Source organism: Mauremys mutica, chromosome 7 (genome assembly GCF_020497125.1).
Source record: "Mauremys mutica isolate MM-2020 ecotype Southern chromosome 7, ASM2049712v1, whole genome shotgun sequence".
In the NCBI taxonomy this organism is placed as follows: domain Eukaryota; kingdom Metazoa; phylum Chordata; order Testudines; family Geoemydidae; genus Mauremys; species Mauremys mutica.
Window position 1 is genome coordinate 32,859,144 of NC_059078.1, and position 121,896 is coordinate 32,981,039.

Consider the following 121,896-nt stretch of genomic DNA (forward strand, 5'->3'; position numbering starts at 1 on the left):
GGTCTAACTGATTGCCAGATTTGGGTCAGGAAGGAATTTTCCCTGGGTCAGATAGAGTCCCTGGGTTTGTTGTTTTTTTTTATTGCCTTCCTCTGCAGCATGGGTCACTTGCTGGTTTGAACTAGAGTAAATGGTGGATCCTCTGTAACTTGAAGTCAGTAACTTAGCCAGAGGTTAGGGGCAAATGATGGGGGTGGGGGAGATTCTGTGCGCTGCAATGTGCAGATCAGACTAGGTAATCATGCTGGTCCCTTCTGGCCTTAGCCTATGAGCCATGGCCTCTGCTCTGCCTCAGGTGAGCATCAGCCCTTCATCCAGCTCCATGCTATCTGGGCCTGTTCATTGCCCTCAGGAGGTTGGGGGGGTGGGAGGGGATTTAATGTCAACTCATCATCCCATTTGTCAGAGGCCAGAGTCCCTCCCGCCCCCTCAAGCCCCATTTCCCTCCCAGAGCTGGGATAGAGCCCAGGAGTCCTGGTTCCCAGCCCCTCTCTCCTTGCTCTATTAGATGCCACTGGGTTTCTTTTTCTTCTCTGTTTTTAATGGTGAAGCAGACTTGACTGAATAGTCCATCACCACCAGCAATTATGATGCCTTAATACTCAGCAGTTTATATTCTCTTGCTTTGCCCTGTGCCCTTCAGGTAATGTAAGGATGCCTTGCTGCCACTACCCCGTTCCCCCACTATTTTTACTAAATAACAATGTAACTTTTGTTACCTTAAGACATTAGAATGCCTTTATCAAAGCCCTTACATACCCATCACAGGTGGTGTTTAGTTTCTTCTGCCCTATAGCGCGTGCATAGTCTCTCCTTGTGTCTATTTATTCAAAAAAGATTTTTGTTTAAGCCACAGTGGCCAGTTAACATGCTAAACAAAGTCACTTAATTGTCCTAGGTCAGGCCCTGAAGAACGTCCTTATCCTCAACTGTAGGGCACAAATCAAAAAATCTTCTTCCTCTTCTTTCATTATTCCTAATTTTTTTGCCATTCCTCTTTTACATTCTTCTGTACTAGACTTTTGAATTCCTGTTCACTCAAGGGCATTTCTATGGCAAGCCTTCCATTTCGTACCACGTTTTTAGCTGCTTTCTCATGATCAGAACTTCTATTTTGTCAGTCCCAAGGAGATCTGGGACATGGCTACTTTTAGGCAGGTCTACACTGAAAATGCTGCAGTGCTTCAGTGAAGACACTACTAAACTGACAGGAGAACTTCTCCCATCAGTGAAGTTAATCCACCTCCCCGAGAGACAGTAGCTAGGTGGATGGGAGAAGATCTTCTGCTGACATTGCGCTGTCTACACTGGGAGTTAGGGCAGTATAAGTGTGTCACTCCAGGGTGTGGGTTTCTCACACTCCTGAGCAATGTTGTTGTAGCAAAGTTTATAGTGTAGACTGACCAGGGCTTAGCCTGAATTCCAGTCATTCTTCTGAATTGCTTGAATGTTTCTGATGTCTTGGTATGTTTATCTGCCCACAGCACGGACTCCAACTTTTTCTTTGTTCTTTAGTTGTTTGTTTTTAATAATGCTTTGTGGTATTTCCTTATTACTTTTATACTTTGGTAGATCTCTACTATGGATTGTCTTTTTTGCTTTTTTATAAGCTTTGTTCCATTCTTTAACTATCATTTTGTACACCTCATTCTACCTTGGAAGGGAGGGGGAGGGTTTAGTTCTGGGATACTTACTTCAATATCTTATTTAATAGCAACAGCTACAGTAGCCATAATTCCTTGATTACATTGTCATTGAAATTCTCTGTCATCACTCACACAATGAACATTCACAAAATCAGTAACTTACTAGTAAATAGTTCCCAGGTAGCTTTCTGAAAATACCAGTTGGGTCATTTTTCATTACCTTCAACTCACCTTGTCCTTGAAAAATAATAAGTGTAGGCAAAGGATCACTCCCATTCCTTCTTCCTTACACATTTTCCAGTTGCAACTACCTGCAATATCTGCTGTTTTAATTCCCAGGGCTGAGCAAGAAAAAATGTCATCTGCTGCCTTAAATCTAGCTGGTCAAAACCACTAGATCATTTTCAACAATAAACTTTTCCAAGCATGCGCCCCTGGTATCAGCTGTCTTACTTCCCCACAAGTTATGACTATTTAGGTCATCGCATATAATACATGGTCTTTTAATATTCTTCACTATTCCTTGTCATTCCAAGGGTTAAAGATATTATAAATCTTTAAAGAAAGATTTATCTTCTGCACTGGGATCTCAACATCATTGTATTTGAGACTTATGTCTTTCTCTGTTGCTATGTAGTGAAATCTTTCCCTTATGAAAGTACAAACACCTCTTCCTCTCCCTAGTTTTTGGTCTTGTCTAAAGGCAATATACCTTGGGATTTTAAAAGCAAGCTATTTAACCAACCACCTGGATACACTGGACATCTAGGTTAGTTTCATTTTCTGGCTATTTTCTTTTAGTTCTTGACCCCGTGCTATCAAACTGTGCACACTCCAACCGAAGATTGTGATCCCCAGATGAGTCATATTTCACCATGAAACTCATTCAAAATTGCATGAATACGGTCCATTGACAAATTGCTAACACACCAGTAGTTTTCCATGGCCCTTGCTGTAATTTGATTTTTTTCTGACTCCCCCCCCTCCCATTTATGATGTGCAGTTTCTCACTTTTATCATAAATGCAGCAACCCTTTATTTTTTCACTACTAGTAGATCATCACCTGTTCCGTGTGCAGTGTTTGTTCTGTTTTTATAGAGGGAGGCTATGTCGCAGTACCCCTTGTCCTGTGCTGATTCTCTCTCCCTGCTCCACCTGATATTTTCAGAGCCTCCTTACAACTTCCACATGTTGTTAACAACTTTGGCTTTTGTGTCTCCTTAGCTTGTTTTGCTGCAATACACCTTCTAGCTGCCAGACTGGGATTACCACGGCAGTACATGTAGCCGCTGCCATTTCTGTGCAACTGTCACAGCCATGCTGGCCCCTACGCTGACCATCCCTCGTTTTCCCTTGCCAAACATTTGCTACATGCTCACCCCATTGGTATATATAACATCATAGGGAAGGGGAGAATATATGGCTTGGTTCTAGCGATCTGAAACCCTAGTGTTATTTTCTCAGGTAGATGCCTGCCCTTAAATGTAATCAGCACTGCTGTTGATGCCTTGCTGTCTTCTCTGCTAATTTACTTGTATCGCCTCATTGGTCAGTTCTAATGGCACATCATATATTACCCCCTTTGTCTCAGGGCTTGTCTACACTGCCAATTAACAGCGCTGCAACTTTCTCGCTCAGGGGTGTAAAAAACACCCCCCCCCGAGCGCAGCAAGTTGCAGTGCTGTAAAGCACCCGTGTAAACTGTGCCCCAGTGCTGGGAGCTACGTCCCACACATTGAGATGGGTTTTTTAGAGCGCTGGGAGAGCGTGACCACACAAGGCACATTAAAGCATTGCCAATGTAGACTAGCCCTCAGTCAAATACCCTGGTACCTGGCAACTTACTGTAACTTTCCCAATTTTTTACCAGCCTGCTCTTTGGTTTTACATTCAGCTAAAAGATCCCCCATCTTGTAACCTGGCTCCTACTATATCTCCTGTGTTTTCTTCAGCTACTTTTACTGGGTTAATGTCACCTAATCATATTGCTTGGGCCAGGCTAGGGATCTTGTCATAACAACATTTTTGGTTTATTTCCTTCCTCAGCTTTGTTTTTTGCTGATATCATCAGCTGACTTTGCTTCTACTCCTAGTTTCCCTACTTTGCATGCCTTCTCCCCCTGTAAAAGGCATTCTTCAGCTTATGGGGTAGGGTCAGAAAATCTTCCATCTCAGCCCTTCCCTTAGCCCAGCCTTTCTAGCCCCACCCTTGCTGAGTTCTGACACAAAGGGAGAAATGCCTGGGCTGCTGCAATTCGCTTGGGTCCCTGCCCTTCAGGAGTGTTTGAGGCGGGCTTAGCTGTGCCTCTGAGCATGATGGAAAGGATCCCTGTCTAAAAGCCTTTGTGACAGCAATAGGTAGCTATCTGCCAGTGATGCTCTCTGGGGCTGATGTAGTAAGGCTGTTGTGGGCTGGTGGGTCTTTGAGATTGTTTTTGCTAAATAAGGTTTTTGCTGGATTTAGTATTTTTTATTGTAGAGGCTGCAGGTGTCTTCTGGGGACAGTGAGGGTGTATTTCTTCCCATCCCAATCCATGGTGGGGGTAGGGAGCTTTTCACCTGTCTCTCAATATGAAGAGAGGACTGGGAGTCAGGACTCATGGGTCCTGTCCCTCATCCCTGTGTGCCTTTGAATAAACCACCTCTGTGCCTCAGTTTCCCTATCTGTAAAATGGGGACAATATGTTTGATTCATTACTGCATAAGGGGGAGGGGAAGGTGTACTGCTCTAAGAATGCTGGTAAATTCAATATGATATTCCAGCGTAAGTGTGTAAAATTGTTTAGGCTAAAGGCTCCTGCTCGTCTATTTCTAAGGTCAGACGGCGGAGCTGTTTGTCTCTAATGCAAGAAGGGACTGCAGGGCTGGGGATGCCCATTCTGAGCCCCAGCCGCACCCAGTGCGGGGCAAAGGCGGGAGGATCCCTGCAGCCATTCTGCGCCCCCAGGGTGTTTCCCTCCCCTGCATGAGATTCCTGAGCCCATGTGCGTCGGAAATCTCTTCCCCAGGGTGAATCCTCGAGGCTGGGATCTGCCCTGCGGGCTGACTCGCTGGCTCCAGTAACCTTGCGCCCGGGGGGGGTCGTCCCAGGGGCAGGCCCCACAGCTCCCCTGGGAACAATGGGGGGGACGAAGCCAGGCAGTTCTGAGCCCTGGGCCGAAGGGGGAAGAGGCTGGACCAAAAGGGGGGGGGGTCCTGGCCGCGCTAGTGCCCCCCCCTCTCCTGGGGGAGTGGATCATGCCAGCCCTGCTGCCGCCACGCGCTTACTCGGCACCAGGCTTCCCCCGGGGATTCAGTCCCCCTGTGGCGGACGCAAACGGGCGAAGCGGCGCATGCGCCCTGAAAAACCGAGGCCCAGCGCGTGCGCTCTTAGAAACAGACCCCCGCCCCTCCGTAGCGCCAGCCGGGGGACTCAGCTCGTATTGGTCGGGGCGGCGGCCAAAGGGGCGGGGTATAAGCCCGGAAGCGGCCTATGCGCGAGCGAGCAGAGGTTGCTGCTGCATCTGGAGCCAAAGGCGAGGCGTGAGTAGCGCGCGCCACCAGCGCCCCGCGCGGGGAGCGGAGCAGCGCCGGGGAGCGGGGGCGGCGGTGCAGCGCGGACCGGATTCTGGGACCGGCCGCTGGAGCAGCAGCGGGGCAGCCCCCGCCCACGTCCAGCACATTTTACCCTCGTGGGGGCGGGGGTTACTGTGGCCTTTCCTGTGTGAGACTCACTGAAAAGGTTTCTGCGGCTCAGTGAGTCCCCCAAGGGGGAGGTGGTGGTTAGCCGGGGCGTTTCTGCACCCACAGCGGCGGTATCGGGCATCAAGCAGTGGGCACACACAGGTCACCAGTGGTCAAGTGCTGCTCCTGGGGAGAAAAGGTGTCAAGAACACAGTCTCTTTAGATGACTTAGTGCAATGGTGCTCAACTAGGGGTGCAGGGCCTGCAAGCAGGGCCAGCATTAGACTTGCTGGGGCCCAGGGTAGAAAGCCAAAGCCCCACTGCATAGGGCTGAAGCAGAAGCTACATTATTCAGGCTTTGGCTTCAGCAGAGCCGGGGGGGAGGAGACAGGCACAATTGCCCTTATAGCATGTTCTCGCTGCCTGGAAAAGAAAAAGTTTGAGAAGGGGGGGCACCCCCCCCCCCGACTATAAATTTGTTCCTGGGTTCACCTGTATGTTAACATCACTTTTCATAGTTATAAAACTACATAAATAAATTACAATGATTTGTGCATGGGCATATTTACTTGTTATTCCTTAAGTTAAATTGTCAGAGCCACCAATGCCTCTTTAAAGCCACCAAAAATTTGTATACACACACCCATCCCTTGGCCTGGTCTTAATCTCCCCACCCAAAAAAAAATCCATGGAGGCATCATAGCAAAGTTGACTTGGTGGCCAATAGAATGTAGTAAGAAGTGTGACTATACCAGGAGTTCTCAGAGTGGCGGTCTGGACCCCTCAGGGGGTTGTGAGGTTATTTCATGGGGGGGGTCGTGAGCTGTCAACCTCCACCCCAAACCCCGCTTTGCCCCCAGCATTTATAATGGTGTTAAATATATCAAAAGTGTTTTTAATTCATAAGGGGGGTTGCACTCAGGCTTACTGTGTGGAAGGGATCACCAGTAAAAGAGTTTGAGAGCCACTGGACTATACTGTGTATAGATCACAGGATTTGCTACATCGATATCTATGTAGCAGCTCTCTGGAAATTTTGACTCCTTTTGAGTGCAGTTGTTATACACAACTCAGTTGCACCAGTGTATGAGTTGGCTTTCTTTCACATCTCTTTATTTCATATTTCAAACAGTTACAAATTAGTGCAAATACCCAGGGAACAAGGAATTGAAACTTGCCATTACAATACATGGCTGGATGGCACTGTCAAGGCACTTCTGTTTTCTGCCCTCCCTAAACCCACATCAACTTTTTGTACCATGATAAAACCCCGACAACTTGGCTGTGAAATGGCAGCTGACAGGGTGGGGAAGGGACACCCAGCTGAACAAAGTCTCTCACACACACAAAAATAAATAGTCCCACCCTGCCCCCAGTAGACTGTTTCCCTCTGCCATAGGGGACAGCCCGGCTCCCTGTGCTCCCCTTGGCATTCATTGGAGAAGGCTGGGAAACTGCATCTGTCCTAGAGGGGGGCCAGACTGGAAGGGAAACCAGCAAAATGTACAACGGGCAACACAGTGAGGCACTGAGGTAACAGCAGCAGCAGGCAAACCTTTGAGCCCTTTAAGAGGCAGGCAGGCATCCTGGGTAGTATCCCAGCCGCAGGACACTGACAAGGACTGTGGAGCGGCCATTTGCCTCTTAGCTGATGCGGCACTTATCTTTGCGGCTGTATTTGCGCCGTCGCAGTTCCAGGCCCCGCTGCAGCCTGGCATCTTCCTCCAAGGCTCTGTGAGGAGAAGGGTGGAAGGGGGAATGCAAGTTAAAACTTAGGGTACCACGCCTGACCTCAAAACCCCGGCCTGAAAGTCATGCCCAGACTCACATTCTCTCCTTGATGTCCAGGTCTCGCACCAGCTCATCCCGCTGGTTCACCAGCGATACCAGTTCCTCCAATAGGAGCTGCTCCCGTCTCTGCTGGGCTTCTGTCTTGAGACAGTCTGCAGGGGTTGGAGAGACATCTCAGGTGAGAGCCCAGAGCAAGAGCCCCCCGCCCCTTCCACAGACTCCCAGTCCCCTTTGCTCTCAGGGGCCCAGCCCTCACCTTCAGTAGCTAACATGGCTCTCAACTCCCGGCTCAGTAGCTCAAATCGTCTTTCCAGGTCCTGCTCTTCCATCCTGGGGGGAGGAGGAGGAGAAAATGTGTGTAGGGGGTGTCAGTCCCAAGGTTACACATTCTCTCCTCTTCCCCGCATGGTTTGGATGATCACCAAAAGCCCAGCCACCACCCTCCCGCCAGGGTCACTCACAGCAGCTGCAGCTGGTCCTGGCGCCGGATCAGTGCATTCTTCTTATTGACCAGTGTGAACCACTCCTGGATCAGCTCCTCCTCCTGGGCCTTGTTTGTGCCTGCAATGGCGGGTGGGGGGAGGAGTGGGGTGTGAGTATACGACAGGAACCAGCAAGTGCCATTTGCACCTGTGTGGCAGTGCAGCAGTGAGTGTGATGGTGGGAGGGTGAGCATGGCCCAATGATGGGATGGGGTCATCCTCTGGTGCGTTCCCCAACTTCTCTCTACCCCTGTTAATTGCCTGCTCCCTTCAAGCCCAGCTGGGGGTGGCAGGGCAGCGACACAGATGATAGGACATCCATACAGAGCACATTCCCCCCTCCCACCCAATGAGGGGCTCATCACCAAGGGGTCCTGAGCAGTTCCAGAAGCTGCCAGCAGGTGGTACTAATAGGCCACAATGCTGGAGGGGGGTGAGGGCACAGCACAGCGCCTGATGATCACTAATCCCAGCGCCCGCAGGGCTGTTGTGTGTGTCCTGGGGCAGCACCTGACTCCATGAGGAAGCGCAGGTCCTTCTCCACCACGGCTGCCCGGGCATCAATCTGCTTCTGCTCATTCTCCAGCGCCTGCAGCTCAGCCACCACATACTGGCTGGTGTCTTGGAACCGCTGCAAGGGAGGCAGGAGGTCAGACCCAGCGCCCCCTCGAGGGGAAAGGCCCTGTGTCCCAGTCCCTGCCACCACCTCCCCCAATTACCCATCCTTACCGGAACCTCCTCCTCTGCGGTGCTGGTTTCCTTGCTGGGATCCCGGGACGGCTCCTGTGGGGTAGCACTGGAGGAGGGGGCTGTCTCTGTGGGGGAGAAGACAGATAGAGGCAATTAGATTGGGGTCACGAGAGGCAGTCAAACCCCATTCCCCAGCCCCCCCAAGTGGTGGAGGCCCTGTTGTAATTATTGGGGTGTGAACAATAGCTGCTGAAGGGCAAAGGTGCGGCAGGGAGACAGACACAACTACTCCAAGCAGAGGGCAGCTACTGTATGGTAATTGTGTCTGGCAAATGAGGAGTGTGAGCCCGGAAAGCAATGGGCCAACATTGGGGTGTTGAAAATCAGGCCTAAGTGGTGGCCAAAACACAGAGGAGATTGGAGGCCAGCTGGTTGGGTGACAGTGGCCAGGAAGGAGAAGCAAGTTTCCCCACCATGACTGCCACCCCTGGGGACTCCTGGGACTGGAGGAGGCAGCACAACACCATGGTGCCTCCTTCATCCTAATCCTGAGGGATGCCCGGGGCCAGAGAGAGGGACCCAGCTGATGTCACCATCTCTGCCGGCTCCAGCTGAATCCCAGCCTCTACCAGCAGAGGTTTAGGGTTGCCCCGAACAGGGGGTTGAGCCCCGACCATCCTGGCTAGTAGCCCTTGATGGACTCGTCCTCCATGAACTACCTTGTTCGTTTTTTAATATGGATCTATTTTTGACCATCACAACATCCCACGGCAATGAGTTCCACAGGTTAATTGTGCGTTGTGTAAGAAAGTATTTCCTCTTGGCTGGATTAAACCTGTTGCCTATCAATTTCATCAGGTGACCCCATTTCTGTATTTAAGGAAGGGTAAATAAAACTTCTCAAGTCACTTTTCCCTCACCATGCATGATTGTCTAGACCTCTACCCTATCCTCCCTTAGTTGTCTCTTCTCCAAGCTGAACTGCCCTTATCTTTGTAGCCTCTCCTCATATGGAAGCTGTTCTATCCCTTTGATCATCTTTCCAGCCCTCCAGTGGCACTCGACCGTTTTTGACACCAGAACCCGACACACTATTCAAGGTGTGGACGTACCATGGATTTGTATAGTGGCATTATGATATTTTCTATCCCTTTCCTAATGATTCCAAACACCCCGTTAGCCTTTTTGGCCGTTGCTGTGTGCTGAGCTGAAGTTTTCAGGGAACTCTTCACAGTGACTCCAAGATCTCTTTCTTGTGGGTAACAGCTAAGTTAGATTCGCACCGTTAGACATGTGTACTTGGGGTTATTTTTGCGTGTGCATCACCTTGCACTTATCAATGCTGAATTTCATCTGCCATTTTGTCGCCCACTCACCCCATTTTGTGGGACCCCGCCCCAGTAACTCTCCCATCCCTTCTTTTTCTGTCTTTTTAATACAAGGTTAAAGGGATTTTTAGTGGAGTATTTGTCCTGGGAATAAGCAGGCTGAGATCTCCAAATTCCACACCCTGAGCCTGGGTTAGCACTTTAGTGTTGTGCAGTGACAGGGATCTGCTAACACCTTGGACACTCTGGGCCTGCAGTGTGCCAAAATTAACGCAACCACCCTACTCCCCCTTAAGGATCCATCTTGCCCCTTTGCCCCAAAACCTGTTGCTGCTAAATAAGGCAGACCCTACAGAAAACCCAGGCTCACCTGGGGGCTGCTGAGTCCTGGCGGAAGCAGGGGGTCCCGCCTTGGGGGTCATCATGCCTTCACGGTCATCCTGGTGGAGAAAAAGGATAGGGGACATTACAATAATAAACCAGCTCCCATGAGACCCTACCATAACAAACCAGTCTATGCAGCCGCAAGAGCTTCTACAATAACAAATTCAGCACAACCCCAGTGCCCCCAAGAGACCCTACAATAACAAACCAGCATGCACAGCCCTAGTATTTACAAGACACCCTACAAAAACAAACCGATGCTCCCAGGAGAACCTACAATAACAAACTTGTGCATGCAGCCCCAAGAGACCCTATAATAATAAATTGCTAGGGTTGCACATGCTAATTTGTTACTGTAAGGACTCATGGGGCTGCATGTGCCAGGTTGCTATTAGAGTATCCCAGGAGGGAGGGTCTTTCATAAATACTAGGACTATGTATGCCAGGGGTCAGCAACCTTTCAGAAGTGGTGTGCTGAGTCTTCATTTATTCACTCAGATTTAAGGTTTCGCGTGCCAGTAATACATTTTAACATTTTTAGAAGGTCTCTTTCTATAAGTCTATAATATATAACTAAACTATTGTTGTGTGTAAAGTAAATAAGGTTTTTAAAATGTTTAAGAAGCTTCATTTAAAATTAAATTAAAATGCAGAGCTCCCCGGACCGGTGGCCAGGACCCGGGCAGTGTGAGTGCCACTGAAAATCAGCTCGTGTGCCGCCTTTGGCACGCGTGCCATAGGTTGCCTACCCCTGATATATGCTGTTTATGAGCTACCCTATAATAACAAACCAGTGCTCCTGGGAGACTCTACCATAACAAACGAGTGCATGCAGACCCTACAACAAAGCAGTGCCCTGGAGAAACTTGCAATAATTGAGCCCCTTCCCGTTCCCCACTCACCGTTCCTAGCCAATCAGACCTCCTCCGTGGTGTCTCCCCTGGGGGGCCGCCCGCCTCCCCCTCATCCATCGACAGTGACTCGCTCTTGAGCCGTGAGCGCCGCTTCTTGAGCAGGTCTGCATCACGCACGTGGGAGAAGCCTGACTTGCTGCCATGAGAGCGTGGTGGGGCCACAGGGCCCTGGCTGCCCGTGGACAGCGAGCGCTGCAGGGATCGCTCGGCCTGGTCTGGCGCCTCCCCGTTCCGTACAGACTGACGCTTCAGCCGTGGAGGGGGCACCAGCTTCTCGTCACCATTGGCCGGCACCTTCCCAGCATCCTCTGGGGCAAGAGGCTCTGCCTCTGGTTTCTTGGCCGATTGAGACATTGCACCATTGACCAATGCTTTCCCAGCATCCTTTGCAGCTTTGCTCCCTCCATCCTTTGGGGTGGGTGGCTCTGCCTCTGGACTTATAGCTGGCTTGGTTGTCACACCATTGATTGGCACCTTCCCAGCATCCTTTGTGACAGAGGGCTCCACCTCTGATTGCACAGCTGTTTGGGATATGGTGCCATTTACAGTCACTTTCCCAGCATCCTTTGCATCACCTGTCTTGGCATCAGTCCCAGCATCCTTTGGGGCAGTGAGTTCTGCCTCCAGTTTCTTGGCCAATTCAGCTCCTCCTGTCACAGTTTTATTGGCTGCTGCCTTCCCATCATCCCTTGCAGCAGGGGCAGTGCTCCCAGGCTCCTCGGGCCCCCTGGCGGCACTTTGGAAGCGCTCGGCATAGAAGCGGGCGGGGTCAATGGAGAAGGCGGGGTCCGAGTCGAACTTGCCCACCTTGTAGGTGCTCTGGCTGCTGTGGTTGGCGATCTGCACCACGTTCAGCTCCTGGCCCGTGAAGAAGGCCCGGATCTGGCACAGATAGGTCATGACGATGAGTTTGTCGGGCACCGTCAGGAACACCATGTCGGCCGGCTCCAGCACCCGTGAGATGCCCAGGGAGGCAAAGCCATCATAGGCCTGGGGAGAGGGGACAAACCGGGGTGTGTGACTAACCCCAATATCCAGCCCCCTCCCTGAGTTAGGGCTAGGACCCAGGAGTCCTGACGCCCCATGGTCATCCCCCCAGCCCCTATGTGCTCTGATCACCAGGCCACATACACCACAGCCTATACACCCATCATGTCCCCCCCCAATTGCCTCTTTTCTAAACTAAACATATACAACTCCTTCAGCCTTCACTCCTATGGCTTGCATTCCATGCCAGGGTGGGGAGTTCCTAACCTGGGGGGAGGGAGTCTCCCCAACCCAGAACAGCTCCTCCGTCCTCTTCAGGGGAGCGAACTCCTGTTCATAGGAAGAGCCAGGTAATAGTAACTGGGGATTTGATTATTAGAAATATAGATGGCTGGCTCTGTGATGACCAGGAGAACCACATTTGGCTGAATTCAAATCAGCAGGGCCGGATGCTATTCGCCCCAGGGTACGGAAGGAATTAGCTGAAGAAATCTCGGCACCACTGGCAATAATATTTGCAAACTCATGGATGACAGGAGAGATCCAGGAAGACAAGAGAAGGGCTAACGTAGAAAAGGGAAAATGGAGGAGCTGGGGAACTACAGACCAGTCATTGATACCTGAGCGCTACTAGAGCAATGTATAAAACATTCAGTTTGCGAGTACCTGGACGATGAAGGGGTGATCACTAGCAACCAGCAAGGATTTACCAAGAACAAATCATGCCAAACCAGCTTCATTTCCTTCTTTGACAGGGTAACTGATTTGGTGGACGTGGGGGATGCAGTAGACATAATATACCTGGACTTCAACAAGGCTTTTGACACAGTCCCACAGGACATTCTGATAGATAAGCTGGAGAAATGTGGTCTCGGCGGAACTACCATTAAGTGGATACATAATTGGGTAAACAACCGCAAACAAAGAGTAACTATGAATGGAATGATATCGGACTGGAGGGCGGTCTCAAGTGGGGTTCCACAGGTTGCTGTTCTGGGCCCGGTATAGTTTAACATCTTTATTAATGACCAGGGATGTAGGAATCGAGAGCATACTGATCAGACTTGCAGATGACAAAAAAGGGCGGGGGGGATTGCCAATACTTTGGAGGATAGGGCTAAGATTCAGAGGGATCTCGATAAATTGGACAACTGGGATATAGAGAACAAAATGAAATTCAACAAAGACAAATGAAAGGTGCTTCATGTAGGGAAGAAAAAACAAATGCACCAATACAGAATGGGGGATAACTGGCTTGGCAGAAGCACTGCTGAGAAGGATCTGGGAGTTGTGGTGGATCACAACCTCGACGCGAGTCAGCAATGCGATGCTGTTGCAAAAAAAGCAAATGCAATTTTAGGTTGCATTAACAGAGGCATAGCATGCAAGTCACAAGAGGTGATAGTACCTCTCTATTCAGCAGTGGTTAGGCCTCAGCTGGAGTACTGTGTCCAGTTTTGGTCACCAATGTATAGAAAGGACATGGAGAAAGGATCCAGAGGTGAGCAACAAAGATAATCAAAGGGATGGAATGCAAGCCATGCAAGTGAAGGCTGAAGGAACTGGGTATGTTTAGTTTAGAAAAGAGGAGATTGAGGTAGGACATGATGGCTGTCTTCAAATACTTGAAAGGCTGCCATAAAAAGATGGAGACAAGTTGTTCTCTCTTCCTATAGAGGGCAGGACAAGAGGCAAAGGGTTCAAACTACAGCATAGCAGATTTCAATTAAACCTCAAGAAAAACTTCCTAACTGTCAGAACAGTTGGACAATGGAACAGATGCCTCCGTAGGGTGTGGAAACTCCTTCGCTGGAGGTTTTCAAAAGGAGGCTGGATAGCCATCTGTTGTGGATGGTTTAGACACAACAAGTCCTGCATCTTGGCAGGGGGTTAGACTAGATGATCCTGGCGGTCCCCTAATATTCTGTGGTGAATTGGCTGCTAGGTGTGAAGGCTGCGGACCTCCTGAGACATCCAGACAGACTCATGTGTAGTGCTGGGGAGGAGCCGGTGGTCGTGGTACATGTAGGTACCAATGACATAGGGAAGGATAGGAGAGAAGTCTGGGAGGCCTAATTTAGGCGGCTAGATAAGAGATTAAAGTCCAGGACCTCCAAGGTAGCATTCTCTGAAATGCTTCCAGTACCACGCGCAGGGCCAGTTAGGCAGAACTGCAGGGTCTCAATGCGTGGATGAGACAATGGTGTAGGGAGGAGGGGTTTAGGTTTATATGGAACTGGGGAACCTTTTGGGAAAGGAGGAGCCTCTACAGGAAGGATGGGCTCCACCTACACCAAAATGGAACCAGACTGCAGGCATGTAAAATTAAAAAGGTGGAAGAGGAGTTTTTAAACTAAGGGCTGGGGGAAAGCCGACCAGTGTGGAGGAGCACAGGGTTCGGACAGACACATCCCTTAGGGGAGGATCTATTAATGGAGATTCTCTATGTCCTAGTAAGGAGGAGAGAATAGAAGTTGATAAAGTACAGGCAGGAACTGAAGAGAGTCACTCAAAGGAAAGAGAGTTCCATTCAGTTACATCACATGAAGGCAGACAACTCAATATTGACAAATTGTGTAAGTGCTTGTACACAAATGCTAGAAGGCTAAACTAACAATAACTTTTTTTTAAGTACATCAGAAGCAGGAAGCCTGGCAAACAATCAGTGGGGCCATTGGACAATCGAGGTGCTAAAGAGGCATTTGAGGCAGACAAGGCCAATGCAGAGAAGCTAAATGAATGCTTTCCATCAGACTTCACAGCAGAGGATGTGAGGAACATGGGCTAGCCCCCACCCCCCAGTATTCTAGGCGGGTGGTGCGCAGTCCCCCCCAGCCCCTCTGGGCGTGCAGCGGGTGGCACCCCCCACCCCCGAATGCTGGGAAGTGCGCAACCCCTCCCAGCCCTCAAGCTCTAGGTGGGCAGGCCAGTGGAACATGGCCCCCCCAGCCATGGGCAGCACACGGCCCTCCCCAGCCCCCAAACGCCAGGCGGGTGATGCATGGTCCCCCAGCCCCCGAGCACTGAGTTGGGGGGCGCACAGGCCCCAGCCCCAGCACCTGCAGCCACCCTGAGCACAAGGCGCGCAGCCCCAGTGCTGACACGCACCCCCTCTCCCCCAGTGCAGCCCCAGTCACCCCAAGTCCCGGCCACAGGCCGGCTGCAGCCACCCTAGTCCCAAACCCAGCATGCTTCCCTGAAGATGAGCAGCCTGCCTGGGCTGGGGTCAAGGGAGATGGGCAAACAGGAGTGTGGAGCATGGGCAGAGCCACGCCGGGCTGTTTAGGGAGGAACATACGTGCCGCCCATGGTGAGGAAGATCATCACAGCTGAGCCATTCTTTTTAGGTGACAAATCTGAGGAACTGTCCCAGATTGAGGTGCCAATAGAGGAGGTTTATGGAACAAACTGATAAATTAAACAGTAATAAATCGCCAGGACCAGCTGGTATTCACCCAAGAGTTCTGAAGGAATTCTAATATGAAATTGCAGAACTACTAACTGTGGTATGTAACCCATCACTTCAATCAACTTCTGTACCAGATGACTGGAGGATAGCTAATGTAATATTGATTTTTTAAAAAGTTTCAGAGGTAATCCCAGCAATTACAGGCCAGTAAGCCTAACACCAGTACCAGGCAAATTGGTTGAAACTATAGTAAAGAACAGAATTATCAGACACATAGATGAACATATGATGCGGAAGAGTCAACACGACTTTTGTAAAGGGAAATCATGCCTCACCAATCTACCAGAATTCTTTGAGGCGGGTCAACAAATGTGATCAAGGGTGATCCAGTGGATATAGTGTACTTGGACTTTCAAAAAGCTTTTGGCAAGGTCCCTCACAAAAGGCTCTTAAGCAAAATAAGCTGCCATGGGATAAGAGGGAAGGTCCTCTCATGGCTTGGTAACTGGTTAAAAAACAAAGGGTATGAATAGATGGTCAATTTTCACAGTGGAGAGAGGCAAACAGTGGGTGTGACATTTTATACCTTGGGGGAGCATCCTGAAACCCCCATATTTCTCATTTTTACATAATCACGATCTTACATATAAAGCATGCCTTGTAAGGCATCAGGGGAAAGGTTATGATCTGCTGAAAGTCATTTCTCTATCCATACATGTGTATCATTAATGTATATGAAGTCATGAGAATTGTGTTGTATGGTTGTCACTAAAACATGCTGTCAGTTGGGGACTCAGTCAGATATTAGCTCCCCAGAGGCAACAGCAAGGAAAGTAACCAACACCCGGGTGGGGTGACAAACAACCCATCAACAACTATTGTCCAGCAAGGGAGCTACAATTCAATGACTCTCCTGCATGAGGCCACACCAGGAGAATTGCTCTGCCTTGCCTGGAGACTCAGCAATGATCCCAGACATGCCTGGACTTGTGTTTTCCAAGCACATGGACTGACGGTATAAAACCGAACATAGGGGGCCCATGCTGGGCCTTTCTCATTCACAGAGCCGGCTCCAGAGCCCAGCGGGGCAAGCACCTGCCTGGGGCGGCCCTTTCCCGGGGGGGCGGCAGGCTGGGCCGGCGGACCTGCCGCAGTCATGCCTGCGGGAGGTCCACCGGAGCCCCGGGAGCAGCGGACCTGCCGCAGGCATGACTGCGGAGGGGACGCTCGGCCGGCGGCTCCAGTGGACCTCCCGCAGGCATGACTGCGGACGGTTCGCTGGTCCCGCGGCTCGGCTGGACCTCCCGCAGGCATGACTGCGGCAGCTCAACCGGAGCCGCCGGACCTGCGAACCGCCCGCAGCTGCGGGAGGTCCAGCCGAGCCGCGGGACCAGCGAACCCTCTGCAGTCATGCCCGCGGGAGGTCCGCTGCTCCCGCGGCTCGGGGGCGCCTCCCGGGCATGACTGCTTGGGGCGGCCAAAAACCTAGAGCCGCCCCTGCTCATTCACCCACCTATGCTGCAAGCAACAAGGACACTGAAGACTCCAACTGAGGGGACTGGCCCAGATTTCAAGTGTGAAATCTGTGTACTATGAACTGCAATATCCAATAAAGTGGGGGTGAAAAAACTGCTTAATCTAGATCAGGGGTCGGCAACCTTTCAGAATCGGTGTGCCAAGTCTTCATTTATTCACTCTAATTTAAGGTTTTGCGTGCTAGTAATACATTTTAATGTTTTTAGAAGGTCTCTTTCTATAAGTCTATAATACATAACTAAACTATTGTATGTAAAGAAAACATGTTTTTTAAAAGGTTTAAGAAGCTTCATTTAAATTAAATTAAAATGCAGAGCCCCCCGGACTGGTGGTCAGGACCCGGGCAGTGTGAGTGCCACTGAAAATCAGCTCGCGTGCTGCCTTCAGCACGCATGCCGCAGGTTGCCTACCCCTGATCTAGAAGTTGCCCAGTCTAATAGGGTTGAGAGTTTAGACTGCGTGCTTATATTTTATTTCTTTTGGTAACTAACTCTGACTTTTTGCCTATTACTTAATATCACTTAAAATCTATATTTTGTAGTCAATAAATTTGTTTTACTGTTTCTCTTTAGCAGTGAGTTTGTATGAAATGTTTGGTAAATCTCCTCAGGTTTGCAAGGCTGGTGTGTATCCACTTTCCATTGATGAAGTGCTGAACCAGTTAATAAATCTGCATTGCTCATCTTGAGCAGTGCAAGACGATATATTCCTGGGGTACAATGCTGGGAGCTGGGGTAGAGTGACCAGACAGCAAGTGTGAAAAATCAGGACAGGGGGTGGGGGGTAATAGGAGCCTATATAAGAAAAAGCCCCAAATATCGGGACTATCCCTATTAAATCGGGACATCTGGTCACCCTAAGCTGGGGGGATTTGGCTGGTGCCTTTCTCTGTGTGATTCATGAGTGGCTCTGGGAGCTTTCATGCAATATAGCTGGGTGTGGGGCTCCACATGCGATTGTGCTGAGTGATAACAGCGCCTGGAGGGGTTTTCTGCTGGTCACTAGCAAAGCATTGTGAGAGACAGCCCAGGCTGGAGAGAGTTCAGGGGGCACAGCTGTCCCACAGTCCCAGGCTGCACCCCGGGGAATCCCGTCACAGTGGGTTCCCCCAAGGATCTGTTCAACATAGTCATAAATAATCTGGAAAAGGGGGTAAGCAGTGAGAGTGGCAAAGTTTGTAGACAATACAAAATTACTCAAGACAGTTAAGCCTAAAGCAGACTGCGAAGAGCTACTAAGGGATCTCACAAAACTGGGTGTCTGGGCAACAACATGGCAGATGAAATTCAATGTTGATAAATGCAAAATAACACACATTGGACAACATGATCCCCACTATGCACACAAAATGATGGGGTCTAAATTAGCTGTTACCATTTAAGAGAGAGATCTTGGAATCATTGTGGGGAGTTCTCTGAAAACATCCGCCAACGTGCAGCAGCAGTCACAAAAGCGAACAGAATGTTGGGAATCATTAAGAAAGGGATAAATAATGAGACAGAAAATAGCACGATGCCTCTGTATAATTCCATAGTATGCCCACACCTTGAATACTGCCTGCAGCTCTCTTCACCCCATCGCAAAAAAAAACCAATTAGAATTGGAAAAGGTAAAAAGAAAGGCAACAAAAATGATGAGGGGGGTGGAACAGCTTCCAGATGAGAAGAGATTAAAAAGATTGGGACTGTTCAGCTTTGAACAGAGATGGCTATGCGGGATATGATAGAGGACTATAAAATCATGACTGGAGTGGACAAAGTGAAAAAGGAAGTGTTATTTACCCCTTCACATAACGGTTGGGAGGGGGTTGGGTCGCCCAATTAAATCAATAGACTGCACGTTTAAAAGAAACACAAGAAAGACCTTCCTCACGCAACACACAGTCATCCTGTGAAACACATTGCCAGGAGGTGCTGTGAAAGCCAAAGGTATAACTGGACTCAAAAAGAATTTGATAAGCTGATGGAGGATAGGTCCCTCAATAGCTATTAGCCAAGATGGTCAGGGAGGCTACCCCATGCTCCGGATGTTCCTAAGCCTCTGACAGGCAGAAGCTGGGACTGAACACAGGAGGGACAACTTGGTAAATTTCCCTGTTCTGTTCATTCCCTCTGAAGCATCTGGCACCAGTCACTGTCGGAAGACAGGAGAGTGGGCTAGATGGACCATTGGGCTGAGTCAGTATCATGTTCTTACAGTCTCCTTCCCCACCACCTGCCGGGGTCCCCAACTTACCAGCTTGTTATTCTCTTTGATAGCGAGAGGGTCCAGGGTCTCATAATTGCTGGAGGGGGGGCAGACAGACATGACAAAGATAGATCCTGTTTAGTGAATGGGGTCTCTTGAGTCCCCACCCCACCCCAATTGCCTCTCATAGACACGCCCCCCCCCTCCATACGAAGACATGGCCTTCCCCGCAACACACACGTCGCCTGGTGACCCTCAATCCTGACCTGCAGCCCCCTGCTAACCCAGCCCCGGCTCCCTACACTGCCCCTCAGCCCTAGGACTCACATTTTCTCTGGGTGGAAGTGGTGCAGGATGGCGCAAAACGCCAGCCCATTGCGCCAGGAGGTGGTGAAGTTAGTGACCCGGACACCCCGGTAGCCGGCCGTGACGTTCTGGCACCATTCCAGCAGTGACTGGCTGCAGCTGACCAGGCCTGGGCTGGTTGCTGGAGGCTCCTCCTAGGAGATAAACAGGGGATGGGGTGGGATATGGGTCAGGGACGCGCTGGATCACCCCACGCCAGGCAAAGCACCCCCACACCAGCACTGGCCAGCCATACTGCCCTCCTGGCTCCCCCATTCTCCTGCCTGCATAAGCCCAACACCACCACCTGTCACCAGGACCTCCCCCATGATTAGGGATCCCCCACACCCACAGGCACCAAGCCATCCTCTTGCCTCATGGCAGCCAGGAGTGAAGGGCTGGGGCTATATGGGACAAAGACCCAGCCAAGTCTCTGCTGTTGCACCCTCCCCTGCTAGGCAAGGGTGTTCTCCTGGCGGGTCTTGGCCCAGGGCTCACTGGCAGCTGGGATCTAGCCACCCCCATGCAGCACAGTGAGCAAGCCGGATGCAGGCAGGGGTCTGTGGCTCACAGAGTGAGGTGGAGGGGGTTAGTCAGGGGTCTGCGGGCCCTGAGGATCCATCTTCAGGTGTTATCCTCAGCCCCAATTAAAGGGGAGGAGGCAGTTAGCCCACAATGAGTTTTATCCCCTCCACACATCCCAATTAAAGGCTTTATCCTTGTAGCAATGCTGTGGGTCTGTCTGTCCTTCCACAGCTCCCCTTTCCCCCCCCATACACACAGCCCCTAGGATTAGTTGGAAGCAAGGGCGGGCAGGCAGCCATGGCAGCTGGCAGGTCTGGGGGGCACAAGCATTCGCTGTCCCTACCTGGGCTGCCTCCTGCCCTACGCTATCCCGGGCAGCGCCGCAGGGCGGGGGAGATGGCTCCCGCCCGGACGCCTGGGTCCCCTCGTTGGATGATGGGCTGGCACTCCTCTCCCGGGCGGGGTGGGTGGGCGGGAGGCTCAGAGTGAAGCGGCACTGTGAGATGTAAGGCTCAGCGAAGGGGGACGGGGGGCCCAGGATGGGCACATCCTGGGAAGGCATCAGTGCGAGGGCTGCAGCCTGTCTGCTGCTCCTTCCTGAGCCGGTGCAGGTGGCCAGCTGGTCTGTGCAGAGCCCTGACTGCGTCTCCAGAGGGGGCCCTGCCTCACTGGCATCCTCCTTGCTGGGCAGGCAGCCCACAGCCCCACCACACTCTCTGGAACCTGCTGCCTCCTCCGGCCCAGCCCTCTCCAGCAGGGGCTCAGGTGTGCTGGGGGTGGCACCCGCGGGCAATGTACCGTCGGCTCCTGGGCTCTCCATGGTGCCCTCCAGCTGGGCAGAAGCCTCCAGAGATGGGGCGTCCGCTACTACTGACTGCACCTCACCTCTGCATGGCCTGCCGGCTGCCTCTCCTCCTGCCTCCTCCAGCCTGCCCCTCTCCAGCCGGGCTGGGGCCTCCACAGGCAGGGTGTCTGCTGTTACTGAGTGCACCGCACCACCACTCGGCTTGCCAGCCGCCTCTCCCCCTGCCCCTTCCAGCCTGCCCCACTCTGGCCAGGCTAGGATTACCCCCCCCAGTCCGTCTCCTACTCCTGCCTTCATCACACTGCTGGGCACCTCCCCAGCACCCTGTCCCACCACGTCCTCTGACCGACACCGCCATGGCTTGGGGGGGGCCATCAGAGAGGGTGCATTGCCTGCACCCTCCTGCACAGCAGCCCCCACAGCGTCCTTCCAAGCTGCCCTTTCTGCTCCTGGCCTCTCTGGCTGGGATGCTGCTCTAGGTCTCTCTCCTGCTGCCCTGCGCTGCTCCAGCTTGAGGGGCGTCGCTGTGGGAGCCAGGTCTGGTGCTGGGCTTGGCCAGAATCCTCGCCCAGAATCCTCCTGTGCCACCAGCTCTGTTCTGTGCCCCTCCAGCAAGGGCACAACTTCTGCTACGCTCTGAGCAGTGCCCCCACACGCCTTCCTGTCTGCCCTGCAGTTCTCCTGTTCCGCTGGCTCCTCCGGCCTGCCCTTCTCCAACTGGCCTGGGATCGCCTCCATCACTGCTCTGGATGCCCCCCTGGCACCCTCTCCAACCACATCTTCTGACCGATACCTCCATGGCTTGGGGGGGCCCACCAGAGAGGCTGCATCTCCTCCCCCAACACACACAGCAGCTCCCCCAGCATCCTTCCCGGCTGCCCCATCTGCTGTCAGCCTCTCCAGATGGGACGCCCCCCTGAGACCCTCTCCTGTCGCCCTGCCCCGTTCCTCTTTGAGGGGCACCACCACAGGAGCAACAGCACCCCCGATGCTTGGCCAACCAGTAGCATCTGCTGCTGCCGCTGCCTTCTCTCCCTGCCTGCCCCACGGCACCGGGGGCAGCCCCACCACAGTCGACACGGCCAGCAGCGCAGCAGCCGAGGGCACACCCGCCCCCAAGCCGCTCCTGGCCAGGCCGATGCCCTCCCCAGCAACAACAGCAGGTCCTGGTGCATCCTCATGGAGGTACATCACTACAGAGACGCCCGGAGACGCCGAACGGGCTCGCCTGTCCCTCCGGGGCCGGGGCAGCGGCTTCGGCCGGGCTGGCAGTTCTGCTGACCTAGGCCGGGCTAGCCGGGCCCTGGCAGGCACCACTGGCACAGGCAGAGAGGCTGCAGGTCGAGGGCCCTGCTCTGACTTCGCTGCTCCCAATTTGAGCTGAGAGGGAGGCGGTTTGGCACCTTCCCATCGGCGTCTCTGGATAGAGGGTACCTCGGGGGGTGGAGCCGTGGGTGCAGTGGGTTCTGGCAGGAGGGGTTTCTTACGCCGTGGGGCAGGGACAGGGCTCTCCGCCCGGGGCATCCAGATGTCACTGGGCCTGGAGGGAGGGACAAAGAGAACAGAAGGGGAGTCGGTCTCATTGTGAGGGCAGAGCTGCCTCCTGGGGGGATTTCTCATCCTCCAAACTTGACAATGAGCCCAGTCTTCTCAGCATGGGGACTGAAAGGCCCAGGAACAGACACCAGGCACCCTGGCTCCCTGAACTCCTCTGCTCTAACCACCCCACCCCCCAGATCCAGGGATGGAACCCAGGAGTCCTGGTGTCCAGCCCCCCCACCCCCAACTCACTAGACCCCACTCTCTCTACACTCCACTTGGAATATTGAAAATGTCCGCTAAACACAGGAGTTCCTCAGCACAGATGAGCAGCTTTGGGATATTCCAAGCCAGCCCACCCCACCATGGGGTCAGATCACAGCCAGCGCCCCCTAGAGGGGACATGCCCTATTTCACACCCCTTTGAGCCTGCCAGTCCCCCATCCTGGTGCTGGATCACAGCCAGCGCCCCCTAGAGGGACAGGCCCCATGTCCCATTCCCTGCCCCACCCCCCAAACTTCCTCCTTTGTTAATCTGCCCGGCTCAGTAGGGACAGCAGTTTCCTGCAGCGCCAGCTGCGTCCCTTCCCCCACCCCTCTAGAAGGGGCAGAGCTGGCAGCCCAGCCTGCAGCTCCCTTCCTGGGCAGGGGAAATGCGGCTTCCTCCTTGGGTGGGAACATGCTCTCTTCCCTGAGCGGGGGAGGGGAGGGGACTGGCAAACCTCCTGAAGGCAGAAGCGAAACCAACACTGGGTGGCTGGGTTTATCCATGAGCAGCTGGGCACTAACCTTTTCCCACCACAACGCCATCACCCACGCCCCCCCTGCCTGCTACTTCCAATCACTGGACCCCGCCCCTCCCAGAGCCAGGACAGAACGCAGGAGTCCTGGCTCCCAGCCCCCTGCTCTAACCACTAGACCTCCACACCCCTCCCACAGCCAGGATAAAAGCCAGAGCTCCAGACTCACCTGCCCTCGGTGTCACTCCCTGATGCCGGCTGCTTCATCAAGGCTGCTGCTTTCTCCTCCTCTTCAGCCCTGGGGTTGCCACCATGTCGTCCCGTCTCCTGCGAGGGGCCTGTGCCTGGCTTGTGGGCCTGATCCGGGACTTGGGCCTCCATCTCCCCCTTAGCGCCTGGTTCCACAGCCCCTGCAGCTCCCATTGGGTTCCCACCGGCTGCCATGTTCTGCCCAGCCCTCCCGGCCTGGCCTGCACCACTTACTGGGGGGGGCCCCATCAACTCTGGGGGAGGGGAGGGTGCTGCTCCCTGTAGGACCAGCTCCAGGGCTGGGTGGGGGGTGTCCCTCAGGGGGGCATCTGGGGTGTCGGCCACTCGGACGGTTTCCTCCTTGGCAGAGCCTGCAGGAGAGGAGAGAGGATCCCAGGAGTCAGAGAGAGGGGGCAATGGAAGTGGGTGACAACTAGACAGAACTTCCCCATATCCCTGCCCTGAGGGAGTTGGTGGGAAGCTCTTAGACTCCCCCTCTCCTCAGGTCACTAGACCCCACTCCCTTCCCAGGGGTGGGCTAGAACCGAGGCGTCCTGACTCCCAACCCGCCCCTGTTCTAACCACTAGACCCTGTGCCCCTCCCAGACAGAACCCAGGAGTCCTGCTGCCCAGCCCAGGGCCCTTGCACCCACTGTTGACTTACCTGCCTCCCGGGGTGTCCCACGGGGGGTTGCTCTCCCAGCTGCTGCCCTGCTGGTCCCGGGAGCCGAGGGATTCTCCTCTTCCTCAGCAAGAGTGTTGAGCTCTCGCGACGTGTCTGGGGGGTGGGGGGAGGGAGGGAATGTGGAAAGCAGCAGGGAGAGAAAGAGAGAGAGATGTAGCAGTTTGCTGCCTGCTCTGCACCCCACCTGCCCCAAACCCCACTTGGCGGGATGGTCCTACCTGTGAAATAGCCCAGCAATATGGTCTGAATGAAACCTACAGTGTGGGACACAGACAGACAGCCAAAAGTGGTGGAGACAGACAGACAGGAGAGAGAGAGAGAGAGAGAATGACCAACCCCAAGACAGCACAGCTGCTCCGGGGAGTGGGGACAGAGGCGCCAGTCCCAGGGGACAGACGGGACCTCAGTCACTGCCCCCCAGCAAAGAGAAGCCTAGAGAGTGCCCCCTGCTGGAAGGCAAAGAGACACTAGAAGCTAGTATCAGGAGCAATAGTGGAGCCGAGGGAACCCCACCAAACAGCAACCAGGGCAAACTGCAATTACGAATGGACCAGGGTGGGAAAGCAGGGAGCTGTGGGACAGGTGGGGGGATCCCAGGGCTGGGACGGCAGGCGGCTGTGCGTCGGAAGTGAGGGGCACCAGCAGAGCTGTATCTGAGGGAGCCCAGGGCTGGCATAGCAGGTGGCTGGGGTTGGGAGCGAGGGGCACCAGCAGGGCTGATGTGGTGGGGGCTCAGGACTGGCTGGCTGGCCCCACCTGTTGGTGCTGTGCCCTGGCTGCTCCTGTCCTCATGCTGCACCCTCCTGGCTGCCTCGTCGTCCTCGTCGCTGTCGGCGAAGTCATCCAGGTTGCCGATGTCGCTGGGTTTGACGCTCATGAGGCTGGCCAGGCTCTGCATGTCCTCATCCCTGAGGGGCAAGGCATGGCGTAAGGGGGGAACCCTCTGTGGGGCCACAGGGCAGGGGGGTCACGGTAAGGTGGGATGGTGCAGCCCCATTTCCCTTCCCCCCTCCAGCCTGCCGTGACCCTTGAACTATTTACACCGTCCCTCTGGAAACATGGGGCTCTCCTAAGCCACAGGCGAGGGCAGCCCCACCCCCACCTCTGTGGCCCTTACTGACAGGGGAGGGGACTGTTTAAACGTTGCACCAACTGTGGCCAGGTGGCCGGACGTCCTGCTATTATAAACTGCCAAGGTGGCCTCTCTAAACCAGCCTCTTCCTCAACGTGGTGCCAACGTGGCTGCCCAGAGAGACCCTCTAACCAAGATGGCTGCCTGTGCCACCCTCTTCCCCTGCAGCCACACCAAGACAGTCGCCCTCAGGCAGCCATCTACCTGCCCCAGGATGGCCTCCAAGGGCACTCATCCTCAGCCAAGTCTTTTGCTCTTTGCCCAGCCCTTCTTTGGGCCAAGCCCCCGCGTTGCCCCCCCTGTCGGAGCAGCATGGAGAGAGAAGTGCAAGCCTGAGTCTCTCCATGCCCCACCCCATCCCGCCAAGGGACACTGCTGTTCCCAGACAGGCCTGTTTCCGTAGGCCCCACGTTATTGACAGAACTCACGTGGCTTTGCCCTCACGCAGGAAGACGCAGGACAGCGTGAGCTGCAGCGTGGCAGCCACCACCTTGACCGAGCGCGGCTTCAACTTCAGCTTCAGCTCGGCCTGGGCAGGCGTGGGGCGGGCAAAGCGCTGCAGGTTAACATCGGCCGAGGCCAGCACCTTCCGCTGCCCCTTGGACTCCTGGGAAGAGGGAATGAGCACTGTGAGCAGGGGGAGAGGCCTGACTCCCAGCCTCCCTTACCCTAAAACCACTAGACACCACTCCACTCCCACAGCTGGGGAGAGAACCCAGGAGTCCTGACTCCCAGACCCCGCTCACTCTAACCACTAGACACCACTGCCATGTTACAGATGGGGATAGACCCCCCAGGAATCCTGATTTCCCATCTTTCCCTCAGCTACACTGTCCCCTTTACAGACTCTGTGCTGTTAAATGGCTGCTGTGTTCCTCCTGTAACCTAGCAAGCTCTTGGTGCCAACTGGGAGAGGGGATGCCTGGGGCTACAGAGATCCCCTGGGTCTGGTACATGCACAACAATTCACCTAAGGGTGGCAGATGAGGTCTCTACTAAAAGCCAGTAGCCCATTGGTCGTCATAACCATTGCAAAATGTACATACAGATATTATTTCAGGAGCTGTATATCTACAATAACAATTATATTCTTACGGTCTGGGAACTGGGGCTGGTCACCCGAAGGTGACGAACAGCAGGAGGTAAGAGATGCTTCTCCCCTGCCTGCTCCTGTGTGTGGCACATCCTGCATGGCAGATACCCTTAGTATTAGTCTACGCCTGAAGCTAATCAAAAGTTTGCTAAACTCTATAAGAAATATGCAGCCAGGGAAAGACAAGCAGCTGGGGGCATCCTCTTTTGAACGGAGAGGCACAGCCAGCCTGGCAGTTACACACTGGGAGGAAGACTCTGGGGGAGCTACTCTTCATTAGACAGGAAAGTGACTTGTTAGGTAAGTCTAGGCTCCAGAAGGCGAGTTATGAGTTTACTGTTTGTTCCCAACACCATCATTTGCTACTTCTTGAGACTCTAGTCTTTGTTCATTAAACTGACGCCTGGTTTCACTAGGCACATGGCTGAGTGCTGCGTGACACAGAGTGGTGATCTCAGCTGGGGCATCCTGTCCCCCCGGGAGCAGCGTATCAGCGAACACTGGGAGTGGCCAGCGGAGCAGGGGCTGGGCACTCCAGAGAGACGTTTGCAGGGCTGGCGGCTAGAGCGGACCTGTTGCTAGCCTGCAGAGAGATAGCGTCGGCCAGGGGGGTGCTCATGCTGCCTGTGACTGGTGAAGTTGGGCCCCGACAGACACAGACAAGGGTCCCTCATGCTAAGGACAGGGGGTGGTGAGGTGCCTCCTAGCCCTGGCGCCCTGGGAAGCGTCACACCATCCCACAGGCAGCTGCACTTGGCAGCCCTGCATGGCTTTGCAATGGAAGATCCCATGTCCTGGCTGGCCGCTGTCATCCAGCCCTGAGTTACCGCGCTCTGGTTCTCCCTGGACGTACGTTCTCAATCACAAAGGTCCAATCCTTGTCTTCATACTCCTCCATGTGGGGGTCCTGTGGGGGGGGACGGGGCAGAAGGTGAGAGGGGCTTTGCACTGTTTGTTGCACTGGGGGATGGGGGAAGTTATACACAAGGGTGCCAGTGTGGGTGTGTTGTCGGGATCGTACAAAGGGAAGCCTGAGCATGTGCCAGCCTCGCGAGACTCCACGCAGTGGTGTGCGGATGGGTGTGTGACTGCAAGTGTGTGTCCCGATGTGCACCCACAGGTATACAGAGGAGCAGACAGGCACAGCAGTGCATGGGAGGCTGTGAGTTGGTGTGTAACCGTGAGCCAGGGAACACGCCTCCGTGCTTCTGTGCAAACGCCGGCCCAACCACAGAAGAGTCACACATCTGGGTAAGAGCCGTTTGTGTGCTGGTAAAAGTGCCTGTGCTGGAGTGCATAGGCCAGTGTAAGAACACATGTCAGTGCAAAGGGGTGCATGAGCATGTGTGCACGACAGCGTGCTTGTGTAAGCGGCAGCTGCCATACCCGGTACAGTGTCACCATTATATCCACGTTCTCTGGCACCATCCACACAACCATCCCCCGGTACGGATTCTTGATCCCTGGCTGCCAACTGTGAGCCTGCAGAACACACACAGCCAGATCAGAGCTCACGCCCCAAGGGGGAACAGCCACGTGTTCCATTCCCTGCCCCCCCAAGCCAGACAGTCCCCCCACCACGGGGCTGCAGCAGAGCTGGCCCCCCTACAGAGAGGGCATCCTGAATCCACCCACCTTGGAGCAGACACGTCGGTTCCTCCTGGTCCAAACCACAATCAGCTTGTCTGGCTGCCTGTGAGGTGAGATGGAGGGAACGAATGAACAAATTAGGAGGGGAGGGGAGGAAGACAAAATAAGCTCCCAAGGACCCTCCCCACAACCCTTCCCATTGAGATCAGGGTAGCAGGTGACCCAGGTCCCAGTCCCACCATCTGCCCCTCACCACCTGTCCCATGGGAAAGCTTCCCCCCCCTCAGCCCTCTGCCAGCCCCCAGAACTGCTCCCCTTTGTGCAGCTCCACTGACTCTCCTGCTCATTGCCCAGGCCCTGGAAGTAGGAGTCCATCTAACCCAATATCCCCCACTTCCCACCCCCCAGATCTGACCAATGGCCCCATCCACCCAGTAACCCCCATGGTTAGAGCAAAAGTCAGGACACCTGGGTTCTACCCCAGCTTGGGGAGGGGAGTGGGGGCCAGTGGGTTAGCTCAGGAGGGGTTGGCAGTCAGGACTCCTGGGTTCTAGCCCAGCTCTGGGAGGGGCGTGGGGGCTAGAGGTTGGAACACTGCTCCCAGTTTGGGCTGCCCACAGAGCAGCACATTGCAGAGCTGGGTGGGGAGAGTTTTTATCTTCCCCGCCTGGCTGCTGGGTGGGTGTGGCCCAGCCTGAACCCCCTGCTCGCTCCACACTGAGTGAGAGACACTGGGGCAGAAAGAGATAAGGATTGGAGGAAGGAGCCTGGAGAGAAAAACACACTGGGGCATTGGGGTCAGCAGTGAATGCAAGGGGCATGCACCCCCTGCTGCACAGCACCACACTGGGCCATTGGGGTCAGCAGTGACTGCCAGGGGAGAGTGCCCCCCCCAGACTCCCCACCCTGCTCCCTGCCGCCCAGTCTCCTGAGTCCAGGTAGGAGCAGCCAGAACTACCATGGTACAAACCAGTGAGTCACTCTGTAGCCCAGAGAAGCTGCGTTTGCCTGGACAAGGCAGACGGGGTGTTTACTCAGGAGGCGTGGACGCCATGGTTCACTTCGCCAAGGAGTGTGGGGATCCCAGCCCAACTCTCCCTGCAGGCCACTGTCTGGGCCAGCAGTCTGAGGCTTGTGTCATAGTCCTTGAGAGGTGCAGGCCACCCCCCTCCCTCACCCAATGCCTCTGCTTCACCCCTTGACATCAGAGTTTCTGGCTCCAAGACATTTTGCTCTGTATCTTTAACAGCCACGTGGGCCAGGCCCTGGGGTGTGGCTGGCTCTTGCTTGCACTCATACGCCCAAAATGCTGCAGACATTGTGAGGAATAGAGTCTAGGGGTTGGGGTGAGGGGGGGAGTTGGGCAGGCATCAGGAATCCTGGTGCTATCTGCAGCTCTGGGAGGGGAGCGGTCTGGAGGGTTAGAGCAGGGTGGGAAGGAGGGACTGGGAATCAGGACTCCTGGGTTCCATTCCTGGCTGTGCCACAGATCCTTTGCACAACCTTGGGTGAGTCTGTGTGTGTCCCAGTTTGCTAACTCCCTAGCAGGGATACAGACAGGGCTGCAAAGTGGTGTAATTCATTACAGGCTGTAAAGGCTGGAATTCCTGGCTTGGAGGCACCAGGGAAGAGCTGAAGGCTTCTTGTTACTGCAAAGGGACGTTCTGGAAACTCTGCGTATGCAGCCTGGCCCTGGCTGACTGAGACACACTTCCAAAGTATGCTTGGATCTGAGGTTACCTCAACTCCTCTGCAGCCCCTATGCACCAGTCTGAGATGCACCCACCCGAGGGGAAAGGCACGGGGTTGTTTACCCAAGGATCCCACACCCAGGGCTGAGATGCAGCTACCTCTGGGGTGGGGCACAGGGGCTATTAAGGTGGGGTGCTGCCCAGCTGTTGGAGAGGGCACTGGCCACCAGTGGGTTTATCACATTGTAGCACTGCCGACCGGACACGGCGTTTGACTCACCAGCTGTACAGGGAGTTTCTGGCCACAGGTTAGTGGCTGGCAGAGTGGGGAGGGGGGGTGTCACTTCTGCTCTAGCTGACTGTGAGCTAGGGGGGGCAGAGAGGCAATGGCTGGGGGGGGGATTTCTGACCAGATGGGTGGGGTTAATGGCAGCTCACCATGTTTATTTACACAGTCCATCGCCCAGCATCACCACTTACAACATGAAAAAAGGCTGGGAACATCCTGACAGCAGGTGGATACAAGTGAACGGGGCCCAGCCTCCCCCACATCCACCACACAGCCCCAGGGCTCCCCCCCCCAGTTCTGCTGGTGCCCCTCAGTCCTGACTTGCAGCCCCTTCCTATCTCAGCCCTGGGCTCCCAGAGGGGTTAGGCTGGCCTGCAATGCTATGGTGTCTACAGGTCAGCTCCCCATCTGTCTGTGTCAGTCACAGCCTTGCTCCCCCACCCCGATGCTGTCACTGATTCCCAGGATCCCTCCTCTCCTAGAATCTCAGCCAAGGCCCTTCACCTCCAACCCACAGACATCACTCTGTCACCCTCCCAAGGTCAGTGAGCAGACCCATGGGCCCATCCAACCTGGCACCTTCACACCCACCCACCCAGGAGTTTCTAAACCTCCTGCTAGCCAGAATGTCTGAGCCCTGCCAGGACACCCAGGAGGCACCCCTCCCCCATCCTAGCACTGTCATAACATTGACCATTGCAGTGTATTCTTAGCTCTTGTAGGAGGTGGAAATATAAACACACACATCTTGTAGCAAATCCTCAGTCCCAGCTCACAGCCAGCCCCCAGCTCAGCTGCAACCCAGCCTTGGCTTCCCCCACCTACAGCTCTGCCGGTGCCCCTTGCTCCCGGCCCACAGCCCCCTGCTAGCCCAGCCCTGGGCTCCCCCACCTACAGCTCTGCCGGTGCCCCTCGCTCCCGGCCCACAGCCCCCTGCTAGCCCAGCCCTGGGCTCCCCCACCTACAGCTCTGCCGGTGCCCCTCGCTCCCGGCCCACAGCCCCCTGCTAGCCCAGCCCTGGGCTCCCCCACCTACAGCTCTGCCGGTGCCCCTCGCTCCCGGCCCACAGCCCCCTGCTAGCCCAGCCCTGGGCTCCCCCACCTACAGCTCTGCCGGTGCCCCTCGCTCCCGGCCCACAGCCCCAAGCTAGTCCAGATCTGGGCTTCCCCTCACAGCTGCCAATGCTCCTCATTCTCAACCTGCAGCCCCCTGCAGCTCCAGCCCTGAGCCCCTGGCCAGGTGCATTGCTCTGAGACCTGGGCCAGTTTACAAGCACCTTCCTCCCTCCTGGGCTTGTGGCCAAGGGGCTAAATTTAGCTCTGTCAGGAGGGGGTCGGAGATCAGAGCATCTGTGCAGGTGCTGAGCTAAATTGGTGTCTTGCTGGGAAACCTGATACCCCCCTAACTCCTCCACGGGCCTGAATTTGGGGCAGCCAGAGCCCAGTGGGCAGGGAGATACCCACCAGGCTGGGGAGAGAGGAACGGGGGTTTTGGGCCCCATCCAGGGATCGTGGTGGGGGAAATCCCTGGGGCATGAGAACAGGAGAGATAGGAAAGGAAGCATGAGGGTGGGGCTGGAGAACAGGGAGGGGTCATGGGGGGAAGAGGAGGGACAATGAGGAAAGGGGAGGGGCATTTGGGAAAGGGGGAGGAGCCCCTGAGGGAGAGAGATTGTGGGGAGGAACCACAGAGAGGGGGGAAGGAGCATTTGAGGGCGGGGATTTGAAGGGAAGGGGAGGAGCCTGGGGGACCCAGTTGGGACATTCTGCTCTGCAAGGGCCCCTGAACTAATCCCAAAGAGAGGCCTTTATCCTGCCCCCCCCCGAAGCCCACTCTTCCTACAGTCTCTCTGCCCCCTCCCCTGCACCCCAGGCCCCCTACCCCTCCTCTCCCTCCTGTTTCTATTTTTAGCTGCTGTCACTAAATATTTATCATTTTTCCATTAATCCCTTGTAAGGTCATTTTAGTTTAAAAAAAATCCCATAAACTCTCTCCCCTGCTGGCTCCTCCCATTTCCATGGAGATGGTCCAAAGCTTGGGAGAGGGGGCTCTTTCCACTTCTAGGTTCCCCCTAAATCACAGGGGATGTCTCCCGCTCTAGCCACCCCCTTCACCTGCTAAAACAGGAAATGAAGAGATCCCCCCATCTCCATGTTCTAGAGCATGCTCTAGACTCCAACCATATCCCAATCCTAGATGAACCCCACCACCACCTTTCACTCCCCATGGTCTAGTGCACAGTCTAGATTCCTCCTGCCCCAGCCCTTCTTCCAAGCCTTGAGAGACACCTACCTTCTGCCCATCCCTATGTTCTAGAGCATGTTCTCAATTCTTCTGCTTTGCCCCCCATCCTGGAGGGACGCCCCTACTTCCTGCTAGTCCCTGAGTCCTAGTTTCAGCTCTACATTTCCCCTCCCACACAAGCCCTGCATGGACTGAGGGACACCTCCACAGGTGGCATGGGAGGGTTGACCCCTGGCTGGTTTGCCACCTGGACCTGAGGAGGGCAGTCTGCATCAATCAAATCCCACAGACTTTGCCCCCGACCCACCAAATCTACAATCACCCTTCCCAGCTCCACAAGAACCAGGCCTCCTCACATCTCTGTGCAGAGGCCAGCCCCAGGGTGCCCCCCTCTGACCCAGGAGCTGCTACGGGGGCTGGTCTCACCAGGGGGCGGGGGGAGATTTGGAAATGGGGAGCATTGGGGTAGAAGCAGAAACATGGGATCAGAGTAGGAGGGGGGAGTCTCAACCACTATAAACTGGAGTGTGGGGACTGACCCCTTTCCACTCTTAACCCCCACCCTGATGCCCAAATTTTCCCACCATGACCGGGGAGGGGGGTGTCCCATCTTCCAGCCCAGCCTTGACAGCTTCCCCATGACAACAACCTGGGCTCCTCCCACTCAGTCACCCCTCCCAACAGTATTTTGGGGTCTCCCTTCCTATGGCTAAAATAGGGGAAAAAACATTCCCAGAGTGAACGAACTGACCCTCACCCCCCAGTGTATAGCTGAACTGTCCCCCATTGGGGTCTGTCAGTTAAGAAAGAGTTAATTCCCCGCACACACCCCCACCAGAGGTACCTGGCCCCCTCCTTAATTAATTAACTCATCTTAATAAACAAAAAGAAGAGGCTGAGAAGAACTTCCCTCGCCCTGTGACAACCCCCTCCCCCCAAAAAATCCTCCCCTCATCTTCCCATTCCTAATCTCCCCCTTAGATATCCTGGGGTACCCCGAGCCAACCTCTGCCCCTTAGATATCCTGGGGTCCCCCATGCCCACCTCTCTCCCACTAGATATACTGAGGTCCCTGGTGCCCACCTCTGCCCCTTGGGTATCCTGGGGTCCCCCCATGCGCACCTCTGCCCCATTAAATACCCTGGGGTCCCCGTGCCCACCTGTGCCCCACGCCAGGCTGGCTGCGAGCCAGGCCGTGTCTGCCCCAGGGCGGGGCTGGCCCCACTCACCATTTCTTGGTGCACTCCACCATCAGCTCCTGGTAACAGGCCACGAAGTGAAACTTGGAGGCGCGTTTTCCCACGCGCTGGAGTCTCTTCCACGCGGAGCTCATCGCCGCTCGTGGGGAGTCCCGCGGAGCAGCCCCCCGCCGAGCCGGGCCAGGCGCCTCTCAGGTCACAGCTGCCCCCGCGGCCCCGGCCGATGCCCCGCGATGCCCATCGTCCCCGACCCCGAGGCTGCTGGAAAACGACACCCGAGCGGCGACGGCTTGGATGCAGGCACGGAGCCAACGGGGCTCCCCGAAAAATCACGGGCGGCTTGGCTTAGCCCCCCCCGGACACCCCGAGGGAGCGCTTGGCTCTCCTCCCGGACACCCCGATCCCTAGCGGGGCTGGGCTCTCCCCGGACACCCCGATCTCTGGGAGGCTGGGCTCCCTCCCGACACCTGAGGGGGGCTGGGCTCCCCCCGGACACCCCAATCCCTGGGGGGGCTGGGCTCCCCCCCCGGTCTTAGCTCCTCCCGACACCCCGATCCCGGGGGGCGCTTGGCTCTCACCCCCGGTGTCTCCCTGGTCCCGCTCTCTGCCCCCGGCCCAGACGCCGGGCAGATTCGTTCCAACTCGGTTCCCGTGTCCGAGTCCGACGCGGAGAGAAGGGAAAACTCCGGCGAATGCGAACGAGGGGCCGAGGGAGCCGTGCCAGGCTGCCAGCGCCTGTCGGCCGGCCGTGTCTGCGCTTCCTGGATCCCGCACGCCCCTCCCCGGGACTCGGGGCGCCGGGGGTGAGCGCTGGGCCGGGCTGGGCTGGGCTGGGCCGGGCTCGCCCCGCTCAGGAAGTTCGCGCGGAGACGAAACAAGAAGCAGAAGGCGGCGAAAGGAGAAGCAGAGAAAGGCGCGAGCCCGGCTCCCCCCAAGCCAGGGGGCAGGGCGGGGCTGGGGGTAAATGGGGCCGTTACTGGAGCTGCGACCCACCAGGGTGGGCGCTTTAGCCCAGGCACATCTGGGGCGATGGGGGGGGTTGTCTCTGACATTGGGGGTGGCGGTACATGGGGGGGTGAGGAGTCGGGGGTAGATGGGGAGAAGGGCAGGGGGGCTAAATTGAGGGGATGGGGAAAGAGTGGGGGTAGCTGGGGGTAGTGAGGGGGGACGGGAAGAGTGGGGGATTGATGATGTGGGGGAGATGCAGATGGGGGGCAGCCTGGGAGTGGACAGCAGCTGCCCCCCCCAACACCCAGGGATTCACAGTTGAGGGACACAGTTTTTGTAGGGGCGGAGAAGGGGTAAATAGATTGGAGGTTGATTAAAAGGTTCCCACTGCACCCCTATGCCCCTTCTCTGGACCCCCCAATATCTGCCCCCAAACACACCATTACTTCCCTGAGGAACTAGGTTATCTCAGTCCTCGGCAGGAGGGGGGAAAGGCAGGGGAGGTAATACAGTATGGGGGGGGGGGGAGGATCACAACTGGGGGTCACAATTAAGACCAGACTGGAGACAGACCCTCCCCCTCCCCACAACTTCCCCATCCCAACCCCCCTGCCCCTCCCCCACTGAACTGCCCCCACCTCCCTGCTCACATAGCTGCCCGCAGGCTCAGCGGGTATAAATACCCAGTAAGCTGAGCTGGGTCCTGGCGTCGGAGCCGCCTGTGCTCTGGGGTGGAAAATTCACCACCCCAAATTTAGAAACATCCTGCCAGGCCCAGAGAGCAGCCAGCTCCCCCCAGCCCCGGGCAGGGGCCTCCTGCCACATGCGGCCTCCTGCAAAAGTGCACACACCAGCACAAGCATTGGCACAAGGATCCCTGCCTGGCAGGGTCACACACATGCAAGCCACATGCACATAGGCCTCCCTCATGGCTCCCCTGTGACTACTCATGGACAGCCACAGGCGGGTGCACAAGCCTGTGGCCACACGTCTGCCTGTCACTTGGGTGTGTCACATGTGCCAGGGTGTTTGGACAGCCATGGGCAGTTGATGGTGAGCTCATGTGCCCTCTGTGCATCCACACGCATGTCACATGTTGCTTGTCAGTGAGCCACAGTTCTGGACTCCTGCCATGCTCCAAACACAGGTCTGGATCTGGGATGAGCCCTTTCCCCACCCCCCACCCACAGGGGTTGATGTGACCATTCAAAGTGGGGGGGGCAGTGCCCCTATGAGCCCCTGTGTCCCCGCTGCCCCATACAAAACCAGCTGCCTCTGAGTCAGCGGCTGAATCACCAGCCCCCATCTAACTGTTAACTCAGCAGAATCTGCATCTGAACCAGGGTGTCACACCTTGGTCCTCACTCCTGTCCCACAGCCCCCTGCTACCCCAGTCCTGGGCCTTCCCCACAGCCCTGCCGGTGCCCCTCAATCCTGACCCACAGCCCTCTGCCAGCCCAGCCTTGGGCCTTCCCCCAAGCCCTGCTAGTGCCCGTCACTCCTGTCCGACAGCCCTAGGGATGCACTCCCAAGCCCACCCAGGCCCTTTCCATTGTGGTTTCTCTTTAGGGTGACCAGATGTCCCGATTTTATAGGGACAGTCCTGATTTTGGGGGCTTTTTCTTATATAGGCTCCTATTACCCCCCACCTCCTGTCCCAATTTTTCACACTTGCTATCTGGTCATCCTATTTCTCTTGCCAAACACTGAGTAATCCTGTATCAGGGCTGGGCTTCTCTAGCCATGCCCACCCCAGCTGGGAAGGGAGGGTGAGAGGGGGGGTGGGCTGTCAGCTTGGGAAGAACTAGCAGCCCCTTCCCAGTCTGCCTCTACCCCCCATTCCAATGTAGAGGGCACAAACCTGGGGGCTGACAGCAGAGCAGGGATTGGCAGCTGTAGAACACGCTGGTGAACACTAGGGGGAACAGGAGGAAGGGCAGAGGAACAGACTGGTATTTGCCATGCACTGTGTGAGCCAAGGGCACTCAGCCATGGGAGTCCTGGAGCCTGCGGAGGCCTCTGGACTCATTCGGGGCAAACAAAATAAGCAAAATGGGAATAGAAACCCTGAACCCCCCACTGCGCTCCTAGAGGTGAGACTAGAACCCAGGAGTCCTGGCTCCTAGCCCACCCATTAGATCCCATGCTGCTCCCAGAACTGTAGAGTTGATATAATTTAGACCACTCAGCTGCCCCCCAGCTGGGAGAAGGGTTGGAGTAGGATGTATTGTCCAGCCAGGCCCAGGCCCGGCTGGACAATACATCCCTGGAGTGGGATGGGGAGGGGCTAAGGGTAACAGGCCCACAGAATTGACCCTCCCCTCCCAGGCCTGCAGGGGGCTTCCTGCCAGAGCTGCTGGGTGAGAATAGGAGGAAGTGGGGCCAGCAAGGCCATTGTGTGTGGGGATCCTGCGGACCAGAGCTGGACACAGTGTGGGACTGAGGGTTCAGGGACACCAGTGCCCCCGCGATCGGCCGGGGGTGGGGGACGGGACACCAAAACTGCCTGAGCCTGGAGGGATAGGACCCCCACCCCACCCACCCACATCCTGTTAATGGAGCCATGAGCCCATCTCCCTGGGGGCTGAAATTCAGACCCATGGCCCCGCCTGCTGGCCATGAACCGTCCCTGCAAGAATTCTCTCAGCCAGTTTTTGCCAGGGCTCAGCCTCTGGGCTTGGCCGTTCCTAGCCCCGGCACCTCTGGGCTTGGCCTTTCCTAGCCCCGCACCTGTGGGCTTGCCGTGTCAGTTATGAAAGTAAAAGGATTGCTTGAGCCCTGGCATCTCTTTCATTACAAATTAAGCAGTGCACAGAGCCCCCTAGGTTCAACACCCCTGCCCCTTCTGTTCCCAAGCAGGTGGGGCAGGAGCAACTGCTAGTTGGTTTTTTTTTTTTCTGGAAAACACGGTGTCACCAACCCTGAACATTCAAACACCACAAGATCAGCCCCCAAATCCCACTGTGACAAGGAAAGATGAAACCATGGTTTGGAGTCTGTCTCCCCATGTTCCCCCCACACTGCTGGGACCCCTCCCCTTGGGCTGCTCGCCCTATGCTGCCCTCCTCCCCCAGTGCCAGGACCCCTCAATGACCCCCTTTGCCCTGTGCTCCCCATGCCACCCTCCTCCCCAGCTGCTGGGCTCTGTCCTCCATCCCCCTCTCCTCCTGCAGTCACCAATGGGCCCAGCTGGCAATTGGAACGGGGAGCAGGTAACTCTTGGTCGCGTCAGTTACTCTGTGGGGCCAGTGAGAATGGGGGGACAAACTAGAATTCCAGTGGGTCCAATACAAACACAGCAGTTATTTTCCCAAGTCCTGACTCTCACTCCTAGGTACTGGAATAATACACGGCCGAGTCCGTTTCTGAGGATTTATTTCACAGCTCTGGTGAGGTTAGAGCCCCGACACACTGTATATATTACATTTCACCTCTCCCACTTCAGGAGGGCTTGGGTCCCCCCCTCCCACGTGTCAAATGTTTTTAAGTTTTATTTTTTTAAATATCTTAAAAGTGGCCATTTTTGGCTCATGGCTGAGGCACTAAAAACTGCTAACATGATCCTACCCGCAGCAATGCCGGAAAATGCACTGCCCCAGCCTCTCCCCACATGGGGCGCTATAGGGAGCAGGGCAGATGTGCTGGCTGTAGAGGGAGCTCCCAGATACTGTAGCCCTGGCCTCTCCCAGCATGGGGCACTATAGGGAGCGGGGCAGGTGTGCTGGCTCCAGGGGAAGGGCCAGGCTACTCCAACCCTGGTGTCTCCCAGCAGGGGGCGCTGTAGGGAGCAGGGCAGGAGCCCTGGCTGCAGGGGGAGGGCCAGGCTACTCCAGCCCTGGCCTCTCCCAACAGGAGGCGGTGTAGGGAGCTCCCAGCTACACATGCTACTATGTCCAAATGTGGTGAGGCTGTGGTGGCTGCGGGGTTCAGATGGTGATGTGGAAGGAGTCCTGCAGCCACTGGTCACGGGAGTTCTGGGGCTGAGGCAGACTGAGCCGGCCCAGCAGTGGGGTCTCCTTGCGCACGTCAGGGCCCGGCGGCTCCACCTCAAACTCATCGTCCTCATCAGAGAAGCCATTCTCAGCGGCGTAGGAGCCCTCGGAGTGCAGGGATGACGACATGTCCTGGAACAGCCCCTTGTACTCCTGGATCGACTCGTACAGCGACCACAGCTGGCACAGGAGGGACATGTCCAGCTGGCGCAGGCCCACCTGGGGGGAGAGGGACCGGGAGGGTCTGTCACACTTGTGTCTGTTTCCCCTCATGGCTCCCTGGTACCCCTCATCTCAACCCGCAGCCCCACTGCTCAGCCAATGACTCAATCCACACCTGAGCCACCTGCTATTCCACCCCACCAACAGCGTGGCTGTCTCTGCTGCACCCGCTGGGAGGAATGAGACCTGCGCTGTGTGTGTGTTCTCATACCTATAGACACTCAGAGCATGTGTGCACGTATTTAATGTGTGTCAATGCCTGTACACACAGTTATCACCACACATGCTTATTCTATTAACACAGTGCACATTCACAGTAGCATGGCAGTGTGAGTGCGCACACGATTTCATCTGTGTTTGTACAGTGCCTAGTGCAATGGGGGCCTGCTCCATGATGAGGGCTCCTAGATGCTACTGCTCTTCCTCTTCTTTCTTCTTGCTACTTCCCTATTTGGGGTCGGTGACCTTTACAGCCTTCTTCTTCCAAACCCCATGATCAGACATCTGGCTGTTGTGCAAACTGATCTCTCTAAGTTCTGCTTATATCTGGTCCATGTCATAAGAACATAATGGTCATAAAGGGTCAGACCAATTGTCCATCTAGCCCAGTGTCCTGTCTTCCGACAATGGCTGGTGCCAGATGTTTCAGATGGAATGAACAGAACAGGACAATTACAGCGTGATCCATCCCCTGTCATCCAGTCCCAGCTTCTGACTGCCAGAGTGAGGGGTTGCATCCCTGACCATCTTGGCTAATAGCCATTTTGATGGACCTGTCCTCCTTGAATGTATCTGATGTCACAAGTCTTTGGCTTCCCCCTGGGTCATCTTCTATTCACAATCATTGCAAGGGCCATCCTACCAATATACCTCTGGGGTGCCCGCTGGACATGTCTATGCCAATGCAGCCTGGCCTCCCTCAACTTGTCATCAATGGGGCAACCCCCATTAGGTCCCTCACAACCTCATTTCTACCTCATATTACTACTACTAATTACACAGAGATGTATAGATTTCAAGGCCAGAAGGGACCGTTAGATCATCTGGCCTGACCTCCTGTATAGCACAGGCCAGAGAATGTCCCCCGTATGTACAGAACACACTTTATACCCAGCATGGACATTCACACAGAAACATGTGCATTTGTGACCAGACCCAGCACAATGCTACATACACAGGTACACAAACATGCACCTGTGTGCACCCCCCACATGCTAGGTATTTACAATACACAATACACGCTCCCTACACCTATACACACAGAGACACCAACACAAAGTTACACATGCACATGGACACAAACACAACCAAAGACACTTTGACCCCGGTGCCAATCACATTCAGTCATGCCAACCCCAAGCAGTTGAAAAATTGTAAGCCAGACACCCCCTACCCCCGAATACATAATTGTGGGTCCTATTTCTTTGCCTGCTGCCTTGGAGCCTGGGGGTGGGGTGGGGTGGGGGGACAGCTGTAGCTTGTGCCACATTCTCCAGCTTTTCCCCCGGAAAGGAGAGCTAGACACTAGCTAGTGTTGTTGTTTGTCAGGATGCAACCATGTCAGTTAGGGTGTGTGTGTGTGTGTGATTTTACACCCATGCATGTCAGTTGGGGTGTGTGTGTGTGATTTTACACCCATAGAGCTGTAGGCGGACAATACCTAGTGTGGCTACAGTTATACTGGGATAGAGGTGCCTTAGCCTAGTTTTGTTTAGTCCCCTTCTCAATCCGGAATAGCTATCCTGGGATTAGCACCTTTATCCCATTATTGCTGCATCCACACTAGCAGGCACTGCTGTTCTTTAGCCCAGAGCTTTTTTAGCAGGACAGCTTTGTGGTGTGGACAAGGGCTAAACAAGGAGAGCTGACAACTCTCCCACAATTCCCTGCCTGGGGCTTCAGAGCAACATCAAAAATGGTGAGACTTGCAGTGAGACACGGAGAAATCCCCCAGCCCCGCCAAGGTCCCAAGCTCTGTGAGGCAAGTCTCCCCCTCCCCCAAACACATATACACACTGCCTGCTGCCCCAGGGACTCCAGCTGGCCCACGCTGGCTAAGGGGAGCATCGGAGGCAGGGGGAATCTCGTGGGAGGAGAGAGGGGCTGTGCCACATGGGGGAGGCTGTGCTATGGGGGGCAGGGGTGCGGTTACCATCTCCTTGCGCAGCATGGCCAGCGCCGAGTCCAGATTGGCCGGTTTGCTCCGCAGCAGCTTCTCAGAGGCCGCCCGTGACTTGCTCAGGTCGTCCTGGATCCGTGTCTTCTTGCTGTACACTTTCTCGATCTCACGCCACGAGCCACCACTGGAGTTAAGGATCCCACTGAGGCCCTTGGGAAGTGGGGGGAGACCTTCGATGGAGCATACATTGCCCCCCAGGCAGTCCTGGGGTGGCTGGAGGCCGTTCATCATGGACAGGAGATGGGGAAGGAAAGAAAGAAAGAAAGAGCTCCTAGGAAGATAAACCCAGCCAATGGCAGAGGTGCGTCTGGGCCACTCGGGGTTATACAGGAATCTCCCTTTCTGTCCCCTTCCAAAGCCTGACTCTCCGGGGTGGGGGACAGGGCTCTTTTACTAGGCTCCCAAACAATGTCTATGGGGGACAGCCAGAACCGTGCTAACTATGCCCCAATAGGACCGTCCTAGATGCCAGCAGCCCCTGCCAGGGGCCGTATGCCCTCAGGAATGTGGCTGTGCCCCTGCAGCTTTCTAACGGGACGATTGCCCCTCTGTCAGCCAGCCCCTGCAGCGCCCTGACTAGTGCAGCCCCAGGCTGATCTAGCAGCTCAGGGCGGGGGGGTTCATGCTGGCCTCACCCCCACCCTGGGGGCTAGGAAAGGGCCGGGCGGATCATTCCGAGCCCCTGCTCAACGCCCGTGGCTAACCCAGGATCTCAGGGCAGCTCATCTTCAAGCCTCCTGTCCCTGCGGCGCAGGCGCCTCCCGCTGCCACCCGCGCTCCTCCGCTTCCCAGCTCGCTTTTTCCTTTCTATTTTTCCATCTGGTGTCTCTTCCTGCTCCCTTTGTTCCGCGGGCTCCCGGCCCCGAACCCCCCCTCTGCGGAGCCGGGTGAGGGAGGGGGGGTCGGAGTGGATGAAGGGACAGAGAAAGACTTCCCAGGCGGAGGAGTGCAGATGCCGGCCAGCCACACTCCCAACGGCCCGGGGAGGTCGGAATCCGGATCTCCACCCAGGTCCTGCAGCACTTCGCTCAGAGACAGACGGACAGAGGGGGCGTGGCAGCCTGACAACAGCTGATGGGCTCCCTAATCCGTGCCCGCAAGCCGGCTCTCCCTGCTCCGGTCTCCCTTTGTTTGCGCTGCCTGCCGCTACCACACCCCACCTGGTCCCTTCCAGGCCCCCCTTCCCAAAAGGGGGCAGGCTGCCGCGCGCTTAAAGGGGCAACAGCAGCTGGAGCACAGAGAGCCCCCTTCCTGAGGGCAAACAGGGCCCTGGCTCCTCCGAGGGCGGGGGCGACAGGACTATGCGATCAGATCCCCCCCTCCGCCTCCACCAATAGGCTCTTTCCAGGGCTGCGGTGGGGCCCATCGTCAGGGAAGGCTCGCCCTGGGATGCTAATCCTCTGGCCAGACGCCTAGGGGTGGGGTGGGGTTGGGAAAGCCGCTTAGCTGGAGAAAAACAGCGGCCTCAGCTAGCAGCAGGGCTGGGGGGAGGGGGCAGATCGGACATGTCCCAACCCAAAAAACCGATTCCTCCTCAGCTCAGACGCTTGGGCCCATCCAGCGGGCTACTCCACCCCCCGCCCCCTCCCCCACATCCAACTGACAGCCAGGACTCCTGGGTTCTATTCCTAACCCTGGAAGGGAGCTCCGGGGTGAGAGCAGGGGCAGTGATGGGGGTCAGAACTCCTGGGTTCTATCCCTGGCTCTGGCACTGACATGCAGTGTGACTTTGGCCCTTCGTTTCTTGGTCCGTTTCCCAGGTCACATAGCAATATAAGCCTTGCTTTGGTTGTTTCGACTGTAACCTCTTGGGAAGCAGGATTGTCTCTCACTGTGTCTGTAAAGTGCCCAGCCCAAAGGGGTGCACAATCTCAGCCTGGGCAGCACCCAGGCCAATGCCCCCCCCATGGTGGTCTGGGCAACACCTGCCTGAAGGGGGCCCCCCCAACTCTCAGTCAGAGCCTGGGTAGCGCCTGGCCTGAAGCGCCTCCCCTGCTCTCAGTCGGGGTCTGGGCAGTGCTCAGCCACACCTGAGTGGCACTGCGACCCTGTGCACCAGGTGGCAACTGCTGGAGCAAAGGAGGGAGCCGAGTCCAGCTATGGTATGGGAGCCACAGGTGCCAACTTTCTCCAGCACCAGTGGGTGACTGTGCCCCCCCACCCCGACTCCACCCTTTCCCCGCCTCCATTCCAACCCTTTCCCCAAAGTCCTTAACCTAACTCCGCCCCCTTCCTGCCCCTATTGCAGTGATTCCAAACTTTTGTACTGGTGACCCCTTTCACATAGCAAGCCTCCGAGTGTGCCCCCCCTATAAATTAAAAACACTTTTTAATATATTTAACACTATTATAAATGCTGGAGGCAAAGCAGGGTTTGCAGTGGAGGCTGACAGCTTGTAACCCCCCACATAATAGCCTCACGACCCCCTGAGGGGTCTCAACCCCCAGTTTGAGAACCCCTGCCCTATTAGATCCCTTCCCCAAATCCCCACCTCAGCCCTGCCTCTTCCCCCAGTGCTGCCGCGTTCTCCCTCCTCCCCTGCAAAACATCTGTTTCACGGCGCAAGTGCTAGGAGGGAGGGGGGAGAAGCAGGACGCGGCGGTACGCTTCCCGAGGAGGCGGAGCAGGGAGCTGCCAGTGGGTGCTGAGCACCCACCAATTTTTTTCCATGGGTGCTCCAGCCCCAGAGCACCCACAGAGTCGGCGCCTATGATGGGAGCCACCATTGCAGTGCAGGGAGGCCACTCATCTGGCTTTGAACTGGGCAGTCCCCTTTTTGGGCGGCTTGTCCCCATCCAGTACTAAGATAAAACTAGACACGGTTGTATTTGGTATCGGTTGGGGGATGCCTTTTGAACAGTGCGCCACTCTGCCCCGACCTTGCATATGCAGTGTGTGTGAGGTCTGGCCGATGGGGTGGGGGGTCCCACATCATTCCGGGTATTCTGCAGGGCAAGCTCACTCTCCCACCCACCCCCCACCTCCTCCATACTGGGCCAGAATGAGGATTGTAGTGCTGGGGAGAGGGCACATATATGTAATGGTGAGTCACAAAACAATTCAGAAAGAAGCTGGGGGCTCACCTTAGTAACCAGTCTGGGAATGTGCACTAAGGAATCACAAAGAGCAGAGAAAACGCTTGTTGAACGGTGTGTTCCCATTTTACTGTGAAGTTGGGCTAGACATTTTCACAGTCAGATCTTAGTCAATATCAATGTCCACATCTCAGGCCGCAGATCAAGGTGTATGGCCCTGGGGGTTGCACACTGGGCATGGCAATGGCCTGACCTGAAATCCCTTCTGCCTGGTACTGAGATGCAGCAGCCTCTGGGGTGGGGGCTATTTATATAGGGGTAGCTTGCCTGGTGCTGAGAAGCGGCTGATTCTAGGGTGAGGCGGAAAGGATGTTTACACAGAAGTCCCTCTCCCAGTACTGAGGTGCAGCCGCCTCACTCATTGCTTAAAACCACCAACAGGAACCGAAGGAGGATTTCAGTGCAAGGAAGAATTTAGGGACTTGGGCACAGATGCTGCGACTGTTGGTGAAACTCCAGGGGGCTATTTAGTGACCACTGACAAAGAGGAGCATGCCCCACCGAGGCCCCTTCACTCCCTGCAGCAAAGCATCCCCTAGCACCATGCTAGGGCATTTGGACCAGTACTGGCTACAGTTAGAGAGTGCCCCCTACTGAGCCCCCAAAGCTACCCCCTAGTGGTGAGTTGGGGCAGTGGAGTCAGGTACTGTCTGTGCTGCAGTCAGGAATCCCCCACTCCTCTCCTCCAGCATCCAGCTGGCCACGAGTTCCATTGGGGGGTGGACAGGGCATGACAGGCAGGAAGCCCAGTCCACCGGGATCCTGGCTGCATAGCTGTTGTCTCAATATCACAATAGGCCTGGCAGATGCCTGCTCCATGGCCCCTGCCACAGCTGCCTGGGTGAGACCAAGAGACAATGGAACAAAGGAGAACTGGGCTGGCCCCATCTGCTCCTCCTGCCCCAGATCAGAGCCATGGCCTATCCAGCATAGAATCCCCCCTCTCCAGGTCAGATCCAGCCCGGCATCTCCATGCATCTGATGCTTTGGGTCACCCCGACCCCAAATTATCAGATTGAGTCTTTCACAAGATTTTGGAGTTTTTATCAGAAGCTACAGACAAAGAACAGGATATTTGCCCAGCCGAAAGGGGCTGGCGAAACAGAGTCTCTGGGGGGGCATCCTCACCCCCTCCCGGCCTGGCTGTGCCAGGTGTAGTCAGTGTTCTGAGGCCTGGTCACTGCCCCTGTGGCGGCCGGGGCCGACATGGGCGACTCACTGTGGGGTCAGCTCCTTGAGGCATTTCAAGGACTCAGCGCAGGAGCGGATGAGGCTGCATAGTTGGAGGCTGAGCTCAATGGAGGCGCTGTGCTGGAGCTCCTGGCTGGCCCAGCCCAGCTTCTGGAGGATGGCATCCTCTGCTGCAGCCAGGGGGCTAGCAGGCAGGGCAAGCGTTGGGGCAGGCCGGGCCTGTGGTATGGCAGCCGCAGTGGCGGCAGCTCGGAGTCCCGAGGCCGCCCCCTCACAGTGTTCTGGGCGCGGCACATGGGGCTGCTGCTGGGCGGCTGGGAGGTACCCAAGAGGCGCGGCCTCCTCGGAGGTGGAGGCCAGCTGGCGCTCACGGACCTGGGACAGGGCAGCCTGGGCGTTCAAGGCTGGAAAGAGAGAGAGGACAGATGGGGTCAGAGTTGCAGGTCCCAGAGCTGCCTCTGGGGTCAGCAGTGTGCAACGCAGGGCACAGCCAGAGCCCCACAGCTGAACGAGGGAGGGCAGGCGATGAAGCACTGACTTGGGAGCCAGGCTGCCTGGGTTCTATTCTCAGCACTGCCACTGACCTTGGGCAAGTCCCTTCCCCTCTTGGTGCCTGTTTCTGCTCAGAGTCTGAGCTCTTTGGGGCAGGGACCTCCCGGATGCCATAGGTTCTATGGAGTGCCCAGCACTAGATCAGAGCTGGTCCCCCTAGAGGGGAAAGGCCCCATGTCCCATTCTGTGGCCCCTGAGCCAGCCAATCCCCCCATTATTCCCATGCCACTCGAACACCTCCCTGGCAGACAGCACAACGCTGGGAAGGGCCGTACCCGGGTTGTCCTTGTCGATGTCAGAGTTGAGCTCCTGGCAGGCCACGCAGTAAAGTTTCCTCTGCTTGTCTTGAAGCAAGATGGTCTGTAAGGAAGAGACAGCCTGGTGTGGGACTTCAGGGCAGAGCAATGCAAGAGGGGGCTGTCCCAGCATGGGGGGGGGCAGTGCTGCTCCCCATCTCTAACTCAAAGGGGGACTAGAATCACCCCCAGGCCTCTGATGATGGAAAGGGAGCAAAAGGAGGGGGAGGAAAGAGAGCAGGTGTGGCCAGGAATTGTCACCCAGAGGGCTGGGAGCCCTGTTGCAAGGGAGGGACTAGACTGCATGGCCCTGGGGTGGAGCAGCTTCCCCTACAGCCTATCCTGCTCTGGGGCGGGAACACAATGTAGAATGGTGGGTGGGTGGAATAGTCCACATGGGAAGGGGAGGATCCCATGCTGTGGGGGTGGAGGGAACTCTCCCCCTCACTGCTGGGTGATGGAAACTCCCACTCACACTGGGCACTGAGGTCCATTCAGCTCAGTATGTCTCCCTTTCCCCCCAGTCAGATCCATGGGCCCACTTAGCTTAGTATCCCACCCTTCCCACCTCCCAGATCAGACCAATGGGCCCATCCAGACCAGTATCTCTCTCTCCCCCCTCCCTCTCGTGGATCAGACCCACAGGCTCATCCATATGACAGGGCTGGCCCCAGCCTGGTCCCTACTGGATCCCAGCACACTCAGGCAGCAGCCCAGGCTAGAAGAGATAGAGCTGGCCTAGGACACTCCCTGCAGAGCTAGTGATGGATAGGTGGGGGCTCCCACAGTGTCCTCTATTGGGCTTCCCACGCAGGCCACAGGTCGTACCCCACACTCTTCGCAGCACTCCCCCAGCATGCGGTACCCCTTGAGCAGGTAGTCGCCCATCACTCTGCTGATCTTATCCTGCCTCTCCCTCCGTGCCTGGATCACCTTCAGCTCTGCCTCTGAAGGTGGCTCCCAGTTCCCATCATCGTTGCCTGAGGGGGGAGATGGGAAGTTGGCAGAGCACAGCATCCTTGCAAGCTGTCAGAGCAGGGACCCCATACCTGACACTGAGATGCAGTCACCTTTGGGATGGGGCCCAGGAGATGTTTGTACAGGGATCCCTCACCCAGCACCATACCTATCTGCAGTGATGCCAGCTGTGCCCATCTAGAAGGGACAGTGCCACTGCACCCATGAGAAGCTGAGCTAGGCTGAAACAGTTAAATAGGGTCTGTGTTGCCCCCTTCCCTCCATTGCCAGATGCCACCGGCTCTAGCACTACTTGGGGAGCCAGCTCCCACCACAACCAGCCCCCTGACAGCACACTCCCTCCCCGCAGCCCCTGCTAGAGCCCCTATGTCCCAAGCACCCCAACCCCAACCTCACCTCCTGCAGGGCTGCCCCTTCCTCTGCTTCCCCAGCCCCCACTCCCGCTCCCAGCCCAAGGCTCAGCTGCCCCCTCCCTAAATCCATCCCCTGCTCAGGGCATCCCTGCCCAGGGGCGGGCAGCCCTTGCCCCATCCCCGGCCTCTCCTGCCCCGCCCCCAGGCGGTACCTGCCGCGTTCAGGGCCATGCTGCTCGCTCGGGACGCCCTTGCTGCAGCGCCGCTTCCGTCCCAGCCCCTCCCCCCTCTGCCCGGAAGCGCCTCCATGTGGGGCACCCGGACCCAGTCCCGCGGCGGAAGTGACGTTGTGCGAAACCGGGAACAGGGAGCACCGGCCCGGAAGCGAGGCGCAGCTCTACCCTCCTGGGCACAGACCCCGCCTCCCACTCCCGCCGCGGGAAATCAGGCCCTGAGGCGGCCTCGCCCCTCCCCTCCCCGGGAAATGCCAGCTCCAGGGACACCCCCACCCCGGAGCCAGGACGCCTGGGTTCCAGCCCCAGTATCCAGCCTGCGGCTCCGCCCCCCACCCCTCGGGTTATCTGCGGCTGGGGCCAGTTCACTGCCCCCCTCCCCCATAACGGCACGTCCAGGAGGCAACCTCCCAGCCCCCGCGGCTCCCCCGCCACCAGGGTGCAGGGACCGCCCACCCCTGCTCGCGCTGGCCCGGCTCCCCGCCGGTGTTGGTATCAGCCAGTTTCTAATCGCTGGTGTGACAAGCGGGGAGAGGGGCGCTCACTTAGCGAGAACGAACTGAAACAAGACGAGGGACCCGAAGAAAATCAATTCTTTAATCGCCTCTACACCGATGCTAGGAGCCTGGGTAATAAACAAGAGGAACTGCAGTTTATTGGGCAATGAGTAATAATTTGCCCCAGTGGGTATTTCTGAAACTTGCTGAGATGATTTGCGTGATCGGAATGTTAAAAATCACTGGACTTAACCTATTTAGGAAGGGTCAGGTGGATGACAGGGGACCAGCACACTCAAAAATGGCATGATCTGCTCTTGAGTCACTGACAGCATGGAAGCAAGAGGCCACGAATGTCCACAGATCAGCATCCTAACTGATAAAGCACAAGGTGGGCCACTACTTGGCATCGTCTACAGACCACCATATTGCACCTGCACGTTTAGCCATTTCACTGCTAACCCCCCACTTCCTGATCATTAACTATATCAAACACTGGCCTGGTGTGGAACCTGGCAGGCTCTGCTCTGAATCTTTCACCATGCTGAAAGCAGACCATGTATTTAATGCTACCCATTGTTTCCTGTGTCCTAGCAAGTTTCTGGTAGATGGCAAAAGTTTTTCTCTCTCTCTCCCCTCCCCGCTTCTTTCTACCTTCTTCACTCTTGGGAGGGACGCTGCTAGGGCCTTTGTGAGTTCAAATGAATGCTAGGAGCTGATTCTCCTTCAGACATTTAGTTTGGAGACATGCTCCAAGAAGTCTAATACACGAGCCCAGCCTGACTTTCCTGGTCAGTTAGAGCTCTTCCCACCACCAGTGCTGAGGGCTTTGTTGATCGTGTTTCTTCCAAACAGTTTAGTGAGGAATTAAGTAAGATTCCCTGAAGCTTTTTTAAATAGACACAAAATTTGTTACCATCCCATAGAGCAGCTGTTTATAAGGAGATGCTCCCAAAAATATCTCATCTGCTTCTTTCTTGTTAACTCTTGGATGTCTTGCTATCAAATTGGTTCCAGCACTGCATCTTTTGACACCTCAGTCCCTGGTAGCACCATATCTTTGTTACCACCGAAGAGCAGCTATCTCTCAGCATCCTCTGTGCAGAAGGCTGGGGGAAAGGAACATAGCATGTCAGCAATGTCCTTATCCTCCTTGACTGCTCCCACAGCAGTTTAGGTGGTTCATAGGGAGAACCTCCAGCCATTGCTGTGGAGTCACTGTCATGCCTTCACAATGCTGCTTGGTAACAAAAGTGTAATGAAGAAAACCAGCAAGGTTGGCAGTGTACTGAAGCAGGACTAGAAAACTCCCCCACCTTGCCTGCCCCTTGCTTCCCAACACACAAGCTGGGCCTAGGGTTTTCAAAGCCACCACTGGCATTTAGGCACCACATTCCCATTGTAAGGCCATTTTATGATAGTCTAGTTCCACCTGCATAGCACCCACCTAGTATCTCCTGCAGAGGTCCTTGCATTCAGGTCATCCCTTGGGCTGAGCCAGAGTGCTGCTTCTCGAGAGACAACCCATCTGGACTAAAAGACTCCAAGCAATGGAGAATCTCCCCCCCCCCCGCAGGTCAATTCTTCCACTGGGGGAATCCCCTCCCTGGGAAATACTTGCCCCTTATTGCCAGTGTTAATTTGTGTGGCATCAGCTCCCAGCCCTGGTGGGCATGTGTCTGGGAGATTCCCACACCCTTGAGAGTCAGAAATCTCCCACTGTAGGGACGGACAGACTGGGATCAAATCACCCGTTAGCCTTGGCATCACTGAGTTAAACGGGCTGAGCTTCTCAAGGCACGTTTCCCCACCCTTCAAACATCCTCATGGCTCTGTCCTGAGCCCTTTTCAATTTTTCCAATCCCTGGCCTGGATATGCTGTCCCATTGGCAGTCTCACCTATGCCATACAAAGAGGTAACACCACTCTCTCATGGGCACCCAAATCCCTTTGGCAGCTTTGAAACTCATCTACACAAAAGAGAAGATGGCTCTGCTCAAGAGCCAGGCTGGAGGTTGACACATATCATGGCTTGAGATTTATGTTCAACCAACAGACTGAGTGAGATTCTAGGAGGGCAGGGGAGTTTGTGCTGGGTCTGCCTGCTCCATGGGATGGCTCAGAGCTAAGGAAAGCTGTTGCACTGAAATGTTCTGACGTGTTTTACCGGCACCCCCGACCGTGGCAGTGCTGCAACACGAGGTTTTGGGTTAGCTGTCTGCTACGCTTCCCAGTGTTCCCACTGCGGGACAGGCCAGAAGCTGCTCATCCTGCTAATGTTCAACCCCAAGCCCACCTTGCAAGATGCCTTTAGGAAACAGCAATGGCCTCTGAGCAGAGCTCCTCCAAATGGGGTAGATTTGATCATCCCCCAAGCCAGACTGGAAGAGCACAGCCAATGACTGTCATCTGTATCTTTGCAACATGCATCTTGAGAACTAGACTGAGAAGGGGAGTGGTTCTAGAGAGATCGTTCAGCGATAATGGAGCCCTTGATGAGCTAAGGATCACTCCCTAGAAGTGTTACAATGCAGAAATGGGGGGGTTCTTCCATCACCAGAGGAAGCTAGAGTGCTGGCAAGAGATACCAGAGAACTGGGCAAGAGACAGGAACCAGGGTTGGAAGCAGCACAGACTGGGTTAAAGGACAGAATAGAACAAGGGTGTACAGCCTAAGGCCAGAAGACACTATGGTGATCACCTGTCTGACCTGCCGCATAGCACAGAACCTCACCCCTGATTCCTGCATCCAGCCCAGCCATCAGTGTGCTTCTAAGCTAGCAGCCTTCTCTGGAGTAGCCACACGCTGGAGATGCTGCCAGGGGAAGGCGATGTTAGTAGCACCTCATCTGGAGGTGTCTGGCTGGCTGGATTTTCTAGGAGCACCATCCCCATCCTTGGGAATCCTTTGGGCTTTACTTGTGAGTGTCTCATTTGAGCGTGAACCAAGCTCAACCCTGGGAGAAGGGGAGGAAATATGATCGCTAGGAAGATTAGTGTAGGGGAGGTCTCTTCCAGTCCTATGATTCTATGTGGGATGCTGCAAACACAAGGGCCCAGATCCAGCTTCTAAGACCCTGGTTCACAAGAGCCTCCTTCTGTACAGCTGGGCACATGTGGGAATGCCATTGCAGATAACAGGAGAGAAGGGACCGTACCCATCCCCCAGCCTGCCTCCCTGTATCACATAGGCTGGAGGTTCACCTGCAGCCATTCCTGCCCCTAGCCCAGATCGGTGCTGGAGCCAGAGCACAACCTTTAGAGACATTTGGCCTGGATGTAGCACCCCCAAGGGATGGGGCATTCCTCCCACCATCCCAGAGGGCACTGCCCTGCTGGGGAATCCCCGATCCTGACAAACATTTGCCCTTCATTGCTAGTCTGAATTGACCCAGGGTGGCTCCTGCCTGCTGAATCTCACTTGGTCTTTGTGAGATTTGAGTCCTCCACTCTCTGGAGTATCCTCCAGGCAAAGCAGGGACCCTCATCCTGGACTCAGCACCTTGGCACAGATGGGAGCTGGATTTGCAGATGGCTGGGATCACACCAGGGCTTGGCTGCTCTCACCTGCAGGTCACTGGCACCGTGTTTACACTGGGCCTAAAAACTGGCTTCTAAACCAATTTACATCAAACCAGGGCAATTTAAACAAGCCCAAAAGGCTGTGCGGGAGCCAGTGTTGAGTTGCTGGATGCTTGATAGGCTGGGAGAGTTGGGCCAGGTGGCTATGGACCCTATTGCAGCATAGTCTGATGTGTGATACATTGTGGGTGCTAAGTGATGCTGCTTTACAGGCCACAGTAGGGTCTGCAACATTAAACAGGTTCCCAGCTCTGTCCGGGGCACCTGGCTACAAGGCTGGGGATGGGTTCACAACTCCGTCCTGGACACCTGGCTACAAGGCCGGGTTCACAACTCCGTCCTGGACACCTGGCTTCAAGGCCAGGGGTGGGTTCCCAGTTCTATACAGGGCAGGGTTCTGTGATGTTTAATAGGTTCTCACTCCATCCAAGTGATCTGGCTAGGAGGCTGGCAATGATGGATTCTCCTGTGTAGCAGGTCCTGTGCTCCAAGCACCGCCACACTTTAAGGCTGTGCCTGCACCTCCTCCACCTCCTTGCCGGCCCCATCATCCTGGGGGCCCTCCCCGCCCTCCTTAAGGGGCCAGCAGGGCTGCCAGCCATGCAGGTGGGTGCTCTGGTGCTTGATGAAGTTGGAGCCATGGCTGAAGCTCTTGCCGCAGTGCTGGCAGTGGTAGGGGCGCTCGCCTGTGTGGGTGCGGCGGTGCTGGGCCAGGTGGGCGGCACGGGAGAAGGCCTTGCCACAGTCAGGGCACTGGTAGGGACGCTCGCCCGTGTGCACGCGGTGGTGCTGCAGGAGGTCAGAGCTCAGCACGAAGCTGCGCCCGCAGTCGGTGCAGCGGTAGGGGCGCTCGCCCGTATGGATGCGCTGGTGGCGGATCAGGTTGGAGCTGAGGCTGAAGGCCTTGCCGCACTGCTGGCACCGGTAGGGGCGCTCGCCGCGGTGCGTGCGTTGGTGCTGCAGCAGGTTGGAGCCATGGCAGAAGCTCTTGCCGCACTGGGCGCAGCGGTAGGGGCGCTCCCCGGTGTGGGTGCGCTGGTGCTGCACCAGGTGGGAGCTGCGGGAGAAGGCCTTACCACACTCGGTGCAGCGGAAAGGCTTCTCGCCTGTGTGGGTGCGGCGGTGCGTGGCCAGGTCGGAGCTGAGCCCGAAGCGCTTGCCACAGTCGGTGCAGAGGTAGGGGCGCTCACCAGTGTGGGTGCGCTGGTGTCGTGCCAGGTGGGAGCTGCGGGAGAAGGCCTTGCCGCAGGCTGGGCACTTGTAGGGGCGCTCGCCGGTGTGGGTGCGCTGGTGCCGGATCAGGTAGGAGCTCTCGCTGAAGCTCTTGCCACAGTCGCCGCAGTGGAAGGGGCGTTCGCCCGTGTGGATGCGCTGGTGCTGTGCCAGATTGGAGCGGCGGCTGAAGGCCTTGCCGCAGGCCGGGCAGCAGTAGGGGCGCTCGCCAGTGTGCGTGCGCTGGTGCCGGTGCAAGTTGGAGCTCTGATTGAAGCTCTTGCCACACTCGTTGCACTCGTACGGCTTCTCGTCGAGCCGCAGCAGCCGGCGGGCCAGCCCGGGGCTCAGCTCGTAGCTGCGCCCCCCCTCGATGTAGCGGCACGGCTTCACACCCATCTGTGTCACCCGGTGCACAATGATGTCGCCAAACTCCTCCAGCCCCTGCTCCAGGTCAACAGAGTCATCCGGTGCCTGTGCCCCAATGTCCGGGATCTGGCCAGCCATGTCCCATGGGGAGCCGGGCGAGACGTCACCCTTGGAGACCCCTGGCCACATCTTGTGGGATGGCACCATCTCAGGGCCTTCCTGGTTGGAATCCTCCTCCTCCGAGAGACAGGCGGCACTGTCGTCTGCCGGAAGAGAGCAGAATGCAGGTGAGCGTTGCTCTGGGTATGGGAAGAAGAGCTCTGGGGTACGAGGGAGGGCAACAGGGCACAGATAATGCATGGCCAGAGATCAGGGCCCTGTCGCACTAAGCGCTGCACAGCCTGCCCCTGCCCAAGATCACGGGAGCCTGTTGAACTGTGTGCAGCAGGGGCACAGACACACACCCAACTGACATCGGGGGCCTGTCATATTGGGTGCTGCACAGACACACAATGAGAGAAAGACCTTGGCCCAAAGAGCTCACGATCTAAATAGAAGGGTGCGAGGAGAAACAGAAGCATCAGGAGGAAAAGGGAAATGCCCAAGGTCAAAGCTGGGGATAGAACCCAGGAGTCCTGGCTCCCACCCCAGTGCCTGCTCATTAGGCTCCATTCTCTCTTTTTTAAGCTCTATATTATGCTTCACTCACTGGCAGCTTCCAAATGGACTGACCCAGTCACTCACCTGCTCCGACCTCCATTTCCTCCGAGCCCTGGGGATCCGGGGCACTGGACTCCTCCCCTGGTTCCATCTGGGTCAGGGGCCGTTAGCCCTGTTTGGAGCAAGCAAAGGGATCATCTGCATGGTCTGAGCCCCAGCTCCTTCTCCCCAGAGGGGGCATTGGGGAAACCCCCTGGAGATTTATTAGAGTGAGGAAAACACCTGCTGCCTCCTACTGGATATTAAGGGATTTGTGAATCTATCACATGGCCTCTCTTAAATGCCCAGCTCCTGGAAGCAGGAGATTGAGTGAAAGTTGCAACTTTTGTTCTTAAAAGCTGAATCCCGTACAGATCATTTTTAGGATGCTCATGATTTCTAAGCCAGCCTCATGAATTTTTTAGTACTTGGTGGCATGGTGATGCTGTTTGTTCACTGGAAACAAACCATAAATGCACAATGCCAAGTGTTACACATCCTCTTGCAAATCACTTTCAAAACACTAATGAAAAGCCAGCTCTCATACAGTGCTTTTGACCCAGGATCTCTAAGCTCTTTAAAAAGCAGGTCACTATTGTTCCCATTTTACAGAGGAGGAACTGGGACACAGAGAGGGGAAGGATTGCTCAAAATCACCCAGCAAGTGAGCTGGGAATAAAACCCAGGAGTTTTGGCTCCTAGCCCCTCCTCCACTGTAACTGACTAGACCCCACTCCTCTCCCAGAGCTGGGCTAGAATTCAGGAGTCCTGGCTCCTAATCCCCACTACTCTAACCTACTAGACTTCACTCCCAAATTAGAGCAGGGATAGAAACCATAGAATAGAACAGCAGGGTTGGAAGGGACATCAGGAGGTCATCTAGTCCAACCCCCTGCTCCAAGCAGGACCAATCCCCAGACTGATTTTTGCCCCAGATCCCTAAATGGCCCCCTCAACATTGAACTCACAACCCTGGGTTTAGCAGGCCAAGGCTCAAAGCACTGAGCTATCCCTCCCACCCTAAACCAGGAGTCCTGGCTCCCAGCCCCCCACTCCTGCTCTACCCACCAGATTCCACTCCCTTCCCAGAGCCATAGATGGAACCCAGGAGTTCTAACTCCTAGTCTCTACTACTCTAACCTCCTAGGTCCCACTCCCCTTCCAGAGCTGAGGACAGAACCCAGGAATACCCATCGCTCCAGATACTCTAGTCCAGGAACCAGGTGCGGGCACTCTGAAAACACAAGGAAGGAAGCCTGGGGAGAAATCAGCCCAGACCACTCAGGCTCTTGGACACTGTGGTCAAAACCCCTGATAGAAAATCCCACTGAATGAGGGGAAATTGGGCCTCCAAACCTCTCTTGGTCCCTAGTGCCCTGGAGCATCAGCTTTCAAGTGGTAGATGGCGAAATCATGGTGAGAAGTCGCTTCTACCCACCTTATAGTAGATTGTTGCCTTCCAGGACACCATGCCCCACCCTAAGCGGCTGCACTGTAGACACGGGTGTGTGTGGGTATTTGTGTATGACAGAAAAGCTTTAGGAGGCTTTGCTCATTGTCAGTGAGACAGAGGAGATTAATTTCAATAGACTTTTAGTGTTTGGGTTCTGGTCATAAGGGCAGACTGGTCCAGCAAGCAGGCCACTGGACTGGAACTCCTAGGTTCTTGCCTAGCTTGGGGAGAGGAGTGGGGTCTAGTGGTTAGAACAGGGGAGAGACTGGGAGTCAGGACTCCTGGGTTTTATCTCAGCTTTGCCACTGACTTTGGGCAAGTCCCTTCCCCTCCCAATGCCCATTTTCCTTCCCACCTCTTGTCCATTTAAAATAATAGGCCCTGAGGCCAACTGAAAAATTGATCCTCCAGAACCTACTGCATTACACACAGCAAGAGACAATCCCCGCCCCAAAGAGCTCACAGTAAATCTGTGCTTCTCGCAGCCCCCAGGCAGGCTACAAAAGGCCAATCAGGGGTCCTGAGGCATTGCAAATGTTATTACAATCTCTCTCCCACCACACTCCCTCCCCCACATACCTTGACCCTTCAAGGTCAAATATTTTCCATCAACCTCTCAAAATAAACACTGCATTATATATCTACAGTTAGCATTGTTGTCAGTGATAGATGATTTTACTATTAATTTGATATCAAAGCTGAGTGGGAAATCACAAAAAATGTTGATTTCAATTAAGGGGTGACTGACCTGGGAAGGTTGAGAAACACCGGTGTGTGTATATGAAAGATGGGGTGGGAAACAAAGGCACCAAGAGGGGAAGGGACTTGACCAAAGTCAGTGGCCAAGCCAGGAATAGAAACCAGTTGTTCTGACTTTCAGCTACCCCCTTACCCCTAACCACTAGACCCCACTCCCCTCCCTCAGCTGAGAAAGCAACCCAGGAATCCTGGCTCCCAACTCCCCTTGCTCTAACCACTAGACCCCATTCCTCTCCCAGAGCTGGGAATGGAGCCCAGAAATCCTGACTCTCAGACTACTGCCCTCTCCACTGGCCTGTGCTGCCTTCATTAGATCTTTTGGGGTGCCAGCCTCCCCTCTCCCCCATGTAATCAGTCCCTGTAAGTACCTGCTGTATGAGAAGATCTGTGCTCACAGAGGTGGTTTAGCCCAACTCTTGATTCACAGCAGGGTCCCTCACCCAGCTGCCCACGCCATCTCTGTGACAATGACCCTGCATGATGCACAACATCCCAATAACTCCCTTTCCAGAGACCCCATAGCATTACATTGTCCTTGCACCCTCAGCACGACAGGAATTGACAAGCTGGGTGAGGCAATAGCTTTTACTGGACCAATTACTATTGTTGAGAGACACAAGCTTAAGGCCAAACCTGAAGAAGAGCTCTGTGTAAGCTCGAAAGCTTCTCTCTTAGTTGGTTCAATAAAAGATTACCTCACCCACCTTGTCTCTCTAATATCCTGGGATCGACACAGCTACAACAACACTGCACACGGGAATTACCTTGACTATCCCCACAGGCCTGGGCGCACATACAACCAGCTCCCAAAGGACTTTACAGGCCATACCTGCTTTCTTATTTGAAACAGTGGAGGTAACTGTATACACATGGCACTCACTGAAATGCAGCTGCCTTAGGGATGGGGATTGTTTATACAGGATCCCTCATCCGGAGCAGTGATGCAGCCACTGCTGGAGTGCGGCACAGGGGGGCATTTACATAAGATCCCTCATCCAAAGCTGAGATGCAGGCATCTCTGGAGTGAGGTGCACAGGCTGTTCATACAGGGATCCCTCGCCTGGCACTAAGATACAACTGCCTCTGGGATGGGGCAGTTCATACAGAACTCTCTCATCCAGTGCTGAGATACACACGTCAGTGGGGTAAGGCACGGGGGCTGTTTATTCAGGCATCCATCACCTAGTGCTAGGATGCAGTCTCCTCTGGGGTGGGGCACAGAGGCTGTTCACACACAGATCCCTCACCCCAGTCCTGAGATACAGTAAGACCTAATAGGTGTTGCTAGCCAAAGGCAGTGGGGCAGATGCCGGGCACTGGGGTAGGGCAGAGATGCCCCAGCACAGTGTGTGTGTGTGTGGGGGGGGGGAGTGGATCTATTCCGGGCCCTGTGATCTGCAGCCAGGACTGGCCTGGCTCTTTTTCCCCGGCCCCTCTGGGGCTGCCCCTTCTGGGCACTCACCTGGCTCTCCACAGGGTACGAGAGGAGGATGCAGACAGGGGCTGGGGGGTCCAGCAGCAGCAGCAACAGCAGAGAGCTAAGAAGGGAGAGCGCAGCCTGGCCTCTTTGTGTGGTTTCCCCTGCAAGGCACCGTGGGAAATATCCAGGCTCTCGCAAGTCGCAAAGCACTCTGGGGAAGGTAGTTCCTATGGGGCGGGGACTCCAGAGGTGATGGTTGCTTGGCTAGAAGAAAGGTGGTTGCTATGGGTCGAGTCCTTTCCAGGAAGCAGTTGCTATGGGGTGGGGGAGAGGTGATTTCTATTGGAGGGGGTGCCTGCTGCACGGATGGCAGTTTCTAGTGGTGGGGGAGGCACCGAGCGTGGTGTCTATGGTGGGAGGGGCTTGGGGCACAGCTCCAGAGAAGGTGGTTTCTGTGTTTTGGGGGAAGTACTTTCTATTGGGGGCAGCTCTGGGATAGGTGGTTTCTATAGGGGGGCTTTGGGGACCCCTGCAGGGTCAGCACCCTATGGCTGTGCCTAAAGCCCTGTCACCGCATCATGGCCCCATCCCCACTTGGCTTGTTGTTGGCAGAGATCCCTCAGCACTTGGCCCAGCAGCCAGGGTGTCTGCATGAATGGAGGAGCTGACCCCACTGCATCTGCCCCACAGACACCTCTTCTGGGGGCTGGTAATTAACACCCACCCTCAGATGCACAGAGCAGTTCCCCCTGCTCGGAGCAATTAGCTCAGTCTCCCTGTAGTCTCAACCAGAGTCACTGCATCAGTTACACTGCTCCAAGCAATCGGCTCAGGTTTTCTGCAGATGCAGACAGTATCATTGGATTGATTAGACCCAAAGCAATTCTCTCTCTCAGGTAATTGTCTTGGGATCTCTACAGACTCAGGCCATGTCTAAACTAATGATCTTACAGCAGCATAGGTGTACTGATGCAGCTGTGCTGCCAAAAGATCTCCCATGTAGCTGCTCTATGCTGACAGAAGAGCTCTCCTGTCGACATAATTAAACAACCCCCACCAAGCAGCGGTAGCTATGTCAGCGCCGACATAGCACTGTTCACAGCGGCACTTCTGTCAGTGTAACTTATGTCATTCAAAGGGATTTTTTTTTCTACACCCAAGTGACATAAGTTATAGCAACAAAAGCACTAGTGTAGACATAGCCTCATGGCATTGGTTACACCTGGGATTTCCCGCTCTTGAAGTGACTGGATGAGGCTCACTGAAGACTCAAGCAGGCATTGTTGCATCAGATTACATGTTCAAACTTTTCTCCCCAACCACAAGGGCTGGAAACATTTTATTTGAAATGGATAGAGCCCTGCAAATCCACAGGTATCTGCAGACCATTTTTGCAGACTGGATGCAGATACAGATTTTCTATCCGCACAGGACTCTACAAATGGAAGTTGAGACTCTGGTATCGTCATAAATCCAGACACTGGTGCCAGAACCTGGACATGGGCCTATACTGCCTTAATCCTGCCCAGTACTGCTCCAAACAGCAGCGCATTATGGATGACTTTGCACGGTCATCTGGGAGCCAAAAGCATTCAATTCCCACACTCCTGCATGGGGCAGTACAAACTGGTTGGTAGCTTTTGGCTGGGATGACCTCTTGGCACCAGAGGGCAGCATAGCGGCCCCATGGGCATTGTGTGACACCACTAGGGGAAAAGTCCACCATGTCTGCAGTATGACACTGCCCTTTATTGAACTTAGATGCGATTCAACCTAAACCAAGGTTGACCCTGGGCTGGTGCAACTCATACCTCAATCTGCACATGACTGTAGGTTGTGTCTGGAAGGAGGGTGGGTGCAATCAGCACTGACCCCTGGCTAATATGCTAGACATGACCGCAGGCTGTTACTCTCCTAGCTACCTGATAGCTCCTCAGCCTTCCTGCTGCAGAGCTAAGTTGTAAAGTGAGAAATTCCTGCTCTCCTATAAAGAGCTGTGTCATCTCCAGTGCACTGCCCCCGGGGAGCCCGTCTCCATCCCGAACCCAGGCTGTGGTGAACATGGTAGCCAGAAGGATCTTCACACATTTAATGGAGTGGGAGGAAGCAAGATTTGAAAATGCAGGAGGGACATGAGAGGCATCTCTGACCCAGGATAGGAAAGTCATGGGGGGGGGGGTGCATAGTGCCCTCCTGAAATTACTTCCCCAGCCATCCTATGCATCTAGGGGATTAAACACTCAGCCTCCACTTGCACAAGTGAATGGTGCAGAGTCCATGTCTCTACCTCCAAGTGCCAGCACAAAATCTGAGCTCCACAACCTTCCTCTGCATGGGGAAGCCCTCCCGCATAATCTGACCCCTTTACTCTGCATCTCATTCCAATGGGTATTGCCACAATGGAGCAGACCTGTGGGCCTATCTTGCCCGGTATCTCCTCTCTGCCAGCTACTTCAGAAGGTGCATGAATCCCCAGAGGTAGCACTGGGATAACTGGTGACCTTCTGACCCCCTTAGCTAAGGGTCAGCTCAGGCTCTGAAACAGGCAGGCTTAGAGCCATTCACAAGCTCTTCTTTATTCTTCATTGCTTAATTCTAGTTATTCCCAATACTTCTAGAAGCATCAGATCCCTTTTTGGAGTCTAATCACCTCTCGCCCTCACTGACATCTTGTGGCAACAAGTTTCCCAGACTAAGTGTGCAGTGAGAGTGTATGAAGAAGTATTTCCTTTTGCCACTTTTCAGTTTCCCTACAATCCTTGTTCTTGTATCATGAAATGAGTTGAACAGCAGCTCCCACCTACCTTCTCCAGTGCGTCGTCTTTCACCAGGTCCCAGCCTGTCTCCTCTCTAAAGATGAGCAACTGCAGTCTTTTCAATCTCTCTTAAGAAGAGATTTCCCCCTCCATTCTTGACCCCCATCTCTAAAGCCAGTTGGATTCATACAGTTTGAGGCCAGAAAGGACAACTAGATCCTCACGTCTATAACACGCCAGAAAATCTCAGCCAGCGATTCCTGGATCAGGCACCTCCCTTCTACCTGAACTATAGCATATCCTTTAGAAAGACATCTGCTCTTAGGCTTAATGTGTGAAATGATCAGAACTAAACACAGAATTTCAGAAGTGGGCAGCCCCCTGCATTGGGAAGGATGGTCCAGTGGTTCAGGCAGCAGCTGGGGTCTCAGACCTACGTTCAATTTGCTGCTCCACTGCAGACTCACCTTGGGAAAGTTGCATAAAGCTTGTTCTGCCTTAGTTTCTTCCACTGTAACATGGGGACAATAGCACTGCCCTGCCTGCCAGGGTGTAACAATAACTTAGTTAAAAGTGAAATGTGCAGACACTATGATAAGAGGGGCCTATTAGTACCTAAAATAGACGTACAAAGCGGTTTTATTAATATCTTTAGTATTATTCTCCACTCCATTCTTCCCTACCATTTCCTCACAAACACCTTATTTAACCTAATCTTCTCTCCCCACCCCTCTCTATGAGGCTATCACCCATTCCTCAGGCATTTGCAGCCTCCCATTATGGCTTGGCTCAGAGGCTAGGACACGCTTTGAAATATATATATAAAAATATATTCTCACTAGCTGAGAGCTCTTTGGGGCAGGGACTGTCTCTCACTATGGCTGTTGGGAGCCTCCTGGGGTTACTCTAGTACCATTCCACTTCCTCAAGCCAGCTCCTGCATGACTGGATTGGGCCCCTGCACGGATTGAAGTGAATCCGTAAACCTCTACTGTTCAAGCTGAACAATGAGGTTGCAGCAGACACAAATGCTCCGGGCCTTGCTGGGGGTAGGAGATGAACTCATCAGGGGCTAAGGTTTTTTTCCTGAAAGAAAGAACAGCCAGGGCCCTCTGTTGGAAATTTTTATTTTGCTGGAAAAGCCGTGGTAAAAACTCCACAACAGATTCTAACAGATAAGCTTCTACGCAAGCACTAGCTGCTTTGGAAACACCTCAGCCACAGTCTAGTCTCAGAGGAGGTGGGTTTGAACTGGGATTCAGATCAACTCCCAAGACAACAACAACAAATAAATAAAGAGGAGACTTGGGATTCTCCATCCACAATGCTGAGAAGAGAAAGGAAACAATGACGTGAACTCTATGAGCAAGTTACCTGGAAGACAGTGAATCCCCACCCCAACCCATGCAGAACCTGAGCCCAAACAGGGCCAATGTGGAGTTAGGGGAAGAAAGGAACTATGCTTGCAAGTGTGGGGAAGTGCTCAAGGACTGAAAAGTTAAGAAAAAAAAGATACAGTGGGTCACAACTTTACTGAAACACAAGAACCTCCATTAAAAATAAACACACTAGAGGCAGCCAATACCCGTCGCAGGCAGTGGGATGGTGGGGGAAGTAGGACAAACTTTCCCGTGTAATGGGAGCCCGAGGGTCCGCCCGAGAATATGCTACCTGAAAGAAAGCACAATACAGTTTCAAAGGCTTATGTCAGAAGTAGCCACAGTGGCAAAAAGCCCAGAGATCTCATGCCCACCCCAAGCCCTCGTACCGTCCACACACACAAGCCATGCTGGTTTAAAGCTAGCTTTAAACTGGTGCAAAGCCCTGGGTGGATGCTCCTATTCTGAAGTACTTTAAGCCATACCATAACCAAGTCCATAACCAATTTACACTGAAATGAAATAAGCCTGGTTTAAAGCCCACCCACTTGTCTTTCTTGCACTGGTTTCTGTCAACCAGTTTAAAAATCATGCCTTAAGTGAAAATTGGTGCAACTTTCTAGTGTAAATAGTGCTAAATCTCCACGGGCAGTAGCTCAACTTCACCGCAAGGTAGCTCAAAAACCAAAGGAGCAGCTTGCCTAACACGAGACATGAAGTGTGGTCCAGTTGATAGGGAACTAGACTGAGAAGGAGACCAGTGCTCTCTTCTCCTCTCTGGGTGAGGAGTAGTGGCTGGAGCAAGGAGGCGCCTACAGAACTCCTGTTTCTATTCCTGGCTCTGCCACTGACCTGCTGACACACCTGGGCCAAGTCTTTTCTCCTCTCTGCACCTCTGGTCCCCATCCCAACCTATTTAGACTGCAAGCTCTTCAGGGCAGGGACTCTCTTTGTCTGTGGAGAACTAAGAACAGTGGGGCTTTGATCTTAACTGGGCTTCTACATGCCACCATAACACTAGGTTGACTGGGCCAAATTACTAACGCTTTAGCTTTATAGACACCGACGAATCTCCACAACAGCCCCTGGGTGGTAAGATGACAATAGTAAAATGACTCAGAGCTTGTTATGTAGGGACACTCTGGAAAGTGAAGATGAATTAACTAACGGTGTGAATTTTAAGTGGATTAAACTGCATTAAGTCCTTGTGTGGATGTTCTTGTTCAGAATTAAAATAGACTTACTTTGGTTAGCTTAACTCACTTCCAAAGTTAATTAAACTAAACTGAACTGAGGCGACTGTAGTTCTGAATAAGAATGTCCACACAAGGATTTAATGCAGTTTAACTAACCCACTTTAAAAGCTAATTCACAATTTTCTCAACTGTCCCCGTGTAGATAAACCCTTAGTTTGCTGTAGCTTAACCCTCACTACAGCCAACTAAGGACACTTCAATTCTGAATGAGAATGTCCACATAGGGGTTTGATGTGCTTTTACTTCACACCTTCAGTTAATTAGTTTTAACTCCCCAAAGTGTTCCCCTGTAGACTAGACCTCAGAGTTAGAGACAACATTAGAACTCGGGCCTGCCTGCCTCCCAATGCTGCAGTTCTTTCTCTAGTCTAGACCATACTGCCGCTGCCACAGGTTTCACCCCCAGAAGCCAATGGAGCTACGTCTGCTTCTGACGGTGCAGCACTTAGTGCAAATATTCAGCAGCGGGTACAAGTTAGCCCAAGATGACTTTGAAGTCCCTGGAGTTTCATTTTAATGCTAAGTGAAGTCCATTCTGTGCTCTCACTCTGGTTCCCATTCAGCAAAGCATGTGCTTACATCTATCCCCATTCAGCAAAGCACATGCTTAAGTTCCATTGACTCAAAGCATGAGCTCAGTTTTAAGCATGTGGTTCACTGTCTGGCTTAACTAGGGCCACTAGCTACTATCACGTACGGTATATTCTGCTGACAACAGGAGCCAAATGGCATTTTGGGAGGCCCTTTGCTCTTGCAATGACTTGGCAGCCAGAGTGCTGAGTAGAAGGTTATCAAACAGAATGAAGGAGTTAAAGTTTTAGCTAATCACTGCTTTGGGGTTTCATTGCCTCCAAGTGTCACTCCCTCCACCGGCTACCACAGTCTTGGACAATGCCCAGTTTTGCACATCAAACACATTCTGCACAGAGCTGGTGCATTAACAATCTGCCATTCACAGCCAAATTCCCACCACTCCACCTGTGGAATACTTGATGGGCTTTTACAAGACAGAGAGGTGAAGCTGGTATAAGAGCTCATGTCAGAGGCAAAATGTATTTGTGGATTCAGACACTCCATTGGTTGAACACAGTTGTCCACATTAATGTGAGTTGTTTTGCTCTGCTGTACTCAAGATTCTTTCAAGCTAAAACACAGCACGAACTATCTGCTCTGATCACTGCTAAAACCTGAGGGAACTGAATCAAAGGTATGTTTTTAGAAGGCTCTTGATATTCCAGAGCAGCATGTGCATTCTAGCAGTCTCACAAACTTGAAAGCCCATGTATGATGATGATTTATAAATGTAAAGCCAGACGGGACCATTAGTATATGTGCTGCCACTCCCATATAACACAGGTGAGAGAATGTCACTCAGTTCCCCAACTTTGAGCCCAATACTTTGTGTTTGAGTAAAGCACTTTCCAGAAAGACAGCCAGCCTGGACTGGAGGCTTCATGAGATGGAAAATGCATCACTTCCCTTGGGAGTTTATTCCAATAGTTAATCAACCTCACTGTGTAAAATTTGTGCCTTATTTCTAATTTGAGTATGTCTGGTTTTAACTCTCAGCCATTGGTTCTTGTTCTGACTGTCCCTGCTAGATGTAAAAGCCCATTAGTAGCCAGGATTTTCTCCACACGAAGACACTTATACACTGTAATCAAGTCACCTGTTGAACAGGACCTGGTTTGGGGAGACATAAGGGATGGGACTAGGATGACAGAAAAGGCAGCAGAAAGCTCCCAGAATTCTCTTTCCATTTGTGATTTCTGCCACTGCCTCCAAATTTAGGGGTAAAGAGTGAAGGTTAAAAGAAGCCAGGAGCATGGAAGGGGCAAGGGAGACAGGAGAAGATGAGCAGGGCTTGGGAAACAGACCCCTAAAACCTGCAACCCCAAGCCAGGAGTTTGGAGCAGGGCAAAAGGTCAGGCCAGAGAGGCTGATTTATGAAGACATGGTCAGGATGGACAGCATAGCTATGCACCTGTGAGAAGAACCACCACCACCAGTGTGTCCATGGCTTTGGAAAGGCCCTGGACAACACCGAGTGTCAGCAGAGTATATGAAGGCTGTGGTAACAATGGGGGCGAGAGATGGTTCAGAGTTACACAAAGGGGAATTAGTCAGAAGTAATAGGATGGAGTTAAAGGAAATAGCAGGCAAAAAACTGAGGGATAATATCCCAAGAGAAGCAGGAATCCAGGTGTTTGAGTTACTTGGAACTGGACAAGACAAACCCTGAGAACACTCCTGAGTTACAGTTGGTGCCAGGGTGAACTCGCTTCATATTTTAAAGCTTTGCTTTGCAACCACAAACTGAAGTAAGCAGAGTCTCACACAATCACATGACTGCTGGGGCTTTAACACCAACTATTGTGAGACTTGTGATACATTTGTGAGAGTCAGCAATACAGAGGTTCCTGCCCATGTGAAATGTACTTTTAAGATTAAAGTGACAGACTTTTTAAAAATTGGAGTTTACTCCTGTTGCATTTCACTGAAACAATGAAAACAGACTGGTTAACTAGACTTTGTTTAGTCTGTATCTACTGGCTCTCAGATGCTGCAAACAATGCAGGGAAAGATTTCTTTCATAAATCTTACTGGAATTTTAAAATAACAAACATCTCTACTGACCCTAGCATTTTACAGTTTTTCATGCCACAGGACCTCCTGTAGTCAGACCTAATCAGGCCTCCTGTACAACAGGCCAGAGAATTTCATCCTATCATGCCTGGATCATGTTCAATATATTGCAGTTGAGCTGAAGTGTGGCTTTTAGAAAAATGTATAACCCTGATTTAAAGATTTCAAGCAATGGAGAATTGCAAAGGCTTGTTTTAAAATTAAGAAGTGTTGGGGCCAAATCTGACTGACACTGTAGTTTCAACTGTTGTTCAGGGCCAGAAAAAAGGGGGGCGGGGAAGTGTCTATTTCCCCTAAGTGCTATTTTATAAAGCCCTTAAACAGGAAGATCAAAATCTCTGCCAGTTTTAGAGTATGCTGAAAGGTTAGCAGCATTTCCATGGTAGAAATAAGTGTGCAAAAAATAATTCTATCCTCTTCTCAAGAATAAATTGCTGGGTGATTACAAGGCCTATAAAAACGGCACATAGACAACACTTCAAATCCAGCAAGGAGATATGGATCTTGTCAGCTTTCCAACAGGGGAAACAGTGACATATTCCTTACTGACCTAGAGCCATTCAAAACTGATAAATATAGCTTTACATCTGGAGTTGCTTTAAAGTCCAGATTTAGACCCTGCGCTAAAATAGCAAAGCAAGGTTGACACTGACCCCATACCAACTGTCTGAGTGCATACTGCCTATCTCAAATCATCTTCATTCAAAAACAAGATGAATGGGTTAGGACAGGACAAAAGAGCTGGGGCAACTCAACACTGGCGATAGGGATTATTCTAAAAGACTCCATGCCCGTCCCATGTGAATGCACACTTGTTCTGGCTGCTTCACAATATAGGCAGTTCACTGAAGTGCAAGTACTCCATTAATGTGGTAAAGATGTCAGGCTTTTACAAGCAACACTAACAATATGCTTTCACTGGGCTAATGTTGGTAGATCACAGACAGATGCTGGTGGAAACCCTGGTAAATCTTAACTGTGCATCAAGCTCAATTTATACTCCTGCAGCACATACGTCCTGCCACTCACAAAGCTCTCACCTCCGACTCAAAACGCAGAGTACCGCGCCCTGTCTGCGTATGACTCCCGCTCGAACCGCTGAACATCGTAGAGGGAAGCCCGAGCGACTGACGAGACTGGAGACAGCTGACAACGTTCGTAAGCGTACGCCTCTCCGACGGTGGTGGCCGCGGTTGCCGTGCGACGCAGGGGGCTTCTATCCCGGGTGTAATAGGTGGAGGACGCGGCTGCCGCAGCAGCAGTTGCAGCTGCAGCGACTGCTGCTGCTGCTCCCGGGGTTGGCAGCAGCGCTCTATCATAAGGGTCTAGGGTAGTAGTGAGGCGATTGGCCATGGCTGTGGTGGCGGCCATGGCTGTGGTGGCGGCCATGGCTGTGGTTTGTACTTGGGAGTATTGCGCATACTGCGAATACTGGGCCATTGTTTGCTCTGCATAGGCGTCGTATGCAGATGCCGTAGCATAGGGCCTCACGCGATATCTTTTGTAGTAGTCGACCATTGCTCCATACCCATCATCGTAATACATGGTCTCCCCATAGCCCGCGGGGTAGGGAGTGCGCACCGCTCCGTACTGCTCATTATAGGTTTCGGTAAAGTCAGGCACTTGCCCCGTGCGATCTACTGGACACTCTTTAGACCAGTGCCCTTCTTTCCCGCACCGATAGCAGCCGCTCTTGTCTCCCATCCCAGGTATCGTCCGAAGCCGACTGGTGGACAACTGCACGCGCATCCGCTTGCCTTTAAGAAACAGACGCAAGAATGGTTGCTATAATAAACTGATGCCACATGGAAAACCGCAAGATTTGCAGTGTGCAAGAACCAAGTAACTCAACCATCTCATTCCCTCAGCAGCCAATCAAAACCTAGCCTTTCCACAACCTTCCGCAGCACTCACAATGGGAAGGAATCCCGATTGGCCGAGGTTAATGGTTTTACAGTAAGAATCATACCATGAATAAAAAGCAAACTTCTCCTGAAAAGTAACATTTGAGTGGCATTAAGGCCTGTTTCAGGAAGGTACTTAGGCTCTGATCCAGGTAACTTCTTGACAGATGTGAACCTTTAGCTCTGTGAGGCTGTTCATGTGCTTAAAGTTACATATTTCCCTAGTTCCTATCTTGAGCCGGATTCAAGTCTGCTCCAAGACCAGACTATCAACTCCTTCCTCACACTGGTGAGCAGCTACATATCTATCTAGGGAACTATATGGCCCCTGTAGGGTCTGAGCGCTTCACAAGTATTAGCATCTTCACACCACCACTGTAAGGTAGGGAAATGGTGTCATCATTGTATAGGGACTGAGGCACAGGGTACATGAAGTGACTTTCCCAGGGTCACACGAGGAGTCTGAGCCAGGAACTGAACCCAAGGCTCCCAATTCCCAAGCCAGAGGCCTATTAGACCATCCTTGCTACCCTGGGGAAATCACTGGGTCTTCTCTCATGCGTAAGTGCTCCCCAAGGTGACTATGCAATTCATAGCCTGGCTCTAGACAATTCTTTATTCCAGTCTCTGCCTTCTGAGATAGGGAGGTAACTATAGGGGATATCAGGCTTAAGAGTGGGTTTCCAGACCCTTAAGTTAGCTTTCACACACTCTGGAGAGTACTCCTTCCCTTGCCCCCATAGAGTTTACAAGGCCAAGTGGCCTATTACTGTAACTCATGTTGTAGCTCACTCTCTCTAGGCCTGTATGCTACAGCTTTGGCTGTGCAGAACCTCAGTTCTATGCAATGCACTTTCAGTTAGTCAAGCCAATTGTCGCTTGTACGGAGCTTTTCTATTTGGAGAGGCTGCTCTCCTGAACCCTACCTAGCATCGTCAGGGTCCAACAAGAGCAAACCCATGCAATAGAGAAAACTGAACAATACTATTATCTCTACACTCAACTGGCCTAGTTCAGCAGCCAGACCCCACAAGCACAAAACTCAGATGAGTCAGCAGCTGCGTTCTGCACTCAGGAGATTGGGATTTTCAATATACTCAGTTCCTAGCTAAAGGAGAAGGCAGCTGGGAGTCTAATTCCTCCGGGCTCCTTTGAAAATCCCAGTCAACATGGCTAAACAATTGGGCTCAAAGTCCAACTTCTCCAAGAGGTAATATCAGATAGAGGGGTGGGATTGGAATAACGGTAGCCAAGGGCAGCATGCAGCGTTGGGACCAGCAAGTTAGATCAGAAGAAATAAAACCCTCTGAAAGCGAACAAGGATAGGGTAATCATGATAACACTACTTGCAACACAGTCCCAATGACTTTATGGGAGACTGGATTCAGAGTATGGGATACACAAGGCAAAGAGCATGACAGCAACTGGGGAAGGTCAAGAACCGCAGCCTGGTAGGCAGGAATGGATTCTGATCCAGGTGCAGTCGTATGCCATCTGACCTCCCACCTAGCTTACAGCTCAGATCAGTTATTTGAAGACAAAGCTACTCTTACAGGTTAACTGAACTAAGAATTAAAAGCTCTCTCCTCTACTGCTCTACTGCTGAAGAACTCATCATAAGAGCTATATGTTCTCCTTTGAATTTTCAGCTGGGTTTTTTGTGCGGCAGTTAAATCTCAGTGTGGATTTCTGTCTGGATGGCCAGTCATATAACACCCAGAAAAAGCAGCATCTGGACACCCTGTGGCCACTTAAACATTGAGGAATGTAAAAAAAAAAAAAAAGATTTTCAAAAAGAAACATTTGACTAATTACACTCCAGCAATTTTAAGAAGCTGAACTACCATCATAGTGACAAGGAGGCACTATGGGTCTAGTGGGCAGACTGGCAATAAGGAAACCTGAGCTCTGTTCCCAGCTCTTCTACTGACTGGCTGTGTGACCCCAGGCAAGTCCCTTCCTCCTTTTCCACCTTTTGGCTATTCAGGGCAGACACTGTGACTTGCAATGTTTGTACAATGTCTAGCAAAATATGGCCATGATCTGAATAGGGATCTCTATGTGCTACTGTAATACAAATAACTGTGGTGGTCTTTTTAATTTCTAAAGATAGAGTGTCGTAGGCTGAGCAGAGCTGGCCATCTAGCAGGGAAAGTGGGTCATACCATGAAATCATGGCTGATGAAAAGCTATCTATTTGGAGAAGACAATGTGAGAGTGTCACCAACACATCTCTGGCTCCTCAGAGACTGTTTTTGGGAAAGGGGACATCTATCTTCCTAATACCATACTGCCAAAACTAGCTTCTCGGATTAAGCGCATTTCTATCTGACAGAGAAAACAAGTATATTCTAATGCAGGGGTCGGCAACCTTTCAGAAGTGGTGTGCTGAGTCTTCTTTTATTCACTCTAATTTAAGGTTTTGTGTGCCAGTAATACATTTTAATGTTTTTAAAGGTCTCTTTCTATAAGTCTATAATATACAACTAAACTATTGTTGTATGTAAAGTAAATAAGGTTTTTAAAAATGTTTAAGAAGCTTCTTTTAAAATGAAATTAAAATGCAGAGGCCCCGGACCGGTGGCCAGGACCAAGGCAGTGAGAGTGCCACTGAAAATCAGCTCATGTGCCGCCTTCGGCACGCGTGCCATCGGTTGCCTACCTCTGTTCTAATGTGTAGAGCAGAGCCATCGAACAGTACCCAGCACAACCCCAATTGAGACCTTGGGCATTATCACAATATGAAGTTACTACTCATGGCATCTGTCCCACGAATCAAGGGGCATGGGTATTGTTTAACAATATCTAAGTCTTCAATGGAGCTTTCTATCTGTTACTTCACCTCATTTGTAAGTAACAGTATTCCTATTATTCAGAGGGAGAAAGTAGCACAGAAAGGAGAAGGGACTTGCCCCAGGTCATGCAGCTGAGCTGGGAATAGAACCCAGGTGTCCTGTTTCACAGCACAGTGTCCTAGTACGGGGCCACTCCAACAGCCCGAATGGATCTGCCCAAGAACTTGAATGAAAATGGTTCTGGTGGCCCGATATCCACATCAATATATACTGGCTGCTAGACTCTGGTGCCTCTAGAGAAGGGGTTCTCAATCTGGGGATAGCCAACAGGTTTCAGGGAGTCACAGCCATACTGCCATCCCACATTACTGACTGGGAGGGGGGTTCTGATCTGGAAGAGGTTGAGAACTACTCCTCCAGGACACTTGGAAAAACACACTATAGTACCAATTGGACACTGACCACCTCTTTCAGGTAGCATGCTTGGTGCTAAGCGACAATACCTCTTACCAACAGACCAAGCCTCCAACATATTAAGCCTGAAAAGGTGATAAGATTTACTGCTTAAGTTCCTACAGGTGTACTTGCAGGGGGGTGAAGAGAATCGTGTAAGTGAGGAATTCACACACAAAAGTCTCTAACCGCTGCACCAGCAGAGGCTAAATACAGACATTCCAGGGGACACTTATGAAATTGCAGAGAGATTCAAACCTACCAAGCATAGATAAGTGCCCACCCTGTTCCTTTGCTCATGCAAGCGGGTGACAAAGTGGGATGCTGTTCTACCCAGTGGGTGCAAAAGGATTAACATGACTCCTGGAACAGTGGAGAAGACAGGAGGGGTGTGTGTGTGTCACCTTGCTCTCTGGGTAGAACAATAAGAGTCATTAAAGAATTGGCTGAAACTGACCCAAATCAGGAGGGCCCAGCAAGACAATGATTCCCCAACAACTGAAGAACCATCACCTAACAGCGGGAAACCCCTGCAGAGCAGCATGTGAACAGAGCTGGAGAACAAGATGCCAGGGAACTAGAATAAGGGCTGCCCTGCAGGGAGGGAGAGGAATGGAATCCATTGCAGCTTGGCTGGCTTATCATGGCATTGGCTCGGCCAGGATGGACTATAGCTTAACATCTGCCTCACTTTGCTGATCCAAGACTTTTCAGATTCTGTAGCCAGATGACTACCAGATGGTTACCTTGTTTTGAAAAGGCTGCCTGTGTCGCTGTGAATACTCTCAGAAAGCACTGTGCCCTGAAGGGTTACAGTACAAACCTCCTGTAGGAGTCAGGATTGGCTGGATTCACTGCAAGGAGGCAGAGAGAGAGAGAGAGAGAGAGAGAGAGAGAGAGAGCGCGCAGGTTTGCAGTGCCAAAAGCCTGGTCTCAGTCATGGAAGCCACAGGCTTGCCCCTGTGGAACTTTGTGGGTCCTGGCACATTAAAGGGGTCACTCCCAGGAAACTGGTAACAGGCTGGCACAGATCAGACCCTGTGACTCCATGACAAAATGCAGTGGAGTTTTCTTCTAGTAAGTGGTGTTGAGAATCAGCACTATGGGCAATTCTGCTTTACGTGTTTATTGCTCTTTCAGTATTGCTAGGCACAAGCAGAGTCTGGCTCACCCCAAATCATGAAATGGTTTAGAAAGAACCATGCAATTTTAAATCTAATACATTTTGGGTTCCTTTTACCAGTCTTCTGGTTGGAGCCTTTAGGATTCAAATTGTGAAGCTTTTCTCTGTCACTAGGAGGGCTACCATAGGATGGGGGATCCTGGTCTTGGAGGACACCCATAGGCTGGTAGGCTTCACAGCAGCAGGTATTCTTCTGCCTGAGCCTGCTGGCCTTGATATGGAATGCTCCCCCTCCTACAAGAACGTGGTGGTTCTGTCCCCCGCAGTCTGAACAATGCCACTTTGCCTGCTGACAGCCTGTGCTCATGGGTAGAAGCCCCTGAGCACTCCAATGGAGCTGCAGAAGATAGCCCTGGGTCAACAGCTGGCCAGGCCAGCGGGGGGCTGCAGCACTAGAAAGAAGAGCCAATTGCTTTGTGAAGTTACTGGCAGCTTGTTAGGGAAGTAGGCAGCCGGCTAGAGACTTTTAGCAGAAAAGAGGCAGGATACCACAGGCCACGTGGGGGAAGGAGGACAGCATGGAGAATATTTCTCTCATAGAAATAATAGAAATGTAGCACTCAAAACATTTACTCCAGTCCCCTGCACTGAAGCAGGACTAAGTATCATCTGGACCATCCCTGATAGGTGTGCCCCATCATATCTATTCTTAAAAACCTCCAATGATGGAAGTTCCACTATGTCCCTAGGTAATTTGTTCCAGTGCTTAACTACCCTGAAAATTAGGAAGTTTTTCCTAATGTCTACAAAGTAAATATCCCCTATTGCAATTAATAGCCATGGAAAGGCCTGAAGAAGCTGGAGGTAGATGAGCTGAGGATATGTGCCTCAAACAGTCTCTTAAAACACCAGGAGGGGTGTGTGAAGATACTTGTTTTTCACTGACACAAAAGCCAAGCTGTTTAATCATAGACAGAAACAGCCATGCATGTACCAGGAAGGCCATGCAAATATCCCTTGACTCCATGGCACTTACTATGCCACGTGTCTCTTTCAGACCCATCTTCGATCAGCCCAATAAATCCAGACCAAATTATGCACCAAAGACATTCTACTCTGAAGCAAGAAAGAGCAAGCACCATCCTTTGTCAAGTCACAATGAGGGACAGTGCAAAATCAAGGAAAGTTACATATTTTCTGAATAAATGCTATTCCTCCCACCACCACTCCCACTCCACAAATGCTACCCACTTACCAACCCCACTCCACAAAATATTTCCTTGAGGAGTTTCAAGTTCTAATGAGAACTCCCTGATGTCATACCTGGCCCTGTGCAGAACAAGACCACCCTTTTGGAAAACTCACATTAAACTTGAAAATCCCCAAAAGCAGCTACTAGGAGGTGGCATTGAGAAGATGCTTCTGCTTTTTGAAGGACTTTGTATTTATTTAAAAAACTCACTCATAAACCCTCCCCTAACTACTATCTTACCTGAATTAGAATAACATCAGGTAGCACAAGCCAAGGACTCTGGCTGGGCTAAAAACAGCTTTACAAAATTCCAGAGGAAACATTTCTACTACATTTTAGTGGAAAGTATGTTTGGATTTGACCATCATAGATTAAGGCCTGAAGGGACCATTCTGACCACCAAGCCTGACCTCCTGCCTAACACAGGCCAGAGAACTTCACCCAGTCATCCCTGCATCCAGCCCAGAGGTTCTGTTTGAGCTCTAGCGTAACTTTTAGAAAGACATCCAGTCTGGATTTAAAGACTTAAAATTCAAGGTCCAATAGTTTGCTCTTCCACCTCAAGGGCTTCTCCAGCATTTGAACTCAGAATCTCCGGTACGGTCCATAACAGCATAACTCTAGGCCAGTCATTCCTCTCAGAAGGGCCTGCTCCTGTCCCATTTAAGCCAATATTTTGGTCTTGATTTCAGTGATCAGGGCAACATCTGTAGCACCAACACAGGCTAGTTCATGGGTTCTTGCAACAAGTTTTTTGGTGGCATCAGGTCACCAACTCTCACTGGTGCCCACACTGACCTTTTCCCTAAAATACGTAATTAACTTTAGGAAAAGCAATTAAATATGCACAGATACACATCCAAATCACTGTAATGTATATTTGTAGGGTTTTTTGGCAGACTCAACAACAAAAACAATGCTGCCTACCCCTTTGGCTCCCCCATCCAAGGTTTAGTGGGTCCTGGGGCTTGCTGTGAAAAGTGATATTTGTTAATATCACAGCACACTTAGTATCATTTTTCATAGCCTCCCAGGTAGCTAAGTGATATTAACAAACATACAAGTATTACTTTTCAGATAGCTAGTAAATAAGCTGTGAAAAATGGTATTTACATGTTTGTTAATATCACTTTTCTCAGCAAGCCCCAGGACTCATTAAGCCCTGGATGGAGGGTGGGGGGAAAGGGAGAGGCAGCAGGGACCAGAGGCAATGATGGGATGGATGTGGGGCTGGGGCCCCAAGGCTGTGGGGGGGGAGGAAGAGAATGAATGCGAGGCCAGTAAGGCAGCAGGGTCCTCAGGGGGGGAATGGATACAGGGTTCTGGGAGGCAGTGGGGGCCATGGGGACCTGATGTCTTCTGCCATGCGGCCAGGGCTGGGGCTCAGTGCCCAAGGCCAGAACTCAGAGGCAGGGGGACAGGAACTGAATGGCTGGAGCCAAGGATTGGAGCCTGCTGCCGTGCAGCCGGAGCTGTGAGTCAGTGCCCATGGTTAGTGCCTGCTGCTGCATGGCCAGAGCCCAGAGCTGGGTGCCGGAACCCAGGAATGCACGGCTGGAGCCAGCGCTCGCTGTGCGGCCAGGGGTCTGCAGCCAGGGCCATCTCCCACCACTGTGTGGCTTGAGTCTGGAAATAGAGCTGTGGGTCAGCACCTGGTGACGTGCAGCTGGGGCAGGGGATCAGCACCAGGGGCTAGGGCTGCGTGGCTGGAGCCCAGGGCCAGCGCCTGCCACCGCACGGCCAGAACTGGGGTTGAGAGGCCGACAGAAGCTCCATGTCCAGAGCCGGGAGCCAGTGCCCGCTGCCACGCAGCTGGAACCAGGGGCTGGAGACTGAAGCCCCACAGCTGGCAGCATGGCCAGAGCCAGGGGAGCGGGGGACTTCAGTACCCGCTGCCCTGCGGTTGGAGCCCAGGGCCGCATAGCCAGGGTCCTGAAGTCCCGCCACTGCAGCCTGACACACAAACCTCTTCCTCCCCAAGGTGGGTCAAGAACTCACCTTGCTCCTGCAGCGTTGTGCCCCACCTCTCTCCAGAAGCGGTGCAGGGCCAGGAGCAACAAGGAGGGAGGGGGAGGTGCTGATGCTTTGCCCCCCCCCCCCCCCCATCAGTAGCTTAGCTAGTGGCAGAGCAGGGCAGCGGCCGCTCTCCCACTGAGCACAAGTGGTGCTTTTAAAATTTCTTGGCACCTTTTTAATTTTTTACTCACTCGGCAGTGCTCCGAGTCTTCAGCAGCACTTCGGCGGCAGGCCCTTCACTAGCTCTGAGTGTCTTTGGTGGAACTGAAGGACCCGCCGCCAAAATCCCACGGAGCGAGTGAAGGTCCCACCGCCGAGGTGCCGCTGAAGACCCAGAGCGCTGTCCCCTCGGTAAAAAGCGCCGCTGGGTGAGTAAAAGCGCCGCAGCAGGTGGCGCCTTTTATTGGGATCGCTCCCCGTTCCCTCCACCTTGCTACGCCACTGCCCCCCATTACCACCCAGGAAGCTGTCATGGCCACACAAAAAGCCCCTGGTGGCCGCATTTGATAAACGTTGGGCTAGTCTATTTTCATTGTCCAAAAGCAAACAGAATGAATACTGGTAGTAAAGGGGATTGATGCGCCTTGTATCTTACTAACCATGGGATTGCTTGGCACAAGAGGAGTAAATACAACCTTGAAATGTGTTTTTTAACCCTATGGTTCCACATGGAGGTGCTGATTCCATCAGTAAGAGAAGCAGGACAATGGCGGAGCTCGTTTCCATGTGTTGAGGCAGTTACATTTCACATACGCACACGTTTAATGTGAGGGAAAATGGACAACTCATGGGGAAAGGTGAGATTTTCTGGTAATAATTCAATTAGCAAGACTGGGGATCAAGAAAGACAATCCCCTCACCCCAGGCAAATCACTTCCATCTTTCTCCTCTTGTCCTCAAAGGTTAGATTTGGTCCCACTTCCCTTGCAGCCCAAACTTCTTCAGCCCCACTGCACACACCTACAACTAAAACAGCTTTGTTGTAGCAATGCTGGAGCCAAGTTTCTCCAGTTGCTGGCCTCAGAAGAGCTGAGTGAGGTAAAGTTCAGAGCCTACCAGGGAAAGCAAGGACTGACACACACATACACACACACAAAGCCTCCCCCTTCAGGAGAGAAGGATCCTGCTCAGCATGTTTGGCACTTCCCGTTTCCCTGGAACAGCTACAGGGATGGTAGGGAAGGCAGGTTCAGCTACTCACTTCCTCCAGGTTCCAGTGCCAGCGACCAAGCTGAGGAAGGGAAGACCCATAGGGTTCTGTACTATGCTGACTTCAGTTGGGGCTGCTTTACAGGTTTATGATGGTGCACAGAAGAAACTCCCCATTCAAAACCCACAAAGCCACCCGCCTTGTACTCCTTAAGACTATCCTCTGCTGCGATGCCTACAAGACATAAGAATGGTTAAGAGGCTGCCATGCTGGGGCAGCTGCTTATTTCACTGTTACCTTGTGTTCTCCACATCTCGGTACTGTATCCTCCTGCTATCTCTTGTCTTAGACTGTAAGCTTTTGGGGGCAGGCACTGCCTTGCTATGGATTTGCACAGCACCTAGCACAATGGGGCCAAAGCCTCCAAGAATGCTACAGCAATGCTCTGTAACTGAGCAGGAAACTTAAGGCCCCACATAATTGGATAATGCCACTTTATAAGATACATTAACTTCTCAGACAACACTGAGTCTGGCACTGCCACCTGGCCCAACATTTCCATCTTCTTTCAGCAATATGAGAAACACTAGACAGGAGGGAAACGGAGGGGGGGGGCGGGAGTGAGACCATCCCAGAACACAGGATGGAACAAGAGACTGGGTGTCTCCCATCTGCTCCCCGCACCTCATAGGAGTATCCTATCCTCCCCCCCTGTGGATTTATCATCCCCTCCCCCGCCAACCACACGGGGAGCTGGTACTACAGTGAAATCTAGGACGAGAAGCCTAACATCCTACAAGATGTAAGCAACACAGGGTAGAAGAAACAAATGTAAAGTCCTCTGAGGAATAATGGAGTTAGCTTGGTTGAACAGTGCACAGACTCAAACACAAGTCTTTTGTGGACTCTCTAATACACAATCTGGCTCGCACAGTTACCTTGTAACACTTAACGTCAGGAGTGAGAGCTCACATCTCGAGCAGACCCTCCCCATACCTTGGCGTCACACTCAGAGATACAGCCTCGACATCCTGCATTCCCACCTGACCTGATCTTCGGGACAGAACCTGACACTACCTAGTCCTAGCGAAGGCTGCACTTGCCCTGGTTCATGTTTCACCTTGGAACTCCGTGTTGTCTAGGCCCCTGATGGCCTCCACCGCATCCTCAGCCCGCTCCATGTGCACAAAGGCATAGTCCTTCACTATGTCACACTCGATCACCGGGCCATACTCTTCAAACTTGGCCTGCAGCTCCAGGTTAGTGCAGGTGGTGCTGATGTTGCCCACATGCAGCTTGGTGGAGGCCTTGCTTTTGTTCTTGCTGGCTTCCACGTTGATGCAGACACCATGCAGCTTATGGTGATGCAGGTTACGAATGGCATCTTCAGCCGCTGTCTTGTCTTCAATGTGCACAAAGCCATAGTTTTTGATGATGTCACATTCCAGCACCTTCCCGTACTGCTCAAAGAGCGACCGGATCTCTTGCTCCGTTGCCTCCCGGGGCAGATTCCCAATGAAGAGTTTCACCATCTCAACAGAGCCTGTGGGTGGAATAGTTGACGATGAGGCACTAGCACAAGTAAGAGTTTGACTTAGTTTCCAGTGTCCCTTGCCAAAAGACATCAGCTGGGGATAAGGCCACACAGTGCTGAAAAACTTGTTTTTAAAGGCAACAAGATTTAATTTGCGGAACAGAAGCCTCCTGCTTTCAAATATCAGCTCTCAAGTTATATTGCCAGACTTAAGAGGGCCACTTTTTATTCAGCTAGTTATTCTTTAATTGTAACTAAAGACAAAGTAATCTGCAGTCATTGAGTTGAGTATTCCCAGGACTCTAGCTCAGTTCTGGGAGGGGGTAAGGTCTAGTGAGTCAGGGGTCCAGTCATTAAAATGGGGGTGGGGGGTGGAAGGGAGGCTGGGTGTCAGGCCTCCTGAATTCTAGCCCAGCTCGGGGGGAGGGGGGGGCTGTCTAGTGGTTAAAATGGATGAAAGGGGGCTGGGAGCCAGGACTCCGGGGTTCTTTCCCAATTCTGGGAGGGGGTGGTCTAGTGGGTCGGGGCAGGCCTGGGCGCCAGGACCCCTGGGTTCTATCCCAGCTCTAGGGGGAGACAGAATTTAGTGGGTCGGCGGGGGGGGAGGCTAGGCGCCAGGACCCCTGGGTTCTATCCCAGCTCTAGGGGGAGACAGAATCTAGTGGGTCGGCGGGGGGGGGGGAGGAGGCTAGGCACCAGGACCCCTGGGTTCTATCCCAGCTCTAGGGGGAGACAGAATCTAGTGGGTCGGCGGGGGGGGGGAGGCTAGGCGCCAGGACCCCTGGGTTCTATCCCAGCTCTAGGGGGAGACAGAATCTAGTGGGTCGGCGGGGGGGGGGAGGCTAGGCGCCAGGACCCCTGGGTTCTATCCCAGCTCTAGGGGGAGACAGAATCTAGTGGGTCGGCGGGGGGAGGCTAGGCACCAGGACCCCTGGGTTCTATCCCAGCTCTAGGGGGAGACAGAATCTAGTGGGTCAGTGGGGGGAGGCTGGGTGCCAGGACCCCTGGGTTCTATCCCAGCCCAGTCCCGTTTGCAGGGGGAAAGTGGGGGACTGAGACCCGGGTCTCTCACCACCACCAACAGCTCTTCTTCAGGCCACGGTTTTGTCTCGATGACGATAACAAAATGGCGGAGCCTCGTACCCGCTCCGCCCCGCCATTGACCCCGTCTGCCCCCACCCCATTCTCCCAACGCCACGCTCCTATTGGTTTCCGGTCACTATCAGCGAGCTGTTATTGGACAAGTAGAAGTTTACGTCACAACAATGCGTTGTGGGGACGACCGGTCGTCTGTATGGCGGGCATCCCAGCCAATGGCGTTCCGATAGGGGTGGGTTCCGGTCACATGAGGGGAGTGCAGCCAATCAGGGTCGGCGGGGAAGGGCGGGATCTCTTTGCGTCGTGCTAGCTCTGGGGTCTGGGCCGCTGGAGCTGCTGCGAGACTGGAAGATTTTGGTTGCGGTTGCCGACGGGGCACAGCGGCTTCGTGCTACCCGCGCGCGGGCTCCGCTCCCTGCTCGGCTAGTGGCCCCTGCCCCCTTCCCGGGCGCCTTCTGCTCCTCTTTTCTGGGGGTGGGGGAGGTGCCCGCTGGCGGCATCAGTACCCCTAGGCGGTGTGTAGACGGGGATTTCGCGACACGCCCAGCTCGCACCACACCCCTGCTGGGGGTAGGGCTCTTGCCTGAGGGGCTCCCTGGCAACCGGGCTGCGCTACCTGTGCTGCCACCAGCCCTTCTCCCGCCCTGGGGGTATGGGGGTGGATCTCATCTCTCTCCCTTAGCTACGCTAGGGGTTGGGGGCCCCGGGGCCCGCTAGGCGTGGGGTGGCTCCTGCCCCCCGGGGCCCGCTAGGCGTGGGGTGGCTCCTGCCCCCCGGGGCCCGCTAGGCGTAGGAAAGATGTCAGAGGCAGTGCTCCTGCTGCGGCGGGTGCGGGAACGCAGCAGTGAGGGGGCCACGGGGGCCCGGAGGAAGCGGAGCAGGCGGCGCCGTTTCTACCCTGAGCATCGGGTGTACCGGGCCCGCAGCTCCTTCCTGGACCTCAGCGAGGAGCAGGTGTTGCGGCGCTATCGTCTGGACAAGGCAGCTATTGCGGGGCTCTGCAGCGAGCTGGGCTCTGACCTCGAGAGCTTGACAGGTCGCAGCCACGCCTTGCCGGTGGCTGTCAAGGTGACCTCAGCCCTTACCTTCCTGGCTTCAGGCTCCTTCCAGACAGCCACACGGGACACTACAGGCATCAGCCAGTCAGCCATGTCCAACTGCCTGGCCCAATTCCTGGAGGCACTGCAGCGCCGGGCTGCCCGCTACATTACCTTCCCAGTCCCTGTTCCCACGGCAGGGCATGCTGAGAGCCGCTTTCCTGGGGTGCTGGGCCTGCTAGGCAGCATGCATGTGGCGCTGCGGGCCCCCTCAGAAAATGAGCTTGCCTATCGCAATGCCCGCAACTACCATTCCATGAACATGCAGGTGGTGTGTGATTCTCATGGCACCATCATCAACGTGGTGGCCAAATACCCTGGCTCCTGCCCCAACGCCGCCGTGCTGGAGAACTCTGCCCTGGCTCGGCTGCTTGACGGAGCCCGGCTTGACGGGCTGTGGCTGCTGGGTGAGTCAGGACAGACAACGATGCTCTGGGGGGTGGGCAACCAGAGAAGCCTCTCCATTGTGGAGCAGCCCCCTGACCTTGTTCACCGAACATAGTGATCCCTCGCGCCCGGCACCTGGTGGGATGATATCTGTATCTCAGCATGACTGACCATATGTAAGAAGGATGGTCCAGGGAATAGGGTCCTGAGTTCAATTCACCACTCTGCCACTTACCTGCTGTGTGACCTTCAGCAAGTCACTTAATTCCACCCTGTGCCTATAAAAGGGACTTCTCTTCCTCACGGGGGTATGTGGGTAAAATGGTGAGATGCTTGGACACTCCACTGGCAAGGTTCATCTAGAAAGATAAGAACTGTAACTACTCCCAGTGTGAATATGGAGCAGACTTAGACCCTGGTAAGTACTTAGCACACAGATACCTTTCAGCCTATAAACAGTCCATTGACTGCAGTGGGACTAGTTACATGTTTAAGAATGTGCAAAGATGAAGATCTAAACTATGTGTGGTGTTTAACAGCGCATTATGGGGCTGGGGTGGGAGTGCTTTGGTTTCATTTCCCCCAAAGAAGGGTGGGAGCTCAGCTTCCAAAGACCTGGAGGAGTCTGTGCTAACATATTTCTTCTATCCTCTTTCTGTGCCTGCAGGAGACCGAAGTTACCCACTGAAAACATGGCTCATGACTCCAATTTTATTCCCATGTAGTCCGGGAGAGGAGAAGTACAATGCCATGCACCAGGAGGCCCTCTCAGTGCTCAAGCAGACATGCACCCTCTTGAAAATGCGTTTCCGCTGCCTGGATAAATCAAGTGGCTCCTTGCAGTACACCCCCCAGAAAGTCTGCCAGATCTTCCTGGCCTGCTGTATACTGCACAACATCGCCCTGAGCCGCAGGATGCCCTTAGACCTGGCAGAGGGGGAGGAGCTGGTGGAGGGGTCGGATGCTGACCCAGAGCTCCCAGTGCAAACCCCCTTTGTTCAGATCTCCAGTGAGGCCCGGGCAGTGAGAGCGCGAATTGTGCAACGTTTCAGAGAGAGCCTGACCTAGAGCAGCATCCTTGTCCTGCACCAGCTGCTTCTGAAACAGCTCTTGGTGGGGAAAAGGACCAGCATGCCAAGTTTTTCCCCTCAGCATCTGGTACAAACAACGCACTTCACCCTCTCTATAAGCAGCTGGAACGTATCTTATCCAGGAGCTGGTGGCATTCCCAACACTCACCTGTCCTAGGAAGAGCTGCCAGCAATTCCAGCTTCTGACACAGGATTTCACTGTGGGGACTGCATTTTGTTTAAAAACCTCTGTCTAGTTTTTTCCATAGAGTAGTGACTGAGAGGATGGTTCTATGGGCCCGGAAGAAGCTACCACCTTTATGCCCCAGAGCTGTTACTGGGTGTGGACTGGCTGTTTCTGAAACCAAACTGTACTTGACTCACACACGTTGTTGCTCTTTTAGTCTAGCTGCGGGTGAGATGAAAAAATTCGGCTGCCCACGGATTGCTGCTAGGCTGAAACTGGCAGCATGGAGTGAACTGAACCCCTACAATGAAAGGAGGGTAATGAATGGAAGTGGCCTTTATTGAGAGGCAGTGTTTCCGCCTATCCTGAGCAAAGCTGGGGATTGGAACTCCCCAAATCTTCATCCCTGCTCTATCCCTGAGGTGCTCAGCAGCCTTGGCCAAGTTGCCTGTGTAGGTAGGGGTTCTAGTGGTAGTGACTCCTCTAGCCAGGGATGTAGTGAGGACAGATTAGTCTATGTTCTGAAAATGTCCAAGCCCCAGCTTGGAAAAGTGCATGCCTACAGCATTGTAAATTAAGGATCCCCCTTCTCAATGTCACAGACCATCCTGCTCCTGCCTTGTAATTCTTGAGAGCCCTGGCTAATGCCTTCATTTCCGAGGTAGGGTGCTATATGCTGGCAGGAGGGAGGGGTTCTGGCTCTTAGATGGCACAGGCCTAACTTCACCCACTCTGCTCTGTTGGATGCCCCTTGTGCTCTGGTTCATGAAGCTGGGAATCCAAGGGGGAAGTGGTGAGCAGTGGGTTGGGGACTGGGCTCAGGGCCTGGTGCACATGATTGGGAGAATGGTCTCTGAGTGGAGGCATGGTGGCCTCCTGCTAGGGAGAGGCAGAGGCACAGGCATGATAACACCGGTCTTCAGCATTCTAAAGGTTAACTGTTCCTCACCCACTTTACAGTGCTAAAGTACTGATTGCCAAGAGATCAGTATGCCCATAGGATTGCCCTGACACTGCCCATGCCACTCTAGGGCAGCTTGTGGATGAAGGGGGTGCAGGCAATGGGAGACAGCTAGAGCTGGGAGCGATTAGAGTGACACTGGAGAGCGCAGAAGACGGTTGTGGACACATTAATGTTTCTCTGCCCCACTTAAGCTCTTCTGCTTTATTTCACCCCCAGGGGAGCAGAAACCAGATGTACTGCCAGGCCCAAGTCATGATGGCAACCAGAGTTCTCTTTCTCTCAAAATTGGCTACTTCGTTCTCCAGCTTAGCATGCAAAGCACCTGCTCTGTGCGATCCAGTCCCTGTTGCAGGTGATGCTCCCTGCAGCATAGAGGAGGAAACTATTTTTTGTGAGGGAAAAATAAAAAGTATTTTCTTATAGATGTTTGGGTTGTTCTTGTTAAAGGAGTGTCTGGAGGAGAGAGAGGGGAGGCCAGATTTTGCATTTTATGCCTGGCTCTGACAGTGAGTCACTGCACCCGCTTGCTTAATCTCTGCTTGCCCATTTGTAAAACTGACTGTCCTCAGAAGCTGGATGCTCCATCCATCGTGCTGTATAAATGCAAACTTACTTTCTTGGTGGAGTTTGCACCTAGGCACATCCCACCTGTCCATCTACACCGCTCTATGCGGGCCTCATCCTTCCCTTGTGTATATATTATTTCCTCTGCCTGTCTCCATGTGGTTACTCTGTAGGAACATAAGAACAGCTACAATATATTAGATGAGTGAATCCCTCTAGCTAAGTATCCTGTCTCTAATAGTGGTTAGTACAAAAGGAAGGGCCAAGAAACCCTGCAGTGAGGGGATAATCTGTCCTGCTGAGCCATTCTCTCCTGACCTCAAGAGTTAGTGGTTGATAAATGCCCCAATGCAGGACGGTTTGGATCCCTTCTGGAACTCGTGGAGATTCCCTTTAGCCATATACTGTCCAACCCCTTTATGAATGCTACTAAGCTATTCGCCTTGATGATGTCTTGTGGCATTGAGTTCCACAGGCTAGGGTGTAGGAATGGCCATTGGCTGGGCTGTATGGTGACCCATGTGTGTACCTGCAGCTCAGCTGAGCGCCCAAGCAGTTGGATAGCCAGGCCAGCAGCTGGAGCTTGCAGCCTGATCTGTAAATGTGAGGTGCTCCTATCAGCAGCTATGAGAAATAGGCAGTTATTAAGTGGTACCCACAGGTTTCTCTGGCTGTGGAGAGGAGACCACTCCTACAGCTTTCTCTAAACTGTGGGATGTAGAAGTGGTGTTTCTCTTACTAATGCCATATGAGAAGGCACCAAGGTGTCTCTGACACAAGGGAACACTGCAGCCCATCCCTGTCCTTGTGAAGCCAGGGTCCCATCCAGCTCATTTATCCAGTGGGAATCTTCTCTAGCAAAGTCAGCTGTAGATGCTGTGTGCTGATTCTCTGCTACAGTAGATGCCTCACTGGGGCAAGGCTGCATGGCCTAGTGGATAAAGCAGTGGACTGGGACTTGGGAGGTCACTGGCCTGCTGGGTAACCCTGGGCAAATCACTTCCTCTCTGCCTGTTTTCCCTTCTGTAAAAAGGGGATAATACTGACCTTTAGAAAGTGCACTGAGCTCTACAGATGAATAGTACTGTGGGATTGCTGTCATTAAAGCTGAAGGGATGGTCTCTTAAGTTGGACAAATTAATTTCTGGGGCTGTAATTTTCCAGGCTCAATCTGTCGCTACAGGTGACTTTAATAGTTTGCATCTGATGTGGTTGTGCCATTTTGAATAGGGTATGGAGGGGTTAATAGATATTTTCCATAATAAAATATTCTTGCTCCTTATGTTGGAAAAGTCCCCTTCAGCTGACACTGGGCAGGTGACATGGGGTCTGGGAAGAACCCTCACTGCAGAGCATGATCTTGTGGCGGAGGACACTGGGTTAAAGTGACTTCCAAGTATTCAGGCAGTCTGGTTTTGGCTGCCTGTGAGGGTTGTTCTACACAGGGACACGCTGGAAAGCTGAATTAACTGAAGGAGTGAAGTTAAGGGCATTAAGCCCTGTAGATGCTCTCATTCAGAAGTGAAGTGGCCTTAGTTTGCTGTAGCTCAATTTTCCTTCAAAGCCGTGCTGAGCTGTGGTATCTGGGCTGACTCCCAACTCTTCTTTCTCCAAGCAACGTCCAGTTCCAATCCCCCACAGCACTGAGGAGATGTGGGTGCCATTTTTATAGCTGTTTTAGATGGTCCCAGGCCCATTGGGTTAATTGATATGAAGTCCAGAAATGCCCAGTTGGATCATACAGTCCAACTCCTTGAACTATGTAACGTAGACTGAAGAATCCCAACAAGCTCATTGCTTGTACCTAGCATTACACTGACCAAGATCCTTCTGCCCATTCTGGGCCTTTTAGTGAATGTTGGCCTTCAGAGAATATAAACTCTCTAGGGCTGGGCTTTGCAAAACCTGACTCTGCTCCCATTATAGTCAGCGCGAAAATACCACTGATATAAGTGGGAGCAGAGTTAAGCCAATGCTGAGTGTTTTGAACCCCATCTCTAGAGGGTTTATGGCCCAAAATAACTTGGTTTGTTTTCCCTCCCTGCATCATTCCTTCTCCTTATATGTCCCCTACTCCAGTGAATCCTTTCTCTTCCCCCATCCCAGTACCCATCTCTTCCTGCATGGTGTTCCATACTTCCTCACAATTTCCTCCCCACCTTCTCCTGATGGTCTCCTGAGGTCTGTCTCCCCATCCCTCTTCTGGCTGCTGCATTTCACCTTGGGTGCTCCAAACACTGGCATATGCCTCCCTGAACCCAGCTTTGCTCCCTGGATTTTCTACAAGGATAGGCATGTGAGTGATGCTGCTCTAAGCTGTGTACGCTGACTCCAGAACAGATCCACCAGCCAGTAATGGATCCAGGGAATAATTTACTCCTCTGGCTTTGTAATGTATTTATTGCTCTTGTTTGGCACTTCCCTCACCCTCTTCTGATGATTCTCCATCACAGGGTGACTGTACAGAAGATCCTTACTTTGGCCTGGCAAGATCAAAGAACTGTCCCCATTGAGTCATTTACCCAGCTGATCCGTTTTCCTTTGCACATTACTGGGATGGGGGAGAGACTCCCGCACTGCTGCCTACCTGAGCCAGTGGAGGTAGCTTCCAAAGCCTCGCCTCTCTCCCCGTTTCTTTTGCCAGGGCACCAGCACGACGTTCCTGCTGCAGCCAGTACAGCATCTCCACTTTGTCCCACCGCATCTTCTCCAAGTATGGGCGGCCCTTGAAAGTCACAGTGTCATGGAACCTCTCCTTGATCTGGTGCAGAATGATGTAGAGGTCGGTGTCGCACTGGGCGATCGCTGCATACAGGCGGCCTCTGGTCCTCGACTCCCAGGTGCGTGTGGCGGAAGACTCAAGGCTCCTTTCGAAGAAGCGGTTTGGGTCAGAGGCGGTTTGCTCAAACTTCTCCAGCTCTAACAGCAAGAGCTCCCGTTCCTGGATACTCTTTGCTGCTTTCTCCCAGGCTTTGAGCATAGCTGGGAGCTGAGTGTAAGACTGGTTGGAGCTGTACTTAATCGCCATATCAAGCCTCTCCCTATCAGGGAAATGAAGAACTTCCCAGAGTCTTTCCAGTCGCTTCTGCAGCAGTCTGAGGTCTTCAGGCTTACGGTCCTGGTCCTCAAAAGTCCCAAGCCCGCCAAGCATGATGGTGTTTGTGTTCCACATCCCAGGCATGTACTTCTCTCTCTTTGAGCGGACCTCTGCCACTTTCCGTTTTACCTCTCTCAGTGCTTCCTCCAATTGTTTCTTTTGGGCTTCATCTATTAAAAGTGGCTCCTCCCCCTCATTGTACAAATGAAATATCACATGCAGGTAATCAGACTCCTTGGTGGAGACATATTTCAGGTAGTCATCGGCGTTAAGGGCAGATTTCCACCACTGATACCAAGTGGTTTTTTGTTCACGGGCAATCATGAGGGGCAAACTTGATTGCACTGGTGTAATGACTTTCTGGGTGCTGAACGGTCCAGCGGGCAGCAGCTTATTCAATTCTGTATTGATTACCTGCTCACTTTTCCTTTTGGTCAGTGTGGAGGAAGCCAAGCTGTTGGATAAGTCCACGTTCACAGCTGCAGGCTCTATCAAGGGTCCTTGGTCAAATCTCAGATACTCTGTGGGGATGATTTTTATCAGTTCCTTGTAAATTTCCCGGATCTCTTCCCCAGCTGAAAGGTTTGCATCCAGGTAACTCACTGTAGCAGTATCAATCTCTCCCAGAAGATCATTGTACAAGGGCCCGTATCTCTGAATAGCCACAGAGTCAACAAGTACTCTGTCGGACACTTGTAGGTCAGCTGCCTTTGCTACCATGCCATGTTGTATTTGAAGATTCACCGTGGCGGCTTGAGGGTGAGTGGGTGGTGCAAAAGCTACCATATCTCTCAGCTGTTGCTCAGCCATCTCCTCTTCCTGGAGGCATCTAAGTGTCTCCTGAAGCTGCTGGAGTTTGGTTACATTGGCTCTGCGTCGTGTCAGTGCTCCAATGATGGGAGGCAGTTCTGCGTCCTCACTCTCATCTCTTCTGCTACCACTTCTGAGGAGGGAGCCTTGAACTAGCTTGCGGAGGTCCTCGGCTATGGCCATGGACTCTTCAAGATTGCCATCTGTTGCTGACTCAGCATAGCGACTGGGCACTATTGGTGTGAGGGGGCGAGGGGGAAGATAGATCCCAAGTTCATCTGAGAGGAGTTGCCCGTCTCTCATATTGGGCAATGAATGACTTTTTTTGGAAATGGAGCCAGCCTCATGCCTGACCCTCTTTGTGACTTCCTGATCTTCTGAAGCAGGGGTACAGGAGCAGGGGGTTCTCACTGCTACACATGGCAGGTTGGTAAAGCAGCTGTCAAAAGTCTCTACATTAGGGATCAAGTGATAGACTCTGCTTAAGTCCAGTGGGGGTATCTCCTCAAGTTCTTTTATATCCTTTGCGATTTTCTGCCTGCATGTCTGCATGTGGGGCCTGGTCAGTTTGATGAAGTGACTGATGGTGAGGCCGAGGCGGCAGCCCATACTGCTTCTGGCTGAGTGCCGGCCTCTCTGTGGTGGCCGTTTTCGCTCTGGCCGAGCTGGCTTGCTGTCAAGAAAAAGGTGGTTCTGCGGGGTCTTCAGCTCTGCAATGAGATGTCGCTGGATGGCAGCCATGTTGAGGAGACTGGAGCAGTCCAGAGAGAGCTGGGCTGCGAAGCGGGTGAGGTTGGCATAGTCAGTGAAGACAGCCATGCCCCGGTGGAGCTCCATCAGGCAGAGATAGTGGAAGAAGAGGTGTTCAGAGACAAGTGTGATGTATGACACCAGATGCTGGTATAGGTCCTTGTTCTGCCAGCTGCTGAGGGCTGGGCTGGAGAGTGACTGATTGGCATCCTCCCAGGCGAATTTTACTTCTGCCAGAATGATCTCCTTGAAGACCTGTCCTGCCTGGCTGGAGATGGGCAACGACTCCCTGCCCAAAGAAAGGCGCCCTTCAATCAACTGGGTCAGAGCAGCTAGGGAAACGGGGATAGAGAATGCAGGCACCGGAGGCTTTGGGGAGCCAGATGGTAGCATGTGGCTGGTTTCCGGGGTGCTGGGAGGCTCGGCAGAACTAGTCTCCGGTGTACCATGGAGCTGGGGGCTGGGTGGGGCCGGGGCTAGGGTGGGCTGTGAGACTCCTGGGGGCCCCTTTGAAGGAGGCTGGAAGAGGGAGAGCGGGGCCAGGATGCCCTGGTAGACCTGGTGCAGCGTCTGGGTCACTTCCTCCGTCTCCTCCAAGGCATAGAGATCCCAGGAGGAGCCAGCGCGGGACATGACGGACACGCCCGCTCAGGGGCCCAGAGAGGCCTCTGCCCCTCGGCCTCCCAGCAGGCCCTCGTTCCCGGCTCCCAGCCCCCGGGGGAGCCAGGCCCTTGGGCTCACAACAACCCCCAGCCGCTGCGCCCTAATCCCGGGGCTCAGCCCGGCCCTTGCTCGCCACTTCCCGGCTCAGAGCCGGGAGAGCGTCTCAGCAAGCAGAGTTTCCATGGTAACAGCGCACCGGAAATAGCTCGTGCCTTCCCCCCGAGAGCTGGGGGGGCGCGGCGGCCGCTAGGCGGCATCTCAGCTTCCGCCAATCAGGCTGACGGCCGGAAGTGTCGTGACCGGCGCGTTTCCTGGAAACGAGTCCGGGCCCGGCGGACGCCACTGAGGGGCAGACGGGAGCGAGCGATGGAGGCGACGCCGGGGCCCGGGGAGGCAGGAGGTTCCAGCTGCCGGGTAAGGAGACTCCGCAGCGGGGAAGCTGGGTTGTGCCTCTAGGAGGCAACGTGCCGGGGGGAGGGGTCTGTTCCCGCCTCTGCTGCTGATATTGGGCAAGTCTCTTCCCCGCTTGGTGCCTGTGTTTGCACTGCGAAGCTCTTCCGAGCTTAATCAACGCTGGGCTGGGATCGCCCCACTGCCAGGAGCCCGGGGCACGCCCAACAACATGAGACACGTGATAAGATCTGTCCTCAGAGTTGTCAGCGCTTGTAGGTGGGGGAACATAGTGCCCTGTGTGAGTCACGGGGGCATGCTGGGGGTGGGGGAGGTACATGTCTGGAGGGCTAAGTCCCTGCCCTGTGTATGTGCCTGGAGGAGAAAGAAATTGTGTGCCGTGGTGGAGGGAATGAGAGACAGTCTCTTCTGGAGGACATATGCCTCTGGGGCGAAGTCCCTCGTGTAAGGGGCAGCAAGGAGAGGGATGAATGGGGCAGAACACAAATACCTTGTGGGTGGGCCGATGAACAGGGGAGGGGGCAAAGTCACCTTATGTATGAGCATGTGTGGCACAGTGCAGAATCCCTGTATGGGAGGGATTGAGAGAGGGGAAGTTGCTGAAGATGAGAAATCCAAACTGCCCAATGTTGGGAGAATTGTACAGCTGTAGGGTATGAAGTGGTTGGTTGAGCTTCCTCTAGCTGGGGGGCAATTCTAGAGAGGACAGGAAACTCCCCTCTGCTGGAGTGAATATGCTGGGTCAGACCAAACGGAATGAACAGAACAGGTAATCATCAAGTGACCTACCCCCTGCCATCCGTTCCCAGCTTCTGGCAAACAGAGGCTAGGGATATATCCCTGCCCTTCCTGGCCAAGAGCCATTGATGGACCTCTCCTCCAGTAACTTACCTAGTTCTTTTTTTAACCATGTTCAAAAGAGGTGTTGTAGTTCTGGGCCAGGGGAGGGGTAGGGCTGATGGATGAAAACTGCCATGGTGTGGAATTGGGTTGGTTTCCATGACAAACTCTGCCTCACATGCCTCCTAAAATCAACCAGCTGGAGTTCGCCGTGCAGATGAACTGCCAGGAATGTGTGGATGCTGTGCAGGCCTCTCTGCAAGGAGCAACAGGTGAGAGACACTCCAGCCCTCTCATTCCCCATGACAGCTGCTGTGGGCTCCTGCTGTTTTCACCATGCCAGGGCTTTTCCTGCAGGGCTCCGGGTGCTGGACATTCGTCTGGACTCTCAGAGTGTGCTGGTGGAGACCAGTATGAGTGCTGGGAAGGTGAAGGGCCTGTTGGAGAGCACAGGCCGCCGGGCTGTGCTGAAGGGCATGGGGAGCAGTGAGCCACGTGAGTATGGAGTCCCTGGGTCATAGCCTGAAAGGAACAGGAGGTAGCATGGGGTAGCGGCTAGGAGTCCCAGTCTATTGCTGTGGGTTCTATTCCTGGCTCTGCTCCTGGGCAAATCCCTTCCCCTCTTGGCACCTGCGTTTGGCTCTTTAGGCTGTGAGCTCTTCAAAGCAGGGACTGCTTCACACTGTGTATCTATGCTGCACCTGAAACGGGGGAGGGAGAAGGGCATGTGGTGTCTGGTACGTCAGGGGCCCCAATGTAAGATGGGTGCCTCTATATGATTTATCTGTGTAAGGTAGTTTTATGACCCTCATCACTGTAGTATTTGGGTGCTTCACAGTCTTTACTGTATCTACCCTCACAGCTTCCCTGGGAGGCAGGGCAGTGCTATTATCGGGAAACTGAGACACAGAGAGGCTAAGGGACTTGCCCAGTGTCACACAGGGAAACTGGGGCAGAGCAAGGACTCGAACCTGGATCTCCCAAATCCTACGCTAGTGCCCTAGCCCCTGGGCCATACCATAATATACAGAACGGTCCCCAGTTCCACTGTGCTGCGTGGCCAATATCTTCCCCTTCCCTAAACAGCCTGTGCTGTATTTCATCCTCTCAGCTCCTCCTCAGGGAGTTCTTGGACACTGGTGCTACTCTGCTTGCTATGCTGTCTGGCAGCAGGAGCTCCTCTACATCTTAGTTGGGGAAGGGAATGCGGGTGGCTGTGACTGTCTGTGTCTGCCTGACTTTGCCCTCCCTTTTAGAGAACCTCGGTGCAGCTGTGGCCATGATGTCCGGCCCCAGCCTTATCCAAGGGGTGGTGAGATTCCTGCAGGTCTCCCCAGAGAAGTGTCTCATTGAAGGGACCATTGATGGTCTGGAGCCAGGGTTGCATGGGCTGCACGTCCATGAATTTGGGGATGTCACAAACTCCTGTGACAGGTAAGAGACCTCTCTCCTGCAGGGAGGTGTTGCGGTCCAGTATAGCAGCCTGGGGTTTGCAAAGGTACTTAAGGGAAATGGGTGCCTCCCAACTTAATGGCATTTAGTGTCAAGATTTCCATTTAACAGATGGGGAAACTGAAGCACTGAGAGACAAAGGGAGGGATCTTCCTAAGGTCAGTGGCAGGGCCTGTAATAGAACCCAGGGCTCCCAGCCCAGTGCCCTCTCCTTTAGGCCCTCCATTTTTCAGCAACTGTGAAGAGTGCATCTGATGACACTAGTTCAGTGAGATTGGCCTTTTTTTGAGGAGCGTCTTGGGGAGGCACGTAGACAGACACAGCAAGAGGACACGAGCTGTGAAGGGGTGAGGCTGTTTCCCTGTTCAGCTCCTTCCCCTTTGGCCAGTGCACATTCCAACCCTGTGTTGAAATGTAGAGGCTGTGGTGTGAGGCCTCTGCACTAAGTCATACTGGCTTCCCCCTTTTTTTTTTTCTTTTTTCCTTCCCCAAACAGTTGTGGAGACCATTTCAACCCAGACGGGGAGCGTCACGGGGGCCCACAGGATGCACACAGGGTGAGTTCTGGTCATGTTCATGCATTCTGCCCTCATGGTCAGTGCTGGCCTCAGTGCCCTTTGGTAATGCTAGCGGGCGCAATGCTGCAGGGAGAGGAGTGAGTACCTCTGCGGGGGGTGCTCTCCTCTCAGTCAATGCTCACCCCAGTGTGATGGAAGGGGTGGCTGTGCTGCATGGAGCTGGGGGCTCAGTAGGGCACTCTCCTCTGAGTCAGTTCTGTGGGTGACTGGGGGAGAGTGGGTGACTTGATGGGGGTGCTCTTCTTTGGCAGTCAGTGCTGAGGAGGCACGGGGGTTGACTCAATAGAGGACAAGCCAGAATGAAACAGTCAATCACCTGTCCAGAGACAGCAAAGACTTCAAACATTGCAGTTCTCCAAGAAAAGGCACCTTTCCCAGTCCTCAGGCTGCCACATTCCTGCCTCTGCCACATTCCTGCCTCTGCAGCTCTTGGGGACCTCTGAGCAATGGTCTCCATTTGCATGCCCACATTAGTTGGCTCTCACTTTGCCATGTGGGGCCAGACACAGCCTGGCTTTGAAACAAACTAAACTGAAATACTTGTCCAACACAGCCTGATCACAGCCCACAGAGTTGTTATCCACCTCCTTGGAAAATAACAATTGTTGTTGTTTTCTTTGAAATTTTGAAAAACAAACATTTCCCCTCAAAATCTTTCCATGAAAATGTAAACAATTTTGGTTTTCAAAAACTGTTTTTGGTTAAACACAAGATTTTGGGGCCATTTCTTTGTCAAAATTCCAGAAATTTTCAACCCAAATAGTGGTTTTGGTTGAAAAGCTAATTTTTTTTCAGCCAGAAAAGAATTTGAGTGAAGAAAATTCGCTCTGATCTTGCTGTGTTTGTGGTTCGAGTCAAAGTTCCCAGGGTCTGACTATGTGGGTGGATGCTCTGTTCCAGCATCTCGGAGACCTTGGCAACGTGCTGGCTGGCAGCGATGGAAGAGCAGACTTCCGGATGGAGGACACCCGGCTAAAGGTGAGGTCCCCTGATCTGCACAAGGGATCACTGGGGAGACACCAGTGGGAGCTGTGTCAGATTAGGGCATGTTGAGGAATCCTACTGTTCCTTTCAGAAAGGCATCACTACAGTGGATCAGAACAGCGAGCCCATCCAGCTGTCCCACAGCTGCTTCAGAGGAAGGGGCTCGCAACCCTCCATTAGGCTTTGATGGGATAACCTCACCCTAAGGAACATTCTTCCTGACCCCATTTGCTAGGGGAAGACTCCTGCTGTGAAACAGGAGGGATAACTCCCTTCCTAAGCTCCAGGTTCTCTAATATTATAACTCCAGACACTTGATAGAGATGAGAATGTCGAATCCTACTAAACACTTTTGCTCTTAGGGATATCATAGGAACAGAGGAACTGCCTGAATAGCTCAGACCCATGGGCCATGTCGCTCAGGATCTCTTCTTCCACAGGGCCCAGCACCAGGTGCTTCAGAGGAAGGCCTGCCTCCAGTAGCAGATGTGAGATATTCTGCCCCTAGCACTAGGTCTCACCCTGGTCTCTAATAGTTAAACTAGTCAGAACCCTGAAGCAGTAGGTATAATATCCCAGGTGGGGAGGGGGGAGCAGAAAGAGCATGTAGCAGCTTGGGGCTCCCTCTGCTTTCCCCTCCTCTAGTCAAAACCTTCCGTCAGCTGCTCTCCTGGGAACTGCAGGAGTGGGGTCTCATCTTCCCTCCAGACTCACCCCCTTCCGGCCGATGGGCCACCCATATGGTGCAGTGGGACAGGGAGCCAAGCTCCTGGGGAGGGGGCAGAGGCTGAGATGGGAGCAGTCGAAGGGAAGGTAGGGCGCAGGGGTGGGGCATTATTCCCTGAGAGCTCCTTTAGAGCTGATTGCACTTTCCCTAGCTCTAGGGTACAAGCCCCTCTCCAAGCTGTGCCTGGATGCACTGGTTCTCATCATACAAAAGTCCCTTCCCAGGACTGTACTGGGCTCTGCCAGGGGAGCTGGGGATCCATACATGCAAGAGGGATGGCCAAAGGCTGTGATCCTTCCTAGGTCTGGGACATCATCGGCCGCTCTCTGGTGGTGGATTCTGGTGAGGACGACCTTGGCCGTGGGGGTCACCCACTCTCTAAAGTCTGTGGGAACTCTGGTGAGAGGTGAGGAGCCAGGGGAAAGAAGCAGGAGCCAGGGGAGTAGCTCAAGGCAGCATCTTGCTGGCACAAATACTTGAGGGTCAAGCTGACTGTCAGACCAGGCAACAGCATATAGGAATGGGATCAACTGTGAGCATGGGAGGAAGGATGGCTTAGCCTAAGGGAGCTACAGGAAGTTGAGGGGGGTCAGTGTCTCTTCCTCCCCTTACCCCTCCCGCCAAAGGGGCATGAGGCAAGAGTGGGATCGGCAGCTATGGTCAAATGAGAGGTTAACGCCTCTTTATTGCACTCTTGCACTATAACGAGTAAGATGTGTCTGGCCTTGCCTGACCTCTGACTGGGCAAATGGCCAGGTCATGGGGCTGCCCATTCAGTCTGCAGTGGCTGGTGCTCCTGGCAGCACAGCATCTGCTAATGCTCCCTCCCTCCCTTCCAGGCTGGCCTGTGGGATCATTGCCCGATCTGCTGGGCTGTTCGAGAACCCCAAGCAAATCTGCACCTGCGATGGTGTGACGCTGTGGGAGGAGCGGGAGAAGCCAGTGGCAGGGCCAGGCAGGAGGATGCTTGGCCAGCCTGCCCCTCACCTGTAGGATTATGACTTTCCTTTCTCCACATTGTGCCCACTGATTGTTGCTCTATGCCGGGGCTCAGTGTGTTTCTAACATCAAAGGGGTGGCACTTTGAGCCTGCGGTTTGGGAGAACTGCCATGAGCTTTAGGTGGGGACTAGACTTCTCCACAGCATCCCTGTCTCATACCGCAGTCTCGTTCTTCTATTGCCAACCTCTGAGCAGTTTCGTGTCCTGATCCTTCCCCAGCTGGGTGCTGCTAAACTCGCTACAGACAATGTCTCATTTTATAGGGGAGCTGTAAATAGGCTCTGCCGTTTTTTGCTGCTTTGGGATTTGTAAAGGCAGTGAAAAAAGCATCTTAATTTCCCCCCCCCGCCCTGCTTATTTGTTCCTTTTTAAACAGCAGGGATATCAAGGGTAGTTTTGCTGGGGGAACTAAAAAGGGGGAGGCGCAGGGAGCTTGGCAGCTCTCTTGTGATTGCTTTTGCACTAAGTAGATGGGTTGGGGGGTTGAATCTTTAATAATAAAATATTAACTAGTTCATATCTAGTACTCTGAACCAGCATATCACCAAGCATTTTACAAAGGGGTTTAGTATCATCTGCATTTTACATATGACGAAACTGAGGCACGGGGGGTGGGGGGGCAGTGATTTGGCCAAGGTCACCTAGCAGGCCCATGGCAGAGCTGGGTTTAGAACCCAGGTTCCCGAACCAGTGCTCTTCTGCTAAGCCACATAAACAGATAGGACATTGTCCACAGAGATCATTAGTCGCTGGAGTTACTTAAGTATCTACAGGAAACCTGCAAAGGTTTCTTTGAGCTCAGGATCAAAGTTCCTTGCTGCTCTACTTTCCCCAGACTGGTTTGGGAAATCTGTCTGGCAGTAGCCAAGGCTGCAAGTGCTGTGGATTGCATGCATTGCAGAAGAGCAAGTGCTGAGCTACCTATGTCTGACAAATGTTTCTAGATAACTCCAGCCTGAGCATAGGCAGCCAGAGAGGAGGGCCTGGGTTAGGCTGCAGCCTGTTTTCCATTTAAAATCAACTGTGGAGGCTGAGATGACTTTGAATATCTTTCCTGTGCACTGAATCCGTCATTAAATATTTTCCTACTCTCACCCTGCTGTCTTGCTGCCCAAGGTGATCAGCTGCATTGTGGTGGTGCCTAGTCCTCTCTCAGGCACCTACTGTGCAAGCTGCTGTATAAATGCAGAGGCACATCCCCTCTGGGATAGGTTCCAGGGGTGGGTGGCAGGTGCCCTGGAGATGGGGGATTCTGGAAAGGGGGCTCCCTAATCCCCCAGCAGGAGAGTGGGGAGACCCCCCCTCCCAGCTGGGGGGAGAGGGTTGGGGATGGAGTAGTTCCCATGACAGAAGAAGAACATGGTGGGGTCATTGGGTGTGGACGGAACCTGCCTATCACGGTGCCGTAGCCTGAGGGCGAGACCGAGCACTCTGCACGTGCGTGGCGGCTGCACCATTTTGTTTACTGGCCAGTTAACAACGCAAGGTCAGGCTTTGCGCATGTGCCCGGAGGGCCGAGTAGGTGTATTCGTAACTACGCAAAGGAAGGGAGACGCCGGAAATACGCAGGCGAGCTAGGGCTGCTGGCGCGGATTGTGACGGATGTAAAACAAAGGTTACAGACGGTTGGGCCTCGAGTGCGCAGGCGCAACGACGTTGCTAGGAGAAGAGCGGAGGCGTGGATGGAGAGGCAGGAGTGCGCAAGACAACAGTAGCACGCAGGCGCGGTATTAGCCGAGTGTCTTTCTTCGCAGGCGCAGTTGCTCGTAGGCGGTGGCAGTCAGCGCGCTGCGCAGGCGTGTTGGCGGCCGGGTGGTGCTTTCCTCTTTCCTTCCCATCTGAGCGTTCAGAAGGTCTGAGGCGCTGCCGCCATTTTGTCAGCGCCCCGGTGCCAGCTCGGCCGCGGCCATGCGTCCCGGAGTGAAGCTGTTCGTGGGGAACGTGCCCGAGGAGGCCACAGCCGAGGAGCTGGGCGAGCTGTTCACGGGCGCGGTGGGCCCGGTGCTCGGCGTGGCCCTCATGAAGCAGTTCGCTTTCGTGCACCTGCGGGATGAGGCGGCCGCTGTCCGCGCCATCGCCCAGCTCAACGGGCACCAGCTGCACGGCCGCCGCATCGTGGTGGAGCCGTCCCGCCCGCGGCCCACCAACACCTGCAAGATCTTCGTGGGTAACGTTTCGGCGGCCTGCACCAGTGGAGAGCTGCGGGCGCTCTTCCAGCAGTACGGGCCCGTAGTGGAGTGCGACGTGGTGAAAGGTACCGACCCCCCGGGCTCCCTAACATCCCCCCCTCCCCGGTACCGGCCTGTGGTGGAGTGCGCCGTGGGGAAAGGTACCGACCCCCCGGGCTCCCCAACATCCCCCCTCCCCAGTACCAACCCGTGGTGGAGTGTGGTGTGAAAGGTATCAACCCCGGGACAAGGATCCCCGCCCCCCCCCCACTCCTGATACCGGCTCATGGTGGAGTGTAACGTGGTCAAAAGGACCGACTCCAAGGTTCCCTGCCCATGGTGGAGTGCGACATGGACCCCTCCCACCCTTGGTACTGGCTGGTAGTGGAGTGCGACGTGGTCAGACACCGGACCCCTGGGATATCGCTCTCCCCGGGACAGGGACTTTACACCCCTGCTACCAGCCCATGGTGGAGTGCGACATGGTGAAAGGTACCGACCCCTGGGTTCTCTGACCCACCCCTGGTACCGGCCTGTGGTGGAGTACAACGTAGTCAAAGTTAGTGACCTCCAGGATCCTCAAGCCCCCCACCCCTGGTACTAGCCTGAGGTGACGGCAATGTGCTCAAAGGAACCAACCCCTGAGATTCCTCCCCCCCCAGAGATTCTACTCTCTCAGTACTGGCTCATGGTGGAGTGCGATGTGGTGAAAGATACTGACCTCCGGGTTTCATGGCCACCTGGTGCCGACCTGTGGTGAAAGGTTCCCTCTGCTGGGTTCCCCAGCGCCCCCCCCCCCCCCACACACACCTAACCCATGGTGGAATGCAACATGGTGAAAGGTACCAACCCCTGGGCTCATTTTCCCCCCTCCCTCACAGACCCATGGTGGAGTGTGATGTGGTCGGGCAGTTCCCCGGCACTCCCCACCCTCAGTACAGGCCTGAGATGGAATGTGATGGGGGCAAAGATACCAACTCTCTTCTCCCCCATGGGGTAGGAATCCCTTCAACCAACCTCCTTCCCCAGCAGTATGGGCCCATGAGTCATGATTAAGGCTACGATTTAATCATGGGTATTTTTAGTAAAAGTCATTGACAGAAACAAAAAATCATGGCCCATGGCCTGTCCATGACTTATACCATTAATACCCCGATTGAATCTTAGGTGTGGGAGAAAGCCCGTGGCACCAGCTGCAGAGGGGGCACTACTGGGGATGGGGTGCCCTGGGAGCCAGCGGCTGCTCGCCCTGGGACTGATTGATGCTAGGAGCTGCCGATCTGCGGCTGCTCCCGCTGCCCTGGGACCCGAGCGGCTGGCTGTGGGGCCGCCCAAGTGGCTGAGTGCTGCAGAAAGTCACAGAATCCGTGACTTTTGCCAGACACAGAGCCCTAATCATGATGGAGTGTGTGATGGGATCCCTGGAGTGCAGCCTGGGACTGTGGGACCGCTGTGCCCCCTGAACTCTCCAGCCTGGGCTCTCTCTCACAATACCTTGCTAGTGACAAGCAGTAAACCCCTCGAAGCACTGTTATAATTCAGCACAACTGCATGTGGAGCCCCCACACCCACCTAGATTGCATGAATGCTCCCAGAGCCACTCATGAATCACGCAGGGAAAGGCACTAGCCCAGTCTTCCCAGCCTTACATCCCAAGCACTGCTCAAGATGAGCAATGCAGATTTATTAATTGGTTCACCACTTCATCAATGGAAAGTGGATATACACCAGCCTTTGCAAAACCTGAGTAAATTTGCCACACACTTCATACAAACTCACTGGTAAAGAGAAACAGTAAAACAAATTTATTGACAACAAAAGATTTTAAGTGAATATGAATGTTAGGCAAAAAGTCAGTTAGTTACCAAAAGTACATAAAATATAAGCACGCAGTCTAAACTCTCAACCCTGTTAGACTGGGCAACATCTAGATCAGGGGTCTCAAACTCAAATGACCACGAGGGCCACATGAGGACTAGTACATTGGCCTGAGGGCTGCATTACTGACCCCCCACCCCCGCTGCCCTTGGCCCCGCCCCCACTCCACCCCTTCCATGAGGCCCTGTCCCTGCCCTGCCTCTTCCCACCTCTTCCCTGCCCCCTTCCAACTCCTTCCCCAAAATCCTCTCCCTGCCCCCAGGGGGTGCAGGAGGGGTGTGGGGTGTGGTGGGGGCTCAGGGCAGGGAGTTGGGGTGTGGGGTGCAGGAGGGGTGAGGGGTGCGGCAGGGAGTCAGGGTGCAGGAGGTGTGCGGCAGGGGGCTCAGGGCAGTGGGGTGGGGTGCAGGAGAGGTGAGGGATGCAGCAGGGGGTCAGTGCAGGGGATCAGGGTGCAGGAGGGGTGTGGCAAGGGGCTCAGGGAAGTGGGTTGGGGTGCAGCGGGGGGGGGTCGGGTGTAGGGTGCGGCAAGGGGCTCAGGGCAGGGGGTTTGACTGCAGGAGGGGCTCGGGGGTGGGCTCTGGCCCAGTGTGAACCGGGGTCAGGGCAGGCTGCCTGCCCTGCCTCTGTGACGCTCTGGGAAGCGGTTGGAACGTGGTGGAGAAGAGGTGCAGGGGTATGTGTGTTGCTATTGCTTCAGGCACCGCCCCCAGCATCTCCCATTGACAGGGAATGGGGAACTGTGGCCAATGGGAGCTGCTGGCCTCTGGGTTAGAGCTGCTCTAGGTAAACGCTGGGGGAGGGCAGGGGGGGGGGCCCACGAGGAGCTCATGGGCCGCAGAAAATAACCTGGCGGGCCGCATGCGGCCTGCAGGCTGCATATTTGAGACCCCAGTCTAGATTAAACAATTTTTTTCACTGCACTGGATTTGGAGTTCATAGTACACAGATTTCACACTTGAAATCTGGGTCAGTCCCCTCAGTTGGAGTCTTCAGAGTGTCCTTGTTGCTTGCAGTGTAGGTGGGTGAAGGAGAAAGGCCCAGCATGGGGCCACTGTGTTCTGTTTTATTCCCTCAGTCCCATGTGCTTGTGGATCACAAATCCTGGCATGTCTGGGGGCATTGCTAAGTCTCCAGCCAGGATTGAGCAATTTCCCTGGTATGGCCTCATGCAGGTGAGTCATTGAATTGTAGCTCCCTTGCTGGACAATGGTTGTTGATGGGACGTTTGGTTACTTTCCTTGCTGTTGCCCCTGGGGAGCTAATAATTAACTGATTCCCCAACTGACAGCATGTTTTAGTGACAACCATACAACACAATTCTCATAACTTCATATACATTAATGATATACATATATAGATAGATAAATGACTTTTAGCAGATAACCTTTCCCAGATACATATAAAGCATGCCTTATAAGGTAAGATCATGGTTATATAAAAATGAGGAATATGGGGGTTACAGGATGCTCCTCCAAGGTATAGAACGTCAGAGTGTAACAGTCGAAGATACCAATCCCCTCAGTGGAGCAGGGCCCACACCACATGACTAAGTCCAATATCTTTCTTCACCCTAGCAATTCCAGCCTGTGGTGGAGTGCCACATGGTTAAAGATACTGACCACTTGATTATGGGCAGATACCACCTCCCTCCGTCTTTCCTTTTCTTCCCAGCAATATGGGCCTGTAGTGGAGTGCCAACATGCTCATGAGGTGGAGACCCCCACCAATATCAATCCAGCAGTATGCATCTGTGAAGTGAGATGTTACCATAGGTACCAATTCCCCACATTTTTCTTGGGACATATACTACCCCTAACTCCTCCCTGCACCAGTGGGGGACTGTGTGGCCTCTTTAGCAAAGCACGTAACATCAAAAGTACCAGTCTTCCCATGGAGCAGGTATTGCCCCCAATCTCTCTGTCCTGCACTAGTGGGGAGTGGCAGAGGCTTTTTCAGCAACCCGGGCCTGAGGTATAGAAATTGCCCCCTATCTGGGGGCAGAGACCCCTTCTAATCCTTCATGAAGCAAACAGTGCCCCCCCAATTCCCTGTCTTTGCACCAGCAGGGAGTTACTGGAGTTCTTTTGGCAGTATGAGTCCATAATGTGACCTAAAAGGTGCTGACTACATCAATCCTCACTCTCCATGGGGCAGATACTTCCCATAACCCCGTGCCCCCCATGCATACACCAGTGGAGAGATGAAGGGGTTGTTCCAGGTACTGTGGCAGAGTGCAACATCAACAAAGGTACTGACTGCTCCCAACCCCCCTTTCACGGAGCATTTACTTTCTTCCACTAGCAGGTGGGTAAACATCCACTCTAAACTTCCTGGGGCAGATACTGCCTTAATCCATATTCTTCTGTCACAGCAAGGAGCTGTGTGAGGCCTCTTCCAGGAGTATGGATGCATGGAAGAGTACACTGACAAAGGTATTCACCACCCCATCCCACCTCACCCCTTCAAGGAGCACGTCCCCCTCTCAATTCAACCCCTATACCTGCTGGAGATGTGAGGTCTCTTCAGCTGGTACAGGTGGGTGATGAAGTGTGACATCAAAGGTGTCAACAGCATCTAACATCCCCCCAGTCCTTCTCTGTGACAATGTGGTCTTTGCGTGTGTGTGGAGGTGCTCTTCCAAGGGGAGAAGAATGCAGAAATAGGGCACAACCATTGCAGCAGCCAGAAGGTTGAGGGGAAGAGTAAAGGAGCAGAGATCTCACACAACCTGGTCACTGCCAGGAGAATCAGAGGGAGACATGGATAGAGGAACGATAGCAACCAGAAGAGGAAAAATGGGGTCATATTTTGGATGGTGGAGCCATCAGGCAGAGTTCAAGAGACAGGGGAAAGAACCCCAGCAGCTTCCTTTTATATCAGTCTGACCAATATGTTTAATCCTCTGTCTCTTTGGAGTCTGGTAACATTTTCAAGTGAACATGGGAGTGTATGGGCAGGAGAGATTAATGGGGTAAATTGGACAAGACAAATACAGTCTGAGGATTTAGGTTGCAGGGCAAGAGAGAAGGTCTAATAAAGCAGGAGAGATGAGTGAATAGGATTCACAATTATTGTTCCAGCTTCACTGGAATTTGGCAGACTTTATAATCGTTATAGTCAACTGTTTGACTACTATCTGATGAATGCTGCTGAAATTCATTGAACAATATATCTTAAATTATCGGCTACTCCATCAGCTCCAGTAACACAATTATTACATAAAATGATGATTTAAGTTCTGGAGCTAAACATAACACAAACAATTACAGTTGCTTTATATTGAAATATTATGTAGCACAGGCATTTATCTCTAGCTATTAGGCTTAGATGTAGGGTTAGTACCTGTCAGGTACATTTCTCTAAGCCTTAGATAATGTCCTCAAAGGTGGATAAATTCTCATATGTGCACCCTGAACCATCAGGCAGTTCATGAGCCTATTGTCAAATACATCATTTCAAAGTTGCCAACACCTCTCTACTTGTCCTGGAATACCAGTGATGTGGGCCAGTGACTGAGTGAGGTACTGTTGAAACCAAATACCCTACTTCTCTCCTGCATAAAAATTCCCTTTTATATACTGTGTCATTTTCTAATGTCCTGGAGCCGCCGTCATGTGTGACACTTATAGGGGAACATTTAATGGACATACCACCACCACCCCTTTCCCTTATGTAGGAGCTGTACATTGAGTGAGATACATTAGCTATGGTATCTCAGGGCCAGTAACCAATTTGGCACTCTTTTCAGCTTCATGCCACCTTTGAATGCCGCATTCCTCTAATTACTTGTATAATCAAAGGTAATTACACACAATCATGGAGCAGGGGTTGGTATTCCTTTCCGTTGCATCTGCAGAGCTGTTTCGAGTGATATGAATCTGCCACCAAATGCAACGTGTGTAACCATTTCTCATTTACCAGTGTAAATACCCCTTCCAGGCCAAGCCTCTGTGCCCATGCAGCTATTATTAAAAACAATACCATAACACCCAATCAACTGTATCATCCCAGAACTTCTAGGGGACCGCACAACTTTGAAGGGCTGGCCAAAGCCCATAATCCAGGGTAATGAAAGGTAACAGGCTTCCTTGCCTCAAGGGCTTGGGAGCAGCTCCATCCCCAGAGCCTAGCAGGGGGAATAGCAGTAGCTTTCTGTGTTAGTGCTGTCTCTTCCCCCTTTCCTCTCATTTCCTTTTAGCTATCTCTCTTTTGGTGCTATATTATTTTCCTTTATCACTTTTTTACTGCCTTTTTGTTTGTGTATTTGCAAAGAGCTCCATGCAGCCTCCCTTTCCTCTAAAGGTACACTTCCTGGCACAGGAAATATCCCTTAATCTTAATCGACCTCTTGCCCTTTCTCACAGGGGTTTAACTTCCTCTCACTTCCAGCATGGTGTCTTAGGAGAAAATAATTTTCCTAATCCAAATATTACGGCTAAAAAGGGCCCCCTCTCCCACAGCAAATACCCCTAGCTTTTTGTCCACTATATTCAAATATTCTGTGGCAGACTTCCCAGCTTCCTGACTCAACCAAATGAGCCCAATGTACTCAGAGTCCTGTCTGCACATGAGCTGTGAGTTTCTTCTGAATGTTATAAAGTTCTTCATCCAGGGCAAGGAATGAAAGGCATCATTTCCTGGACCTAATATTAAATACAACATGCTCTCCCCATACTATGTGCTGCCTGTTGCTGCAGTTAGGCTACCCTTCTCTCCCCGGGGTTTAGCTCAGCTTTGCAGTGCCTGAGTGTGCCATGGACTCATTTCAGAGTGTGGTGGTGTGGAACAATAGCATCTCTAATTGCATAATTATTTCCCCTTCCTGTTGAGGTAAATAAGGCCTCTTACACATGGGTCCCAAGAAAAAACTCCCAAGTGTCACCTGTTGTATGGGCTAGATTTGAGTGACCTAGACTCGCCGCTGATTGTGACCTGATTAACTGTAACCAACAGAACCTGTGTGTACTAGTGCCACTGGAAGCATGGCCTATTAGTTAACTTTTTCTTCACTGTAAATAACAATCCCTTCCCTTTGTCATGCCTTGCACAGCCTGATTTGAGGATGGAGAGGGATCTCAATTTTGGTGTTGCCAGCTGCGGTTTTTCCCTTCAAAGGATCTTGCCAGCCCTTCTGCCCAAAGCTTTGGCCTAGGGCTTGATGTTTTGGGCTCAGGCCTGAGCCCAAGTCCCCCATTTAGCATGAGAACCCTTCGCTGTGGCCCTCTGCATTTTCATGCTGATTTGCTAATACTGTTGCTGAGTGTCTTATCCTCAAAGGTTGTATAGCAATGTTGCTGCTTTTTTCTCTACCAGTCATCACTTGACCTGACCAATTCAAGAGTATTCAGCCTGCCTTCTATCATGCAATTTATATAATTTATGCCACATGCCAAATGTTCACCGTATAGGAACTGACCAGCACAGATGCTTCCATATGCTTTGTTCATTGGGCAATAGGGAGCCCTTTCTCTAGGGTTCTAATGTGCTCAGAAAGTACTGAGCTTTGGGGTCTGTTTTAATTCAGGAAGAGAATGAAAGAACCAAACCATAAATAGTGGTGATGGCTCTTCTGTAATTACTGGAGAAAGTGAATTCTGAGTGATTCACCTGAATTGCTTTAATGCCCTTATCTTCATTTGCAGGTGGTTGATAAAAGTCCAGTATGGTGTAATCTGCACAGCCAACTCAAGTGTGTTGAGATGTTTGCTGACTTCTCGAGACTTTGAGAGATTTCTTTTTCAATGTTTTTAGCTGCCTAGGTCTGAGTCGTGATTCCTATAGCACTACTCTATTTGGACTAGATTACCAAGGGATGTGGGAAATTCTTCATCAGTTGGAGTCTCTCTGTTGAAATTGTGTGTGCCTCTTTTTCAGATACATTCTGTTTCTGCCCAAAACAGGCAGGATTATCTTGCCCATGTTATGCAGGAGGTCAGAGTACATGATTATAATGGTCCCTTCTGGCCTTAACATCTACAAATTTAATCTGTGAATCTGTTTTCATAGACCTGACCATCACACATGAACAACAGATTGTTATGCCCACTTACTGAAAGATTGCACCATAACAGTATTGCTGAAAACTACTTTTCTAGTGCAGAGGCCTTGGGACCACCTACTTCTATAGGCAGAAATCAGCTACAGCATTACTGATGTCCAAAAAACACCAGCTTCTCACCATTCACCAAACATGAAGGGCAATAACAAGGGCAGGCAAGATCTCCACAACTCCTTGAAGTATATAAGGCCTTGCTGAACTCAGGGGAAATCCCAAGGTTTCATTTGGCCCTGCTGGTAATAGCAGAAGGATGGTTGTAGGTACTTTTAAGAGAGCCTGTGAGGTATTGGTGCAGCTGATGTGTTTGGACACCGCAGATCTTGCTTGCCTATACAGTCGGATGTCTTTCTAGCACAACAGTTTGGATCACTGGAAGCCAACCTTGCTGGTAGGGCCCTATTGGGCCAAGTGAGCCTTTGAGAAGGAGGGATGGGGTTGGGGGTACAGCATGGCTCCAACTCCTTCATTTCCAGATTAAATTTGGTATTTCCATTCTGTTTTGTTGGTTGAGAAAGACAGCCTATTTGTGAAGTAGGACAGCAGAAGCCATGTTTGAACACTAAGAATCCTTACCATGGCACTTCTGAGTTCCTAAGCCTACAGAACCCCTGGAGAGGGTGCTCACCAGGGACAGTGCAGCTTCCCATGTTGCTGGTCCCAAGTCAGCCCTTGCATACTGGGATTCAGTACACTGGAAAAGGCTCCCAAAAAAATGATATTGTGAGCTGTGCTCAGCCTGCTGAGACTGTCCAGTCCATGAGTAGCCAGTTACTTTCTCCTCGTTCATTATAAAAGGCTGGAGACTCTCCAGAGGCAAATAAATTGAAATGACTTGCCACGGCCCTCAATATAGGAGTGGAGGAATAGCAAGGCCTGGATTCCGGATTGTAGCAGGGAAGATGAGCAATGGGGCTTGTGTGGGCTGATTTTCATCCCGTGAGCCATTAATTCACAAGGTGTCCTCTGCGTGTAGGGGTTGCGTGTAGGGGTTGGCTCTATGTCCTCTAGAGTACAGGGATCTAAATTATGAAATATTGGATTAGGGATTTGCTTTGTGTTCAGTAAAATTCTAGTTTCTTATAAGTGTATGTTTTCTAAACTGTTTTAGAATTACTGCTGTTGGAACATTCCCTAGCTCCTCAGGTGTCATAAATGTCACTTCAAGTGTTTTGCTGGTATAGATTGGAATTATGCTTATAAGAAGATATCATTCTAGATTTCGGTGTGTAAGATAGTTATCTGAGCCGCTGTAGCTTTGAATTTGCTATACAGACACCCCCCGACTTACGCAATCGTTCTGTTCTGGAAAGCCTTACACAAAATTTGAGTTACGCAAGTCGGAAATGTATACCCGTATGTTACGCAAAAAATTCCACGACTCAAAAATCCTATTTCTGTCTTATGGAACTTTTTCCATAAGTGTGAATTTGTGTAAGTCGGGTCTTGCATAACCCTGAGAGAGTCTGTAGCTATTATGTTCAACCTGAGGTCCTGCCACAGACTATTTTATTTATTATTATTTTAGAAAAAACTAAGGGTAACCATACTGTTTCTGTAAGTGAGAGGTGATGATACCAAATTATTAATATATGTAGACTTTAAAATAACTCCTCCCTGTACTGCAAGTGAAAATGTCAGTGGATTTGGTTGTCTAGTATGATGCAGCGCAGAAAATGTTCCTTTTTTAATAAAAAATAAGTTGAGAAACTAGAGGTAAATCCTTCTGAAATACTGAATTTTTCAATGTAATTGTAAAGCTTACCCCATACTAAGTTTCAGGATTATTAAAGTCAGAATAGTCAAGGGGCTGCTACTTTTTTGGCTTTTTAAAATATAAAAGGCGCCCAGTCTCGGTTCTAGATGTTCTGACATACTTGATTTTCACAAATATTTAAATTGATTGCTCACTCCACTGACTAAATATATTTTATTAACGATCCTTTCATAGATATTAAATACAGTCCTCTTAACCCTGTTTAAGTTTGTATTCTACAGCGTAATACCTTCGACAAACTAGAGGGTTCCAAAGTAGATTAGTTTGGATGTTTTTGCAAGATTAGCATGAGCTGCTGGAAGAATCTCTAGTTTGACTAGTGATAGTTTCCTTCCTGAAATTTCAAGAAAACCGTATTGGTTACGTGTTCTTTAATGGTACAGAATGAACCAAATTCAACTCTGGTATGACTCCATAAACTTCAATTTGGCTCAGTGTGTTCAGGACTGAATGAGACAATATTGCAGAACTTAAGATTTTGGGAACTATTTGAAGGTATTTGTAAACAGACCTACTGAGCACATGAATTTCTTTCTGTGCCGTGATTAGATACTGGTGGGTTTTTTCTACATTTTTTTAAAAAATAGACTGCCGTTTTCATAATGTAGCAGCTATGGTAAATTGGGGTAATTTAGTTGCTAGCCCGCAGTTTATTGGGAAGGCTACAATACAGACTCTGTTTATACCCAAACTGCATTTAAGTAATAGCAGAGAGATGCGTGCATCTGTTAAGTGTTCGATCCTGTAATAAAATGTCTTGTCTTCTTCACTGATAACCCTCTGTCTACTTTATCAGACTATGCATTTGTTCACATGGAGAAAGAAGCAGATGCAAAAGTTGCCATCGAAAATCTTAATGGAAAGGAAGTGAAAGGAAGAAGAGTCAATGTGGAACTCTCTACTAATGTTCAGAAAAAGGGGGCAGGACAAAATGCCCAGGCAAGCACCAATACTGACAAGAGCAAGAGAGCAAGTGTGGACTTTAGAGAGAAATATCAACCCAAGATCGACGGTTATGAGCAGCTTAGGCCTACAGACTCTACGTATCCATCAGTCTCTGCAGGATACACTGCATCCTCGCTCTATGATTATCAGCAGCGCTTCGGTGGCACCAACACTTCAAGCAAATACAACTCCTTTGACATTCAGACAAGACAAGCATCTCCCTCATATTTTGGAAGGGACAGAAGCCCAATTCGACGATCACCAACAAGAATCGGCTTTGCCACTGTGTCGCTACCCATGACAGCGCAACCAGCATCCTACAGAGCTCAGCCATCAACCTCACTGGGTGCAACCTACAGAGCCCAGCCCTCTGCATCTCTCGGAATGTCTTACAGAGCCCAGCCAACAACGGGACAGGCAGCATCTTACAGGGCCCAGCCCTCGACCTCACTTGGAAATACTTACAGAACCCAGTCCTCTGTTTCACTAGGAGCTTCTAATACCCAGCCTGCAGCCTCATCGCTAAATTCCTACAGCGCCCAGGTTGCTGCTTACAACACCCAGGCTGCAGCTTCCCAGTTAGCCTCTTATGGGGTCCAGTCCACAGCAACACTAGCATCATCCTATGGAGCTCAGCCTTCAGCCTCGCATGCAGCCTCTTATGGTACTCAGCCTGTGGCTGGTTACTCAGCCTCCTATGGAGCTCAGCCAACAGCCACACATGCAGCTGCTGCCTATGCAGCTCAGCCTGCGGCTGGTCACACAGCCACCTATGGAGCACAGCCTGTGGCCACACACGCAGCCGCCTATGGAGCCCAGCCTGCAGCCAGCCACTTGGCTTCTTATGGAGCCCAGCCTGTGGACAGCCACTCAACTTCTTATGGAGCCCAGCCTGCAGCTACTCTCTCAGCATCATATGGTGCTCAGCCTGTGGCCGGCCATTCAGCCTCGTATGGCGCCCAGCCTGCAACAGCTCTCGCTGCCTCATATGGCGCCCAGCCTGTGGCCGGCCATTCAGCCTCGTATGGCGCCCAGCCTGTGGCCGGCCATTCAGCCTCGTATGGCGCCCAGCCTACAGCTGTGCTCTCAGCAACCTATGGTGCCCAGCCTGCATCCACTCTGGCTGCATCTTATAGCAATCAGTCTGCAGCAGCTTCCTACAAATCACAGGTCTCTGCTCCACTGACCACACCCTATAGAACACAGTCTTCAAACTCAATGTCAGCTTCATATACAGCACAGCAGCCCTCCTCTGTTCCTTTGGCAGTCACTTTCAGAGCTCAGCCTGTGACTGCATATGATGGGCCAACCCAGCTTGGACAACAAGCAACCCCGTATTTGGGACTGTCTCAGTCTTCTGCTGCTGCTGCTGCCATCGCACCACCATACGAACGCACCCGTCTCTCTCCTCCACGGAGTGCTGGCTATGATGATCCTTTCAAAAAATCATCTGCTTTGGCTAAAAGGTATGCTGCTAAGCCAGTGATAATACTTTGCACATAAATAGAGCCTCTCATCCAAGGATCTTGATGTACTGCCCAAGGGACTAGAGGCAGTCAGACTCAATACAAGTCTATTGGTCTTCGCCTTTATAAACTTGGTTCTGCTTCACCAAAAGGTGGAAATTCCCCTGCTAATACATTACACTAACTTACGGTTCTGGAAGCATTGGCAGGGTGGGAGGTGAAACTCGATGCATTATTAAAATGACAAAATGGCTTCCCACTCTGGCAGTAATACAGATCCTTACATAGTCCACCCCCTTACAATTTCTTTGCTTCTGTTGCGTCTGGCTAGGGTGAAGGGTGGGATAATATGCTGGCGCACCCCTCTTACTGGTCTGCAGATTCTACTGGATATTTTAGTGTTTTCTTACAGTTTTGTGTGAAAGTTGCAAGATTGGCAGCCCTGGGGCCTGGAAATTTCTTCTGCCTAGGGCGTGTATACCCCAGACAATGGCATTGCAGATTTCTTGCACTCTACCACAGACAGTGTGCCTTATCCCTCACTTGGAACTACAACTCTTAGGGCTAAGATGGGGAGTTCAGTTTCTCTCACAGGTTGGCACCTCTGCTTAGACTGCGAATGAAAGACTGAAACTACTGTCAGTTGTGGTGGTGCCGTGTTGTAGGTGCCTGCTCTCTAGGAACTGGACTGAGACCACCGTTACTGACCTGGATTGGATTTTAACCAGTATCCTCAACCCCATAAGTCATCAGACCAGTCTTCCCTATTTTCAGTGCTTAATAAGTAAATGGGCTGCATTTGTTAAGAGAAATGGCAGGCATATCCAGCTCTTGCTTTCCCATGTGCTATTTACTTGCCTAAGAGTTGGGGGAAATTTAACAAGTATATTTGAGGTATCCACCGAAGAAGTTAAAAGATAGCTAAGGAACTGTTCTGAAAAGAACTAATTAACTCACAAGTTCCTCTGGTTTGCCTTAGTGAGACGTGTACTAATAGTGTTGCTCTGTGGGTACTGTCTTCACTGAAGAGATTCTGATCTCTCATGAGGGTCTCCCCAATATATATTGCTTAAGCAGGGCGCTGTTAGGCCATTATCACAGACCCTTTTGTTTTATTCATTAAATGTCTCTTTTCTTGACCAGGTACAGTTCTGACCGCCGTTTATCTGACCTCTCAGATTACCGTCGTTTAGCAGACTCGCCACTTGTGTACCGTCATTCGCCGACAAAGTCCCCGCTGGATTATCGCCGTCTTCCAGAAGCGCATTCCGACTATGCCCGTTATTCGGGTGCCTATGGCGATTATATGCATACTGCTCGGCTACATTCTAATTACCACCGCCGCCTATAGTGGGGTTGGGGTTCCTGTTCCAGATGGGGGCAGTATCATTGATTACATGTTCCTGACACGCTTTCTTAGCATAAAGCCAATCTGCGTCTTTACTAGGCTGGCTTCCTCATTCAGTTCTCTGCAGATTCTGAGTTACTAAATTTCCTTCCCTCCCATGCTATCTCAGGTGTCATTACAGCCTGTCGTTTTGGCTCTGTTCCTTCATGTCACTTGATTAAAGAATTATTTGAGGCGATAGTATGAGGCGTCTCTGAGACATGCTACTACATCCAACACAAATAGCATTCTCCTGGTCTTTACTTTGGGGGATTTTATTTTCAGCTGCCTTTTTTGTTGCGTTTTTAGAATGATCTGAATTTATTATCTCAAGAAGAACCTGTGCTGCAACCCCAGGAACGATGTAGACAACTGCTGCACATTGTGTCTTTGAAAGTCGAAGACTCGAGTTCCTTCGTGCTCTAGTAGGGCTAAGAATGCCATAGCATATCTGGAATCGGTTTTTTGTTTGCGACTCCTGATGCTAATGTCTCCATTAATCAGACATAAGCTGCTCATGCAGGATTCCTAATAAATGCAATTCACAATGACTGTTGCTCAGTATTGTTTTTATAACCCGAGCAATTGCTTTCTCTGAATAGAAGAGCAAATGCTCTTTTATGTAACATTAAAATCCTTTTTCTTTTTACACCGGTGTTAAGTTTGCAGTAGATGTGATGTTCGAATCTATACATCTGAAATGAGTTAGTTTTTGTATTGACTGTAAATAAAATGTGGGCTATTTACAGTTTAGAAAGTTGTCTGGTGTATTTTTTCTTCCAGTTTAATTGGTTTCAGGGGTAATGTCCCATGTTCTTTAACTCTCTTCCTTTTGTCCTAAAGGTAAATCAAAGGACTTTAATGAGTGCATACATACAGCACCACTGCAAGGCAGCCAGCTCTAGGGAAGAAATGTGGTAGCCAACTGGTGCACAACAGTAAAGAGAGCTGGAGTATTGTCCAAGAGCAGGCCAGATCTCTGTTCTTAAGATGTGCTGTAAGATTTGTTGCTGGATCATTAGGTGTACCCCTTAACAGACATGTCAGAGGTCCCTGGGAGCTTATAGTTTAAACAGAAAATGTGCTTGGGAGAAGAGCAGTGGATGACTTCATTTCCTAAAGTGGGTCAACTATCTCATCTAAATTCCCATTCCAAAGCACCTCTCCCCAGAGACTGCCTGGTACCAGATTCATCTACCTCTGCAGCGTGGAGCTCTCCATTAGCTCTTCTGGGCATTTAAACCTGCTATTTGAAGGTATTAGGTGTTTGCCATCTACATGATGCCAGAATTGAACTTCCAGTCCCTGCCCTGAATTTGTTAGAGCATAAATTAGATCAACATGGAGCCTGAAACTGATAAAGGACAGGCATAGAGAAGGGAAGGATAAGGGCTAAGGAAATGTCTTGCCTTGAGAGAATGTTCTGAATTTTCTAAGTAAGGCAGAGTAGCTAGGAAGAAGCAAGTGGCCTACATGTTTAAGGGCAGACTAAAGGAATGATTTCTGAAGGACTGAAAACGGGGGACAGGAAAAGGATGTCTCTCTGCATGATGACTAGCGTGGAATCAGAGGTGAGGTTAGCAAGAGAGGGGAGAAGAGGTGAGCTGTGAGGGCAAGGATCAAGGAGGAGACTCACTTTCAAGTGGATTGGGGTGGGAGTGGATTTGATTAATGTTTAAAAAAAAAAAAATCCGACAAGAATGGTTGTGGCTTGCTGGACTTTAGGGGCATGTTACATCTGCAAGGATTAAGGATATTCAAAATCCCAACTTGCTTCCTGGACTCTTCCTGATGTTCCATCTGGCTGCACCTACCACATGACAATGATGTTATCTACTGGGGTTAGAACCTGCTTGCTCCCTCCTGATGGTGACAAGAGTGGGTTTTTTTTTATTAGTAGCAATAATGTTGCTGCTCTTTCTAGAAGCTCTTTGAGGTGGAGTGATTTTGATGGACATCTTCGTCACAGGCCAGCCAAAGCGATGACTCATTAATTTCCTCCTTTAGGATGCGAGGCATTTTAATTCTTACTCTAGATTGTGTTCTCTATTGGTGAGGGCTTCTTTCCCGCCATAGGTGTCTCCTGGGTGGTAGTCAGGGCCGGCTCCAGGTTTTGTGCTGCCCCAAGCGGGGGGAGGGGGAGCCGCGGCAGGGCAATCGCGCTGCTGCAGAAGACCCGAATGTGTTGCCCCAATAGCGGCCAGAGTGCAACCCCTTGGTATTGGCCACCCCAAGAACCTGCTTCTTTAGCTGGTGCCTGGAGCCAGCCCTGGTGGTAGTGAATAGTTCACCTTTGTATTTACTCAGTCCCGTCCTAAACCAAGAGGACTGATAATGTGACTTCTCATCAAGCTTCCTTTGTATAGTCCATGAGGTGTAGCCACCTCACCAGACTGAGATTCTCTCTCCAAATTGACAAATGCAGGAGCTACCTCAACTTTTTTCTAGAAGATGCATATTTTTGTATGTTTCAGTCATTTATATCTGATTTTGAAATTGATGTGGTATGCAGTTGCCTTGCCTATTGGGTGGTTGTTTAGATTTTGCTTCACTTACTATATCCACAAATATTTAGCCTTCCAATATGTTGAGTGAACCTGTTTAACTTCTTAAAATGCACTTAAAAATAAATGCAGACAGGTAAATGATTAAACTTGAGTAGGAAAACAGTTTCAGTTAGAAATTTAGATTATGGTTCAATGATTTTGTACCCAGAAAACTTTGAAATTCTGTAGTTATTGGAATTGGTGAAAATATAGCTGTGGGTGTGAACTTCTTGCAATTTTTTTAGTTTTTAGGTAACATTCTCTGCTCCATCTCAAATATCCAGTCCCTAGTACACTTGCTGTTCTGTAGCTGTTGTTGAAAGTCTGGGTTGGACATGGAAATTTAAATTAAACATGTTCTAGATTAGAAGAATTTTTTAACTTTAGGTAATTCAGCTTTGTCACTCATGCATGTAGAAAATGGTGTCTGTCCTTTGGGCAGAATTTACAGTTAGGTTATGTACATACCTCTGTTCTGAATCTTTTTATCATCAAGCCAAAAATCTTTCTCAACAGTTTTATAATCACTTACTATATGAGTAAGTAGCTTTGTACTGATTGTAACTGATTTTTGTGTGTTTTTATGTAACTAGTAACACATGGTTGACTTTTGATCTCATATGCCAAAGTTTGAGTTTTTTTCATTGCTGATGTGTTTATTAAAATGTCTAGAATGTTCTTTTTGTATTCTTCTATCTGTTTGCCTTTGAATTGTGAAATTCAGTAGAAGCTCTTTTTTTTTTTTAAACTACCTTGTGTTCTAATCCTAGTTTTTTTGGGGGATGGGGGGGTTAAATTTTAATTCTATTAAATGATTGGGGGGGGAATTGGCAAGAGGCTGGATGTGAAAATAAGGTGACAAATTCAAACTGGAGAGTGTGGGAAAAAATACTATCTTTTACCAATTAGTCTGTGGAACTCAGGCTATGTCTACACTTAAAATGCTACAACGGCACAGCTGTGCCACTGTAGCGCCTCAATGTAGACACTCACTAAACCAACAGGAGGTAATCTGGTGCTGTAGTTAATCCATCTCCCTGAGAGGTGGTAGCAAGATCAACAGAAGAATTCATCCTTTGACCTAGAGCTGTCTGCACTGGGTGTTAGGTTGGCATAGCTACATCTCTAAGGGACACTGGATTTTTTTCACATCACTGAGAGATGTAGCTATGCCAGTGTTAAGTTTTCAGCATAGACCAACCCTAATTGTCCCAAGGCAGCATTAAGAGCAAGAGTTCGAGGCTTTAAAAAGGGATTTGACACTTATGGCAATAATAGCCATTTAAAAAATGAAATTAAACATTTGAGGGATATAAGCTAACCTGCTTCAATTGGGACATAAACAAATCTTTAATATTAGGACTCAGGAGGAAACTCCTCCAGAGGAAGCTTCCTCTTATCTCCAAGGGCTTGCTTGTCTACACTTAAAATGCTGCAGCGGCACTGCTGTAGCAAAGATGCTATCTATGCCGATGGGAGAGCTCCCATCACTGTAGCTGTATCAACAGGAGAAGCCCTCCCATTGACATAGCGCTATTTACACTGGGAGTTAGGTCCGTGTGGATTTTCCATGCCCCTGAGCAACATAATTATTCCAGCATAAATTGCTTGTGCAGACAAAGACTGAGGGCTGGACTACAGGTAGAAACAAGGCAGTTTGTTGACCTAACTATGGAAGTGTTTACACTTAAATTTTGCACCAGGTGACATAACTGCCATGCAGTGCCAACTCCACAAGCAGCATAGAGTCAAGGTCGACACAGTGTCAGTGTAGATACTGCGTTGCTTATGTCAACTGTTAATAGCTTTCAGGAGCTGTCCCACAATGCCCTACACTGACAAGTACAATCAATACAAATGCTTCTGGTGAGGATGCACACCACCGACACAACGAGCAAAGTGTAGACATGCACAAGTGATATAATTACTGTGGCGGCTGTATGCCGACGTAAGTTAGGTTGACTTAATTATGTAGCGTAGTCATGGCCCAAGTCTGCTTTGGTTTGCAGAGAGCAGCTAGCGCTATCCAAAGAGCTTGTAAGAGCACAAGCTTCACAGCAGAAGGTTAGGGAAGCAAAATAAACACATGAAATTGAAACTGATTGAGTGTGTAACTAACTGGCAACAGTACTTGTTGGTTGTATTGAAAATGATACACCTTAAAGACCGACTTTTTTCACAAAGTGGCGAGTTCTGGGTTTATATCTCACAGCTTAAAGGAATCTCAAGTATCCTTGCTAAATATCTTTGCCTTTGTCACTGGTTCAGGGTAATTGTCCTTTTACCCTTAACTCCCAAGAAGATGGGACCCAGACCTTTCTCTCTCTGGATCTGCTCACTACTGTCTGAAATAACTCCCTCTTCTTGAGAGCTAAGCTCATAATAACTGGCATAGACAAAACACATTGCTAACCTAGTACCATGAACGCTGCCTGACGTGGCTCTGTGAAGACCGAAGCTGAGCTGAGAAGTGTATTCAGGTTTAAGAAAGCCTCATGCATTTGCACATTTTGCAGTAAGAGACCAAAGATTTTCCATTAAATGAAGGTAAGAGTATTTATTTAGTGCACATTATCAAGTACATGCAAAAGTAACTTCTTAGCAACTAGCTTTGGCAATACAAAGGTTTGTAACTGTCTGTGCTGGCCTTGGGCCTAAACCAACACTAGCCTGCTACTGCATTTTCATAGTTCCTCCCAGCCCGTGGACCAACAGAAACTACATTATAAACATGCTATTGTCATTGCACCCTATGTATGAATTTTAATTCCATCAGCATCCTTTTAAATGGTCTCCAAAGGGGAAGAATGTACTTCTGTTCAGAAGTCTTACTGGTGAAATTATTTACAAACTGTCTAGGAAATTACTAGAAAAGTACTAGGGTCTTGATTACTCATTGGAATGTGGCCCTTTTGTGCAGAAATGTCACTTGTACTTTATGTACACTGTATCCTGTTTGAATATAGGATGTATTTTCTGTAAAAGGTTAAACTCTTCCTTTAAATCATCTCCTCCAGTGAGATTTGTGGAGATGAGTATGTAACCAATTTGAAGGTTTTATCAATACTTGATTCAGCAGTTAAAAAAGCTAATACACCTGATAACCAAATCTATATGTGCTTCTAGGTGCCAGTAGTTGTATATTTATAGTAGATGCATTAATGACACACTATAGCAAGTGCTGTAACTGAAAGAAGTAAAGCTGCAATGTAATTCTAAACCACTACCCTGCTGGCACTTTTTCATTATTCTGCAATGTTGCAAAGGTAGTTTCTTACATTCAAGGAGAGGATAGAAGAAAAACAGGTTGTCAGTTTTTCAACTAGAGAAGGGAAGTTCTATGCTGCTGTATGCCATGGAATACTGCCATACAGGATCAAAGGCAACCACTCTGCCAAAAATCACCACTGTCCCTCCACCTGAGCTGAAGGCTATCTCTTAAGTGACTGAATTAAAATATTTTTTAAAAAAATTAACTATTTCCCCACTATAATTACCCTGCCTGCAGACAGTATATGGAGTAGAATTCAGTTCAATCTTCATGGAAATCCAGCTAGAAGAAAGTTAAGGAAAATAGTTTTAAGAACACCCCATGCACTAAGTACACCTAAGAATGGCCATACTGGGTCAAACCATAGGTCTATCTAGCTTAGTATCCTGTTTTCCAACAGTGATTGCCAATGCAGGTACTTCAGGAATGAACAGAACAGGTAATCATCAAGTGATCCATCTCCTGTTGCCTCAGTTTGCCAAAAGCTGGGAATGGGTTAGGGACACCATCCCTGCCCGTCCTGATTAATAGCCATTGATGGACCCCCTCCATGAACTTAGCTACCGTATATACTTGTTCATAAGCCGAATATTTTTGGTAAAGTGACGCATCAAAGAGCAGGCGTCGGCTTAAAAACGGATCTACACCAAAATTTGGTGATTTTAAACTCTATGGAATCATTGAATTGAGTATCTAATACGTTGTTGTTTTGCTTACCTGTAGCATCTGCAGGCATGGAGCCCTTCAGCTCCCTGTGGCCACGGTTCACCCTTCCCAGCCAATGGGAGCTACGGGAAGTGGCGTGTCCCGCTGCTCCCATTGGCTGGCAACAGCGAACTGCAGCCAAAGGGAGTTGAGGGACTCATGCCTGCAGATGCTCCAAATAAACAAAATGTCCCGACCTGCCTGCGGCTTACCCTGATGGCAGGGAACCAAAGTTTGACAACCCTTGAAATGTAGGGTTGTCTTATGAAAGGGTCATACAGTTTTTGCTATTTTTACCTAACCATCTTGGGGGGTCGGCTTATAAACGAACGGGCTAATGAATGAGTATATACGGTCGTTCTTTTTTGAATCCTGTTATAGTCTTGGCCTTCACAACATCCTCTGGCAAAGAATTCCATGGGTTACCTGTGTGTTGTGTGAAGAAATACTTCCTTTTGTTTGTTTTAAACTTGCTGCCTATTAATTTCATTTGGTGACCCCTAGTTCTTGTGTTAAAGTGTTATTTACTCCTTATTACTTTCTCCACACCAGTCATGATTTTATAGACCTTTATGATATTCCCCCTTTAGTTGTCTCTTTTCCAGGCTGAAAAGTCCTAGTCGTTAATCTCGAATCATACAGAAGCTGTTCCATACCCCTAATAATTTGTTGCCCTTTTCTGTATTTTTTCCCAATTCCAATATATCTTTTTTTGAGATGGGGTGACCAGGTCTGCATGCAGTATTCAAGGTGTGGGCATACTATGGATTTATATAATGGTAATATATTTTCCGTCTTCTTATATATCCATTTCCTAATTATTCCCAACATTGTTAGTTTTTTTTGACTGCCACTGCACATTGAGAGGATGTTTTCAGAGAACTATCCACAGTGACTCCATGATCTCTTTCTTGAGTGGCAACTGCTAATTTAGACCGCAACATTTTATACTCCAAGTAGTAGTACAGGTACCTAGCACTCCTTCCTCTCTAAGCACAAACCAAAACTTGGCTTACTGGCAGTTGAATTGTCATAGATATGCCACAAACTATAAACAAATTGAACTACATGTGCAACTCCAAATTTTACCCTATTTAGCATTGGGCCAAGTAGTAGTAAACAGCTTGCTACTAGTTGATACCTTTATGCTAGTTTGTGCCAATTACACAGCAGTCACTTCCACTCACTACCATTTGGCTAAATCTATTCCAATAAAGCTCATAAGTACCCAAGAAAAATCAGAAAGTAACAAGTGATCAGTCAGGCTACCCAGCTTGAGTCCAGCTAAGGGAGCAAAAAGGCTACCCTTCAGGAAACAGGAAGGCAATAGAACGTAAATGGTGGCAGGCAATGTGCAAGAATGAAATTAGGACAATGAATTTGAACAAATAACTAAAGGGTGTTTTTGTTGTTTAAGACAATTAATGATAGCTGAGGCTGGAAACCCGTGGGGATTTAGGCATGAAGTGGCTGAGCTGCTAGGAAAAATGTATAATGCAGGGGTGGCCAAACTTACTGACCCTTCGAGGCACATACGACAATCTTCAGAAGTTCAAGAGCCAGGGCGGGAAGCACTTGCTGGGGCTCAGGGCTTCAGCTCCACTCCTGCTGAAGCCCCAAGACCCCCTCCCTGCTGGGCAGAAGCCCCTACCCCACCACCCTGCTGCAAGGCAGAGGTCCTGAGCTCCGCTCCTCTCCCCTCCCCACAAACTCTGGTAGGTGGAGAATGGGGGCGGGGTGCGTGCGTGTGTGTCTATGAGCTTCACTTTGACTGTAAAGAGCTGTATTCGGCTCACAAGTCAGTTTGGCCATCCCTGGTATAGTGCTTTATTAAAATCATTTTTTTGGACTGGAGAATATTAAATAGTGTACCTATGTTTGGGAAAAAAGGCTCTAGGGAGTTACTAATCAGTCAGTCTCATTTCTATCTGGTAAATTAGTTGAAAGGATAACTTACTAAAATGCCTAGATCATATTAAAATACACTCCAACCAACAAAGCTTCTCCAAAGAAAAATTGTCTCATTCAGCTAGAAAAATTATTTGAATTTCAATAAGACAGTACTTGAAAGAGAAATGGATGCTATACTTTGTTTTCAAAAGGCTGTTGACAAATGCCCTCCCTGGAGGCTAATTAAGAAACTAGTGCTAATGTGAGATGTGAAGTACCATCCTGAATCAAAAACTGACTTAGAGTAGAAATAAATGGTAGTGTGGCCAGAGGTTGACAGTGCTGTGATCTGAGGTTCTGTATTAAGATGGGTGGTGGTAATATATTTATAAATGATTGGGAAAAGGAAGTGAGCAGCCACATGGCAAAATTTACATATGCCACAATGTTTTTAGGTCAGAAAAGACTCTGAGGAACTGCAGAGGGCCCTAACCATGCTAAGGGAGAGGGCAACCTGATGCAAAGTAATGCATGTTAGGAGGGGATTCTTTAAACTATTTATATACCTTACTGGATTGTAAATTAACTGTATCCACTCTAGGGAAAGCCCAGGGCATCTGAAACTGTGGACACTGAAGACCACTGGTGAATGAACAGCAGCAGTCAAATAAGTAAACAAAATGTAGGATGCATAAGGAATGTGACCGAACATTTATGAATGAGTCATCCCCATCTGGACTAGAGGGGTGGTATTGGTTCTCATCTCATCTCCAGAGAGAGAGCAGAATTAGACAGGATTCAGAGACAGGGAAGGAGACTGATTAAGACACTGGGAAAAATACATATGAAGAGAGACTAAAATGATTGTGACTGTGTAGTGAGACATGATAAAATTATATAAATAAATGACTGGCACAGAAAAGAGATCAGAAATTTCTATATTAATAACATGAGGACAAGAGGAAAATCAAAATTGAAAGGTGGCAAATTCAAAGCTGATAAAAGGAAATACTTTTTCACACACACTGCATCCCTTAGCCAGTGGAACTTGTTGCTGAGAGCGGAGCAGCGTTCAGTAAGAGACTCAATGTTTATGTGGGCTGATGTTCTCATCCTTTCAGCTGTGGAGATCTATGTATCAGGAACGTGTGTCAGCATATCCTTTCTAGCTGGAAAGCATGCCCAAGTCAGTCAGCAGATGGAGCACAACCTGCAGGACCTAGGTTGCATGGGTAAATGGACAGATGTGTTGGGTGCATCCTAAACCCTCAGGGTGTGTCATGTGACTTGTCCCCAAACATTGGCTCCTGTCTGGTGGGTGAGGATTGGGGCAGAAGCAAAAAACCCCTCTCCCTGAGAGGTGTGAAGAGTATAGTAGGTGGATGGGGCAATGGAAGTGCTTACGGCAAAGATAACCGTCCAGACTCTCAAAGTGACTGAGGTGCAGGGGGAGACTGAGATATTAGGACAGCATATACAGACTCCATTCACATCCTCCCCCCTGGCTGGGACTTGGTGGCACAGAACAACTCCAAGAGACAGACCCAGGCTGAGAAAGCAAATCTTACTGTATGTGCAATATGCCTCAGGTGGCAGGTGACCAGGATTCATCACCAAATTTGGACTGCTGGCTGGATCATTAACTGGCCTGGGCTGGGTACTGATGGGAAGTGCAATGTGAATGCTAATCCATGCCCCTTGGAAAGCACTGATGTAAATGCCCACCTGAATATTTTTGTTGGCCTTGCAGTTTGGCTTCACCAGGACCAAATACTCCAGCCTTCCTGCACTTTTAGATGGCAGAGGGAGCTTGGCGTACATGGGTGTAGTCTGCGCCACAGCTCTAAACCTGGGACACAGCTACCTTTCCCCATTCAGCAGAAAATCCCCCCTGCACATTAACTTCTAGTCCTCCTTCAACAGAGGGATTCCCCCCTCCTCCGTGCACCTGTATGGCCCATTTAGCACAGAGAACTCTCCATAACTTCCCAGTGTACTTTAATTTCCCATGCCAACAACAGCATTAGGGTTATAATCCCATTCCCAAAGCAGGCCTTGGATTGAAAAGGAAGGGGGGGGGGGAATGGTGGGTTCCTGAGAGAACTTTTCACCCTGCAAACCCCTAGTGGGAAGAAGAGGTGTCAACAGTCCTTCTGCTATCACTGGTCTCCTGGGCCTTGGAGGAGATGAATACCTAGCTCAACCTTAATACTCCTCAGGATTGAGTTTCCCTCCACCACACTGTAAACCTCCCACCACTGTGGTTCAACCCAAGGGGAAGTTAATTACAAGCACCACCAGCTGCACAGGAAGCAATGAGGCCTGTAAGGGCCATGCTCTGATTGGCTGCCTATAATGGAGCGATTATGGAAAAGCCCGATACTTCAGGGGGAAAGGAGAGCATGTAGATGTGGGACCCTGCACTTCAGTCATTTACACCAGTGCAAAGTCCTAACACATCACAGCAGCAGCATTCTGCACCCTGCTGGTACTGGTGTCAGAGACCACACAGCCCTCCCCTTTCTCCAAAGAGTGGATGGTAGGAATCCAGCTGCTTCCGTGTTGCATTCAATTGAGAAAGGGGGATTTTCACACCAAGGCTGGCTGCTTATTTTTTGTGTCTAAATGAGAGCTGCGTGCTTTAGAAAAAAACCCTGCCTGCCAGTCACTATCAAACACCTGAAAATCTGCCTCCCAGTATTTAAACGCATTAACAAAAGGAGATCCAAGCAAGGGGAAAGAAGTGCATCTTTTGCAAGACAGCTGCCTGGTGGGAGTGAAGGCATATTTAGGCCTGAGAGAAGCCTGCTGTGGATTTTAAATGTCTGGTCTGATAACGTTTAACAGCAGAAGTAGAACTGTGTATGTGTAAGAAATTGTAAAATAATAATGTTTGGAATAAGAAGAAAAGATAAGTAACTAAAAAGCTAGAAAATGTTGGTTTGAACTAACACTAAACTTGTACTGCCAGGGAAAGGGAATTAGGCTCTCATTTCCATGTTAACACAGATGTATAAGAAAAAATAAAAACTTGTGTAATAGAGGGAAGTTGAAACTGTATTGTCCACTGCTGAAGGCAACTATGATGAGATCAACCTGATGATCTTCTCACTTGTAACTGATCACTACCTGCTGAGTGTTTTGCCTTAATAAAGATTTTAGCTCCATCTGCTGAGTAAGTGAATCTTAATCCACCACCACCCAGCCTAGCAATCATGAGAGGGCATTAATACTTGAGCCAAAAACAGCCTCTCTGTTGGCTCAAAATCACCAGACTATGCACAAGAAACCACACACTGCCCTCTCTTGCCTGTAAAGGGTTAGCAATGAGCTTACATCAAGTCTGCTCCTTTGTCAGCCATGCAGATTTTCAATGAGCATGGTGCAAGCTTCTGCCACAACAGGAAGAGGCAGAATGGATCACACTTGGGGTTCATCTACTCCAGTATCTTGTCTCCAAGAGCAGCCAACACCAGATAGTTCAGGGAAAGGAAATCTGCAGTAGGCAGTGATGGGATAACTGCCTCCCTGTAGTTAGAAACTGGCTTGTCCCCTCATTGCTTCCAAAACACCTGCTTATTTTTAATGTCTTTTCTAACTGGTTATTCTCATTAACTATGCAAGTGTCTGATATCCTGAATCCTGCAGAGCTTATGGCCTCAATGATGTCATGTGGGAATGAGTTACAC

General features: G+C 51.9%; 9 protein-coding genes across 23 annotated transcripts; 3 read left to right on the plus strand and 6 right to left on the minus strand.

The window, feature by feature from the left end:
- Positions 1 to 6,395: 6,395 nt before the first annotated feature.
- Positions 6,396 to 33,921, minus strand: EHBP1L1 (EH domain binding protein 1 like 1). Of its 4 annotated transcripts, none has more exons than XM_045024279.1 (20): positions 33,723 to 33,921; positions 33,175 to 33,402; positions 27,767 to 27,824; positions 27,518 to 27,613; positions 26,985 to 27,038; positions 25,467 to 25,645; positions 24,663 to 24,814; positions 23,886 to 23,999; positions 23,202 to 23,592; positions 20,232 to 22,233; positions 19,346 to 19,518; positions 19,067 to 19,115; positions 10,888 to 11,889; positions 9,972 to 10,041; positions 8,313 to 8,398; positions 8,094 to 8,214; positions 7,563 to 7,662; positions 7,358 to 7,431; positions 7,139 to 7,253; positions 6,396 to 7,042 (listed from the first exon to the last, which is right to left on the minus strand). In XM_045024279.1, exons 2-20 carry the CDS (start codon positions 33,276 to 33,278, stop codon positions 6,955 to 6,957), a joined length of 5,028 nt encoding a protein of 1,675 aa, XP_044880214.1. In that variant the 5' UTR covers positions 33,279 to 33,402; positions 33,723 to 33,921; the 3' UTR covers positions 6,396 to 6,954. The 4 variants fall into 4 exon arrangements, with proteins under 4 accessions (XP_044880214.1, XP_044880215.1, XP_044880213.1 ...); XM_045024280.1 differs by having other exon boundaries at positions 22,128 to 22,233; positions 33,175 to 33,405; XM_045024278.1 differs by having other exon boundaries at positions 33,175 to 33,405.
- Positions 33,922 to 37,437: 3,516 nt separating this feature from the next.
- FAM89B (family with sequence similarity 89 member B) lies at positions 37,438 to 41,902 on the minus strand. The gene is made up of 2 exons (XM_045022634.1): positions 40,459 to 41,902; positions 37,438 to 38,303 (listed from the first exon to the last, which is right to left on the minus strand). Exons 1-2 carry the CDS (start codon positions 40,714 to 40,716, stop codon positions 38,019 to 38,021), a joined length of 543 nt encoding a protein of 180 aa, XP_044878569.1. The 5' UTR covers positions 40,717 to 41,902; the 3' UTR covers positions 37,438 to 38,018.
- Positions 41,903 to 44,609: 2,707 nt separating this feature from the next.
- On the minus strand, positions 44,610 to 47,343 carry ZNRD2 (zinc ribbon domain containing 2). Its single transcript, XM_045022721.1, has 4 exons — positions 47,164 to 47,343; positions 46,449 to 46,600; positions 45,600 to 45,684; positions 44,610 to 45,176 (listed from the first exon to the last, which is right to left on the minus strand). The coding sequence occupies exons 1-4, from the start codon at positions 47,258 to 47,260 to the stop codon at positions 44,797 to 44,799; spliced, it is 714 nt and encodes a 237-aa protein (XP_044878656.1). The 5' UTR covers positions 47,261 to 47,343; the 3' UTR covers positions 44,610 to 44,796.
- A 418-nt stretch (positions 47,344 to 47,761) lies between these two features.
- Positions 47,762 to 77,152, minus strand: LOC123373814 (zinc finger protein 883-like). Of its 4 annotated transcripts, XR_006580865.1 has the most exons (4): positions 57,218 to 57,981; positions 53,589 to 53,676; positions 50,416 to 53,107; positions 47,762 to 48,790 (listed from the first exon to the last, which is right to left on the minus strand). XR_006580865.1 is itself a non-coding variant. In XM_045022973.1 (3 exons), the coding sequence occupies exons 2-3, from the start codon at positions 53,653 to 53,655 to the stop codon at positions 51,768 to 51,770; spliced, it is 1,407 nt and encodes a 468-aa protein (XP_044878908.1). In that variant the 5' UTR covers positions 53,656 to 53,676; positions 77,026 to 77,152; the 3' UTR covers positions 47,762 to 51,767. The 4 variants fall into 4 exon arrangements, 3 of the variants coding, with proteins under 3 accessions (XP_044878908.1, XP_044878907.1, XP_044878909.1); XM_045022973.1 differs by lacking the exon at positions 57,218 to 57,981 and adding an exon at positions 77,026 to 77,152 and having other exon boundaries at positions 47,762 to 53,107; XM_045022972.1 differs by having other exon boundaries at positions 47,762 to 53,107.
- Positions 61,041 to 78,654, minus strand: LOC123373815 (RNA-binding protein 4B-like). Of its 2 annotated transcripts, XM_045022976.1 has the most exons (4): positions 78,512 to 78,654; positions 77,026 to 77,448; positions 66,253 to 66,969; positions 61,467 to 61,602 (listed from the first exon to the last, which is right to left on the minus strand). In XM_045022976.1, the coding sequence occupies exons 2-3, from the start codon at positions 77,435 to 77,437 to the stop codon at positions 66,260 to 66,262; spliced, it is 1,122 nt and encodes a 373-aa protein (XP_044878911.1). In that variant the 5' UTR covers positions 77,438 to 77,448; positions 78,512 to 78,654; the 3' UTR covers positions 61,467 to 61,602; positions 66,253 to 66,259. The 2 variants fall into 2 exon arrangements, with proteins under 2 accessions (XP_044878912.1, XP_044878911.1); XM_045022977.1 differs by lacking the exon at positions 66,253 to 66,969 and having other exon boundaries at positions 61,041 to 61,602.
- Positions 78,655 to 78,818: 164 nt separating this feature from the next.
- Positions 78,819 to 82,664, plus strand: LOC123373816 (putative nuclease HARBI1). 5 transcript variants are annotated; one of them, XM_045022980.1, is made up of 3 exons: positions 78,819 to 80,041; positions 80,689 to 80,939; positions 81,012 to 82,664. In XM_045022980.1, the coding sequence occupies exons 1-3, from the start codon at positions 79,336 to 79,338 to the stop codon at positions 81,087 to 81,089; spliced, it is 1,035 nt and encodes a 344-aa protein (XP_044878915.1). In that variant the 5' UTR covers positions 78,819 to 79,335; the 3' UTR covers positions 81,090 to 82,664. The 5 variants fall into 5 exon arrangements, 2 of the variants coding, with proteins under 2 accessions (XP_044878915.1, XP_044878913.1); XR_006580866.1 differs by having other exon boundaries at positions 80,689 to 81,939; positions 82,459 to 82,664; XR_006580867.1 differs by having other exon boundaries at positions 80,689 to 81,734; positions 82,459 to 82,664.
- A 128-nt stretch (positions 82,665 to 82,792) lies between these two features.
- CCDC87 (coiled-coil domain containing 87) lies at positions 82,793 to 88,293 on the minus strand. The gene is made up of 2 exons (XM_045022967.1): positions 83,854 to 88,293; positions 82,793 to 82,973 (listed from the first exon to the last, which is right to left on the minus strand). The coding sequence occupies exon 1, from the start codon at positions 88,094 to 88,096 to the stop codon at positions 85,355 to 85,357; it is 2,742 nt and encodes a 913-aa protein (XP_044878902.1). The 5' UTR covers positions 88,097 to 88,293; the 3' UTR covers positions 82,793 to 82,973; positions 83,854 to 85,354.
- Positions 88,294 to 88,324: 31 nt separating this feature from the next.
- Positions 88,325 to 95,213, plus strand: CCS (copper chaperone for superoxide dismutase). Its single transcript, XM_045022981.1, has 8 exons — positions 88,325 to 88,540; positions 89,577 to 89,649; positions 89,735 to 89,872; positions 90,634 to 90,811; positions 91,326 to 91,386; positions 92,308 to 92,385; positions 93,421 to 93,524; positions 93,958 to 95,213. The coding sequence occupies exons 1-8, from the start codon at positions 88,493 to 88,495 to the stop codon at positions 94,109 to 94,111; spliced, it is 834 nt and encodes a 277-aa protein (XP_044878916.1). The 5' UTR covers positions 88,325 to 88,492; the 3' UTR covers positions 94,112 to 95,213.
- A 120-nt stretch (positions 95,214 to 95,333) lies between these two features.
- On the plus strand, positions 95,334 to 121,390 carry LOC123373813 (RNA-binding protein 14-like). 4 transcript variants are annotated; one of them, XM_045022968.1, is made up of 3 exons: positions 95,454 to 96,373; positions 106,794 to 108,408; positions 109,552 to 113,019. In XM_045022968.1, the coding sequence occupies exons 1-3, from the start codon at positions 96,028 to 96,030 to the stop codon at positions 109,757 to 109,759; spliced, it is 2,169 nt and encodes a 722-aa protein (XP_044878903.1). In that variant the 5' UTR covers positions 95,454 to 96,027; the 3' UTR covers positions 109,760 to 113,019. The 4 variants fall into 4 exon arrangements, with proteins under 4 accessions (XP_044878905.1, XP_044878906.1, XP_044878904.1 ...); XM_045022970.1 differs by lacking the exons at positions 106,794 to 108,408; positions 109,552 to 113,019 and adding an exon at positions 118,809 to 121,390 and having other exon boundaries at positions 95,334 to 96,373; XM_045022971.1 differs by lacking the exon at positions 106,794 to 108,408 and having other exon boundaries at positions 95,334 to 96,373; positions 110,105 to 110,168.
- The last annotated feature ends 506 nt before the right edge of the window (positions 121,391 to 121,896 follow it).

Coding starts and splice junctions, on each gene's coding strand:
- LOC123373815 (XM_045022976.1), bottom strand. CDS start 77,437: ATGGTGAAACTCTTCATTGGGAATCTGCCCCGGGAGGCAACGGAGCAA. Junction 66,970..77,025: donor AGACAACACGGAGTTCCAAG/GTGAAACATGAA, acceptor TGTTTCTTAAAG/GCAAGCGGATGCGCGTGCAG.
- CCS (XM_045022981.1), top strand. CDS start 88,493: ATGGAGGCGACGCCGGGGCCCGGGGAGGCAGGAGGTTCCAGCTGCCGG. Junction 88,541..89,576: donor CAGGAGGTTCCAGCTGCCGG/GTAAGGAGACTC, acceptor AAAATCAACCAG/CTGGAGTTCGCCGTGCAGAT. Junction 89,873..90,633: donor CATGGGGAGCAGTGAGCCAC/GTGAGTATGGAG, acceptor CCTCCCTTTTAG/AGAACCTCGGTGCAGCTGTG.
- LOC123373813 (XM_045022968.1), top strand. CDS start 96,028: ATGCGTCCCGGAGTGAAGCTGTTCGTGGGGAACGTGCCCGAGGAGGCC. Junction 96,374..106,793: donor GGAGTGCGACGTGGTGAAAG/GTACCGACCCCC, acceptor CTACTTTATCAG/ACTATGCATTTGTTCACATG. Junction 108,409..109,551: donor TCATCTGCTTTGGCTAAAAG/GTATGCTGCTAA, acceptor TTTCTTGACCAG/GTACAGTTCTGACCGCCGTT.
- LOC123373814 (XM_045022973.1), bottom strand. CDS start 53,655: ATGGAACCAGGGGAGGAGTCCAGTGCCCCGGATCCCCAGGGCTCGGAG. Junction 53,108..53,588: donor GGAAATGGAGGTCGGAGCAG/GTGAGTGACTGG, acceptor CTCTTCCGGCAG/ACGACAGTGCCGCCTGTCTC.
- FAM89B (XM_045022634.1), bottom strand. CDS start 40,716: ATGATGAACGGCCTCCAGCCACCCCAGGACTGCCTGGGGGGCAATGTA. Junction 38,304..40,458: donor CCATGCTGCGCAAGGAGATG/GTAACCGCACCC, acceptor CTCTCCCCCCAG/GTGGGCCTGCGCCAGCTGGA.
- EHBP1L1 (XM_045024279.1), bottom strand. CDS start 33,278: ATGAGCTCCGCGTGGAAGAGACTCCAGCGCGTGGGAAAACGCGCCTCC. Junction 27,614..27,766: donor ACCGACGTGTCTGCTCCAAG/GTGGGTGGATTC, acceptor TGTGTTCTGCAG/GCTCACAGTTGGCAGCCAGG. Junction 19,116..19,345: donor CACTTCCACCCAGAGAAAAT/GTGAGTCCTAGG, acceptor CCCCCCCTCCAG/CAATTATGAGACCCTGGACC.
- LOC123373816 (XM_045022978.1), top strand. CDS start 79,336: ATGTCAGAGGCAGTGCTCCTGCTGCGGCGGGTGCGGGAACGCAGCAGT. Junction 80,042..80,688: donor TGACGGGCTGTGGCTGCTGG/GTGAGTCAGGAC, acceptor CTGTGCCTGCAG/GAGACCGAAGTTACCCACTG.
- CCDC87 (XM_045022967.1), bottom strand. CDS start 88,096: ATGTCCCGCGCTGGCTCCTCCTGGGATCTCTATGCCTTGGAGGAGACG.
- ZNRD2 (XM_045022721.1), bottom strand. CDS start 47,260: ATGGAGGCGCTTCCGGGCAGAGGGGGGAGGGGCTGGGACGGAAGCGGC. Junction 46,601..47,163: donor CATGGCCCTGAACGCGGCAG/GTACCGCCTGGG, acceptor CTCCCCCCTCAG/GCAACGATGATGGGAACTGG. Junction 45,685..46,448: donor AGTGCTGCGAAGAGTGTGGG/GTACGACCTGTG, acceptor TCTTCCTTACAG/ACCATCTTGCTTCAAGACAA.